We start from the raw sequence: 144179 nt of genomic DNA on the forward strand, positions 1-144179 counted from the left end.
TCAACGAGGTGCTTAACCAGTCACTGAGCATCATGCAGTGCTTAGGCCTGAGGAAGATTGTCTGTGTCTTTGACCAAGCCCTGTATGCGAAGGCTGTCGAGATCACATGGAAACACCATGACAAGTTCCATGATATCATCGTTAGGCTTGGGGTATTCCACACCATCTGCACACTGCTGGCAATAATAGGAAAGCGTTTCCAAGAGGCTGGACTCGAAGACCTCTGCATTGAGTCTGGCATGATTGCAGAAGGCTCAATTGCTGGTGTTATGGATGGCCGCAAGTACAACAGGGCAGTGCGACTACACAAGCTCCTGTATGAGGCTCTCATGCGACTGACCTTGAATGGTTTCCTGTCCTGGTTGGAAGAAACTCACAGGAATGACATGGTTCACCTGAATGAGACACTGAAGACCATTGACAGCCTTGGGAAAGAAGTCTCACAACATGCTTTGAAGGAGGTCCTCGAGAACAGCTCTTGTACACGCATCATGGATCTATTTGAAGTCTACCGTGAGTTCCTTAGAGGTGGAAACGGCAGCCTCTCGAACTTCTGGATGTCCTATTTGGACATGGTTGAAATCTTGTTGGGGCTCATCCGAGCATCCAGAGAGGGAGACTGGATGCTACACTTGGCTAGCATTCGAGCAATGATCCCATGGTGCTTTGCTTATGACAGGATGAATTATGCACGCTACCTCCCCTACTACTACGCCCAGATGTCTGAGCTGCCCATCACACACCCAGATGTGTACACAGAATTCATGGAAGGAGGCTTCTCAGTCCAACTGGGCTCCACCAATCCCTTTGGCCGAATCCCTGTTGACCAAGCTATAGAAGAAACGGTGAACAAAGACACCCAAACACCTGGAGGGACAAAGGGATTCAGCTTGAAGCCAGGAGCTGTGACCAAATATTATCTCACAGCTGAGTATAGAAGCATGTACCTCAGGCAGCTGAGAGACCTGACAGGTCAAGGCAGGGGCAAATGGTCTCATCCAGATCTACAGAGTCCAAGGATCAAGAGAGATGAAGCAGATGTCCAGTCTCTCATGGACCTTATGGAGAATAACTGGCTCAATCCTATGTCCCCTGATGAGATTGATTTGGTTAGCCACTCCACTGGCAACATGGCTCCACCTGATGTGACCATAGATCTCTTGAGAGCTCTTGAGAAAGGAGAAAAGGCCTACCAAGCATTCCAGCAAACAAGGTTAGATGCAGACCCACCACCTGTGAAATTCCACGACAAGATGACCAAGCAAAGTCTGAAAACATTCTCCAATGTCAGCACAAAACAAGCTCATGGAAAGAAAGCACAGGATGTGGTTCTGAAGGCAGATAGAAACCTTTTCAGTCACATGATCCTGGTGGCTGAAAGCAGGAAGGTGAATCTGAAGGATGTCCTTGCCTACCCATTGGGCCCACTACCATGGGCCCTGGCAAATGCTGATGGGTCCTTACGAAAAACAAACAAGGCTGCACTTGCCAGAGAGCTTGAAAAGAATGTATCTCCTGCAGAAGACATCCCAATCCCATCTACTTCCATCATTGATGGGATGAGCCTGGTCCAAAAAATGAATGGCAACAACAAAACCTTTGCACAGGTGGCAGAGTCAGCCTTGACCCAGGTCCTCCATGAGGGAGCACAGAGTGGGAGGATTGATGTTGTTTTTGATGTCTATCACCAGACTTCGATCAAAGATGCTGAACGACTGAACCGAGGTGGAGACATCACTCTCCAGTACAAGAATCTTGCAGGGGGACACCACGTCCAGCAGTGGAGAAAATTTCTGTGCAGTTCCTCCAACAAGACCAGTCTCATCAAGTTTCTGGTGGAAGAGTGGAAACTCCCACGATACAGAGCTATGCTGCATGGCAAGGTGTTGTACATGACCTGTGAGGAAACCTGCTACAAGTTGACAGAAGATGGGTGTGAGGAAGCAGCAGAACTGCACTCCACACATGAAGAAGCTGACACCCGTCTGCTCCTGCATGCATTGCATGCAGCAAATGCGGGCTCAAAGTCAGTTATCATCACAGCTGAGGACACTGATGTCATGGTGCTTTGTCTTGGCTTCCAGAACGACATCACCTGTCCCATCTACCAGAAGTGTGGGACTCAGAACCGCACACGGTTTGTCGACATCACCAAACTGGCAAGTTCACTTGGAGACAGCATCTGTGACAGCCTAATTGGCTTACATGCCTTCACAGGCTGCGACACTGTCAGTGCATTCGCTGGTCGAGGGAAGCTGAATGCCCTGAAGATAGTGAGAAAGCACACTTCCTGCCAATAGACTTTTAGTCAACTGGGACAGACATGGAATGTGAGTGATGAGCTGTTCCAGAAAATTGAGCAGTTCACCTGTCGGATGTATGTTGCTAATAGCAGCACTGCTGAGGTGAACAAACTGCGTTACCAGCTCTTCTGCACCAAAAGGGGAGAGGTTGAGTCCAGCCAGCTGCCACCATGTAGAGACTGTCTCTTTATGCATGTTCAATGAGCCAACTATCAGGCAGCAATATGGAAGTGCTGTCTGCAGGCTAACCCTGTGGTGCCAAGCCCTACTGAGTATGGATGGACAGACGATGAAGGCAAGCTGGCCATTTACTGGATGCGCTCCCCACCTGCACCAGATGTGGTCTTGGAAATGCTAACATGCAAGTGTGTGCATTCATGCAAAATGCCAAGCGCATGTGCCTGTCAAATGGACTTCCATGCACAGACATGTGCAGGTTACAGACCTGCAGTAACCAAAAACAGCAGGATGGTCCAGAACTGGACTTTGAACTTGGGGAGTCAGATGATGAGAGAAACGAGCAGTTTGATGAATGACAGTGTGATGATTCTGATGGTATTACTGTGGTAGTAGTCTATTGATGCACAGGATGTTGATTCTGGACTTGGTTACCCAGAGCTTGATAACAATAATGTAACCATATTCACATATACCCATTACCCTACCCATTACCATTACATATACCCACTAATGATATGGGATTACATGTATCATTGACTAAGTATATGTAAAAATCAATGTTGTTTAAAATATTAAAATAGTTCATTACCTCACTATGGTATTCCTTTTTATCATGTATTTTGATTGTGTATTTAAACAAATGTATAGAGACCAGTTTGTGACCTAACTGGCTTTGGTCTAGTTCTCAGAAATTTAAGGCTTACAATCACCTCACACAATGAAATAGTATGGGTATATTATACATTTCCTGAATCTTTACAGTCCTGTGAGTATTCCAGTTTTTGTGTTTTGTGTCCCTGATATTCCTAGATGCCACAGGGCTAAAAGAAAGTATATAGTTTAGGCGAAAATTGCAGAAAGATGTGTGTTATTGACGGGTTGAAGAGCTCAAGTGACCTCTATATTTATGAGAAATATCCACAACAGGGCTTGAATGAAAGCTAAGAAGGTCCCCTTTAAAATGATACCAAAGACAATATTATAGAACATTGAAAAATGTCCTGACCATGAGGCTAAACCAGGATATGCACCAGTGTCTAAAATGCAATTTAGTTTAGCGGGTGGTTAACTTCATGAGCTGATAACTGTGATACAGCTGCCACTCAGGAATGGTTATCATACCAAAATATCATCTACAGACATGGATCCTTTCAAAAATTCTAAGTAAGTTTTGCCACCTTGAGTGTACCGAAATATCGTCTGGCCCATGGACTAATTGTCATGCAGTAGTCTCAGTATCCAGATGTATTTGTCCGGGCAGCCAATTTTTGCCAGAACCAGCCAGAGTACGTGACAGTTCACAGAGTCAAAGGCTTTGGTGAGTTCTATGAAGACCATGTATAGTGGCTGATTTTGTTCCCAGCATTTTTCTTGTAGTTGGCGAGCAATGAAAATCACGTCCATGGTACCTCTATTTGGGAGAAATCCACTCTGAAACTCAAGGAGAATGTTTTCTGACAGAGGAAGGAGTCTATTAGCCAAAACCCGAGCGAGAGTTTTCCCAGTGGTGGACAGGAGGGAAATGTCACGGTAATTTCCGTAGTCTGCCTTGTCTCCCTTCTTAAAGATGGAGACAATGAGGGCATCCCTAAATTGTGCAGGGATTTCCTCCTTTTCCCATATTGTTAGGAGCAGGCCGTGGGTGTGACTAAGGAGAACTGGCCCACCATCCTTCAGGATTTCTGCTGGGATGCAGTCAGGTCCAGCGGCCTTGTTGTTCTTCATCTTCCTTATGACATCCTGCACCTCATTCCGACTGAGTGGTGCTCGCATATTCTCACTGATGGGTTGTTGAGGGAGTTGGTCAAGGGCCTCCATCTCAGGAGTGGTGTCCCTGTTCAGTAGCTCCTCATAATGCTCTTTCCATCTGTTGGTCATTGACTTATTATCTTTCAGCAGCATTAGCCCATCTTTGGAGCGAAGTGGGACTAGGCAACGGTGGCTGGGGCCATATACCGCTCTTGTGGCATCGAATAAACCTCTGGTATCTCCACAGTCAGCAAGCTACTGGATCTCCAGAGCTTTCCTTGTCCACCACTGGTTCTTCAGTTGCCTAACCCGAGATTGAACAGCTGCCTTTGCTTTGGCATGGGCTACTCTTTTAGCCTTGCAGTTGATGTCATTTTGCCAGGCAATGAAGGTTTGCTGCTTGATGTCAATGAGCTGTTGGATTTTATTGTCACTCTCATCGTACCAGTCTTGATGTTTCTGGGTTTTGTAGCCAAGGGTGCTTTTGCAGGAATCCATGGTGATAGACTTAAGCAGGTCCCAGTGTGTTTCAATATCTTCTGGGTATTGCTTGGGCAGAGCAGCGCTGAGAGTAGCCTGGAGCTGGTCTCGAAAGGTGGTGTCACCCAGCTATTCGATATTGAGCTTTGGCTGGCACTGCCTTTTTGCACCCTTCTTTTCCACGTGAGACTGATGGACATGATGGAGTGGATGAGGCGGGGGTCTGTCCAGCAGTCATCCGCACTGGTCATCACTCTGGTGTTGAGCACATCATGGCGGTCTTTGGCGCGGACGACTACATAATCAATGAGGTGCCAGAGCTTAGAGTGAGGATGCATCCAGGATGTTTTGAGTTTATTATTTTGGCGGAAAAGTACCAGGCTGTATTCTGAGCACTTTGATAGCAGTAATATGCCGTTGGAGTTCGTGTTGCCACCTCCTTCCTTCCCTATTGTGCCCCTCCATAGAGTGTGGTTTCATCCCACCCTGGCATTGAAATCTCCAAGCAGGATTAGCTTGTCCTCCTTGCGGACTTTGGTTAAGATGTTGTCCAGGTCAGCATAGAAGGCCTCCTTCACTTCATCCTATGAATCAAGTGTTGGGGTGTAGGCACTAACAACAGTGACCTTTTGGCCACCTGAAAGCATCAGGCGTACGGATATTAGGCGTTCATTGATGCCAATAGGGAGTTCGGAGAGGTGGTTGATGAGGCTGTTCTTAATAGCAAAACCAAAGCCATGGATCCTTGGCTCATCAGCAGGTTTTCCTTCCCAGAAGAAAGTGTATCTGTCTTTTTCCTCCTTCAGCTGCCCTTCATTAGCCAGTCAGGTTTCAGAGAGTGCTGCAATATTGATCCGGAATCTCCTTAGCTCCCTGGCGATGATGGCAGTTCGCCCTTCGGGTCGATCACTGTGTTGATTGTCAATGAGGGTCTACACGTTCCAGGTTCCAATATAAGTTTGCTTCCATTTATGTTTCTGACCACTTAGTGGTGATCCCTCTGGTTGTGGTATCCCAGACAGGAGTTGTCGAGGCAGGCTATGTTTAGGGCACCTTTTCCAGCCCCTTCCCCTACTGGGGTGAGCAGAGTGGATCCTCAGTAGGGCTACTTAGTCGTGGGTGCAACTGCCGAAAAGCTTTCTGCCTCAGCCCAATAGCTTAATGACTGAGTCAGACACCCACCGCCTGTGTGTCAGGTTGTGGCTAGGAGATGCCAGACTTCACGGTCCTGCCCCCATCACCCCTCCTGATTGCCACAGGACTTTGTCTGGGATGTTAAATGGTCTGATTCCCTTTCGGGAGGACGCCTGTACATGGACTCTTTTAATGTGGGGAGGCTGGTGAACAGGCAGCCTCCACACAGTCCTTGGCATAGAAAGGCTGGGATCCAGTGGCATGGAGACCACGACAACTGGGGGCCCTTCTTTGCTGCAGCCTTCTTCCACCTTTGCGGCCGTTGTGGTGCTCCTCACAGCCACCATCTTCCGTCCGCTCCGCCGTTGAGGACTTGGTTGCTATTAGCCCATAGCTGTTAGCTATTAGCCCACACCGGTGGGCCTGTGAGCCTTCTCTCTGGGGCCCGATGCTGCTCCGAGATCCCCTACAGTTTGGCCTGGGACTGCAAAGTACCAAGTTACCATGTGTGGCCACGAGGAGGCACTGCAGGAGTCTTGGCGGTGGAGAGGCTATGTACCTGCAGGAGGAGACTTACGCACTTGGCTCCTATTTTCACCCCCTACAAGAGGGCTAACCAGCGGCAGTAGCTGAAAGCAGAAAGTAAGCAGCATGCAGCATGCACTAACTACAAGCACTACTACTCCGATACTACTGCACTGACGCATCACACACACACACACACACACACACACACACACACACACACACACACACACACACACACACACACACACACACACACACACACACACACACACACACGTACAAAATCACCATCTAAGCAACACGGCGCTGCTCTAACCTCCAAGTAACTATTCTTCAAACCTAGTCCTCGTTCCGCCTTCTCCACCCGGAAACCCTTTCTTAAAGGGCCCGTGTCTACCAATTATGGTGAATTGTGCCCATATAGTCCGCTACACTGTACACACTAGCAAATTCAATTTTTAACAAGAAAAACATAGGCAAGAATGATGTAATGATATGTTACATGATAGAACAAAATGCAGAATCATGTAACCAAAAATGTCAGAAAAGGGCTCACCTAAGGATGCACAACAAAATGTGTCCAACTGAAATGACTGCCAATAAATACTGTAACTTTTTTTTATATCACAACTGTTTTGAAACATATTGTGTCAGACATGTCCCATATAAAACAATTTGGTAAGCACAGCAGAAATGATGGTCATTATAGTAGAAGAGAGACAAGCAATATGTAGACAGGAAAGCTAAATGTGGCTGATGGTCTTTTAAGAGGTCTATAGGCTTGGGCCTACCTTGTTTGATGAGAAGCTCACATCGACAACCTTTCTGGGATGCAAACAGGTTAATCACCATGTCATTGAAGTCCAGTGATTTTTGGATGAAGTCCTGCTCAATAGACAGCATAACCAGGGTGTCCAGCCTATCCTGTCCCATAGGCCATAGCACTTTGGAGGAATGATTTGATCCTCCATCCTAACACAAGCCTCTAATTTAAAAAGAAGAGCAGCCACATGGGAACAGACTAAAAAAAAAGCAGAAACAGTAGTTATGGAAGTACAAAGTGTGAAATATATCAAGCTTAATATTCATAGGCACTCGAGATACACTACTTACCCTGCCATGCAATCGCAATTACCTCTCAGAACTGTCCTGTCCGCCCTGCACCGCAATCCAGGTCCGATGAGGCTTTTCGGTAACAATCCAGGACGGCTTCACACCACAGCGAAATAAATAAATGTCGCACCCTGACATTTTGTGATGTAATGCCACCCCCACAAATCCACTGGTAAAACCTCCAGGGTCCTGTAATTCTTCAGGTTGCAGTGCGAGTAGATCCCTGTGTGATATAGCACATCGCCAAAACATAGGCTAATAGCATTGAATAGCAACGTCGCTGCTACAGTCGAAACTGTGCATGGAATTCACTAATTTTTGTGTTAACATTCTAAGACATACTAGTCTTTTATATCATAACATGACACTGAGCACACTAGCGTTACACTAGGCTGTTTGCATTATGTGTATGACATATTGGCGTTTGTATGTTCTTGCTGGTTTTTGCTTTACGTGTATGACATATTGGCATTTGTGAGTTGTTGCTGGTATGGTACATTGCAATAGAGAGGCAGCATAATTGTTTTTCACAGCAGAAGTGCATGCACTGGTCCTGTTCGCAACTAGGACCCTGCTTGAGCTGCTGATATTTATACACGAAAGGGAGCTCACTGAAATTCATCCAAATTTGTGGACTGTTCTCGTAATTTGCCTTACTCTTCTAGTGACCTTAGCTGAAGCCAAGAGGAGTTTTTCAAAGCTGAAGCTCATCAAATTCTACCCGAGGTCCACCATGTCATAAGAACACCTTAGAGGCCTTGCTGTCGTTAGTATTAACCGTGAAATTGCTGGGCAGATTTCCTATGATGAAGGCAAGAGGGGTCAGGGTTTAGATGGCAGCTGTACAACTCTTGTATCTTGTTTGAAGTGGGATAATGTAATAATCAGGTTCTCTTCTTTATAAGTGTGATATTCTATTTGTGTGATATAGGATTTGTACAATTTAGTCCTATTTGTGTTTTTTGTTAGCAATAGGGTAATAGCTTAATAATTACATTCTTATCTTTATTTGTATTTACTACAATTTGTTTCTATTTGTCATTGTTCTTTTTTATTATGAGCCTTATATTTTATATTCACATAGTTCTAAATGTTATGATTATTTGTTTGTGTTGTTGCAAATGTCTTAATGAAAATTTACAGTTGGTGCAGCAGAATGGTGGTTGGTGCTTTTTGGCTGAGGTTGGGTGGGTAGGGGTTCGCTTAGGGCGCCATACAAGCTAGTGCCGCCACTGCTCAGCTTTGTCCATTACTATGCTATCCATGTGGCGACCCTTAACGGGAGCAGCGGAAAGAAGAAGAAGCTATCCATCATGTACACCTGTGTAGTAAACCGATTGAAAATGAACTTCACCCCGATGCCATTTTTGATTTTGTATGCTTAGGTTGTAGGTTTAGCTTGGACATTATCAATGGCGTCCTCTCTCAGAGATGAGCCGAGCATGTGCCACGCTGTAAATACATACATTATGTATTCATGTCCTTAATGGCTGTTGCCACATTTTAATACGGAACAGTTTTTGTTTTTTGATTTATTTATTTTTTTGATGTGAGTTTCCTGGTAATATTCACACAACTCACGCTTCCGCATTTCGCAGGATGTCATGTATGAGTTTGTAGGCGGGTTTCCTTGCTTTGTCCAGCGCAGGCGCTGTAGTCAGCCGGAGTGATTTTAAGAGCACCGCTGTCCTACCAGTCTAACTTGATCCGAAGAAAAGTAATGATCACAGGATCTCGGGTCATCTGGCGATCTGATTCATCATGACAACAGTTCAGCGTTTGTGAACACGGCGTGGTTTGCTTTGTGTACCTGAAATGGCAACAATAACATGTATTTGTTCTGCTCTTACGTTTCTTGCGCTTTACGCCTGTGGTGAGTTAGGTCACTGTGTGTCATGTAGTGCGACTGTCTTGTGTTGACACCGAAGCTGCTGTGTTATGTTACCCTGAGCATTAATGCAACACAAACTAGGATCTAGCCAGGAGACAACAGCGCAAGTAAGTGCCAAAAAACTGGGTTCAAGTCCGATAGGACATGTCAATAGGCAGTGCACAAAGGCAATGCATAGGGAGCAAAGAAGCGGTTTTTATATATATATATATATATATATATATATATATATATATATATATATATATATATATATATATACCATAAAGTGTGGAGGTGTTAGAGAAAGAGCTGGATCTTTAGTGTCTTCTTAAAGACGGAGAGGGACTCAGCTGGTCGAATGGAGTTGGGTCACTTGTTCCACCACCGGGGAACTACAGAAGAGAAGAGTCCGGCTAGTGACTTAGCGCCCCGTTGTGGTGGACGCGCCAGGCGCCTTTCTTTGGCAGAGCGTAGTGAGCGCGACTGTGTAGACCCGAATGAGGGAGTTCAGGTAGGCGGCAGCCGTTTTAGTTGCTAGTTTGTAAGCAAGCATTAAGGTTTTGAATTTGATGTGGGCAGCAGCTGCCAGCGGAGGGATATGAACAGCGGAGTGACGTGCCGTTTTGGGTGGGTTGAAGACCAGACGCGCCGCCACGGTCTGGATCGTTTGCAGAGGTTTGGAAGTGCATGCAGGGAGACCAGCCAGTAAGGAGTTGCAGTAGTCCATACGTGATATAACAGGAGCCTGTATCACCTGTTTATGTGTTAAATGTCAGTATAGGCTGAGTGTTCACTCCTCCAGGAGTCATACACAACACGTTTTGATGCAATTATAACTTCAAACTGTCCAATTTTAATTTTCCACTATCTTATATAATTACAATTCTTAAAAGCACGAGGTCAACATCTTAGAAGGTTTAAAAAAATCTACAATATGTACACTAAACACTCATTTTTAGTATTCTAAATAATGCATATTAGAATTAGGTCTAATTGCATTCTATATGATTTTGGTCCTTTAAAGTTGTATCAGTTAATAATTTGCATGATTACTACATTTCAACTTAACGAGCCAGTTTTTCAGTGAGCATAAGTACAGTAAGCCATTTTCTCAGATGCAAAGAGCTTCCTCCTACAGAGAAAGTTTCTGATGGTATATATGACTGCTTTGTTTGTTTGCAGCTGGAGACTTGCGTTTTGCATCCTACTATGATAACTCCATGGTGCTGCAGAGGTCTCCAGAGAGAGCCGTGCTGTGGGGCTACGGGCTTGATGGTGCACAGGTCACCGTCTCACTGTCGGGACTGGTTACCCAGAAAACCCATCCAGTCACAGTGACAAAAGGTGGGCGCTGCCATTTGTAGACTTATGCTTGCATCTCTAGAGTATTCAGAGTAATATATACCGCCTGTTTTTGAGTGCCCCCAACATTCAAAACCTCTGAAAAAAACATGTTTTCCTTTTTAATTATGTGCTTGAATTTCATCACACAGGGAAAAAAGAAAGCACTTAGACCTCATTTCCATACCAGTGCAACACATTTAGGGTGCAGAACCCATAGTTATCAGCCTATATTGATAAGGTTGCATGGATGCCACACCCAGCCTATGAGAGACTAATGGCGTTTTCACACTGGCCAAAAAACCCACTAACATCTGCCTTTGGTCAATGTAACATTCACCACTTAGCGGGGTTTTTTGGCCAGTGTGAAAGGGGTATAAGAAGTCTTTTTAAGTGCTGCAATGGACATCTAAGCATATTGCAATTGTTCGTGTGATGTATTTCTAAATTAAACCAAGACCCAGTGGAGCTTAGAGCTGCTTCCTTACTTTGCATATACTAGTATGACTTTTACCCCCTGCTACAGTGAAAACATGGCGAACTAGTGACACAAAAATTGATCGTCATTCTTAATCTTAATTATACAATGGAATGTATAAAATATTAGCAGCAGCTCCTTCATAGTGACAATCAGTTTGGTACAGTGGATTTGTTAAATGTCAGAAGGCTTTGAAATCCTTGTTTAGTCTGTTTCCACCTCTGTTTGTATTCAAATGTGTAATAAGTGAGAAGTAAAAAAACAGAACTGACCTGGTCACTCAAATGTGTTTGAAGGAGTGCAAAGTGTTCCTTATATTATTTGCTGCTGGTATACTGTACAGCATATTATAGCTTCTTCAGGTGGGATCCTGATAAGTTATATTCACATATACAGGCATCTGGAGAGTCACCCTTGACCCCGTTGAAGCTGGGGGTCCCTATAATGTGACAGCTGCCCTTCAGAACATCACAGTCAATCTTACAGATGTGCTGTTTGGAGATGTCTGGCTTTGTGGAGGGCAAAGCAACATGGCCTTCGCAATGTCTCAGGTAGGCCGAGGCTAGCAAACAGCTGACATGTGCCAGATCATGTATTCACAATGTTTATGTAAATATGCATTTACTATATGAATCTATATATATATATATATATATGTGTGTGTGTGTGTGTGTGTGTGTGTGTGTGTGTGTGTGTGTGTGTGTATAAAATCCAGTGAGCCAAATAAATTCTTTATGAGACAGTACAAGCCTGTTTCATGGCATTAGCAATTTTTGTTTCGTTTCAACTGTATATTAATGGGAGTGTTTCGCATGGATCGAGGAGTATCAAATCAAGGATAAAGACATTCCTTTCTAGGAGGCTTAACTGTTCATGAGTTTACAACAGTAAAAATTTCTCTTTTGAGTAAGACTGAAACTGATTTTTTTTATTTTCTCAATAGCTAAACTATCTCTTTAATGTCATTCATTCATTTTGTTATATTGTCATTCATTCATGTCATTCATTCTCTTTCATTTATAAGTCATAGCTTACAAATTACAGCAGAAGATATTTTATTTTATTTATTTTGTGCGTTTACTTAAAACAAAGGATTGAAATTTATTTGAGGGATGATATGTTCCAGTCCATTAGTTAATTATTCGGACTTAGGTAGCATACTATTACCAGACCCTGGAATAAATTTCCTGTTACAGTACAATTTAAATCTGGTCTCATTTTGATTTATTTCTATTTAAAATAGAACACATAGATACTTGGTTACATACTGAATAAGAAAAAAATTGGCATGTTGGGGTGTTTCTTTAACAAAATTTTATATAATCCAGTGAATCAAGTAAATTCTTTATGAGACAGTACAAGCCTGTTTCATGCAATAAGCAATCATCAGCTGTCAATAAAGCTACTCAAAGTTATCTATAACTTTGTTAAATGAAACACTCAACGGTAGGGAAAGTGCTCAACAAATTTATATATATATATATATATATATATATATATATATATATATATATATATATATATATATATATATATATACACTACCGTTCAAAAGTTTGGGATCACATTGAAATGTCCATATTTTTGAAGGAAAAGCACTGTACTGTTCAATGAAGATAACTTTAAACTAGTCTTCACTTTAAAGAAATACACTCTATACATTGCTAATGTGGTAAATGACTATTCTAGCTGCAAATGTCTGGTTTTTGGTGCAATATCTACATAGCTGTATAGAGGCCCATTTCAAGCAACTATCACTCCAGTGTTCTAATGGTACAATGTGTTTGCTCATTGGCTCAGAAGGCTAATTGATGATTAGAAAACCCTTGTGCAATCATGTTCACACATCTGAAAACAGTTTAGCTCGTTACAGAAGCTACAAAACTGACCTTCTTTTGAGCAGATTGAGTTTCTGGAGCATCACATTTGTGGGGTCAATTAAATGCTCAAAATGGCCAGAAAAAGAGAACTTTCATCTGAAACTCGACAGTCTATTCTTGTTCTTAGAAATGAAGGCTATTCCATGCGAGAAATTGCTAAGAAATTGAAGATTTCCTACACCGGTGTGTACTACTCCCTTCAGAGGACAGCACAAACAGGCTCTAACCAGAGTAGAAAAAGAAGTGGGAGGCCGCGTTGCACAACTGAGCAAGAAGATAAGTACATTAGAGTCTCTAGTTTGAGAAACAGACGCCTCACAGGTCCCCAACTGGCATCTTCATTAAATAGTACCCGCAAAACACCAGTGTCAACATCTACAGTGAAGAGGCGGCTGCGGGATTCTGGGCTTCAGGGCAGAGTGGCAAAGAAAAAGCCATATCTGAGACTGACCAATAAAAGAAAAAGATTAAGATGGGCAAAAGAACACAGACATTGGACAGAGGAAGACTGGAAAAAAGTGTTGTGGACGGATGAATCCAAGTTTGAGGTGTTTGGATCACAAAGAAGAACGTTTGTGAGACGCAGAACAAATGAAAAGATGCTGGAAGAATGCCTGACGCCATCTGTTAAGCATGGTGGAGGTAATGTGATGGTCTGGGGTTGCTTTGGTGCTGGTAAGGTGGGAGATTTGTACAGGGTAAAAGGGATTCTGAATAAGGAAGGCTATCACTCCATTTTGCAACGCCATGCCATACCCAGTGGACAGCGCTTGATTGGAGCCAATTTCATCCTACAACAGGACAATGACCCTAAACACACCTCCAAATTGTGCAAGAACTATTTAGAGCAGAAGCAGGCAGCTGGTATTCTATCGGTAATGGAGTGGCCAGCGCAGTCACCAGATCTGAACCCCATTGAGCTGTTGTGGGAGCAGCTTGACCGTATGGTACGCAAGAAGTGCCCATCCAACCAATCCAACTTGTGGGAGCTGCTTCTGGAAGCGTGGGGTGCAATTTCTCCAGATTACCTCAACAAATTAACAGCTAGAATGCCAAAGGTCTGCAATGCTGTAATTGCTGCAAATGGAGGATTCTTTGACGAAAGCAAAGTTTGATGTAAAAAAAATCTTATTTCAAATACAAATCATTATTTCTAACCTTGTCAATGTCTTGACTCTATTTTCTATTCATTTCACAACATATGGTGGTGAATAAGTGTGACTTTTCATGGAAAACACAAAATTGTTTGGGTGATCCCAAACTTTTGAACGGTAGTGTATATATATATATATATATATATAGCTTTTTTTTCCGGAAACCATCAATGGTGTTGATAGAAGTGCTCAACTAATGAGGAGCGGAATATCAATACAGATGCAGGAAAAAAAACAAAACAAACTTTTAATACATAGCAGTACAAGCTTGCTTTGTGCGTTGCACACTGCTATGTATGATTTTTTTTTTTTTGCTGCATCTGTATTAATATATATATATATATATATATATATATATATATATATATATATATATATATATATATATTTATATTTATTTATTTTTCCGGAAACCATTAATGGTGTCGATAAAAGTGCTGAAAAAATGAAGAGCGGAATATTAACATAGATATGGGGGGGACTTTGTTGCAGCTAGAAAAGCGATTTATAAAATGCAACTTGATTGATTGATTGAATTTGATTTAATTTAAGTAAAGTTTTTTCCTACATCTATCTATATACGTATATATAGTGTGTGTGTGTGTGTGTGTGTGTGTGTGTGTGTGTGTGTGTGTGTGTGTGTGTGTGTGTGTGTGTGTTTTAATGCACATAATAGATTTTCAATGCCTCAGAGGAACTGGACCTTGCAGCTAAGTATCCCCAAGTGCGGATTTTTATGGCAGGTTTGGACTTAAATGAAACTGAGCTGACAGACTTGTCTCAGGTGGAACTATCTTGGTCTATACCTACCCCAAGTAAGGGCATACTTCATTTCATATTTAATTCATAATTATATAATAATTCAATATATATTTTTTTAATTCTGTGGTGTTCAATGGGCTTTGCTTCTTTGATTTGTAGCACTGAACACTATTTGAACCAGTTATTATTGAATAGAATTACCAACTGTTCATGTTCTAATTCAACCTACTCTCTTCTTTTACATTAAAACTACTGTTGTTATGCAAATATACCATTCTTAACCATCACTTCTACATTTTCTAAAGCATTTACAATTGAGTTTTTACAAACAGTCGAGTACTCTAATCACCTCATATGTCCGACTCAACATATTACCATGTATCTGCTGATGCGTGTGTGTGTGTGTGTGTGTGTGTGTGTGTGTGTGTGTGTGTGTGTGTGTGTGTGTGGCGGGATGATAATTTCAGTGAATCTGGCCAACTTTTCAGCAGTGTGCTGGCTTTTTGGCCGCTACATGTATGAGAAGCTGAGGTACCCCATTGGCCTAGTGCAGTCCTGTTGGGGGGGGACCCCAATAGAAGCCTGGTCATCTTTAAGAGCCCTCTGTCAATGTGGCCTAGAGGAGACTGAAGACAGGTCAGGGGACAGAAATATGTAACTTTGACAAACCTGTGTACTTGTACTGTATCATATAGGCCTAGTATTTGTTTTTGCAACTCAAACATCTAATTGCATAATAAGATTTCCATATTTACTGAGCCTGGATGCTTTGCACTAATCTCCCTGTTTAATCTTTGAAGCAATGATCCCAGTCCTAAAGACAGAAATTCTGTCCTCTGGAATGCAATGATTCATCCACTCGTCAACATGACGCTGAAAGGGGCCATCTGGTACCAAGGTACTGTCATACTATGGCTTACATATTGACAGGGATGGGTAGAGTACTGAAAATCTGTACTCAAATAAAAGTACAATTACTTCCATAAAAAAATGACTCAAGTAAAAGTGAAAATTACCATTTGAGAAACCTACTCAAGTAAAGGTAAAAAAGTACCAGGTCAATAAATTACTCAAAGTACAAGTTACTTTTCATTCATGTTTTTTTAGGGTGTGCGGGCCATTAACGTGTGCTTTTCACAGAGGATCGCCCGGTTTAATGGCCACAGCTATTACAGCAGATCACTGGTTTGATTGTCATGCCACTGTCCCAGTTTAGATGGTTTGTACTGTGTCTGTTTAGAAGGTTGGGGTAAACTGCTTAGCTGAGACTGCCGAAGTCACTTAGATGAGTGATGAAACGTTTCTTAAAATAAACAGTGTCCAGATGAACTGATTCAACTCTTGTGATTTCCTCACCTGGATTATTGAGCATGCATAAAGACATGTTAATGTCATTATCATAACATCAAAGATTAACGTGACACACGAAAACGTTAACATAGCTAACGTTAGCTGGCTAACTACATTCTCACAATATGTGCAACTTCGATGTGCTTGCGAGGTTAGAAGAGGAGTTTTTAAAAGCAGAGATCTCTGTGTTTTTCGGGAGGCATAGCAAGCACTTCATCATGTAACTGTTGCTTTTTTGAGATTTTGGTATGAAAAGTGTGGCCAGATGTGGCCAGGGATTGTCTCTGGAAACTGCCTCTTGTCACGGTTGCTCCGTCATCGTCAGGTGGTGCTTGTTTGGCAACTTGGCATCTGCAGTACAGGTGCTCTTCCCCGACACCCAATCCCCGCATTTTGAGCAGACTACTTGTAACGAAGGTACAGATATAAATGGCAAATGTAGTGAAGTAAAATGTCGATTATTCACCTGTACTCGCCTGTGACATTCGACTTCCCTGACACTATCTGGTATGAAACCATCTCTACTAGATTTGAAATATTTCTCAAATCATGTTTGACCTTGCATCAATAACCAAAATAAGTTTTGCAGTGGCTTTTCGTCGCTGGTATGATCAGGGCGTCTCAAAAGAGTTCTGCAGTTGGATTTGCTCATGCAGATAGGATTCTTTGTTAGGTTTGGGTGTTTTAATGGTTTGATTTCCGTAGTATACTGTCCAGCAGAGCAAATCAAAATTTGTGTAATTTCTTTTCCCTCAAAGCAAAACATTTCTGTAACCCTTTACATCTTCATTACCATGGTTCCCATAGATCATTTATCATTTGGACCATTTTCTGTCTTAAATGAAAAGTGCTTTTGACAAATACTAGAGAACTCCTGTCTGTGTCATGGGAGCTATTTACTTATCTTCCCTAATGTGCCAAAGCAATGAGAAATAAAAAACAATCCCTACCAAATCAAAAAAAGGAGACAAGACGGTTTTAAAGAAAACTAGCAATCAAATTAGCCTTTATTATCCCACGCAGAGAGGTGATGTTTTTGTGTTGTTTTGTTCTAGTGAGGAGATTTAAGATCTGGGAGAGGTATTGAATTTCGAAATGCAGAATATATATGAGCTGCTGAAATAGGGCCCTGTGATGGGCTGGCAGTTTGTCCAGGGTATCTCCCCGCCTGCCACCCAATGACTGCTGGGATAGGCTCCAGCATCCCCGTAACCCCAATTTGGATAAGCGGCTTGGATAATGGATGGATGGATGGATGTCTGTTAACTACTATACAGAAAAACAGCTGCAGCAAATATGACATTTTCAGAAAAGGTGAACAAAGCTCCCTAAATATCCAGCCATTATCTTAACTGCTTATCCTGCTCTCAGGGTCACGGGGATGCTGAAGCCTATTCCAGCAGTCATTGGGCGGCAGGTGGGGAGACACCCTGGACAGGCCACCAGGCCATCACAGGGCCCACACACACACACACACACACACACACACACACACACACACACACACACACACACACACACACACACACACACACACACTCATTCATACCTATGGACAATTTAGTATGGCCAATTCACCAGACTTGCATGTCTTTGGACTGTGGGAGGAAACCAGAGCCCCTGGAGGAAACCCACACAGACATGGGGAGAACATGCAAACTCCACACAGAGGACAACCCGGGATGACCCACCAAGGTTGGACTACCCTGGGGCTCGAACCCAGGCCCTTCTTGCTGTGAGGCAACCGCGCTAACCAGTGCGTCACCGTGCTGCCTAAATAATCCGATTGATTTTGTTTTTTTTGTTAATTGGGTCAAGATCACAAGAAAGGTCAAAATCAACTGAAAGTTTCTGGCTGTAACTTTGTCAGGAATTGTCTTTATGCATGCTCAATAATCCAGGTAAGAAAATCAAAGAAGGTTGAATCAGTTCATCTGGATACAGCGTTTATTGAGCGATATGTTTCATTATCATTTAATTTCACTTAGCTGAGTGATGAAATGTATCTGTCAATAAACTATGTATCCAAATGAACTGATTCAACCTTCTTTGATTTCTCAGGAATTGTTTTTACTTCAGCTTGAGTGAGTGCCTTGGTTTGAAGGTCGGTGGTGGTCACACTCCCAGGGGTCTAGGGATGGGCTCTGTGATTGCTTTTTGACTCTTAATACTTGGTCAACTTAGTATTAAATCGGCCTGTCTCATGAAGCCTGCAGCTATTGAAAATTTTATTTTTATCAATCAAATGTCATCTAATTACAGATAAAAGTGTGTAATTGAAAAACAAATCATGTAAATTTTTTCATAGTAAACTCATTTTAGTCCTCTAGATCAGTTGTTCTCAACCTTTTTGGGGTCCTGGACCCCCTGCGTATTTTTGATCTACCCTGAGGACCCCTCCACCTGATCTTGGGGGAGGGGGGTTGCAATTTGATAGAAACAGTAGAAACTGCATTTTAAATTGCATTATAGCATTTATTCACTCTTTGGGGCAAAAATAAGAGCTTTCAGTTGTAACTTAGATATAGTTAACAAACAATTCTTATGCAGTAACTTTCAGATATATGTAACAAAACAGAATATGTATTCAGTAACTTTCATATATATGTAACAACAGAATTTTTATGCAGTAACTTTTAACAATGCAAACGGGAGCAAGATCTGTTATTAAAATACAATAAATTACACGTGTGAAACAGATGTAATTAGAGAAAAAAGTCCTGTTACCCTTTATAGTTTAGGTAGATAAAGGTCTCAGTCACATTTGAGTAAAATAATCCTATTTCTATAAATGTCATAGGATCTTTTTTTTAAATATATTTTATTTTCACGGACCCCTTGCAATCACACCACGGACCACTAGGGGTCCGCGGACCCCCGGTTGAGAAACACTGCTCTAGATCACAGTAAGCTTGTTTTAGTCCTCAAGCTTTGATAAATTCCCCTCACAGAAGAGCACTGCTATGTGTTTCCTAAGGTGAACAAAATGCAGACTATCATCAGGACAAGTATGCCTGTTCCTTCCCTGCCATGATTGATGACTGGAGGCTTATTTTCCATCAGGGCACAGGGGGACAGACAGCCTTAGACTTTCCCTTTGGATTTGTCCAGGTGCGTCAGTATGCTTATTATTATTACTAATAATGATAATAATCAGAACAACTGGAGATGCTAATACAAAAATATATCGCAACCAAGCTGCAGAGAAGCTTTTGGGAGTAAACAGAATGCACATGAAGAAATAAGAAATAGTCATCCTGACTTGCCTGTGCCTAAAACCCACTTAATAAATTTGCATTTCAAATTTAACTTCATCTCTGAAGCACAGCAGCACCCCACTTCACACACTTTCAGGGCAAGGGGAGATGCAGCAGTCACTCCACACAGATTTGGGCGTAAAACTGGAATTTGTGTTAACTCTATTACTAGGGATGTTAAATGTTAAATATTTGCAGAGTCTAAGTATAAAACGGAAGAGAAATACCATCCCTGCAGCCTGTAGTTAAACATTTCATGGCTTACTCTGAAAGTCGCCATTAACTTAGACTTTGGCATGAACCATTCCCACCACAGTGAATGAGTTGCTGTATTTACAAATAGCCTACAATTGCAGCCCAAAAAGTTCCTGTTTCTGATGCCTTCAGGTCATTAAGATAAGCCCTTCAATGCTGATTTGATATTGTTTTGTTTGTGCATTGGTTCTGTTGACAACAGACTTGTCATCTCCTCACCCACTCGCTTTCTAAGCATGCACAAAAATTAGGTCTAATCTTTGTTCCAGAGGAATCAGAAATGAAGTATATGATGATAAGCATAAAGATAGTGTTTAAGATCCAGACTGCATACCAGGGCATGCAGATTTCAGTGTGCAAAGCTGGTGACACTTAAACTTACTGGCTTCTTTATTACAACACATGTCTGTTAACACACAGCCCTTTCCTCCAGACCACAAATCACATGACTGTGAATCACTTTATTAAAGCATGCAAGGTCAAGAGGCTCAGTGACCGTTTGACTAAATGTTGGGATGGGCAAAACTAAAGGTCTTATACCCTTTTTACACCAAGGACCTGTGTTCAAGTCAGGTATTGCATGACATCACATTAGTGTGAGCTGTAAAAGTCAGTGAAGTCAGCCAGTCAGTCGCTCAAGCCACGTCAAGCCTTTTTCACTGAGTAACCTGCATTAAACATGTGGGTCCCCTACAGATGATGAAAGATGTACATTATTAATCCCCGTGGAAAAATTCCTCATCTGCATTTAACCCATCCCAACACACACTGGAAGCAGCTGTGTAGCTATAGGAGCAGTGGGCAGCCACCATACAGCACCCGCAGACCAACTCCTCTTCTTCTTTCCATTGCCTTGGTCAGGGGCACAGAGACGAGTATTAACCCTAACATGCATGTCTTTTTGATGGTGGGAGGAAACCGAAGCACCCGACGGAAAACCAGGCAGACATGGGGAAAGCATGCAAACCCCACACAGAAAGGACCTGGGATGGCCTGGGGTTTGAACCCAGGACCTTCTTGCTGTGAGGCAACAGTGCTAACCACTGGGCCACCATGCCACCCTGTTACCCAGCAACAGAAGTTGCTTTACACATTTCCATTGGCTAATTAGTGTGTTAACTCTTTTTTGACAAAAGCAAAAACTGCCTCAAGTGAGCCTATAAACTTTATTGTGATATCTGTTTTGTTTGGTTTTTTTTTGTCACAATTCAGTGTTTATATTCAGCCTTTATCAATTTGAAATATAAAATTTTGCAAAAGCTGGCTTGATGGAAACCCCACAACAGACAGACAGAACCAGCACTAACAATTGTCAGTAGTACTGTCAATGCTGGTTCATCCAACAGAGCCACTATTAATGTTATTATCTACAGCTGTGTTTATCCTGCTATGCTACCAAAACTGTGCTATGCTACTGAGTACCAAAACCAGCCTGCCATGTTTACACGTTACATGGTTTTTAACCTGTAGATGTCAGGCAAACTCACTAAAAGGCTCTAGGGATTAGTTTAAAAAGCAGAATATGATTTGCGTCATGGTTAGTGCTCAGGTTTCAGTGATATGTTCAAGACTGATATTGAACGGATAGATAAAAAATAAAATTATATTTAATAAGGTTCTTTTTTCTTTTTTTCTTTTGCAGCATTGCTAAAGAAGTGGTATTCTAGTTACTTGTCAAATAGACACAGGGTATCTCACTTTAGGGCATAGACAATTCACAGATCAGTTTATTTTAACTTCATATGTGCATTTATTTATGTGATGCACCCTGTGATGGCCTGGCGGCCTGTCCAGGGTGTATCCCCACCTGCCACCCAATGACTGCTGGGATAGGCTCAAGCATCTCGCGACCCCGATTGGGATAAGTGGCATGGATAATAGGTGGCTGGATGGATGTGCATTTAAAAATGACCCTTTCAGACCAGGATGAATTTATATGGTGTCTGCAAAACTAAAAATGTATATGAGCACCTTTGGTAAATGTAAGAGATTGTTATTGAAACAGAATATTAAAATAAACTACTGCTTACTGTTTATTTAGCAATGCCCTTTATAAAAGGACATATTAACCTTACAATAGACCTCTTTATTTTCTAAAATATATATCAACATTTGAAAAAGAAATGGTTCAATTCATTATTTGAGTTACTGGTGATGAACGTTTGGGAAAAAAGAATCTGTATCGTATCTTTATAGTGTCTGGTGATGATGATGATGATGATGATGATGATGATGATGATGATGGTTAAACATACAAGGGTGAGCAGGTGAGGAAATCAATAGGCAGAGTTTATATGCATAACTTCACCAAATTGATATCAGTCTGTACTTGTTAACTGATTTTTTTAGCAATAATGTTAGTATTGTACTAATGTGATTTCCTTTACAAACTTCTTTAATCCATGTTGAAATAAAGAACCTTCATCATTCTAGATGGCGTTTATTGTAAAGCTACATGCCACAACACAATTGATTAGCATGATTTAAACCAACCTGACTGCAGTATCAGATAGGTGGGGGTTCAGATGACATCAAGTGAGTTTGCTGATTGTCAAAAACCTTCTTGAGCTCATTGCAGTGTCCTAAGTAGTAAAAGCTCGTCTTTAGGTGCCTATGTAATCTCAAAAGGCTAGTATCTCAAATTACCATGTATTGAAGGCCTAATACATGGAGTATTTGTGCATGCAGCTCTCTACTTACAGAAAAGGCTCCAAAAATGAAGGCTTTCCCAACATCCGTTGGCACCAGACAGCTGACACTGGCTTTGTTCCCAACCTGAGAATGAAGAGAACCTTCATGGCTGTGGCAATGGATTTGCCAGATGAGACCTCACCCTATGGCACGTGAGTATGTTTATAGTGGCTGCAGGGAGTGAAACACAAACAAGGAAAAGCATTATGCCCCCTTTACATGAGTGCATAATTAACATTATCCATATTTTACACAACACAACAGAATATGTACATCTATTGACATTTTTGTTTGCTTGTGGGGTATACAACAGAGATCCCTTGTTAGATATATATATCTACAATCCACTCTGGGCTCTGACTCATTTTCCAATTAAAGTTTAATTCCTTTCAAACTTTTGGAAGACATTAATGCCTGCACAGGTTTTGAAGAGTTTGGTTGGTGTTTAATTTATTCTCCAAACTTCCCTGCAATTCCAAAATCTTACATGAGCCAGAGATTTTCAAATACACTTTCTATACTCCTTCAGACTTTTCCAACCTGCATAGGAACCTTGACCTCTGTATGGTCCTTAAGCATAAACTTTAAGACATGCAGTACATGGATGCATAAGTCAACTCCTAGAACGCACTTTACGGTGAACAAATGCCTTCTGACACTAATGCATTTCATATAATAGAGACAAAATTATGTCCAAATTGCTATCACTTAACTGCTATACTTGTGAAAAGTAATCCTTAGAAAATGATTGACATGGTCTCAAGACACAACAGATAGCTTGGCAAGCCATGTGGTGAGGAAGGCCAATACTTTCCTTTAATGCCCAGGTGACCCTCTTTAAGGGGCAGTTTGAGCCTTTTCACTATGCTTCTGTAGCGAATTCAGGGGGCAGCCGGGAACCACCGCCCAGCCAGGAATCGATCCCGGATAGCCCGCACCACGGGCGACTGCATTAACCAGTCAACTAAAGGGTCTGACCTGTTAGCCAAGGGCTTGCGAGTCTACACATCCATGGTCATTACATTACTACCTTCCTTCGGGAAGCACGTCCCTGTGCTTCAGCATATCAGCTCCCTCACACCTCTGGGTGCACGTGCTTCCGATGGCCTCAAGGTCTCATCATCCCACTTCTGACACCAATGTTGTGAATTCAGAGGCAGATGGGCAGTGAACCCGGGTTGCCCGCACCATGGGCAACTGCACTAACCAGTCAAGTAAAGGGTCTGACCCTTTAGTTGACTGGTTAGCGTAGTCAGCTATGGTGCAGGCTGTCTGGGTTTGATTCCAGACTGCCCCCTGAATTTGCTACACTTCAACATGTCGGGATAAAATCAGATAATGTATCCCCACGTCAGTAAGAATACTTAATTTGTATGGAATGTGGTTTCCCATAGTGTATGGAAACATTTTCACTGATTATTCTCTTACCACTTAATGTCTTGATATTTTTTTAGTTCAGTCTCATGAAATGACTCATGATATACTGTATCCTTTGCTCAGAGCTTTTAAAATCCTTTTCTACTGGCAAAATTTATTTTATGGAACAATGGAATTTTAATTAGAATTTGTGCTTCAGTATCCACCCCAGGGACAAGCAGGATGTTGCCTACAGACTAACATTGGGAGCAAGAGCAGTGGCTTATGGAGATAAGGATGTGCAGTTCCTTGGACCTTTCCCCTACAAAATCTTGGTTGCTCAGGCGCATCTCAATGTCACCTATGACCAGACGATCTCTATCAACCCATCTCAAGATATCTTTGAGGTAAGGCTAGCAGACATTTAATCAATGGGGTACTTCTGCTAATCTTAATCTACTAAACTTTGTTGGCAAGATCAAATGCATGTTATGTATATTCTGGAAAGGAAAAACAAAAGTTATACCATCATTATTAGCTAATTAAGAAAAAAAAACTTTCCTTACTTCCCAAGAAATTAATATGATGTGCCAGGTACTACTCTCGCTTTGTAAACCAGACCATGGGCTCTATTTTCTTTTTTGGACCCCCCCCCCTTTTTTTTCTCACCAGTTGTACTTGGCCAATTACCATATTTTTCTGAGCCATCCTGGTCACTGCTCCACCCCCTCTGCCAAGCCGGGGAGGGCTGCCAACATTCCAATTCTGACTCTAAAATCCACACTGCTACCCTTCCTCCTCTTCCGCTGCTTCTGGACATGCCTTCCCCCTCTCCTTCTCCTTCACCCAACAGTAGCATAGTAGTTTCCACTGGCACCCTGCTGGCCACCAGTACTGGTGGTGGTCATTGGTCACCAGGGCCTCGGCCGATATGGTATGGAAATCTGACTTCTGATTCGCCTAATTGATTTGGCAAAGGTTTTACACCAGATGCCCTTCCTGATGCAACCCTCCGCATTTATTCGGGCTTGGGACTGGCATTAAGAATGCACTGGCTTGTGCATCCTCAGAAGCTGGCTTAATAAATCATTAAACCAGTAACAACTAAATGAATGCAATGCTCTTAACAAGTTAATCAGAAGAAAAAAACAAAACATCAATATGCAGCTGGTGAATTTGATGTAAATCAAGGAATTTGCGCTCATCATGACATAGAAAATTCAAATTGGCGAAATGAATGTCTGCTTGGTCCAAGACCGAAGGGGCTAATTTTTGGCCAGAACTTGTGTAAAGACTGACACCAGAACAGTGCAAGTCCGAATAAACACCACAATGGTAACTGTACTAGTCCGCCATCGTTTTAACAGTGAAAATTTCACTACACTGTAATACTATGTGAGCTTTTTTTCCTTTACTAGGGGAGGACTGTTTTCGATTCTAAATTTTCTATTTAAGAGACATAAATTGATAAGAAACAGCTAGGTCAGGTTGTACTTTACTGATCTCCTTCAGGTAAGATTTATATTCATTTCAAAAACAAGGTAAAGTATCATACTCACCTTTTCTCGAAAAATTATTATGAGTCCGCACTGTCTGAGATCGAGTCAAGTTCCAGTCATTATGCTATTAAGTCCAAGATGAGTGTGATTCCATATTCAAGTACAAACCTTACTACTACCTCACTCATATATGTAATCAGTGATCAGTAGGCATTGGCATTTTCTCATTTTGTTTGTTTTTTTGTCTCAAGATCTGCTGCTCAGCCCTGAAGGTGCCATGTGGTCCTCAGTCCATTTGGCTTCCAGCTCCCATCATGCAGTGGGACTTTAACACTGTCAAGGTGTCCACCAGTGTGTGTCAACCTTCTGAAAGAGTGGCTGGTCTTCGATATGCATGGAAAGATTGGCCCTGCGACTTCAAGGCTTGTCCAATTTACAGCACTAGTGGGATTTTACCTGCACCTCCATTTAAAATCAACCGCTGGCCAGGATAGGACCAGAGAAGCCAGGGAATGGAATATTCTGTATGCCCACAACATACAATACCTTTTCTTTTTTTTCCTCCCCTTTTCTCCCCAATTGTATCTGGCTAATTACCCCACGCTTCCGAGCTGTCCCAGTCACTGCTCCACCCCCTCTGCCGATCCACGGAGGGCTGCAGACTACCACATGCCTCCTCCGATACATGTGGAGTCGCCAGCTGCTTGTTTTCACCTGATAGTGAGGAGTGTCACCAAGAGGACGTAGCATGTGGGAGGACCACACTATTCCCCCCAGTTCCCCCTCCCCCCCGAATAGGCGCCCTGACCGACCAGAGTAGGCGCTAGTGCAGCGACCAGGACACACCCACATCTGGCTTCCCACCCGCAGACACGGCCAATTGTGTCTGTAGAGACGCCCAGCCAAGCCAGAGGTAACACGGGGATTCGAACCGGGATCCCCGTGTTGGTAGGCAATGGAATAGACTGCTACGCGATCCGAACGCCCCCTACAATACCTTTTCTTATTGTTCAGTTTACCCACTATGTAAAGATTATCCAATTTTTTTATACTATGTCATGTGCCTATGTCTGTTACTTATTTGTTGTCCATTCAAATTGGGGAAATAACAGCTGCCACTAGCCAATTGCAAGTATGTCTCAGCCTGGTTGAGTATCTTTGCCTACTTTACAAACCACTTTGGCATAAATCTTTTTTATTGTTATAGGGTTCTTTTCTATTCTATAAAAGAGTACCGTAACCACCTGTCACTGACACAAGTAAAACAAGTTATCTGCCCTATGACCAATAATGGCAATTTAAAAATAGCAACACGATTTTATCTTAAAAAAAAAAGAAGAAAAAAAAGGGGGGTTCTGGAGTGTCCGGGTAGTGTGGCCATCTATTCTGTTGTCTACCAACATGGGGATCGCCGGTTTGAATTCCCGTGTTACCTCCAGCTTGGTTGGATGTCCCTACAGACACAATTGGCCGTGTCTGTGGGTGGGAAGCCGGATGTGGGCATGTGTCCTGGTCACTGCACTAGCACCTCCTCTGGTCAGTCGGGGCGCCTGTTCAGGGGGGAGGGGGAATTGGGGGGAATAGCGTGATCCACCCATGTGCTATGTCCCCCTGGCGAAACTCCTCACTGTCAGGTGAAAAGAGGTGGCTGGCGACTCCACATATATCGGAGAAGGCATGTGGAAGTCTGCAGCCCTCCCCGGATCAGCAGAGGGGTTGGAGCAGTGACTGGGATGGCTTGGAAGAATGGGGTAATTGGCCAAATACAACATGGAAGAAAAAAAAAGGGGGGGGGATTCCGATGTAACCATTACAAATTAATTTCAACTTCTATCATTTACATAATAAAACAAAGACATTCATCAAAATAATCTGTGTGCTTTATTGTTCCTATGGAATCCAATTAAAATCGATTTAAATGAAAATGAAAAAACAAATGGTAACGACTAATTCTTTCATCCAAACATACAATGTGAAGATTGTAACAAATGTTTCAATTGGGGAAAGGATCAATTTCAAATATCACACATCATGACAGCTACATAGGTTAAGAACAGCTAAATCCTTTCACATGGAGAAAAGCTTTACTCAGAATTTGTTCTGCATAATCTCATGTTAGTATGACAATATAAGAGTTGGGCTTTTGGAGTCTTGCATATATAGTAGAGATAAAAAGAATAAGAAAAAGAAAAGTCTATTCCGGTATAAAGGAATACTGTTGTGGCTTTCATGAGGTTAAGCAGAAGGCTAGCTCCTTAGCCACGCTAGTACAAATTCCCAGTACCATGAAATCCAGTCTCACTATAAGCAGACAGCATAATCCTCCAGGTTTTCCCCACTACACCCACCTGCTTTTGCTTTCAATCAAACTGTACAGGTGGTATTTGAAACTTTTTGAAAATAGGAGCATTGTAAAGGATTGAGTGTGCAGAACAGAAGTACATGGGAATTATAATGAACATTATATTCACACATACACACATTATATATATATAGCTCAAGAGCTAAAATACGATCCAGAGGGCTTCATGGTGGGCGAGGTGAGGTGATGCTGATGAGAGGAGCTGGGAGACTGGGGGGTCTGTCCTAGGAAAAAAGATAAGACATTTTCAGTTTTTTTTACATGTTGGGTTGGATAGCATGGTGCCGATAACCATGCTAGACCAAGTGTTAAAAAGAAAAAAAAGCTGTTTTTTTATCAACATCATTCTCTGATCATCAAAAGCTTGATAATTTATGGATTTTTTTTCTAGGTTTTAACTGCCCCACTCTCAACAAGTAGGACTAACGAGGACAGGTTCCTGACTATTACATATAAAATACCAGCTTAAAATTTTTAACAACACATTAACAACCTCTTTTTTTATTTTTTTTCAAAACTGTTGAATGTCCCTTATGAGAAAGACCTGGGACAACAGCTGCAAGGGTAGGGATGATTAAACACATTAAACATATTTTGGAGGTAGAAAGTATTTTGTTTTTGCACTGGTGGTCTGTGGAACTCCACTAAGCAGTTGAGGACCAGTGATTTAACTTGTAGGGGGTTTTAGCTCAAGGGAACTTTAAAAGCTGTTGTTGTAGGAAGAGAAAGTGCTACTCAGTTATTTTTTTCTAGCTCCATGTGTGCTTTTCAACATTTCATCATTTGCATAGCTTCAGTGGATGCATACTCAGAAAACGTGCTGTTCTACTCACTGTAATCCAGGTCAAACTGATGAAAACGTCTCACAATTTTCTGAAGTGATCATAACCAATCTTATCGCCAACCAACCTGAGATAATGTGCTCTGTCTTTGTGTTCTCATCAAAGCCCTGGTGTCGTTGGTAGGCCTCGAAGTTGACTGATGCATCATCCTCTGACAGGCTGTGAGGAACCTGTCCATCCCCTGGGCGACACACCTCAAAACGAACCCACTGGTAACTACAAAAACACCATGAAGAACCATGCCTTTAACGCGACAGAAGAAATTATGGAAATACTCAAAATCTGTTATTCCTATGGAATGAAGAAGAAGCAAGTGAAATGTTCTGATAAAAGCAAATACATTAATGATGCCCTCTAATCTGCATTCAAGCACACCTGCACTAATTAATTGAAAATGTCTATGAGGTATGACATTTTGAGCACCCAAAATGTGGGTACTTTGAAATATAGTTTGATTGGCAGACTTAAAATCTTTAAAGGGAGAGCTCAAATGAAAATCCTGGATTACAGCTGATGAAACACAGTCAAACAGCAGGGCAGACGTACTTGCTACATTTGCGTGCTCCGGGACAACTCTGGATGAGGTTCTGAATGGTGGGGTGAGAGAAGCCGAAGAAGTCTGCTCCTGACGGCACAATAGGTTGCACGGGCTTGGATCTGAAGATGCACAGATAGGACTGTATACATAAAATAAACAACGGCTCTACTTATTAGAGTATTTTACAAACTGACAGAGTGATTTAGTAAAGGCAAAGGAATAGAATGAGACAATAATAAAGATAGGGAATGACTTTATAGTACATTATTTTGATTATAAATTATAGCCCCAGTTCTTTAGGTATGTTGCTCCAAAGCCTAGGAACCCTCTGGTAAGGGCTAATTCACCCTGGGTCCTCAGTCTAACCTTTGGAAGAACAAGCGTGTTGTGACATACGTAACGGTCAGGCACAGACACACCTTAAAACAAGCTATCTCTTTTAAACTGGTAATCTTAAACGTTTTCATAAAACAAAAGTCTGTTTCATTAGTATCTATCACAGATGATGGTAAAACAATGACATTTCAGCATAATCTCAAATCATGAAAGTATTTGATTCTGAAATAATTTGCATTTAAAAAACAATGTCAGTACAACTTCCTGCAAAAAACCTCAAACTGTGCATATGAACCATGACAGGAACTGCCACGTTTTAATTCCGTCATCAGTGGTTGGTCCACTAGAGAGGATAAGGTAGAACTTCCTCTCTGGTGGATCAACCAGAGAGAAGCATCAAAGACAGTTAACTAGTGAGCAATATTAATCTAATGGTGAATGGAAATCTTCAAGATTGCCATTTTCAAAATCAATCAAAAACTCACAGGTAGCCAGTGCAGAGAACCTAAAACATGGGAGATCTCTTCCCTTTCCTTAGTCCTGGCTGGTAAGCGGGTAGCTATTTTCAACGAGTTGCAGACAGTCAACTGATTTTTTATTTCTCTGAGGCCAGCAAACAGTGATTAAGCATGCTTGAGACAAAGGCATGCTTTTTCTCTGGCAGGCAACGAGAGAAAGGGTTTGACCTTTGCGATACTTCTCATGATACAAGGCAGTCTTTTTTTTAAATAGCTTGAATGCAGCATGAAATTAAAATCAGAATTTAAAACTAACCACCAGATATCTCACCTACACTAGGACAGTGGTTTCTTAACTGCAAACCTCAGGACTCATACTACTGCTTGCTTCCTATTATGTCAAGTTTTCCAGCATTCTAATCAGGGTTTTCTGACCTGGATCAACAGGTAAACTTCACCAAATACCTGGCAGGAGAGACAAACAGCAGTACTATGAGTCCCAAGATCTCCAGCTGAGAACCACTGATCTGGACCTAATTGGTCACAAGCTGCCCTGACACATTCTATTAAAATTAAAAGCAAAATACAATTAATTAATGTTGACTTTTCTCAAGCACAGGATAAGTCGACATCCAAACCTTTACAACACACACCAAAGTATTAACAAAGATAAAGTTTGTTGAGATTTACAGAAAGGTAAAGCAGCCAGAATGGTAAAATAAGATTAGTTGGCTCAAAAGACGACATTTGAATGTAAGTATCCAGAGCTTTGCCTGGAGCATTTTTTTTTCAAATTAATATAGATCTTTTAATTTCCTCTATCTTTTTGTGATTCAGTTTTGTCAATCAATTTTAATCAGCCCAAGAAAACAAGTTTAATTCGTTTCAAAGATTAACGTGGAAAAAAGACTACTGTGCTCTACTTTTGTCTTTTAGCAGCACGTGCACAGCTTTAGGAATACAAACTGATGAAAAGCAATAAAGGGACCTCAACTCACACACACACGTGTGTGTGTGTGTGTGTGTGTATTAACTCAGCAGGCCAACACGTACTACTTGCCATGAAAATTAAAATCTTCCCTTCCTGAATTATACAATGTATATTTGTGAAGACAGTGAATCAATGACACAATAAATCCAACTTGAATTACTGACTGCAGCACAGCATGCCCGATTACTCCAGATTAAAAAAAAAAAAGAAAAGCTGTATTGTGCACTACCTCACAGATGCAATGGCCTTCAGTAGATTGGAGTGGCAGGTCAGGGCAGAAGAGGCAACAATGGCATTCTGAGGATCCTCCTCAGGCACAATCTCAAACTAAAGGGAATATGCACAAACAGATGACGCTTTGCAACATGATGGTACTCTGTGTGTGCGTGCGTGCGTGTGTGTGTGTGTCTGTGTGTGTGTGTGTGTGTGTCCACAGTAGACCTCAGCAAGAACATGTAGCTTATTACCATTAGAAGTTAATTATAACTGTTGTCATACACATCTCATCAGTTCATTGTTGGAGTTGTCCAAGATAACATGAAATAAAGACTTGTCTGATATTTTATTTGCTTCTTTTATCAGGTTAATTTCTCTGTTCACCTCCCAAGAAAGGCATTGCTACAAAGACAGACAGACAGATGTGCATGGATGTGTGTTTGAGAGTATGTATAATATTATTATTATTATCATTATTATTGTAGTAGAATCTTGCATATACACGTAATGAGTGGATTATGGAGATCTAGTGGACACCAGTGGCACAAAGGCAAGGAGCGTGTGACGACATCAATATCAAGAACTTGCAATTCCCCTGTGGATATATTTTAATTTATAAATCACATTCCGTGGTCAAAATAAAAACAGAACTGCCACACATTGTCAAACAGAAAAGTACAGATTATTATTTTAGAAATACACACACACACACACACACACATTGTTTCACTATCCTTATGAGGACCCCTCATTGACTACATTCATCTCCTAGCCCTTAACCCTAACCTTAACCACACACAAACTACATGCCTAACCCTAACCCTTACCCTAACCTTAACCTAACCCTAATTCTAACGTTAACCCTAAAACCAAGTCCTAACCCTAAAATAGACCCTTTTACTTGTGAGAACCTATAAAATGTCCACACAAGGTAGGTGGTTTCTGGTTTTTCTATCCTAATGAGGATATTTGGTCCCCATAAGGATAGTTAAACATGTACACATGTGTACACACACACACACACACACACACAATGGTGAGCCAAAACATTATGACCACCTGCCTAATATGCTGTTGGTCTTCTATGTGCCGCCAAAATAGTGCCGACCCACCAAGGCATGGACTCTACAAGACCGCTGAAGGTGTCCTGGGACATCTGGCACCAAAGCATTACCAACAGATCCTTCAATTCCTGTTAGCTGCAAGGTGGAGCCACCGCATACTGGGCTTGTCAGTTCAACACATCCCACAGATGCTCAATCGGATTGATAGCTGCAGAACTTGGAGACCAAGGCAACACCTTGAACACTTCTTCATGTTCCTCAAATCATTCCCAAACAATGTGTGCCGTGTGGTAGGGCGGATCATCCTGCTGAATGAGGCCACTGCCATCAGGGAATACCATAGCCATGAAGGGTTGTACCTGGTCTGTAATGATGTTTAGGTAGGTGGCACGTGTGAAATTGATGTCCACGTGAATGACCGGACCCAGGGTTTCCCAGTAGAACATTGCCCAGACCATCGTACTCCCTCCACTGGCTTATCTTCTTCCCACAGTGCATCCTGGTGCCATCACTTCCCCAGGTAAATGGTGCACACGTACACAGCCATCCATGTGATCTAAAAGAAAACGGGACTCATCGGACCAGGTGACCTTCTTCCACTGCTCCAAGGTCCAGTTCCGATGCCTATGTGCCCATTGTAGGCACTTTCAACGGTGGACAGGGATCATCATGGGCACTCTCGACTGGTCTGCTGCTATGCAGCCCCATACATAGCGGGGTGCGATACACTCTGTGTTGTGGCACATTCCTCCTATAACCGTCATTAAAATTTTCTGTGACTTGTGCCGCAGTAGACTTTATGTCGGTTTGGACCAGGTGGGATATCCTTCATTGCCCTTGCGGATCAATGAGCCTTGGGCACCCAACACCCTGTCACTGGTTTGTGGTTTGTCCCTCCTCAGACCACTGTCGGAAGGTACTCACCACTGCTGACCCCACAAGCCTTGCCGTTTCAGAGATGCTCTGACCTTGTCATCTGGCTATAACAATTTGGCCCTTGTTAAAGTTGCTCAGGAATCAGGAACACTTTGTCACTTCATTTCACATACAGAAGTACGTGAAATTAAACAAAATATCGTTTCCCCCAGCCCACAGCAGTGCAACACAAAGACATATTTAAAACTACAAGAACACATATATCAAATTACAAAACAAAAAAAAATTACTGTCCGAGAGAATGAACGCCAGGATTACTGTTGGAACTGCTGGTTTGCATGGGCTAGCAGTTAGCTTAGCTTGCTTCACTTTCGCATCCTGTCAGACCGCCGTTGGTGTTTCCTCCTTGGGTGACGCTACAGGCAGGGCCGTGGTTTCTGGGCCCACCAGACGCAGCAGACCAGACTTCCCCAGCTGATCCAATGCCAGCTCTCCCTGCCAGACACCTCCGACACACCTCCCTGCACGCCACACCATGATACCAAAAACACAGTCAACGCTAGGCGAGGCCACTGCCCTCTGTGTTATCGGAACTGCCGGTCTGCATGGGCTAGCAGTTAGCGTAGCCTGCCCTGCTTCTGCGTCCTGTTGGACTGTCCTCGGTATTTTCTCTTCGGGGGCACCTCTGGGCAGGGCCGTGATCCATGGGCCCACAGGACGCAGCAAACCAAGTTCTCCCAGCCGATCCAGCGCCAGCTCTCCCAGCCATCAAATGAAAATGCGGACAGACATGGACAAAGACAATGCATGGACGGTACTGGGTGAGGCCACTGCAAACGTAAGTTCGCACCGCTATCTTCCCACACCGGTACTGGGTGAGGCCGTCGTAAACGTGAATTCTCCCCGCCATCGCGCCACCGCCAATCTTTACTCCTGCCCATTTCCCCTGCATCCAACATGTCAACTATGAGAACTGATTGTTCGCTTACCCTTGTTCGGAGATGATCAACGTTATTTGGTTCACCTGTGAGTGGTCATAATATTTTGGCTCCTCAGTGTATATATAAATAAGTGTATCTCTTTTTGTACAGCAGCATTGGTTTAGGGCTGGAATCATATGTCTTTCACTGACCGTGGAGGTAGGGGACTGTATATTCTGCCATTCTTTATGAAATAGCAGTTAATACTGTAAATTCTTGCTCTTAATGGAAAGTGGCATACAGTGCAGTGTATCCATGTAGGAAAGACGGTTTTCTGCAGATTATAACTGACATTTAAACGTGAAGAGATGTATACTGTGTGCTAATGTTTGTTTACCTGTGGTCCACTTCCACCATCTTTAATTTGGCAGGTGTACAGACACTGCTGGTCGGAGTTCTTCATACTAGCAAAAACCCGTGTGCTGCAGAAGCCCACTGGGTAGATGGCACACTGGTCATGGAACAACATTCTGTCTGTGATGATCTGAACAAAGAACAGTTTGCATTTAGTAATCAGAAACTAAGTTAGGTGTGTTTATTCACATGAAATGAACAAGTGCATGTGATTTGTCAAACTTAACACAATAACGTGGACGTGATGATAACAAAACCAAATTGTAGTTCAACACAATATAACTTCACTAAATGAAGTGGTTACATGAAAACCTAACCAAAACTTAAGGATAGTCCTGATGAATGGCAGTCCAGTGAACTATGAATAGAAAAATACAGCACATAAAAACATGTAAATGTAGGTAAGAAACTTATATTCTTCTCAGTGTTAAAGAAAGCTACCAGTGAATGCTTGGACACTGACCTCTCCCAAGCTGTAGACAGTTAGCCCCCCCAGTACGATGGGAAAGACAGGACGCCCAGAGGAATCTAAAGCGATGGGCTGTACTAACTTGCGAGAGCCGTCTGCTAGCTTTCTTTTCTTTGACATCTTCCTTGGAACTGAAGAAACTATGAGTTGATTAATATTTTAATAAGTCTAAAAAGAAAAGACTTGTAAGCAATACTGAGTTTTTACACTGATGCCAGATTGGTAACATTGGTCAAAAACTTTCTCATGGGGAAATTATCTTGTTCATTTGGTCAAGGCATATGAATGTATTATTTTCCAAGACATCTGTGTAAACACATGAAAAAATAAAGGAAAGTTGACTATAGTCTATAGCGCTCACCATCCTCCTTTCCATTCTCTCTGCCTCGTTCTCTTCTTTCCTTCTTGGGCTTTTTGTGCAGTCCCTCTTCTCCTGTTGACACCACTGACACTAGGTTATGTCCTCCAGACAGGCTTGAAGCACTTGCAGGCCCCGAGGTTAATGCCGCATGTGGCGCAGTTGACACAGATGGGTGTGAACTTGTGCTAGAGGTAGGCAATAGCTCTCCTTCTGACAAGGACTGGTACTGCAACAATGACTTCAATAAGAACCTGGAAATGAGCATGAATCCATCTGTTGTACCAGTCATTTTCAGACAACAGAATGTGAACAACTATATCATCCAGGATTTTGTAAATATACTGATTAAGACAATTAATAAAAGCTATCAGTTAAATGCTATCTATTTTTGCTGCTGTCTTTTACAGCCCATTGATTGAAAATATGTTGTTGTGAACTAGGCATGTCCGTAGGGGTGCACCAATACAAATACTGGAACTGAATAGAGGGTCGATACCAGGCTAAAATGGAGTATTAATATTGGAGATTTTATTCAACACTAAAATCAGATACCAAAAGTCATGGGCGACATGCCATAAGTAAAAATGAAATGGCTTGATTTACTGCATTTCTGGCACATGGAAGCCCATAAATCCTAAATGGCAGGGAAAAAAATATTCAATCTCAATTACTTTGCCCATTTACCCTAAACTAATTGTCCTAGGTCAGCATTATTCAGCAAAAATAGTGGATCAGACCTCTGTATCAGCAGTAAAAAAAAAAGGGACATTAATGCATCACTACATGTGAAGCAGTAAATACATCTTTTAGCCATGTACATAGATGGTGTAACATGGTAAAATTCAATTCGTTGCATAGGCACATTTTTAGAACTAGTTACAAACACAGTAACATGCAAGATAGCTGTATTTCCCCTCACCCACAACTGCCTCAAAAATTAACATAGTAAGCCATTCCAGTCTGTGGCACATGCTAAATATCAGCCTTGCTGGAAAACCTTTACTCACCTCCGCTCCTCCTTTGCTCTGAGAAACTTCTCCTCCAAGTAGGCAACTTCATCACAGAGGGCTGCATTCTCCTGTAGGTAAATGAGGATTAAGAAAGTTGAGCTTCATTTTAGAGTAACACTATCAGCTTTTCCTTTAAAAGAAAAAAAGTTACAGGTTTCAGCCACTTACCAGACTCCTAAGGCATTCTTTATTTGCTCCAACTCTGACTCTGAGTTTGTGGGACTCTACAAACAACTGCAAACAACTTTTCTCTCAGAACGTACGCCATACTAATTTTGACTGTGCTGTTCTGTTATAAACTCTAAGCTGCTATGAGAGCTATGAATCCAAGTTGATTGGCTGATCCATTTAAACTGTGGTTGACATTTTGTAAACTCTTAAAAGGTTGCCTTTTTCTAGTCAATTTTGTAATGCTTTCTACCCTAGCAGCAAATACACATGATGCATGGGCTCAATCTCAATTGAAACTTCTGCCAACTTTGAAGGAAATAAAAGTAACTTCAACCAGAGAGATGGAGAAGATAAACTAGAGATGCTACAGTGCAACCATAGTGTAGTAATAATTCAAGCCAGCCAGAGTCAAATACTTTTACTACAAGAAACATCCAATCTTCTTCTGGCTATATATACACAATATAAAATTTACAACTTTTAGACAGATTTCTCCATTTTGTTGTAATATTATCATTATTAGCTATTTTGTTAATTAGGGGGCATAAGTGGATTTATTTATTTTCAAATTGGCTGTTGACTGAACAGGGGTTATGCACATTCAAATTCTACCCTAAGTATCTTGATGCATGCTCAATAATCCAGGTAAGGGAATCAAAGAAAGTTGAATCAGTTCATCTGGATACAATGTTTAAAGACAGAGGTCACTTAGATGAGTGATGAAACATATCTGTCAATAAACGTTGTATCCAGATGAACTGATTCAACCTAATTTGACTTTCAACTCTGAGTGAATTTAGACAATTTTCTTTGACCAAGAAAATACTCACAAATATCATTGCACGTGCTGCTTTGCGAAGCCTGAGGTACTTGAGTCGGTATTTTTCATTTTGGTTTTTGCGTGGGCCTCTTTTAATCTTTGCCCTGTGCTCTGAGGAACTGGTGGGAGATGGGAAGGCAGGCAGCGAGGAAGCTGAGCCAGAGCTTGAGACGGTTGTCTGGGGAGGAGAGGCCAGGAAAGACTGGGTACTAAAAGTCTGTAGGGCTTGCTGCCGTTCTTCATCAGTCTGTGAGGAGTAGGAGATGGGGGAGAGAGAAAGATCTGTTCCAGTACAATAGCAAGACTTTTAGCTTTGGATGGTTTGCCTTCAAGGTGAGAAATGAAAATGCAGAATAAAAGGTGGATGGTAAAGTAACTGATGTTTACAATTTAAATGCAGATTAGCGAGACAAAAAATATACACATCAAAATGAGAATAAACTACAGATAAATAAAAGTTTATCATTCTACAGTTAATGTCCGCTAGTAATGCTATTTATCGCTGCCTGTCTTCCTTTGATTTTAATCTGTAATTTCAGACTCTTAAAACTTCCCTTTACATCACATGTAACTCACCAACAGTGCAAAGACTCCGTTTCTGTTTTCAATCCTCTTGAATCTCCTGCTGCCTTTTTGTGTCTGAAAGATAGTAGGAGACTAAGGCCAAGGCATGGGGCTTGGGCATCTTGACTAGAGCCCTGTAGGCTGGGTTTGAACTACATCCCAGAGCCCATTAAATTTCTATCACAATTAGATAGTGTGAACAAGTGCACCTGAACACAAATCCTTCCTTATTCTTATTGAAATGCAAATGTGTCTTTCACTCTTTCAAAAAGGCAAACAAGGTGAGGAAGCAAGATGAGAAAAGACGGATAAATAAAAGACACAGATAAAAAGAAATGTATAAAATTGACCAACAAAAACATAAAACAATACAGAATGGAATGCAATTTACTGTAGTCAGCAGCAGAGGATGCTGACAGACTGTCTCATGCATTCCCTCTTACCTCACGGTACATAACAGCCTCTAGGCTCGACTTTGCACTGCCAGGTAGAGGGAACAGAGATAAGTAGTTAAAGGTAATTCAGATATTATATTATTCAAATTACTAGTATTCAGCAGCTTAGCACAACACACCAGAAAGGACAAGAAAACTATTAGCAGCTGAATACCTTAAGTCTTCTGAAACTCATTACTGTTTTAACCATTTTCTCATCAAAAAAGAAAAAAAAAATCCAAACATTTTCGCATATTTGAACCATGCTCAACCTATCAACCATGCTTGTTGACATCACTTACTTTCTCACAACTTATCATCATTTAACCTGCTATCCTTGTTGACTCTTGTCTAAACAAACTTGCATTGTGCAATAGTTCCACTTGATATAAGTCAAACTAGTTAACACCTCAAGTTAGACTGAATTTTTCTATCCTCAAAATCCTGAAAATATGACCTAGTTTCGGGCTTAAATCTATAAAGTTGCTGGCAAAGTAACAAAATTAGTCTCTATGTTAAATGATTTGATTATTTCCAAAACACAAAAGATGCTCAGAAATACTAGCCAACTGATGCATAATAGTACATTCATAAAACTGCTATACTTGGACTGGATTAGTCCTCTGTCGATGATTCGCTGTTTAATCTCCTTAATGTGCATTGGACGCCCAGCTTCCTCCAACACAATCTGAAATAGTAAAAATGAGTGGTTGACGAAAATAAAATGCTCTACAGTGGTCGTTAAGATAACAATGATGTATTAAAAAAAATAGTAGTTGGAGTACCTGTGCAGCATCAAGCCATGTGAGATTAGGCTTCTCTGCTATATCACTGGGTGGTTCACTGCATATAAGAAAAGAGTGTCATCACTTAGTACAACAGAAGCATTCTATATACACCCTTTTCATAGCAAATAAAGAAAAATATATACTTGGTCTTTTTCAACAGCACCCCCTGTACTGACTATGATATATTAGAGCTTATCATTCAATATTATCATTTGTGATATACAATTCTGTTGTCTAAATTAATGATAATATTAATGTATTATCTAAAATTTCTCACAAAATGAGGTCTGATATTTGAGGGCGAATTATTTGAAAAGTAGTTGCGGTTTGATATACTTTACCAAACAGTTCAATGGGATGAACCTCAACTGGATCCTTAAAAATGGTATGTTTACATTGGTAGCAAGCATTGTGATAGTAGCATTGTGTGAAGTTCTCTGTAATTATCATGATAATAATAGCCACAACAATATACTACATCCCTAAACGATATTGTGCTTCATTTAAAAAACGTGACTTTTATGACAAACTAACACTTGTTATACATAACAGTGTAAGATATTAGTCCATTGGCTATTTGAAGACGTGGGTTTATTTAAATACAATAACAGATCTCCACTTTGGGATGACTGACCATAAAGCTTGAGCACCAATAACCAGATGAGCACCTTTTAAGGTTAACATGGCCACATAGCTATATGAAATAAAGTAACCTTTCAAGTGTTTCTGATGTCCCTGACAGAGGTGCGATGCTGTCCAAAGCAGGAAAGAGAGAGTAGTTCCCCTGTCCGTCTGCCTCCATCTCAGACTCAAACGTGTTGAGGGACTCCATGGGAGACAGCGAAGTGCCTCTGCCTTGGTTACTGCTCGTAGATGGCTAAAATATAAGCGATTATCTCACTTGTCAACCCCCGCAAAACACACGCACGCACGCACGCACGCACACACACGCACACACACACACTCAAATCTTAGTTAATTAAAGTCTATACAAACTATTTTTTTCTCCCCACATTGGCTTAAAATCACGTACTAACCAAGATAACATAGATACCTTGCGGCTCACAAACACAAACTAAAGTGCATAAGGACCCTACCCCAGTTCTCTCACTTCGTGCTCGGGATTGTTCTTTTCCATGAATCATCGGGGAGCCTTCACTTGGGTCCATCGTATTTTTAGTATTATTATTACCATCTGCTATTTATTATTTAGCTTAGGTTACATTTGGGATGTCCAAACGCTAACGCTTACCGAATGGCATGTAGCTCCGTCGTACATACATTGTGTAGCATATCTTTCGTACTAGCAATCAAATTGTTCTTTTAATATTGCTTCGTTAATATGTGTTAAGAAACTGGTCATTGTGAAATAAAGCCATTAGACTAAATAATGTGATTTGTACGGCGCAATTCAAACTGCACGAGGACGAAAATATCAACATAACGCACCGATTCCGGATATCCTTTTAGAGCTCGCTCAGGGCTCTGGGAAATGTATTTTTTTTTGTGAAGGCGACGAACCTGTCTCCTGATTATATATTTATCCGTTTAAAAGAATAAACGGGTCAGAAGAATATATTAACTTCAAATGCTGCTTAGCTTAAGTTTTGAGTATATGCACCGAAACGTCACAAGCGGTCTGACTTGTAGAAAACATATTTGTGTTACTCTCACTGGCGAATTGTGCGGAATTACACAGATATTGCTTGCTCGTGTAGAGTATCGGTAAATTTCTCTGGATAAGAGTGGCAGTTAAACTGCTAAAAGTCAAAATGCGTCTGGCTAACCATGTGCTTTAAAACTGAAATCCGGCAGTTTTCTTCGCGAATAGTTATTTCATCCATCAGGACGATGGAGTCACATATAAACTTAGGTTAACGGTACCTTTACCATAGTTGGACACAGTCTCCATATTGTTGAGATCCTTGACAGGTTCTATGCAGAACGTCAGATCTGGGAGAAACACTTAAACTGAAGGGTTCAGCTGTCTTTTTAAGCCTGTTTTTAAATCGGGAAGATAACTTTTCTTGTATGACCGTAGTTTGTATCTTGCTTTGCAGTCTGACATGCGGTTTATGATGGAGGCTTTCAAAGCACACAGAGACCCTCTCTTGGCACAAGTTGACTGTTCTTGCACATGCACTACAGCCTCCTCACAGAGAAAATAAAGTCCTGATAAACAGTGGGTAAAACTTTTATATGTCATACAGCCAAACCTGACAGTAGAAGTTGATAAACAAATAAACACCTGGATTAAATGAATTCCATAACACCGTAACGCTCAGGGCATGAAGGTATAATGTACTGTAATATTATAAATTACATTGATAGTTCTTATAACAGGGTAATGCTAATTGCATGTTATGGCCCACCATAAATCCAGCTAGAAACTGCTCTCACCACGGCTGTTATATTATGCCCAAACGGAATCTGCAGCATCTTTTTCTTTTTGCATTTTCTGTGTCTATTATTGATTAGTATATGTGGAATTCAAAGGAATGGATATTTTTGCTTGCTGGACGAAGCGTCTACTAACATTCTAATGTTGTTGTTGTTTTGTTTTTGTTTTTTAGAAAGTCTAGCAACTTAAATTAAGATGGGAGTACCTCAGTATACGCACACACACACGCCCCCCCCCCCACACACACACACACACACCCACACACACTGGAAGGAACACAAAGGAAAGAATCTTTTTGCTTCTTGGGTATATAACAAGCGTTTAGTAGCAGAAAATTCATCCATCCATCCATTATCCAAACCGCTTATCCTGCTCTTATAATACCATGGAACAGGGGAAGAAATAAATACAGGACAGCTGCTGGCTCTTCATCAACTGTATTAATCGTATTAATGACCTTCAAATTACATGCAGTGCTAACATATCGCTTTCAGTGTGAACATATTTCACCCGATTAAACACTTTCCCACAACATTAGATGTTGTCCTCAACATCATTATCTTTACCCTTAAGCGCTTAGTTGCAATCAGGTACCCTCAAACCATTACAATCTGGAACTCTTTTGATACATTACATTTTGTTTCAGTCCTTTTTCAGTTACAGTCTGGAACTCTTTTGTTATATTACATTTTGTTTCAGTCCTTTTTTAGTTACAGCTGGAACTCTTTTAATACATTCAATGTTGTCAGAGTTCGCAGAACACATACATATGTGTCCAGTGTCGGAAGAAATGTCAAGACTGTTCACAGTATGCTATTTGAATCAACCACAGTTAACTTTGTATTAAAGTCCTCAACTGTGCAATGTTTGTGTGACATCAGTAGCATTCAGCTTTCTTAAAAGTCTATAAGTGTATGTGTATGAGGTGTTCATGTGTGAATGATCAGTAACACTTGGCTTCCTTCAAAGTCCACGAGTGTAAGGCAATTTGAACAGTCCAAAGTGGAAATAACTTTTCCTGTCTACATCCCATACACATAAATGGGCTGGTTGTAGTATGGCTGCCCTAGTTGTGTCCATGTTTGAGGCCTTACATAACAGCGCAGTGCAGCAAGATTGTAGCAGGATGGAGTTCCTATTTTGTCATATGTAAGAGTCTTTGGTGGCCTGCACTGTCTCTGACGTGCTGAGTCCTTGTCTGCCTCTCTCTTTCCTGTTCCACTGAGGGCAATGATGCCTCATCCTCAGTATCAGGTGAGTCATCGTCCTGGACATCCTGGATTTCCAGTAAGTCATTATCACTGTTCTCCATCTGAGGTCATTCTGTTGCAGGTTCCGTTGGGTCTGGCTCTGTCACATCATCGGCCATGACAGGAGTCTCTCTCACTGTTTCTCGTGGTCGAGCTGCGATCTGAGATGGCGTGAAATAGTAATCATCATCATCATTCTCTTCCTCCGAGTCCTCTGACTTTATCAGCCACTGCAATTTTCCTTTTTGGTTTCACATGTGGGCGCACTTCAGCTTCCAGCAGCAGGTGATCATATGGCAAAAGGAGGTTTCGATGCAGAATGTTCAGGTCTCCGCTCATAAATGGGGACATCCTCTCCCACTTGTCGAACTAGAGTATGGATGATCTCTTCACAGTGATTCCTCAATTTTCCAGGTCCTCCACGAGGGGTCATGTTTCGCACTAACACACGGTCACCTGGGCACAACACTGAACTCCTCACTTTGCCATCATATGTCCTCTTGTTTCTCTGAGCAGATTTATGTGCATTCTCTCTTGCAATAGCATATGCTTCCTGCATTCCTTGCTTCCACTGTTCAACATATGGTGACTACAACTTCCGGTAACACTTTAGTATGGGGAACATATTCTAAGTAAAAACACTTAATTACTAGTGAATTAGTAATGATGAAGATGTCACTTTAGTATGGAGAACATATTCTAAGTAACAAAAACTTAATTTAGAGTAATTTAACACTATTAACACTTGTACTTTTGTGTTTTGTTATGTAAGAACAGACCATATTCATTACGTGTTAGTAAGGGAGAATAACTCTTCTTGTGGTACTACCACCTTATAAAGGCCATACTAAGCAAAGCATATTGAGATGGTACTACTAATAAGCAATAATTCTGAGGTTATAGAGGGAAAACTCATAGTTAATGGCTTACTGGTTGTATAATAAGGCCATGCAGAATATGGCATTAATAAGTGCTTAATAAAGACCAATGAAGAGCCAATATGTTGCTAATTTGCATACTGCTACGCACCTAATTAATGGTGTATATGTTCCCCATACTAAAGTGTTACCCAACTTCCTGCTTCGGTGGGCACGTTTAATAACATGGCAATAGGTAGTCTTGGAGAGCGGCCGTATAGTAGGTAAAATGGAGAAAAGCCTGTTACCGCTGTATGTGTGCAGTTGTAAGCAAAGATGAGCTTACTGAGAGAGTCTTTCCAATTTGTCTTGTCTTTGTCTGCGAGAGTCTTAAGCATCTGCATTAATGTTCTGTTGAAACGTACAACCTGACCATTCCCATGTGGATGGTAAGGGGTAGTCCTTGATCCGGCCACATTACAGTAGTTGCTCAGTTGTGAGAAAAGTTGATTTTCAAACTCACCTCCCTCATCGTGGTGAATGAGCATTGGGAATCCAAATTTCAAGGTGTAATCATTGAATATTTTGTCAGCCACTGTTTTTCCAGATTTTGCTGTTGTAGGGTACGCCTGTGCAAAATGTGTGAAATTATCTGCAATCACTAAAATATACTCATACCCGCCTTTACACTTATCAAGATGGAGGAAGTCCACTGACATGAGTTCAAATGGCTAGGTGGTGACAATGTTTTTAAGAGGGGCCCTTGTCTCTTAGCCAAGTTTTTCTTTTGTTTTCTTTTTTAAGGCAGGTGCAGCTCATCACATATTGTTCTATTTCATGCTGCATGTACAGTCAGAAAAAGCAGTCTCTAACGAGCAATATTGTCCTGTCAGCGCCTTGGTACCCCATCTGGTTGTGTAGCTCCTTTAACGCAGCAGTTTTGTGTTTTTCAGGCAATACCAGTTGTGTTCTGTGCACTGTCTTTCTCAGGAGGGACCTTTTTCATCAACCTCCAGTTTATCCCATTCACGGAGGAGAGAACGGCTCTGTTCATTGAGGTTTCTCAGTTCTTGACTCACTCCAGACCCTTTGTACTGCAAAACTGGTCCAATATGTGAGTCGTTTTTTTGATCCTGTTGTATCTGTGCTGGTGTTAATGAAACAACTGAGTTATCTTGAGCATCGAGCAGGCTCTTGACAGAGATGGCCATTGACCATAATGCATTTGTCTCTGACTGTGTTTCTACTGTTTGAGCACTTGTTCCCACCGCCTCATAAGACATCTCCTCTGTGCACTCATTTATCAGCTTCCCAATATCTACTGGCATTCTAGACAAGCTATCAGCATCAATGTTTTCTTTATGTTCTGGCCAGTGATTACCCTGACATTCTCTGGAACAGTAAAATACTGTTTTACACAATGAACATTGTGGAAACTTCTGATCTTCCTCTTTTTCTCCACAGTTGGTGCATTTTTGGGACACTTTGGCTGATCCGGTCACTCTCTGTCCCCCGGGGACAACCGCTCCTCATTTTTAAAGGCCTCTCTCTCAGCACCGGGCAGCGCTCTGTTTCCTCTGCAACCTGCACGGAAGCGTTGGCTACTCCCACACCTGTAGCAATGCTGACAGTATTTCTCTCCTCGCTGCTGACCCATGTAACATCTTGGTCAGGGGCGTGACCTTTGATATCTCTGCGGTGCAAACCTCTGCTGAAACTGTGCTGCTCCATTCATTAGCCTCGGACCACTCGCAGCTCGATATTCCTGCACTGGTCCACCTGGCTGGTGGAGAGCTGTGGCACTCTCTTTATTCCAGGCCGTGAACTGCGGCTGGAAATAATGTGGGTGGTTGGCTGCCCCATAATCTGTCTCTTTGCTAGTGGGAGGATACAGTTTTGGTGTATTTTCTGCCTTATGAATAGACTCTGTAATTTGTGATACCTCTGCCTTGAGATCTTTCAACAGTACAATGTCTGCTGTGAATTCCTTGAGGTCTGACAGCACATCAGGAGGAAGTGTGACTATGCTTTGTCAAGCTGTACATTTGTCTCCACTTACATCACTGGACTGGGCAGCATGGACACTGTTGTGTCACTGTGGTGTGATCTGCCTCTTTTTATCTTGTCTTTCTCATTAGCACATGCCATATTGAGCCTTTCCAAAAGCAATTCATCTGAAATAGTTGGTTGTAGCAGGTAAGGTTGGAGATCGGTTTTTATGCTGTCATTTTGTAAGCCTGTGAGTACTGTATGCATGAACATGCTCTGCACTAGTGCAGGGTCATACTTGAGACTAGACTCAGCTTCCTGTGATGCAACCAATATTTTCTGTCATAAATCCATTGCTCTGATTAAAAAGTTCTGTGGAGCCTCTTTACTGCTCTGAACCTCTGTGGTCAGCTGTTTGTATAGCTCAGTTGCACTCCTCTCTTGGTAATGTGAGCGGAGGATCTGCCTTAAAGTCGGCAGAGACAGATCACTTTTACCCTCAAGATAACTCCACAGCTGTAGGCCGGGTACAATGGCTCTAATAACAGCATCCACAATTTCTGACTCAGGGCAGCCTTTGCTGAGACCGTTCTCAATTTGGCAGAGAAGTGCCTTCTCTTTGCCCAAGTTTGCCAATCTGACCTGCAATTTTATAGTCTTTACGCCATGGTGGGCTATTTGCATGGGCAAGGGCTGTGTGAACTGGTAGAGTTTTATTGGTCACTATACTCTTTGTGTCTCTGTTGGCTCGTTCCTGCATTCCAGTTTCAATCTGTTGCACCATTAGTTTTAGCTGTTCTAATTCTCTCTTTAATTTATCCTGTTCCTCATTTTCATTTTCGAGCATTTTATTTTTGCTAGCCTTCTGAACGGTCGGTATCATGTCCATTAGGCTTAACAGTTCGGACAGACCGCCATCTTCAAGTTCACTTAGTTCATCACGTTCAACATGTTGGATGATATACGAAACAAGAGCCTTACGAGTTTTGCCAACTATGTTTTTTTTATTTGTTCCTGAGATGTTAGGAAACTCACATATTTGCATTAACTGGTCTATAGTAAATTGAAAAGGAGCTGCTTTAATCTCAAACTGCAAATCCTCCACCTCTGAATCCATCTTGGCAGGTGAGTGACAAGCTATGTGTTGGGAGTGTGTTTTGACTGTCACCGTGGACTTTGCTGCCCCCTAGTGAACAATCGATCACTGTGGACTTTGCTGCCCCCTGGTGAACAATCTGTACCTCAGGATGCAAGCCTTCCTTGACTAGGCTTTCACTCCAACTGTAGCCGCGCTCTAGGCCACCTGGGTTGTTTTATGGGATGATCGATGTGGGCGTCCTCCTCAGCTTCGGGACACCAGCCTCACTTCTCTCATCCCAGTGGTTCCTCCAAATGTAATACGCTGGAACAGGGGAAGAAATGAATACAGGACAGCTGCTGGCTCTTCATCAACTGTATTAATTGTATTAATGACCTTCAAATTACATGCAATGTTAACTTACTGGATTTGTATAGATGGGATAGCAAACATCTTATTGTCGCAGCATATACAGTCAGATTGCATCTGCAATGTATATCTTATTTTCAAAAGGTGTACACCATACACTTCACAATAAAATGACAATACAATGAAGAGGCATTACACAAGAAAGCTCATTGCCACATTCACTGGTCATAAAAGTGTACCTGTATCACTTTCCCACTGTTAACCCTTACTTTTGTTCAGCTTATCCAAAATACAAATCCAATAAGTTAACATTGCATGTAATTTGAAGATAATTAATACAATTAATACAGTTGATGAAGAGCCAGCAGCTGTCCTGTATTCATTTCTTCCCCTGTTCCAGGGTATTACACTCTCAGGGTCGTGGGGATCCTGGAGCCTATTCCAGCAGTCATTGGGCAGCAGGCAGGGAGACACCCAGGACAGGCTGCCAGTAGCAGAAAATGCTTGGGTTTTTTTATAGCCATTTAAAATGAGTTAAATCAAGATGGGCGTTCTTCAGTAAATATGCCACACACACACACACACACACACACACACACACACACACACACACACACACACAAGAAGCAAACACTCCCAAATGCTCAATTTGAATTGAAACACACTTTGAAGATAGATTCTATAAGCCCCTACTTGGTTATTGCACTGATGGATATTAAAAAAAAAACGTAGCTGAGATGAGTCTACCAAGATTCATTATTGGTGGCAACATTTTTTAAAATTTCTGTGGGACTACTAGTGTGCATGGTTAGGGCGCTTGTGTGCACTTGCTATACTAACAACTGGCAGCACATAGGTTAAATGAAGAAAGCCTGATATCAATTCAGTTTATTTTCTACCACAGGCTATTACTACTTGACAAGACATTGCAAAGGTTGTCATGGACATGTTATGTCCTGAACACATGAGAAAGTTAAAGTTACGTAATTAAAGGTTATGCAAGCAGCCTAACCTTGCAAGAAAATGTTATGGCACGTTAGTCGTATAGGCATCTGGATGTCATATTGGTAGAACGGGGACATAAATGAAAATAAAATATTAGGATAATCTGTAGACTAGCCTATCATACAGGAATATTGTGCAACAATAGGGGGACAGTGATGATTATGGATTTTATACCAAACAGTGCAGTCCAATGGTAAAAATTTTTTTAAACCTCTTCTAGAACAAGGAATGCTGGAACACATATTACACACTACTATGCAGAGTAACATGATGTACAAGCTGCACAGAAGTATTACTTTGTATATAGTCATATCCTTAGTTAGCTAATGTTAGCAAAATGCTAGCTAACTGACTATATAACATTAGAGGAGTTGGCCTAATGTGGGATCACAAAGGTCAGCCAGTTTTGCTTCATTCTTATTTCTGTGGTAACGTTAAAGATAATATTTGGGAAAAGGACATAAAAGTTTGTGGATTTTCCCCCCCTTTATTTTCCAAATATCTGACCAATTATCCCACTCTTCTGAGCCGTCCTGGTCACTGCTTCACCCCGTCTGCCGATGGCTGCACACTACCACATGCGTCATCCGATATATGTGGAGTCGGCAAGTTGTTTCTTTTCACCTGACAGTGAGGAGTTTCGCCAGTGGGATGTAGCGCCTGGGAGGATCACACTATTCCACCCAGTTCCCCCTCCCCCTCAGCTATTTGCAATAAGCAAATTACACAATAACAGTTTAAATAGTTCAATAAAACTAATATTACAAGGGTTTTATCCAAATTCAACACAAAGTCTTACTTTTAATGACTACTGCAGTCTCAAAATTATTCAACCCCCTGAATAGAATCCCTCATAACAGCACACATTTGCAAATCAGGTGTTGTCTTGAGCACACCTGATGCCACTAATCAAGGGCTTCATTATTTGCATCAGGTGTGCTTGAGATAGAACACATCAAATACCTGGACTGGCTAGCGGTTTGTTGACGGTGACGTTTGATTGCATGTTAGAAATATGGCTAAGTCAAGAGAATTGTCCAAAAAATTAAGAGATGGATCATTGCCTTGCACAAACAAGGAAAAGGATTCAAAAAGGTAGCAAAGGCACTGAATGTTCCTAGAGATACAGTTGGAAGCATAGTTCGCAAGTTCTAAGTTTAAGGAACAGTGGCTACACTACCTGGACATGGCAGAAAGAGAAAGCTATCAATGGCTGCCACCAGATTCCTGAGGAGGCAGGTGGTCAAAAACCCTCGAGTGACTGCAAAAGACCTACAGCATGACTTGGTGGCAGCAGGCACTGAGGTTGCAATTTGCACAGTAAGGTGCGTGCTAAATGCTGAAGGCCTCCATGCCTGCACTTCAAGATGTACACCACTACTGACCCAAAAGCACAAGAAAAGTCAGCCCCAATATGCTCAAAACCATATAAATAAGCCAAAGAGGTTTTGGGATTCTGTTCTGTGGAGTGATGAAACAAAACTAGAACTTTTCGGGCCTATGGATCAGCCATATGTCTGAAGGAGGAAGAATGAAGCATATGCTGAAAAGAACACCCTGCCTACAGTGAAGCATGGCGGTGGCTCAGTGATGCTCTGGGGCTGCTTTGCTTCCTCTGGCACTGGAAACCTGCAACGTGTGGAGGGCAAGATGGATTCAGTCAAGTATCAGGAAATCCCAGGAGAAAACTTCATGCCGTCTGTGAGGAAGCTGAAGCTTGGGTGTCATTGGACCTTCCAACAGGACAATGATTCCAAGCATTACCTCAAAGTCAACCAATGCTTGGTTTCAGAATAAGTCCTGGAAGATTCTAGAGTGGCCGTCAGTCACCTGACTTGAACCCCATAGAAAATCTCTGGTGGTATTTGAAGAAGGTGGGTGCGGCATGCAAACCCAAGAATATTAGTGAACTGGATGCCATTGCCCATGAGGAATGGGCTAATATTCCTCAGGAACGCTGCCAGGCGCTGGTGTCTGGCTATGCATCACGTTTGCAGCAGATCACAACTGCAAAAGGGTGCTCTACTAAGTACTAAAGATGCTTGTCATGAAAGGGTTGAATAGTTTTGAGACGGCAGTAGTCATTAAAAGTGTCATTTTGTGTTGAATTTTGGGAAACCACTTGTAATATTAGTTGTGTTGAGCTATATAGATTTTTCTTGTTTGATTTGTTTATTGCAAACAGCTGACAGTTTGTAAATTTTGCCAGTAAACCTAATTTGCAGTGGGGGTTGAATAATTTTGATTGCAACTGTATATATGCTCAAAGTGATAAACTTCTTCAAACAAGATGTAACGATAAGGCCTATGAAATGCAAAGTTTTTTTCTGTTCTGTGTGCTTGTCCATCTACTGATTTGGCATTGCTACTGCACTGGAAAAAACACTGACTTTTACTTTGAAATTGAGAGGGTGGAACTAAAAGATAATGCATTAAATGTTCTCAAGATGGTGAACAAATAAAACTTGAAAACGCAAACCGAAGTCGTTTGCAAGTGATTCGTAATTGTAAAATGAGGACTGTACTTGCAAAATTCGTGACGATTGCATGGTAAATATATATGTGTGGAACAGGTTTTGCGTACGTGTTTCAGGTCATACATTCAATTTATTTTTGACAGAAAAGTATCTCCATATAGGACAAGGTTTCTGTCTGTACCATATCCACTGTTCACATTGCCCTGGCTTTTTGGGAGGCTTTCATTCACCTTCTATTCTGTCTTTTGTCCATTACTGCATCTCCAACATTTGTGAAAGCTGCAGCCATGGATAACTCCCACTCTACTCTGTGAGTTTTCTCTCTCGGTCTGCCTTAAGTGTGTATGACACCTCAATCTTTTTTTTTCTTCTTTTTTTTCCAAGGCTCTGGGACACTCAGTTGGTGAGTAGTTGCAAAGCAAGGCTAGCTCTTTTTTTTAATTTACTTTCTGTATATTCAAAGGGAGTAATGTGTTGCTTTTTATAATGGATTACATTTATATAGCACATTATCTAGACACCCAAAGCGCTTCACAGTGAAGGGGGGGGGACTCACCTCAACCACCACCAATGTGTAGCACCCACCTGGGTGATGCATGGCAGCCATTTTACACATTTACACTCGCCACACATCAGCTTAAGCTGGAGAGGAGGAATCATCCAGCCAATTACCTTGGGTGGATAATTAGGTGGTCAGATGGAGAGAGCCAGGTTGGGAATTTTGCCAGGACACAGGGAAACCCCCTACACTTTACGATAAGTGCCATGGGAGCGTTACTGACCACAGTGAGTCAGGATCTCAGTTTAACGTCTCATCTGAAGGACCATTCAATTCATACCCAACCAATAATCCTCCAATCCTAGAATGTTTTTCTCAATCCAATTTGCTGAACTCTGCAGGCTATATTTGTTCCCCGTCCTAATAAAGATATGCCAACATGCAAGTATACAACACTGCTAACTATACAAACGTGCTTAACAAAGTTTACAATAAATGTGGGTTTTCTTTTTCTGTCTTTGAAATCTACTTTAAAAGAGTGGTGAGAACCCTTGCCTTGATCACTGGATCAAGTTCTCTTTTAAGTGGTTACAGTTGAGCGATATGGCTCTTGTTTGACTTGATCATAAACTTAAAACCTTTACACCTAGGTGACAGCTGTTGGAGTGCTTAAGCAACTAGATTACACAACACACCAGTTCTCAGATGAACGAGGGGGAACAAAAGGCTCAAATTATCCTTACTGCCTTCCCTGCAGTTTACAAGTTTAGTCCTGCAATTCCTAGAGGGTCTAGTAAAAATGGCAAGTAGAGCTTCTGCATAACTCATTACTGACTTTATTTGAATCTCTGCGTTATGTTTACAGGCCTTTACAATAAGGACAGAACAATTTAAACAACGGCTCATCCCTCATGCTACCAGTCAAACTGCAATCTGCACATCATAACAGAAAAAAATAACTTTCACAATACATTCACCATCAGTAATGGTGAGCTTTGAAGCTTTAAACAAAGAATAAAAATTAAATGAAACATAAATGTTTAAAAGTACATAGACTATTTAGGGTATTGATAAAATTGGAAATAAAACTGCATTGGCTACATTGCAAAAACAAATTATGACTCAGACAAATCTCAGAGAAAATTCAAGATGTTTGAGAACTCCCTACATCTTGCTTATTTATATTTTATTAGAAGTCTTTGTAATAAGTCAGGCTGCATTTTTGGTCAGAAAACAAAGGACATGTCGTGTTAATGAGTCTTTAGTAACAATTAAGCCAGCCATAGTTGAGGAGAACACGTCTCACTGTCTTGTGTTGGAGGTAGTACTCACTCTGCCTTGGTCCATTTGAGAAGTATAGGTATCCTGTTAAGAGAAAACATTTTGTTTATAATGAAATGGAAGATGATTCTTGAATAGCATGAAATGAGTTAAAGTGTTGAAGTGAATGATTTAGGATTTCTTACCATAATTCTCAAAGACTGCATCTACTTTAGAGCCGATGCCAGGGAAATCGTAAGCGATGTATCTCGGGTATCCATGGTCCATTTGGTTTCTGGCTTCGTTATAGCTGTAATGTTTAAATGAGTTATCTCCATAAATTACTTTTAAGATAAGATACAAACTGCAAACAGGTCCAAAGAGAGACTGTTAGAAATGGTTTCCATGTAGCCCTGCCATGACTACAGCAAATGTAAAAAGAACAATTTGTTTTTATGTGGTGAAGACAAACAGATAAATTTATAGATATTAAATGAAATTACTTAATGGTCCCAACTATGTAACTCCCACCTCCAGTATTGGTTTTTCACAAAGATGAGTGTTTTTCCTGTGGTCCGCACATAGACTGCTGCATCTACTTTGCTCACTGACGGGGGAAGGCCGAGGGTGGTGATACGCCTTGGGTAGCCTGGCATCATTGTTTTCGAATAAGCCGTTATAGCCCAAAATTGGTGACCTGTAGAAAAACAGTTGGAGGTTACTATGCTACAAATAGGGCAAAAAGGTACACTCTGTCATGTCCATCTACCTCAGGCATGTATGTAAATAACCTGTTAACATCTATTTCAGCATCTCTGATATATTCTCTGCACCTTATCACCTCTTATTTCAGCTGTATAGGTCAATCCTTGTGTATATATCTGAAGATTGTTATGTTGGAGTGTTGTTATTCTATGTTAAGTACACTGAGAGAGGAACGAAACTGGAGTCAAATTCCATGTATGTGCAAACCCACATGGCCAATAAACATGATTCTGAAAAGGAATAGTTTACCAGGATTACGTTGACATTTCTTTAATTTGTTAGTTGATGTCTGTTTATCTCATTTCCTTAAACGTATGGGGGCAATCTCGAAGATTCTCACTTAAATAAATGAATGTAAAAGTAGGGATAAGTGATCGTGGGTGGAAATTAGCAAGAGCTAGCTATATTTTGAAAACATCCCTGCAAAAGTATCCACCCCCTCACATCTGTATAAGAGCCTCATGAACACTTCCTGAACTGATTGTCAGCAAGTAAGGACCAATAGGGATGCTTGCTTGCAAAGAACTCTCCTGATTGGCTGATAAGGAGCAGGTACAGAGAAAATGTTCTGCCTCAGTTTAGGCAGCCACAGAGACCAGATTTTTTTTCTTTCTTTTTCTTAGTGCATCTACTTAGGTCACTGAGCATCGATGGTCCACCAGAGAGGATAGGTGAAGCCAACGCTTCGTGTTCTGGTGTTGTGATGGACAAACTAGTTAGAGGTTTCGAAATAACACCTGGGAAGCTTATGCTAAAAAAGAATCCAACCAGAATCTTCAAGATTACCGCTTTAACCTGCATAAAAATTACCTTCAAAAAGATACACCTCATTTTTGTATGGTACTTCGTAGGCAGCATCAACATCGTTTATCCGTGACCATCTACTGCTTACTTTAGTCAGCCGGATGCCTTGAGAATTCTTTCTCCAATAGTAACTATAAATAAAGACAAGATAATTTTAGGATACTTTTGATAAAACTGAGAACAGATGCCAAATTCAAGCAAAACATAGAGCACAGGATAACAGGACATTTTCAAATATACCCATTTTTGAAGAAGTACAGGTCTCCCCTGATGGAGGTGGCGGCATCAAACACCAAGTCCCGGTTGCATTGCTCATCTCTGGGGTTGGGTCGAGGGTCCGGTTTCGGGTCTGGATCCTCTGTAGGTTCCTCAGGCTCTGGTTCAGGCTCTGGAACAGGGGGTGGTGTTAGTTCAGGTTCTGTTGTGGGTTTCGCTCTACGTACACCTGTAAAGCAAACACAATCAGCCAATTAGACAACACAAATAATTTAGTCCATACCAAGGATACAGTTATTACCAATTATAAACATACACTTGGAGGCAGAAATATACCATCTCATATTTACCTGGTAGGATATACAATTATCAAGAAATATACCATCTCACAGTACAAAATATTAATATAAGTATTAATATTAATATAGGTATTTCAGTATTAATATAATTATTTCAGCATATTTGATATGTTGTACTCTGTGCATTCTCAGTGTATCTCAGAAATATACTATCCTATCTCAGAGTACTAAATGTCAATAACAGTTTCTTTTCTAAACATTTTTTTTAATGAATTTATTAGAACCTGGTTCAGACAGGCTATATGTAGATATTTGAGCCTTAAGAGATGTGTTGCACAAATGGGAATGCAAACAATGTAATCTCATATTTTTTGCATATGTAGTCTACTGTTTCAGAATAAGTGTCTTTCACACAGGCATGGTCTTCCATGATTTTTCACATCAACCAATGGTGAGACCATTTGAAATAAATACTCATTACTAATCCATCTGGTTCTGTTCATCATTGCATTGGGTGTTATAAGAACATCATTACCATACAGGGCTTGGACTCCACGTCTGTCATCATCTGGCAGCTTGTATCCATTAGTGTTGACATATTTATAGGTGGGGAACATCAGTGCTCTTCTGTCCCTGGAGTGATCGAGGCCCAGGGCATGACCAAACTCATGAGCCGCCACCAGCAGCAAATTCACACCTTATTGATTAAATCAAAGTGATATGTACCATGTTGCAATTCAAAAAAAGATCAATGACCACATAAATTTAATTCAAAATACATGAGAAATAAAAACAGATTCTGATCATTTATACATTAGTTTGTTTTTCCCCCCAAAAAAAGTGTTAAGACAACCTCTACCTCTCCGAGTTAAAGTCCAGGTTTCATCTTCATCAAAGTGTGTGTCCCCTCCGAGTCCCTGGCCAGGTGAATTAGCATGGGCCAAGACTCCGTTGCGTCCATCAAAAGGATAAAAGTCCCCATGATCTTAATCAGCACAAGGAAGGAAACATAATCTCAATTTTATTTGCAAAATAGATGCTTTTAATGCTTGAACATGAGTGAAGTAAGCCAGTACCTCCTGAAAAAAAGATTTAACATTTAACATCAGCCATGGCAGCTGTCTCATTCGTCGGGATTTTGATTACTCCCATTGAATTTAAGTACAGTGGGCATTTCAACATTTTTATTGTCACTGTATAACCATAACCACAGTTAAGAATACCCTCTTAGGTATTTTTAACCATGGGTGTTCTCTACGTATGTCCCATTTTTTGTTTTCATACCATGTGAATTATTATCTTAATAGTTTTTAAGTATGCCATTCTATCCAGACTCACATCCGCCCTGAAAGAGGATCATGATGTCTGCAGTGCCACTGTAGATCTGTTTGAAGTCAAGTGGGATGACATCACTGTAGAGCTGGAATGCCTGGGCTATGGTTGCATCCACTTGTCTCTGGTTCAGATCCACAGTGTACCGGGTAATCCTGTTAAAATCCAGTAACTTAGATTGATTTACTCCCACCACCTGCATCTTACATTAAGCACTGACATGTCACTATTCAGCCACACATAGCTTCATATAATACATGTTGAAAAAGAAAAGCAGTTTTGAGTGAGACTATGGAAAATCATTGTCATACTATAATCACTCAAAATGTAAGCATATAACAAAGGTAATGTTACGTGTTTCATTTTCTGTTGATGCTGTACTATACCGGTAGGTAATCAGCCTTTTTTTCCATTTGGGTCTCCCATGAAAGTGTCCATATCGACTGATGTCTGAAACACCACATCTCGGCTCCTTCATCACTGCCACAGTCTCATTATCCAAGATGCCAGTCACCTAGAGGTCATTGTTGGTAGACCAGTGGGGGCCCCATCCCATAAAAATATTTAAGTGTGTGTGTTTTTTTTTTTTTTAATTGCCTTTGCGCTTGAATTGTTTAAACTTCAGAATGAAAGAAATAAATGTTATTTACATTATTCCAGTGTTTATATATTTTGACAAAGATACATAAACATGTTATTCCGCAACTTGTTATGGTCCCAGAAAACAGATAAAGTATTCTTTGAGAAATATGCACTAAAATACTGGAAACCATATTGAAGAATGTACATCTGAATTTAAATACCGGCGTCAAGATTTTAGCAGTTATGTTCAGTTTTGAAAATGAGTAGCAGGCATTTGTCACGCACCAACAGTTTTCACAGAAATCTGACTTGTACACATTAATGCCATTTATCACAACAGTTAAGTTCATTCTTATGAACTTGTGAAAGCTTGGTTATTACCTCCAGGCCAAAGAAAGCCTGCATTGCCTGCAGACTCTCATTGAATGGGGTCCTCGTGATGCTTCTCAGTGAGGAGTTGGCGAGTCCAACATCAGTGAAGAACAGAGAAAGGTATTCCTGATAAAGGTGGAATTAGGATGGTTATTCTGAAGCTTTTAATTTGTCATCTGATTTTAATCATGCTTATTAAAGCTACAATTCATAATGGCATGCGCTGCCATGGCTATGTGGAGTACTGAGACAACATAAACGCTCTACTGATAAGAAGAAACATGACATCGCACAATTGGGTCAACATTGTGAATTTGTTTGAGAAATGGAGACATCTGAAAGCCTCAAAAGGAAATTAAAGCAATTCGGTATCGGCGGTTTTCTCATTGCAAGAAATAAAGCGAAATACCTGTACACAGTCTGACCAAAACAATAGCAGAAGCGGAGCAGACAGCCTCTGTGTGTATCAATTGCAGATTGTACCTTTAACTGATAGTGGTAACTTCTTTTTTAGGAAACAATATTAAATCTAATTCTTATGTGTTTGAGTATACATTATATACACATACACATTTGTGTATACATTATATACACATTAAAACCACCTGAGGCCACTGCCATAAAGGGGTGTACTTGGTCTGCAACAATGTTTAGGTAGGCCGTACATGTCAAAGTAACATCCACATGAATGCCAGGACCCATAGTTTCCCAGCAGAACATTGCCCAGAACACCACACTTCCTCTCCCGGTTGGCCTTCTTCCCATAGTGCATCCTGGTGCCATCTCTTCCCCAGGTAAATGATGCACACACACGACACCCAGCCGTCCACATGATGTAAAAGAAAACATGATTCAACAGACCAGGCCACCTTCTTCCACTGCTCCATGGTTCAGTTCTGACGCTCACGTGTCCATTGTAGGCTCTTTCGATGGTGGACAGGGGTCATCATGGGCACTCTGACCGGTCTGCAGCTACACAGCTCTATACACAGCAAGCTGTGATGCACTGTGTATTCTGACACCTGTCTATCATAGTCAGCATTGACTTTTTCAGCAATTTGAGCTCTTCTGTGGGATCGAACCAGACGGGGTAGCCTTTGCTCCCAATGCACATCAATGAGCCTTGGGCAACCTTGACCCTGTCACCAGTTCACTGGTTGTCCTTCCTTAGACCACTTTTGGTAGGTACTGATGACTACATACCGGGAACACTCCACAAGACCTGTCGTTTTGGAGATGCTCTGACCAAGTCGTCTAATCATCACAATTTGGCCTTAGTCAAAGTCACCCAGATCCTTACACTTGCCCATTTTTCCTTCTTCCAACACATCAACTTCAAAACTGACTGTTTAATAGCTGCCAAATATACCCCACCCCTTGACAGGTGCCATTGTAATCAGATAATGTTATTCACTTACCTGTCAGTGGTTTTAATGTTTTGGCTGACCGATGTACATATATATCTTACAATTTCACCAATCTTAAGTTAGTTTTTCATGAACTGATATGAACTGAGCTGCTCAACATATTAAGAATGCCTTCCTAGTGTTAAGCTCCACTATCACACGGCTTGAGTTCACTCTCTAACCCATCCCCTCCTCTTCATCTACATAGACCCTTCATGACTGGAGTGGAAGTCAAGGTGAAAGTAATGGAGGAGCATAGTGTTCCTATGAGTTCACTTGGTCAGTCTGTTGTAAAAAAGAAAAACGGCTGTTTCTAATATCTGCTCAGAATATATTGCATTACCTCAGCAAGGGAATCGTCTTCTCTCGGTGAAGTTTTGACTTCTGGGGCAGTGGTAGGTGCTGTATAACACAAAGATAAACAAGCCAAGAATACAATCCCAAAAACTGTGATGGACCCCATTCTGTTAGTTACTCTTCTCTCATTCCCAGATCCCTGTATGTAACTCCCTCTGCTCACCCTGTCTTATAAAGCTCATCTCGATAGCCTTAGGCATGTATACTGCTAATAGACAGACATCAAATGAGATGTTGGTGTGGTCTTCTGGTGCATTCCAATAAATGTTTGGGCAAGCTGTCTTGCCTGAGGGAGAGAGGGTTTAAAGAGTGACTCCCTTGATAACTGAGGTTTGAAGATATTCTAACCTGCTGCAAGAACACAAGTGGAATTTGAGTTTTCAATTCAATGTTGTTTATTTTAAATTTTACATTAAAGTTTTTTAAAAGCTACTTTCGGTTGGAGATAGTTTAAATGAGGTATTTTTAAGGCACTTTGGGTCCATCAAGGGTGCGTTTTGGTTCATTTAAGGTTGCTAACTTGCCCATTTTGTTTGTGTTTTCCCTGGTCTGTACATAATCAATATATGCAAATAAATAAACTACACAAATAATAAGCATTAAACGTTTTTAGCTATCGTGACTTCCCTATAGTGTTTTGAAGCAGTGGATACGAGTGTAACCCCCCCCCCCCCAAAAAAATAAAAATAATAATCAGGCCTTGGAACAACCCTCTCATAAAACATAATTTATACAGCTATCCTTAAAAGAAAAACATAAATGTATTTGCCATAAAAGCTTTAAGGAGTAAATTACTTAATATTTACATTGTATATAAAAGCTTGCACATGAGCCATTCTACCCCAAAGGTACGTCTGAGATGTGTTCAATCAACTGATACGGGAGGGGGACTTCCGGGTGGCGCTAGACTGCAACGCACGCGTAGCTCAGTAGCTCGTCCTCAACAACTCCAAACCTTTTTTTTTTCATTTACTCTTTCGACCAACACGGATAACACATCGCAGCATAGCGTATCAAGGAAAGCCCGGGGGCAAACGCGAAGGCGGTATGTCGCCGTTAAAGACAACAACCGATGGTTACGATGCCAAAGGACGAGCTGGTGGACGCGATTGATAACGCTGTTAAAACCGCCTCGCTAGAATAGCAGAGTGACCTCAACACCTTAATCAAGTCGGCAGTGAAAGAAGCGATCAACAGTATCCTCATCCCACAATTCACAGCACTAACGCGTGAAATTCAACATATCAAAGATAATATGTGTGAACTGGCCAAAGACCTCGAGTTGAGTCCTCTCACAAAGCTATCCGGAGCAACACGGCTAAGTTTGACGCGCTGCAGGCTACGATGAGAGCTAATGATTTTCAGCATCAAGTAGGTGTAACCAGGTTAAAGTTAATGTTTTTATTTTATTTTGTTTGAGTATGAAATATCACCAAATCCTGTCTGTGTGCTGTTATTTGTGTTTAGTACATTTTATTTTATGTCATTATTTACTTTTATGTATGTTTTACAACGACCGTCATATACATGTACTGTCGCTTTAAGAGAGAGGTCTTGTGGGTACACGGAAGAGGGAACGCGGGAGAGGCCATTTTTGTTTTGTGGGGGGAGTGCCAAGCAGCGACCGAGCCGAGCCACGCGTGTTTCTTACCGTAGCACAGTTTTGCTGATTGAGGAGAACGTAACCTTGAGTATCCCTGTAAGAAGATACTGCAAGCTGTGGGATAAGATACTTGTTTATCCTTCCTTACATCGGAGTCCCGTGGACGGTTTCTCCTTCTAACGCACACGAGTGAAGTACCCATATGTGCCGTTCTAGTCTAGACTGCTGAATAGGTCAATACAAAGCTCAAATGACCGGCAGTGGAAACCAGTTATTTCGAAAATAAATGGCAAGGTGGGCCAAATAGAGTCCTGTGTGTCCCCCCTCCTTCCTTGATCATGATGATGATGATGAAAGACTGAGGGCCCCACCCCAACAACACCTGGGGCCCCACCCAACTAGAACACAACGCAGAGCTAACGATGAGAGTGACGGGCGTGCAGCAGGCTGACCAGCATAGAACACCATAGGACTGCTCCCGTTACATGGGGCATCTCGCCTCAAAGATCACTCAAATGGAGGACTGTAGCCGGAGGTCCAACGTGAGACTGTCGGGCTGAGGGAAGGCGAGGAAAGGTCGGACGCCATTGGTTTTCTGAGCAAAAACTTGCCGAAGTGGATACCTTCTTTGGGAGGACGGGTTATCCGCATAGAGACAGCCCATAGACTTTACAGCAGTTGGCACAGATGCCAACCGGCCTCGCACGCTGATCTTCAAACTGCTGGACTACTCTGACCATCAATTGAAGGGAGCTAGAGCTCACCCGTTAAGCATACAAAGCAAACCTTGCTGTTCTTCCCGGATTACAGTAGAGAAACGACAAGCAAATGGAAGAATCATCCTCTTGTGCCCCGGTCCACAAGAGGATGATTTCGCTTGGGCTACAACCATTCCTGCTTTACCCGGCCCAGCTGAAAATTACCTATTGTGGGCACACCATCAAATTTGGGACGCCACGCGGTGCCGAGAAGTTTCTTCAAAACACCTTTCAACCTCCACCAGCCGGAAGCCGGACAACGGTGACAAGATGGATGCCTCGTCACCGCCACTGTGAATTAATGTTGCCCACAGCTAAACGAGCTTGCGACATTATGCTGTACACTCTAGCTGTAATAAACCCTTTTGGTGTTTATTGTTAAAATAATCCAGTTTTATGATGTTCGTTTTGTTAACCTTACCACATTCACGTATCACAGTCGTCGTTCTGCCCACGTCCAACCCCCTTATGCACTATAGCCCGCTGACCTGAGAGAGGTGACCAGAAAACTGGCAACCACTCTGAAACCACGGATGTGCTCCCGAGCAATTCAAGGGAAAAGGGGAAAAGGAAGCTCTAGCTGCCGTACGCCAGCACTACCCAGTCCCCCAGGCGAAACTCAAAGGGGAGATGCCGCTCAGCCTACCAGGGGAAACACTCCTACAGATGACGCGCACACAGTTGGCTCAACACTCACCCTCTCATGCCCCGTGATTATCCGCAGCCAAAGATAGGCAAAACACCCGGCAAAATAAGTTAAAAACGTGCACAAACTCTGCCTAAAGAGTGCATCTCCCAGGGCTCAGCAAACTTACCATATAAGGCATACTACATACCGTGACAAGAGGGAAAACCCCCGCAATGACATCACCTTCGCATGAGAGCCGCACTCTCCCTATTAAAGGCTTTCCCCACTCACAGCCAATTAAACTGGAGTGATACGTGCTCCCGTGCAAACAAAGCGCTCGATTACTTTGCAGAATCTACCAAAAAAAAAAAACGTCAGAGAAAAAGAAAATACATATCATCTGGCACTTCCTCAAAAACGGATGAACCCCCAATTTGTTACGGCTGGCTCCCAGGCCGCAACAAAGAAGGGAGATGCAAACTGATTTAACAATACTAAACAGAAGTTTATCAAACTAAATGAATTAAATAGTACAATGAGGTGTGGTAGTCAGAGGTGGGGAGATTTCTTGATTCTTAGATGCATCGCGATGAAAACATGGACAATTCTGCATCGATGCAATGACAGAACATAATCGCACCAATCATTTTGAAATTGGACATCTGGGCACATTTTGGGTTTCATAAACTTCAGGGTGGGAAGCATGAACTGGACAAGACACGCGCTGTGTGTAAAATGTGCCACACAAAAATTAAATACTTTGGTAGTACAACGAATTTGAGGAACCATGTTAGCCGTTTTCATGCTGGGCTAATGTCTGCAACCATAAAGAATACAGCGAGCCCAGCGCCAGTAATGAGAGACGACATCAATGAGTCACACAACGCAGATGGAAACGTGCGGCAGCAGCCATTTAGTTAAACAGGAAGAACAACAGAGACTGCAGCGCAGGCAGACCGGATAGGGAGACTTGGTAACTATAGCAACCACAACCAATACTGGCGTCACCCCTTTTGTTACCCAAAAGAAAGACCCCCCCCCTTACACACAGTACAACAATAACACCACAGAACACCAGGCAACATCACAGCTCAGGCTATACAACTAGACCTGTAAGGTAAGACAAAACATTATCACCAGTACACACAAACAACTGGCCTAAAGTTCAAAGTCCTCTAAATGCCACGGCAAGCGCCGGCAATGCTCCGAGCGTCGAGGTGCAGCATCAGGTGCAAGAGCAGGCAATACACTCGCGAGGGGAGCTCCCCTCAGGCTCAACCTCGACGGGAGGCACAGTCTCATCCCCCAGCCTCATATTGTTATCACAAGGCAGGCAAGGTGCAGGTGGGGGCTCGGCAATGGCTGGAGGTACGTCAGGGCAGTGCGGGGCAGGGTTGTCCAAGTCCCCATCAGACGCGAAATCGTCCGCGAGGGGTTCAGAGGCCGTAGAGGGACCTTCCACTTTGTAGCAGTCACCCAGCCACCCACCCACCCTGTAGGAGGTGCAACAGAGTTGAGACCCCGTGGACTTCTGGATATTGCACCATGAACCATCCACACTTTTGACGAGGTACCTGTCACGGGCCTTTGACTTATTCCAGTCACCATACCGGTACACCAGTTCACCAGGTCAAATGGCGGGAGGCACGGCCACACGACCAGAGGGCACCTTTGACTTCATGCTGCACGGATGGTTGGTGACACGCTCCGAGTGTTGTTTCAAGATGAGGTCCTGGTCGACCACAGGCAACTGCCTATGGGAGAACTGGTCATGCTGAAGCAGCATTTCATGGGCAGACAATCCACGCGACCTAACACGACTGTTCAGGTTGGTCGTAGCGACAGAGAGTAACAGGGGAGTAACAGCCCTACAGTTAGGCTCGAGATGAAGAATCTCCCCCTGAATCTCTTGAACAGCCTTCTCTGCCACTGGGTTCTTATTGACATTCTTTGCATTGCCCACCTCAACAACTAGTCTGTGCATAGCGAGGGCCCCATCCCCTGCCAATGCAGCAAAACCAGGGGCAGGGTCAGTCCTGATCACAGCAAAGGGGCCGTCAAGAGGGCACAGACCCACACATAAGTGGGTTATAGCGTCCCTGAGAGTGTCACTGCGCTCGTCGTCGATGAGACTCCGTCTGAGGTCAGATAACCCTGCCTGTATGGCAAGCCAGGCCGACCTGTTGGTGAAGGGCAGAGGTAGGACAGGTCCCATGTTCACCCTGGCCTGGAACGGACCCACAGCACCGTTATATCCTTCACAGTGGGGATCAAACACTACATCAAACTCTCTATGCAGGGCGCGGAACTCATCTCTGATGTCAGCAGGCATGATGTCATCTGGATCCAGAGCGACAAGGTCAGAGGACAAGGTTGACATGGTCGTCGGGGCCAGTTTGGGGGGATCAGCTGGCACGGTGGCGTCACTGAGTGACGGGACATACGTATGTGGCGAGGACATGGCATAGGTGGTGGCTTTTCTGGACCAGCCGCGGCTCGCCAGTGAGATTTGGGACACGGATCTTCCCGGACACACCCCGTAGCAAAGTTGGGGCAGGCCACTGCGGTGTGTCAGACTGGTCACATGAGACATCAATGTGTGGTTCAACAGCCAGCTCACTGTCCACATTGCACTGCTCAGGAGGCAGCTCGAGCTCGATGTACTCCCCTGGCCACACAGTAGATTTATCCATGCGCCGTACGGCATGCCTGTCCATCGGTGTTTGGAGGGTGCCGTAGCGGTATATATCCTCGCCCAAGCAGATGTGGTGTTTGGCTAGTCTGATGGAGATGTCGTTCTTTTCCATAAAGGGAATTCCAACCAGGGTGAAAGATTTGAGATTCTCAACGACGAGGCCCTCAAAATAGAGGTCATGGCCATCTCTCTGGAAGTGTGTCCGTGTCTCTCCCAATACTTTCAAAAGAGACGAGCCATCTGCTTGGAATGCGGACTGCGTACTTCCTGTGACGGTGACGCCCAGCCTGATCGCGCATGAGGCCCTCATCATGTTGCCCATTGCCCCACTATCAACAGTGAGACGCACAGGGCAGTGTCCATGGAAAGCATCGAGGTAAGGGGACTGTGTGATAAGTACACGTTTCACACCACTAGATGGCGCTGGCTCCCCACTAACGCACTCCTCTACCTCATCATCAGTCTCGACCTGCTCTCCCAAAACCTGGCGCGACTTTGCCATGTACATTTTATCTTGGGGGGGGGGCAGAAAGGAACATTTGCTGAGGAAGTGATTATCAGGCCTGCCAGCACATTTACAAAGGGGAAATGACCTCCATGTCCGGACAGGGATGGATTGCTTTGACTTGGGGAGTTCAGACACAGCCCCGGTGCACTGAAAGCCGTAATGTAGACGAATAGCTTGCCATATGCTGTCAATAGATGTGGAGGGCCTGACTATGCTGTGACGAGAGATTACAGGACAATAATTGGCTATCTGTCCCAACATTAGCTCTAACATGGCTACCTTCTGTTCTTTATTGCGACGTTGGGGCGCAGGAATAGCTTCACAGTCATCTGTGAATCCCCGGACAGGGGATGTTTTAGACTTCTTCTCCCACTCCACGCCATCGAGCAGGAAGGGGGCAAACCCGGCGTCGAGTGACAGTATATAAAGCAGGTCTGACGACAGTTCTCAAAAGAGTTCACTGTCTCGGTCTTTGTTAAACACCACTGCTTCGGTGCTCTGTGTGTCGCCATGCTGCCCACTTAGCTAGCACAACTGTGTCTGAGCTAGCCCAGCTGCGTCTGGTGGTAGACGTAACTACCCTGTGATTCCCCTGGAAGGGCTACCGCAATTAATTCGGTAAATATCAGTCCTCGGGACGTGAGTCTGGTAAGCGCTGCCACCACGCCAGTAATGAGAGACGACATCAATGAACCACACAACGCAGATGGAAACGTGCGGTAGCAGCCATTTAGTTAAAACAGGAAGAACAACAGAGACTGCAACGCAGGCAGACCGGAAGGGAGGCTTGGTAACTATAGCAACCACAACCAATACTGGCGCAGCTTATCAGCCAAGAACTGAGGAGGCACTGTCAACTTTGCCATCCAAATCTGAGAGAGGGAAGAGAATCATCTGATCAGTGGCAGCTTTCATAGCTAAGGGTCAACGGCCTTATTCGGCCATAGAGAACCCTGGGTTTCACCACCTGCTGAAGACGATGGAGCCACAGTATAAGCTCCCATCACGAAGTCACTTTACAGAAACAGCTATACCTAAACTCTACAGCGAAATCAAAGCCCAGGTAATGGAGTCAATGAGTAAAGCTAGTAGAGTAGCCATTACATGTGATTCCTGGACTTCTGTCGCGACTGAGTCATAATATGTGACAAAAACAACACACTATATTAGTGAGGACTGGCAGATTTATATCGAATGTGCTTCAAAACGAGAGCCGTTTGTGACAGTCTCACGGGTTCACATCTGGCGGACCTACTGTCTAATGTCGTGGAAGAATGGCAGCTTACAGGTAAAGATGTAGTGCTGGTGACGGACAACGCATCAAACATGATAGTTGCAGCTCAAGTCGGAAAATTCGCTCATATAAAATGCTTTGCTCATGCGTTGAATAGTGCATCACAGCGAGCGCTTAAAGCATCCACGGTCTCCAGGCTTCTGGGCAGAATCCGACAGATATCCACATTTTTCCACCACAGTACTACCGGGAACAACCATCTGCAAATAAAACAGAAACTTCTTGGCTTGCCAAGTCATAAACTGGAAATCGACGTTGCCACCAGGTGGAACAGCACAGATGACATGATGAAGAAGTTTTTGGAACAGCAACCTGCGATGTGTGCCACCTTGCTGTCTCCTGAGGTGAGAAGAGGAGCGTCTGACCCCTGCACTATCAACGAAACAGATGTGTCAAATGCAGAGGATGCTGTGAAGGCATTAAAGCTAGTGCCACTACATTGATTTCAGAGGAGGGCAATCCAACTGTTTGTCTCATTGCGCCACTAAATGCACAACTCCTCCAGAACATGACAGACACCATTGGAGACTCACCAATGACCAAAGAGATCAAGCATGCCATTAAAACAGATCTCTGTATGAGGTGCAACAGTCAGGTAGAGAAGAACATCCTTCATACAGCCTCTGCCCTGGATTCCCGTTTTAAGGGACTGCCTTTCCTCACAGGGGAGGAGATTGGAGATCTACAGAGGAGTGACTACAAAGGCTGCGTCCTCCTTGGAGGTAATTTCACCATGTTATCAGAAAGTCTTTATTGCCATATGCATTACATGCACTAGGAATTTTTCTTGGTAAATCTGGCAATTTTTGGTGAACTTTCTTGGCAAAACTTATAGAATTAAAACAAGCTTAAATTTGTATTACAATATTAATTAGCTATGAGTAAAGGTTTTATAAGTCTGAGAAACAGTTATCCTAATAGATGTGAGCTGTTGCATTGACTGAGAAAGTGCTAACTGTTGGTTTAATGCTATTCTTTTTTCTTTCTTTTTTTTGTTCAAACACAGAATGAGAGGACAGAAGCGGATGAAGCGCCTGGGGGAATCTGGAAGACAAAATGCTGCCCATGGAGGACGATAGGCCTACATGCCCCTCTATTCACAAAAGAAAGGCCTCATTGCTGCTCGTGAGTTTGCTGGGACATGCTTTCACTGAAGTTACAGTACAACCCAAGACTGCCTATGCCAGGGCTGAGGAGAAAATGGAGAGATACTGTAAAGCCCTATCTCTGCCTCTCACCGAGGATCCTTTGAACTGGTGGCATGTCCATGAGGTCACATTTCCTCTCCTGCCCAGGCTGTCGAAGAGATACTTGTGTATCCCAGCCACAAGTGTGACTGCAGAGAGTGTTCTCCACTACAGGAGATGTGGTCACTGCAAAAAGAAGCATTCTCAAACCAGAACATGTGGATCACATAGCGTTCTTACACAAGAACCTACAAATTCCCAAATGCTGAGCAGTGAGCAATTTTGTCCTTGTCAAATTTTACTTCTACTGAAAAGGTCAAAATGTACATTTACATTTATACTGGGATTGAGCATTTTCACACAAATATAGATAGGCTAGGTCTATACAATTTATTTTGGTTTACAATTTAATTTTATGTTTTAATTTAATTTAATTTAATGTTTTAATTTAAGGAAATTTATCTTAACATTTTTTATATTTTCTTTTATGAACAAGTAGCACATAAAGATACACTGCCTACACTCACCAACTTGGATCCTCTCATCCTTACTTTTTTCTCCACTCTCATTGTAATTAAACTATGACAAGCTATGGTAATTATCAAAGCTTCCTCAGGTGAGGTGGTTGATGTAGCCATTTCTACTATTATTTTCCTGTGCTTCAAAAACTTTTTTCCACTGGCATACATATTGAGAGCTTGAAATGTGAGAAGAGTCCTACTGTCCCTTTCACACTTAACAGTAAATGGAGATAATCAGGAATCCGTAACACTTTGTCATTTCTCCTCATGTACATACACACATGAAGTGTGAAGAAATGTGATTTCCCCCAGCCCACAGCAGTGCAAAATACAGATAAAAACACATTCTAGAACTACAAGAACACATATTCAAACTAACATGTAAATCCAAACCCCACAAAAAATAAAAAATAAAAAATCGCTGTTCAAGGGAACAAATGCCAGCTCCAGGCAGGGGCCGTGGTCCATGTGGCAACCGGACAAAGCAAACCAAGCCCTCCCAGCTGATCCAGCACCGGCTTTCCCAGCCAGACACCCTTGACACTCCTCCCCGCACTCCACACGACGACATCAAAAACACCAGTCAACGCTAGGTGAGGCCGCCGCCAGACTGCCCTCGGCGTTATCGCAACTGCCGGTCTGCCTGGGCTAACAGTTAGCTTAGCCTGCCCCTCTTCCACGTCCTGTCAGACTGCTCTCGGTGTTACCTCCTCGGGTGCAGCTCCCGGCAAGTCCACGGTTCGTGGGCCCACAGCGCAGCAGACAAAGCTCTCGCAGCCGATCCAGTGCCAGCACTCCCTGCCAACAAACAAAGACATGCAGACATGGACAAAGACACTGCATCGACGGTACTGAGTGAGGCCGCCACAAATGTGAATTCGCGCCTTCATCTTCTCACACCGGTACTGGGTGAGGCTGCTGCGGATGTAAATTCGCGCTGCCATCTTTATTGGTTAGTGCACGCTAACGTAAGAGGGTGGTGTAAACCTTTGGAGAGCAGGAATGACTCACAGGTCACTCACAAAGCTCGTGTTGTCCTGCCAAATAGGCTTAGTCTATTTTCGATCTCAGGTTTATATTTACACGTGTTTGTCGAGTTTTTCTGTAATTCATTTGATATGATGCGGCTGTAGCATCCAGGGAATCCCAGTGACTGCTTATAATATAGACTGTTGTAGTCTTGTTGTATTTAATGTGCTTTCTAAATAAAAAAAAGCTAAGTTTTATCTGACTGCCTGTATTAATTGATGGAAAAGTAGCCATGTGAAGTAATAGAGAAACAGGATGTGATACACTGAGAGATGCATTGAGATGCATCGTGTAATCGAATCATTGACAGGTGAATCGAATCGAATCGTGAGGCCAGTGAAGATTCACACCTGTAGCCAGTAATGTATGATCAATTGTGTCTGTGTAAAGTATAATAAGGCAACAGAGGATAGAGAGCAGATCAGAGCTGGGTGCAAAGTTCAACACTGGCGTTTGGGTAGGCGGGTTTAAGTAATCTGGAACACCGGCCAGGTGTTCCCAGTTAACCTGATGACGCCACTCTGACCAAGGACCTGCAAGGAGAGACAAGACAGACAAGTACACCAGACCAAGGCTTTGGGGCCGTCACAGCCCTCCATCAGTACGACTGTTACGTTATCGAGACCCTCATTGCACTGTTACTGTAATATTTGCTAGTAATGTTTGATTTGCTAATGTCCCTTACGGCTTTCCGTAGCGCCACAACAAAGTCACGTGATGTACGTAACAACGTCAGTGGGAATCCGGTCGGTGAATAAACACCCAGCACGAGAGAAGTCGTCCGTGCTTTACTAATGTTATAAGTTAACATAGCCAGAGGGCACAGATCATTACATGGTGTCAGAGTAGCGGAGTTTAAATACCCAATATGGATTCGTACGGCGTTCCAGCTCCACGGATGGACTGGGAATCGGCGAACTTACCTGAAGCATGGAGACGATTTCGACAAACAACGGAGCTAATGTTCAAGGGCCCCCTGCGCGGGAAGAACGAAGAGGAGAAATGCAGCTACCTCCTGCTCTGGATAGGGGAAAAAGGGCGCGATGTGCACAACACTTGGACACTCAGCGGAGAACAAGCCAAGAAGCTAGAAACGTACTACGATAAGTACACTGAGTACATCACCCCCAAAGCAAACCCGATTTATGCCAGATATAAATTTCATGAAAAGATGCAGGGAGAGAGTGAATCCTTCGAACAATTTGTAACTGAACTAAAGCTCCTAGTCAAAGACTGTGGCTACCCAAATGCCGACGAGATGGTCAGGGACCGCATCGTGTTTGCCACCAACTCACCCAGAGTGAGAGAAAAGCTACTTAGCCAGGGAGCTGAGCTAACGCTAGAAAAAGCCATAGATGTAGCCCGCTCACACGAGCTAGCAAAGCAACAGCTAAAGTTTATGGGCCAGGGCAGCACACATGAAACGGTGCACGCAATAGGCAGAAATACTTACAAACCGAACGCACCCAAAGCAGCTAACGCTAACTTCAGACAAAGGGAAGGTAACGTTAGCACCGCCGCTAGGGCGTGTAGCTATTGTGGAGGGCTACACGGCGCTAAAGCCACTTGCCCAGCTAAGGGTAAACAATGCATTAAATGCAAGAAGCTCAATCATTTTGCTAAAGTATGCAAGTCTAGCTCCCAGGGACAGACAAAGTACTACCGCGGCACAGTACATGCCGTCGGAGAGAACCCAGAAGAGTACACCACTGACAGAGAGCAGGAAGAACTGTACTTCGACAACATTACAGTGGAGAGCACCGCTGTGGGAGAACAGACAGAGCTGTACATAGACTGCATCTCAATAGAGAACAACGGAAAAAGCAACGAGCAGGCTTACGTAGAGGTTGGAATTGGCACACCTCCACAGAAGGTAAAGTTTAAACTAGACACTGGGGCACAGGCCAATACTATTCCCACCAACCTATTCCAGGCACTGTTCAAAAATGTGACACTGAAACCAGCAATACACAGACTCACTGAATATGGAGGAGGCGCGCTGAGCGTGAAAGGCACATGCAAACTCAAATGTAAGTACAGAGACAATGCAATGATGCTGGACCTTTACGTCATTGACACAAACGCCCCACCAGTCATGGCAATGAAAACATGCCGTGACCTAAACTTGGTAAAAATAGTGATGGCTGTGAGCGAGGAAAACAATGTCACATCACAGAGCATAATGGATGAGTATGCAGATGTTTTCCAGGGAATAGGAGAGTTCCCAGGCGAGTGCACCTTCCACATCACACCAGATGCAACGCCGGTCGTCTGCCCGCCACGCAGAATCCCCATCGCCCTACACAGCAAACTGAGGGACGAGCTTGACAGCATGGAGAAAGGCGGCATAATCTGTAAGGTAACAGAACCCACAGAATGGGTGAACGCACTCGTCATTGTTGAGAAGCCAAAGACAGGCAAACTTAGAGTGTGTTTAGACCCCAGAGCTCTTAACAAAGTGATACAACGACCTCACTACCCCCTCCCCACGCTGGAGGACGCCACCACAAAGCTCACTGGAGCTGAGTACTTTAGCGTGTTAGACGCGCGGTCAGGCTATTGGGCCATCAAACTGAGCACTGAATCCTCAATGTTGACGACATTTAACACAGTGTTTGGCAGGTATCGTTTCCTCAGACTGCCATTCGGAATCGTGTCCGCTCAAGACGAGTTCCAGAGACGCGTGGATGAAACATATGAAGGATTGGACGGTGTGACGGCCATAGTGGACGACATACTAGTGTTCGGCAAGACTAAAGAGGAACATGACCAGCGTCTCAGAGCGATGCTGAAGCGCACAAGGGAGCGAGGGGTGAGGCTCAACCCCGACAAGTGTCACATATGCGTGTCCGAGGTACGCTACTTCGGCCACACGCTCTCACACGAAGGCATCAAACCAGACCCACACAAGGTGAAGGCGGTCAAGGACATGCAACCCCCACAGAACAAAGCAGAGCTGGAGACAGTCCTCGGGATGATCAACTACCTCGCCAGATTCGCACCACACCTCTCACAGATAAACTCACCCCTCAGACAGCTTCTGAAACAGGACAGTGAGTTGTGTGGGATGCAGTCCATGACAAGGTGTTCCAGGAGATGAAGAATCTCATTACACAGCACCCAGGTCCAGTACTCTCATATTTCGACCCGCAGAAAGAGCTGCGACTCCAAGTGGATGCATCCAAAAGTGGCCTTGGGGCTGTCATGCTCCAAGATGGCAAACCAATTGCCTATGCGTCCAAGTCACTCAACAGCACTGAAGAAAACTACGCACAGACAGAGAAGGAGCTCTACGCTGTGGTCTTCAGCTGCAAGAGGTTCCACGAGTACATGTACGGATGAAAAGTGATTGTGGAGTCAGACCACAAGCCTCTGGAGGCAATACTAAAAAAGCCACTGGCAGCAGCACCACCCCGGCTGCAACGGATGATCCTGGCGCTCCAAAAATACGACATCCAAATCATCCACCGCCCCGGTAAGGACATACCGGTGGCCGACACACTGTCACGCAAGTCAATAGAACACCACGACAGTGACCTACAGGAAGGGATGGAGGCCCAAGTGCACACAGTCCTCAGCAACATCCCTGTGAGCGACACAAGACTCACAGAAATCAAGCAGGAAACAGCGCAAGATCCACAGCTCACCGCACTCAGACGAGCCACACTCACTGGCTGGCCAGACACAAAGAAAAAGTGCCCGCCCAGCATCCAGGAATACTGGAACCACAGAGCAGAAATCTCAGAAATGGACGGTATCCTGTTCAAAGGTGAGAGAATCATTGTCCCCCAAAAGCTTAGCAATGACATGATACAGCGCATCCATGCCAGCCACCTTGGCGTAGAAAAAAGCAAATGCCGAGCAAGAGACTTACTGTTCTGGCCTGGCATGGGGAAACAGATCGAGGATGCGGTAGCAGACTGCAGCATATGCCAAGAACAGCACAGCGCAAATGCAAAGGAACCAATGATGTCACACGCCATACCCGAGCGGCCGTGGCAAGTGATAGGCACAGACCTATTCACATGGAACTCACAGGACTTCATAGTCACTGTGGACTACTACTCCAGATTCTTCGAGCTAGAGAGACTTTACAGCTGCACCTCATCTGCCATCATCATGAAGCTGAAAGCAGCAATGGCTCGACACGGAATCCCCGAGACTATCATCAGCGACAACGGTCCGTGCTACAGCTCTGGTGAGTTCCGCAACTTCTCACAGACATGGGGTTTCTCACACACCACCACAAGCCCCCACTACCCACAGAGCAACGGCCTCTCTGAGAAGACTGTCCAGACGGCCAAACGCATCCTGGACAAAGCCAAAGCTGAGAACAAAGACCCCTACATGAGCTTACTGGAGTATCGCAACACACCGGTGGACAACCTGAAATCACCGGCACAGCTACTGATGAGTCGGAGGCTGCGGTCCATTCTCCCATCAACAGCAAAACACCTGCAGCCACAGATCGCCAGTCAAGAGGATGTTCACAAAAGGAGAGAGGTATGTCAACAGCGCCAGCAGGCATACTACAACCGAACAGCCAAACCTCTGCCCCACCTGCCCGCAGGCACACCAATCCGCTTCCGGCAGGAGGATGGATCCTGGAGACCTGCAACTGTGGAAAGACCAGCGAACACAGACAGGAGCTACCACATCCAAACCAAAGAAGGTCAGATCTACCAACGCAACCGTCAACACCTGCGACAAAGCAGAGTGAACACTCACACTACACACACAAACACTTCACAGCAGACTGTTACCAGCGCTAACAACAACACACAAGCCCATCGGCAAGAGCATGCTGAACCTCCAGACACGAACAATCAGCGACAACCAGACACACAGCCTGGTTACACAACGAGGTCAGGTCGCACGATCAAACCAAGACAAATCCTTGACTTATGAATGTTAAAAAAGAGAGAATTTTACAGCAACCTGTACTATACCTGCTATGTTTTGAAAAGAAATATTTACAGCGTTCACTTACCTTGTGTACCTACCTGCTGTTTGCAGTTACCAGTAATGAAATGAAAAAAAAAGATGAAATGTTATTACGGTGTCACATTTAGACAGTGAAGGAAATGTTTTACACTACTTTGTTGCAGTCCAGTTATATAAGAGTTCCACTTTCATATTCTTTCTTATTAAGATTGTATTCGCTTATAAACGTGCTCAATGTGATCTGTATCTCTGCAGAGAAAGCAGCACTTTTCAGAAAAAGGGAGATGTAATATTTGCTAGTAATATTTGATGCTAATGTCCCTTACGGCTTTCCGTAGCGCCACAACAAAGTCACGTGATGTACGTAACAACGTGAGTGGTAATCCGGTCGGTGAATAAACACCCAGCACGAGAGAAGTCGTCCTTGCTTTATTAATGTTATAAGTTAACATAGCCAGAGGGCACAGATCATTACAGTTACTAGCGATTACAATACCGCAGTCTCCCAGAGTTTGACAGAGCCACATGTGCACTTAACGCAGCTCCTCCTTCATCCTTAGCTCTAAGATCCTTCCTGGTTGACTTGAACTCAGTGGATCTCTGGCGCATTTGTAATGACAAATTTAAAGCCTATTCCTTTGATTCTGGTCGTCATGGCACCTCCTCCAGGATTGATTATATATTTGCCAGCCGTTCTCTTATTAATAATATACCCCATATTAACATACTCCCTATCTTAATCTCTGATCATGCCCCTGTGCCATGCACTTTAACACCATTAATTGATTATTCCAAAGCACACAGATGGAGATTTAATGACTCTGCTTAGCAATGCAGATTTTCTATCACAAAGTAAAACACAACTTGATTAATTTATTGAACAGAACATTGGGTCATGTGATAATCCCCAAACATTATGGGAAGCAGCAAGAGGTTTTATAAGAGGCACATGTATTAGTTTTGCTGCTATGTTAAAAACTGATCGCAATAAGCGGTTTTCTGAAATTGAGCAGGAGATAGAGAGTGGAGAAGGCACATAGAGAAACACTGTCTGAAGCCAACACCAATATTCTCGAGGCATTAAGGGAGGAATATAGAAATTTATCCATAAGCAAGGCCGAGTTTTTTCTACATAGAACCAAACAGAGATATTATTATGATAGTGACCGCCCGAGTAGACTATTAGCCATCCAGTTAAAACAAAATTAATCCAAAGCAGTGATTAATGCTATTCGTACAACAGAGGGTGACATTGTTACAGATCCCAGTGCAATCAACAATGTTTTCAAAGATTTCTACAGCAGTCACATCAGACCCATCAGACTGCTGTGTAGACATGGAAAAGTGCATCGTGTTTCTTCCAAATTTAGCTTTGCCTAATTTGGACCACTTAGAGAGCTTGAAATGAGAAAGCCCCATCTCTTTAGAAGAGCATGAAACAGCAGTAAAAGCTCTTCAAAAGGGCAAGAGTCCTGGCTTGGACGACCTACCTCTGAAACTGTATCTAGCCTTTTGGGATCAGGTAGGACCTCTTATATGCTCTATATACTTTGCCATTGAACAGGGATCCTTTAATAGGGACCAGATAAATGCACTCACTCATCACCATCTTACTCAAGAAAGGTAAAGATCCACTTGAATGTTTAAGTTATTGCCCAATTTCGCTGATTTCTGCAGACGTAAAGCTTTATGTCAATTTACTGGTTACTCCCATGGATGTGGTAATTGGGAAGTTAATTCACTTTGATCAGACGGGATTCATGAAAGGGAAAGTAGCATTGGATAATGTTGGGAGGCTCCTACATGTTATCGAGGTCGCAGATACCATTCCAGAGGACTGTGCTGTTCTTCCTCTTGATGCTGATAAAGCTTTTGACAGACAGAAATGTAGTTACCTATGGCTGGTCATGGAGAGAGTCGGATTTGGGCCTAACTCCATCTCCATGATACAAACGCTATACAGTCATGCTACAGCACCAGTTCTCACAGGAACATATCAATCAAAACCCTTTTCTTTACATCGCAGAACCAGATAAGGTCGTCCGCTTTCCCCTCTGTTCTTTGCCTTGTCCCTAGAACCCATTGGCTCAGTCCATCAGAGAGAGTGACACAATAGCTCCTATAACCATAGCCCAATCTAGACATTATATTTCATTATACGCAAATGATTGTCTTCTTTTCATATCTAATATTCGGACATCACTATTGCAGGTCCTAAAACTCTTTTTGATCTACTTAAAGGAATGGCAGGATGTAAATCAACTGAACTAAATCTGCTCTTCTTCCATTGAGTATTGCTGCATTAAATACCAGTTTGACTGCTGACATCCCTAACTGTAATCCTTTGCGTACTTTGGTGTAAAGATTTACCCCAGTCTTAGCAGAATAGTTCAGAAAAAATGTTTGGGTGTGAAAAAGAAGATTACAGATGATCTGAAGAGGTAGGGCTCTCTTTATGTGTCTTTACAAGGCAGAGTTGTACCTTTACAAGGTACAACTATCAAAATGAAAAATTTTCCTCGGATTTCTTTAAAAAAAATGTTACGATCCCTCTAGCACCATCACCTAAACTATCACAGAAATGCACTCCCTCATATCACAGTTCATCTGGGGAGGAAAGTGTGCACAAATCAAACTTACAACCTTACAAAGAACCAAACTCACTTGAGGCTTAGCTGCCCCAAACCTTAATTTCTATTATTATGCTTTTCAAATTAGGCTACTGCATGTTTGCAGAAAGTAGGAATCTGAGGTCCCTTGGCGGGCTATGGAGGCAGCACGTGTGAAAACACACTGTCTGGGAGACTTATTATATACAGGCAGGGGGCACAAAAACATTAATCTATGATACAGGATCATTGTAACCAATTCTATTGATGTATGGAAAAAAGTAGAACTGATGATGGGCAAAATAGATTTATTTCATCAGACATCTCTGCTATGGAATAACTATCACCTTCAATCAGGTGGGCAGCCTTTTAAGTTTCCCTCATAATCACAAAAAGGTATCTTCACTTTCAGCGATATTTTTAACAATCCTGGACTCCGTCCATCCCAAGATATTAAGGAGGAATATGATTTACCAGGCATCTCTTTGTTTTTTTACTTGAGACTGAGATCTGCAATGAAAACATATGGGGTACTCTAGAGCGGGCCTTTGCCGGAGCACCCTATGGAGGAGTGGATCAGTCCTGGGTAGGGTTCTCGGGGGACAGTGATGCATATGTATAACTCTCTGCTTGATCGCTCTCCTAAGACACTGGCAGTTGAAGGGGTGTTGGTCAGGGAACTCCGCATTGTTGGTCTGGAACCAAATTGAGAAACGATATGGTCTAACATAAGCAGTACCTCTAAAAATCTTGTGTATCAACTTATACACTATAAGATGATTCACAGAACATATGTTACACCCATCAAATGTTTTAAAATGAAACTAATTACCAGTCCTAACCGTACTCACTGCTGGGCTCAGGTGCTGGGCACAACAATGCATATGTTTTGGGACTGCTCACTGATCAGATATTTTTGGACACAGGTTATGTCAACGCTGTCAGAGTTATTAGGATCAATAATAATGCCTGATCCCTGCCTTTGTCTGCTCAATAACGAGTCGTCTCTGTCTCTCAATTTAAATCAGCAAACACGGATAATGGCAGGCCTTACTGCAGCAAAAAAGACCATTCTGGCACTGGTTTAATCCCAAACTTCCTTTAATTAAGTGCTGGGGGCATCCTACCAGAGCATAGTATCTCTTGAGTGTACAACAGCACGACTCAATAGAGCAAAGCCTGCCACTGTACTGGCATGGTCAGGCATAGCTGTGTCCATAAGGGACTACCTTAGAAGAAGGGCTCTCCCTCCATCTGCACTCCTCCACACCCAGTAACATCGGACCTGGAGCAGGCCAGCTTTTGAAGTTAATAGAAATGGATGGTTGTATATATAATGTATAGTTTTGTTTTATTGGGGGTTTTTTTTCAGTCAACTATTATTTGTTTTTCCCATGGGAATGTACTCTTAGCTACTTTGGATACATTTTTTTATTCTGTAAATTTATTTTGTCCCCTTTATTTCGGTCCTTAAATATTGTTACCAATGTGCTGCCCTGTTGTTGTTGTTTGTGTTTGTTGTGTCCTGTTTTTTAAAAATAAAAATAGCTAATCACAAAAAAAACTGAGAAAAGAGCAGGTACATACTCAAAGGGTAATACTCCAGTCTCAGAAACACACAGTACCAGCTTTCATTTCATGTCAATGTCTTGTTCTCGTTTAAAGTTTTTTAAAAATTTATTTTATTACTTTTTTTACCATATAGAGTGAAATACAGAAAAAATATTTTTAGTACTAGTGGTTTATTCCTGTTGCCCCAGCCATTGTAAATGACTTCATTTAGCAGCCCAGCGAAGATGCAGCTGTGTTCACTACCCGGTTGTGACTGAGGTCATAGTGGTAGGCCTTTATCCCACTGAAAAGGTAGGTGTTGCCTGCCAGCAGGGAATTGAAATGAACATTTAATGTTTTCAAAATCACAAAACCATGTAGAGGCATGGAACGAATGCAGAAACACATTTGAGTCAAGATACTAAAAGTGTGACAAAGTGTCAACGCTGAGCTATAATATGGAAAATGTTAACTAGTACAACCAACTATTACCATAGAAAACTGCTGTGTTGTACAATTATATGTATAAACGTATAATTATTGTCGTCATTTTTGTTGCTTTGAGTATCATAATTTCAGTATTGTGTAACCTCTTAAACTGTCCTAAACTGTCTTTAAAAAATAAGTTTGCCTGTGATTGACTAAACTGTGTGGGCTTCGTTTTATCATCCACATGTCACAACCCAACGATCTGCCATCTTTGCATGGTACAACAAAATATAAAGTGAGATATTACATTTCCCAGATCAGCACATACACTTAATGATGATAAACAGTGGTTAGCACTGTTGCCTCACAGTAAGAAGGTCCTGGGTTTGAACTTCAGCCCGTCCTAGGTCCTTTCTGTGTAAAGTTTGCATGTTCTCCCTGCGTCTGTGTGGGTTTCCTCAGGGTGCTCCGATTTCCTCCCACCATCAAAAAGATATGCATGTTAGGGTTAATACTCCTGTCTGTGCCCCTGAGCAAGGCAATGGAAAGAAAAACCGGAGTTGATCCCCAGGTGCTGCAGCTGCCCACTGCTCCTATACAATAGGATGAGTTGAATGCAGAAGATACATTTGTTGTAAGCTGTACAATGATAAAATAAAGAGGCTTTCTTTCTTTCTTTCTTTCTTTACTTTTCTCTCTCTCTGAATTATATCAGATCTGCATTCTTATCATTCAGCTGAAACCCAGCATCAACCTTTCTCATACCAAGCCAGTTGGTATGTATAAATCTTGGAAAGCCTGAAACAATTCTTCTCCTGCACTAATCATACCTGGAGACACAAGCAGATGGATAACAACCTCATGCTGTCATTTATACATGCTTTTATTGTGCATAATGTGTTTTGCAGTATAACATTATTTTAGCAGTTTTACAATTTCCATGACATGTAAATAAATATGTATGTAAACATAACAAAATTATAATCAAATAAACACAATGTCAGATGGGTTTCACTTAGCTTTCATTGTGCTTTTTTTCAGAAATGGTGTTTGACTTTCTTTTTTGTTAGCCCTACACTTTATGCATCTAAATTTGATTTCTGCTATTCTATGTCTGTTTCTAATATGTCAGTCATTCATTCGCACTATGAAAATGGACAAAAAATAACTATCAAATCCAGATGAGTGTCAGCGTATAGCTGCTGTAATGACCTGAAATTAGGGAGTGACAGTCCTTGGATGCTATTGCTGCCATTCGTTCTTCTTTTAGCCCCATTTATACTATCCTATTTACGCTAATTCCATCTTCTGATTTAGTTCCTGATTGTTTGATACATCTGCCCCTGTATGTTGTTGTGTGGTACTGTAAGACAGGATATATTATTGCAGTTCATTTCGGTTCTTATTAATAATGGCATTGGAATTGCCCTGTCTTTTCAATGTTCAGAAAGAGGATGTTATTTTTCAGGAGTATTATTGCTCACACTATGTTACGTATAGTAAAGTGGTGGTCTGATTGGGGTTGTCTGATTATATGGTTGTTTATTTTTTGGATTTTATTTGTATTATTTTGTTTTTGCCCCTGATTTCACTGTCTTGAGTCTGTTTGCTTCTGCACAATTCACTTTCCCCCACAAGGATAAAATTAAATTTATCTTTTATAAAAATATCACTCTGACAGTTTGGAATAATGACAGTTAATTAGATGTGGGTTGACTGGATAGCTTGCATCTTTTTGTTTTGTTTATGGGAAAAGGAAATCTTTATCAAAATACTATTCAAGAAACAAACACTTATTTATTTTGATGACATGTTAAAGTAAAACTGGAATGGGCCATAGTTACCTGTAATAAACCTCTCCTATGACGAAGAATGTTTTCCCATATTTACTAACATGCAGGGCGGTGTCAACCTGCTTGACTCTACTGGAGAAGTTCATAGATGGAACTGGTATGGCTTAAGTTGTTGAACCACCCAGTACTTATGACCTGGAAAAAAACATAGCCATGTCAATGCTTTTTGGGACACTGAAAAACAGCGACATACCACAAAAGGGCTGCCAAACTCGATGAGCCTCTTGCATGAAGTGCAACACTTATGTTGTGCAAGGCTGTAATTTGGGTGTAACATTGTGTTCTCCTGTTTAAAGTCCAGCCTTGTCATGCTGAAACCTAAGTGATGCTTTTCAGACTATCCATTACTCTACCAGTGAATATATATACGCCACGCCTTTGGCAGGGATGTCCTAGGCAGCGTCTATGTGAGAGTCGATGCCTGGTAAATATGTACTGTTGTGGCCCTCTCTCAGGTGCAGGCCATCCACGTTCTCATCCACATGTACGTGAGGTGACATAAGGTGATGTGATTAGCTTTTGAAGGCTAAAATGTACCTATTTTTAAAGAAAACAGTTTCTTTCCAAATCACTGTCACCACATTCACCAAGAAGTTGGGATCACACTTTTTGGGGATGGTTTTCACTGTTTTAGTGGGTTTCACTTGGAACAATACAATACATATTTATATATATGGATGTATCAAGATACATCAGTACAAACACAATGTGTTTCATTGTTATTCATATGCTAGCAGTCATTTGACTTAATTTTAACTTGTTACTCACCATACAGTGTTTGGATCCCAGGTACACCATCTTTGGACAACGTGTATTTGTCACTGTTGCTATACTTGTAAATGGGGTGCATGGGATACAAGGGGTCTCAAGAGCAAGATAAACCTGCCAAATGGCCAAACTCATGGGTCACAACGGTGAACACCTGAAACATGAGGCAGGAGCAGTTTCATTACGTTTCGTTCAACACCTCATAGATTTTTCCTTTCCTCCTTTCTTCCTCTTCTCCACTACGCAAGCATGGAGCTCAAAGAGAAGCTGTGGGACAGAATAAACTGTCTCGACGACGAGTCACTTGTTAGTCCAATAAAAGTGTTTGCTGCTTGGTGCAGAGCAGAAAACCAGAAGAGAACATTTTGGAAAATAAAACAAAGAATGGGCAAGGAAAGCATTGTATACGGCTCTATTTAGATTTCATAAGGCTCTTTTTGAAAGTTGAAGAGGCTGAAGGGAGAGGGGGCTGGGTACAACCCCGCCTATGAGGGCAGCACTTTGCACCAAAATGTTGCTGGACAAGCGGAATGCTAATGTTCAAACAATATCAATACCACAAACAAGGTAGCAATCCCAAAAGTACTAGAGAAGCTTGACTGAAGTGGTATGATGCAATGTGAATGACAAATTGAGGATTAAGGACCTAAAGTATGATATTTTTGAGACTTTGGTGAAGAGATAAACAGGTTTAAACTACCAGGCATGTTAAAGTTGTGATGCCTGTAGTTTGTTAAGGTTGCCTGCAGTTTATTAAGGTGTCCTCAGCTCCTGACAATACATGAGGTTCCTTTATCAAAGAGCGAAATGGGAGAAGCTGGATTGCTACCATGTCAAAGTATGTCTGGAAATATGGGCTGTATCTGAATGGGATTCTGGAATTATCCAGTCTGTCTTTGGAGTTCAACTGCATTACGCTAACTTTGAAGATGACGTCAACAAAGTCTAAAGATAAAAAGGTGAGGATTGTACCCATTGTACCCACCTAACCAACAGGACACAAATGGAGCCTCTAATAGCAATTTAACAGGCAAATCGGTGCTTCTGAATTTACAATTTTAATTTCATTTAATTTAGCAGACACTTTTATCTAAAGCGATATACATCTGAGAGTTAATCCAACACAAGAAAGGATCTAGTCAGGAGACCAACCCAAGAAAGTGTCAAAAAATGTTTCCTGATGTTGTACATGGCAAATCGGCATGGCCGAGCAATCGAGACCACGTTAACCTTAAAAGTCAGTTGGTAATCAATCGTGACACTCAGGTTTCAGGTAGAATTTGTGGGCATGAGTTGGGTTGATCCGAGTCGAACATCGATCTGTTGTTATAAGGATGGACTGGCTGGGATGACAAGGGGCTCAGTCTCAGGTTAAGCTGAAGGTGGCGTTCTTACATCCACGCAGAAATATCAGCAAGCATTAGCGCGGGGGGCTGGGGGCTGCAGCTCCCCTTAGTGGTGGTTACAACCCCACCCTCCCCAGTAGTGGCAGGGGGCTATGTAACATCTTAGACCCAACAGAATGCCCAACTTTTCCTTATGTACAAATACAAAAAAAAACAAAAAAACATACCTTTTAAACAGTGGGATCAGGCTGCGTGGAATATATATTTTTAATAATAAAGTGAGTACATACTCGATTCCAAATCTACTACACACGTACCTTACAAACAAAACAATGACGTCATACTGTAGTGACCGGGGGAAGCAGTCGCTCTGACTGTCGGCGGTTCTGCGCTGGGGGAGCGAAATGGCTGACGAGACTGTTAATGTTAGATTTAAAATTGTGTTGCTGTAAAGCCCTTTGAGGCAAATTTGTAATTCGTGATATTGGGCTATACAAATAAAATTGACTTGACTTTTTAATGATGTGATGTTCATGTTATGATTATATCTTTTGTTGTTTTGGGAGTTCGACTCAGACTAAGTAGGACACCTACTAACTAAATGACTGTAGCGCCATGACTGGGACTCCTGTCGCCACCTGGGACATGGAGGGGCAGGGGGAACTCGCTACGCTGTTGTCAGTTCTGGTCCGTTCTGGCCGATGTGAATAAAAGAGCACTCCCGGGGTCGTCTGGTGTATGTGGCACGGGAGTTGCGATTAAAAAGAGGTCTCTGCCTCTCGCCTCATTCTTCCACACAAGCTCGCCACAACACTTTTCATTTTAGTTGGCAGCCCTCCTACTTAAAACATCTTCCCACATGTCTGTCAGCTGAGGTGGTGTATATTGAGAAGAGAAGGGGACTGAGCACTGACCCTTGAGGTACCCCTGTGGATAAGCTGTGCGATTTGGACACGTCTCCCTTCCAAGATACTCTAAAAGATCTCCCCAAGAGGTAGGACATGAGCCAGTGGAAGGCAGATCCTGAGCTACCAAGCTCAGTGAGTGTGGAGAGGAGGATTTGGTGGTTATCCATGTCAAATGCAGCTGACAGATCTAGCAGCAATAAAGCTGAGGACTGACCAGCAGCTCTAGCCAAACGCAGTGATTCTATTACCAACAGGAGTGCAGTGTCGGTAGAGTGACCCTGCTTAAAGCCAGACTGATTCGGATCATACAGATTGTTCTCAGAAAGGAATTCATAGACTTGGTTAAAGACCGTGCACTTGGGGATTTTATAAAGAAAGGATAGGAGTGAAATAGGTCTGCAGTTTTCAAGCTGGGCTGGGTTGAGTGTAGGCTTTTTGAGTAGCAGGGTGACCCGAATTAAGGCAGGTGCAACAAGGGGTGGGTGGCTTAGGGCTCGGATGCAAGGTAATTCCGGGAAAGAAAATTCTTGTAGAGTAACTACAAGAGGAGGTAGCAAGGTGTACTCTGGCAATATTACAAGTAAATCAGTATGGGTGGATGAATTGGGAGAGTTTAGAGAGGGAGAAACTTGGCTGTGAAGAGCTGGAGGGTTATATGGCGTTAACCCAAACTAAATGTATCATAGGCACCACCTTTGATTTTTTTTTAATCATTTAGTCAATTACAGACCATGCCCCTCTCTTAAAGCTGCTATATGTAACTTTAGAAAGGTGAACTATTTTTACACAACATCCCCCAAAAAAATCCACTCCCCCCGATCTGCTTCCTGCTTCCCTCTCGTATCCCCACCCTATAAACCAGCCTCATACATATGCATGAGTTTGCCCGTTGTAACTGCAAAAGTTCTTATTGTCGTTGATAATATATTCAAGTACTAATAATTTTTCTCAGCGAATATCTTAGTTACACTAGCATTGTGGTTATGAAGCACTGTTTTACTTATAGGTAAAGTATTTATAAAGATCGCTATTTCCAAAGTATCCACATCTTGTGTGACAACCTCAGTCAAAGATCTGTATTGATGCCACGAAGAAGAAGAAAAGAAAAACGTGAAGACAGCAAAATGTATTGCAGATGTAATCTATGCATGTAGAAAAACAGTTTTTCAACAAATATCGTTGTCACTCCAACATTGCTGAAGCACTGTTTTACATTGAGGTGAAGTATTTATAAAGACCACTGTTTCCAAAGTACCTGGCTGCACATGCAAGCTTCTCTACCACGGCAAGGTGGCGATCCCCACACACGCACGCACGCACGCATGCGCACGCGCGCGCACACGCACGCACACACACACACACACACACACACACACACACACACACACACACACACACACACACACACACACACACACACACACATTTCGGAAGTAAAACTACACTAGGGCATCGTGTCGTAGGTATCACGTGAAGAAGAGCAGTTGTGGTGGGTTGTATTCCATGACCAGTATGTCAAAAACAAATAAATATGCAATTTTGGACTAAAACCATACACAAAGTAACTATACACCTACGAAAAAGCATGTTTTGTTATATTGAACTATACTAAAGTCGGCCTTTAAATACTGCTTAGTCAAGGAGGAATTCATGGACAGAGCCTGAAGCGAGCAGCAAAGTCTGTTTTGAGGGCAGCAGTAGTAACCAGTAAGTGGCTGTGGTCGAGAAGAAAGCCTTCTGAATAAGTTAGGCGGGTTCGATTATGTTACGGGGAGTGTCTCCTGGTGCATGCTTCAGTCGCAGGGTAATAAATAGCACTTATTTAAAGTGGTATTCCTCTGCTATGTCATTTGTTTGTTGTCGGCTGAGGACATGCTTACTAGTATTACAGTTACAGCCCTATGTGTTTAGTGTTGGCATTGTTCAGGGTCTGTCAGCTAAGCAACAGGGAACTTGCATTGACTTGGTGAGATGGTCACATAAAAACACACTCCATGTAACAGAAATTTATAAAGTAGAAAGTACCCAAATCTACTTCAGTTGCGTTAGGCAATCGATTAAAGGATATGAAGGATTCTGAGTGCCAAAATTGAAATGTTGACACTTTCATTAATTGGAGAAACAAAATCTGCAAATAATTGATCTGAAAGCATTCATGATTTCAGTAAGGTAAGCAGTGGTTAGAAACATACTATTAACAGGAAAATGTACATATAGGCCCTGTGATGGCCTGGCGGCCTGTCCAGGGTGTCTCCCCGCCTGCCGCCTAATGACTGCAGGGATAGGCTCCAGCATCCCCCGCAACCATGAGAGCAGGATAAGCGGTTGGATAATGGATGGATGTACATATACTATGTATATAGTTATTTTTTAATACACTTCAATCAATCTATGCTATGCTAACTACACAACATATAACTTTACACGCAGGGATGAGCAACATGATCCAGAAAGGGCCGATGTGGGTGCAGGTCTTTAGCCTTTGCTAAGGACCTTGATTTGTAGACTCAGGTATGTAACTGCTTGGTTGGAACAAAGACCCGCACCCACACCGGCCCTTTCTGGATCACGTTGCCCTTCGTGTCTGAGGTACCGACAGTCAGAACTAAGTCCTTATTGATATCCAATGATATACATCTTATAGCAGAGCGGAGAAGGTGTTCCAGGACCAATATTTCTTTTTAACCATCAGAATGAGAGCATTTCTGCAAGGTGACATTTTGACCGGCCCTCACTTCTTAAGGGTCTATTTTAGGGTAAGGGTTTGTGTTTTAGGTTTAGGGTTACTGTTTAAATTATCCCATGTCCTATCACGATATTCCACCCTAGCTACCATCATGGATCCGCGAACAGCACACTGAATGTACTGGCACAACTCATTGACTGAATAATTCACATCTCCTAAACTAACGTGGCGAGCCACATGGGACTAACAGGCTTGTAGAGGGTTGAATTACCTCTGGTGATGGGCGGGCACTTCATCAGTCGATCGGTGACTGTCAGGAACTGTGGGTTTATTGGAAGGAGAGTAACGGTGGCCGAGGGCAGCACTTGTGTGACTATGGGGAGAAGAACAACATGGCGGCTAACTAAAGAAGATGGTGAAAATTTGAGTGTGAATGAAAAGTTGATGTTTGATTGTGATAACGTAACTGGGGGTTGGTGGCTGCAGAGCGGAGTTGTGCGGGTTCGAGTAGGCTGTTGAGACACAAGGAAATAGACGACAGCTTCCGTGTTTGAGGTGAATGTACCGTGCTGCAGTGGGAGCAGAATTATCAGTGAATCTGTTTGGCAAGTTTGGATGTTTCTCCCTCCCTTTTCTCCCACCTCCCTCCTGAGAATATTCCCTGCCACTTGACTTCATCCACTTTAGCACTGGGCTGAAGGAGGAATTTGTTGTTGGAACAAGGTTTTCGGCTATTGTTAGGCGTGCAGCGCTGTGCTGTCATTCTTCATCCAGCAGAGCAGATGCTGTTGACGGTTTGGATGAGCTGAAATTTACAAACTTTATACAAACCATGAGACGGAATGTATGATGGACTGTGCAATACCATAGTGAAGTGTACTGATATGAAATGTTTGTTGTATTGCTGGAAGGACAGATTGAGTGAGGCTGCAGTCCGGTTTTGAGGTAACGTTCAAATAGTCTGGTTTTCAGGGGTAATCAGGGCATTAGGGTTATAGTCTGGAAGAGCAGCCTTGTGCTGCCTTTGTGGAGGATGACAGAAAGGAGACAAAACCATTTCTTTTGACCACACAGCCATGGGGTAATTTATTTACTCCACCAAAACTTAAAGTGCACAGTTCACTATCATAAACTTGGGCTGCTTGACATGCTAGCTCATAACCACACAAAATCCCTCAATGTCGCCTCACCCACAATCCCTTTCTGCTAACCCCTGAACCCACCGTCTTAAAGGGATAGTCTGGTAAACACAGTGACTGTCTAACCTGTCTAAAGCAGGTCACTACACATGCCCCCCCCCCAAAAAAAAATTCACCATGACAAAAAAAAAAAAAAAAAAGTCATCATGGCAGGGGACGAATAATGTGGCCAAAGCAGCTCCTCTTGAAGGGTGTAGGGGCAGGGGGGCAGCCATGCCGAGGGAGCTGAGCCAGTTGAACTGGCCTGTCCAAGTCCAGGTGAGCTGGCTTGACACGGTCCACCAAAACTCGCTCTGGCTTACCGCCCACCTTCACCATCACAAAGTCCCAGCTGAACTGCCAACCACTAAAACCCACATCCACATACCTCATGCCATAGGTGCAGATGGGAGTGCCATTGGCAGCATTCATGGGGGGGGGGCAAATCTGCTGGCCATCACGTCCACTGCTGTCACAGGCAGGATGCTCCGCTGTTTGCCAGAATCAACTAGCAACCGCTGGCCGGAGATGGTGTCCTGAATAAACTCAGGGCTACTACTGAGTGCCGGCCCTGGCTTTTCCCGCCCCACTGAAGCTGCATGGTGCATAGCATTGCTTGGCTTTGGCTCCAAACCTTTACCCGTTACACTAATAGCTGTTACAAGGTTGAGTTTGTAAAACTAGACATTTGATCTCTGGGGATGATGTGGCCATTGGCCTTCAGCAATGTTTCATTGAGTTAAACACATGAAAACTCAAGGAGGCTCAACAGTGAAAGCCAGCAAATTTAATGCTTGCCATTCAGCAAACTCAATCCAGCTGTGTCACTGCTGTGTAAAGCCTGTGTGGACAAAATCACAATTTCTCTCCTGATTGTCTAACTACAATTTCGCCAACATCCGCAATAAGTGCAGGATAATCATAAACCAACACAAGCCAAATACAGCTGTAACATTTCCCAAAAACCAAGTTTCAAAACTCAAACAAATCCTAGCCCACAGCTGCATACTAATGCTGACACATATCAGAGAACATGTTAATGCACGCCATCTGTAACAGGCTAAAGATACTGTAACCCCTAACCCCAAACCCCAAGCACACACACACACACACACACACACACACACACACACACACACACACACACACACACACACACACACACACACACACACACATTCTTGTGTGTGTGTGTGTGTGTGTGGAGACCCCTCATTGACTACATTCATTCCCTAGCCCGGCACGGTGGGGCAGTGGTTAGCACGGTCACCTCACAGCAAGAAGGTCCTTGGTTCGAGCCCTGGGGTAGTAAAACCTTGGCAAGTAATCTCGGGTCGTCCTCTGTGTGGAGTTTGCATGTTCTTCCCGTGTCTGCGTGGGTTTCCTCCGGGGACTCCGATTTCCTCCCACAGTCCAAATACATGCAAATCTGGTGAATTGGCCATACTAAATTGCCCCTAGGAATGAATTGGTGTGTGTGTGTGTGTGTGTGTGTGTGTGTGTGTGTGTGTGTGTGTGTGTGTGTGTGTGTGTGTGTGTGTGTGTGTGTGTGTGTGTGTGTGTGTGTGTGTGTGTGTGTGTATGTGTGTGTGTGTGTTGGCCTGGTGGTCTGTCCAGGGTGTCTCCCCATGTGCTGCCCAATGACTGCTGGAATAGGCTCCAGCATCACCGTGACCCTGAGAGCAGGATAAGCGGTTAAGATAATGGATGGATGGATGGATTTCCTAGCCCTTAACTCTAACCATAACCATCAGAGCTACATGCCTAACCATAACTTGTCTGAACTGGTCCTTTATGTGTAAATACTTACTATGTGGAGCTCAAGATTTGTTTGTTGTTTGTAAATTGGTAAATTCTTAAATTGATCTATCATCCACATTGCTTTTGCTGTCTGCAAAGTGCCTCATGCTTTTGCATAACATTGAAATCATATGCCAAACTTTGTTTTTGTCTCCCTGATGATGTCCATGTTTCATCCTCATCAAAGTGCACATCCCTTCCCATCCCCTCTCCTGGCTCAAAGACATGGGCCTGCATACCCCTGGGCCCATCAAATGGGACGAAATCTCCATGAGCTTCACAGGACAGAGGGAATGCACAGACTGTGAAGGAGTCAAAACTTAATTGGAAAGTCTAATTTTATATGTTAGTCAAGGGTCATGCTTATTGAAGTCTTGATGCATCATTAAACATAACGAGGTATTTTTATTTTTATCATGGGTATTGCTGAAAACAGCTACTTCTCAAAAGTGGTTTCAGGGGGTGTCCAGGTAGCATAGCAATCTATTCCGTTGCTTACCAACACGGGGATCACCAGTTCGAATCCTCGTGTTACCTCCGGCTTGGTCAGGCGTTACTACAGACACAATTGGCCGTGTCTGTGGGTGGGAAGCCAGATGTGGGTATGTTTCCTGGTCGCTGCACGAGCGCCTTCTCTGGTTGGTCAGGGCGCCTGTTCGGGGGGGGGACTGGGGGCAATAGCGTGATTCTCCCACATGATACGTCCCCCTGGCGAAACACTTCACTCAACTATCAGGTGAAAAGAAGCGGCTGGCAACTCCACATGTATCGGAGGAGGCATGTGGTAGTCTGCAGCCCTCCCCGGCTTGGCAGAGGGGGTGAAGCAGTGACCGGGATGACTCGGAAGAGTGGGGTAATTGGCCAGTCACATTTGGGGAGAAAAAAAGGGGAGAAATCCAAATAAATGAATAAAATGAAGCGGTTTCAGGATTATACTTGTTCGTGCAAAGGAGAAGACAGTGTCATTTTTGCCATCGTTGGCTTTAATTGTGATGATTTTGATGTTGCTCCATTTCACTCCAGCTCTTCTAGGCTGAGCAAACGAGTTATCCACATTCTCTTTCTTCATGTCTGAAGTATATTGTGCAATCCTGTTTACCAGGACAAAGGTGTTTGCACAATCATGAGATATGCGGTGCAATGAGGGGGAGACAGACGTGGAAAGTAACACAGAGTACTTTAGAGTACTTTACTCAAGAACTGTGCTTAACAAGCTGGAAGATTAAAATATTACTGACAGGTTAACAATCTGAAAGGGGCCATTTTTCAGAATGAGTACTTTCACTTTGGTTACTTAAGTACATATTACTGCTAATACTTGATAACTTAGGGGAAATTCTGAATGAAGGATTTTTGCTATTTTTTGAGTATTCTTACAGTGTTGTATACGTTCGCTTAAGTAGTGAAACACTTTTCCCACCACAGGGAGGTGGAATATGTTCTCTGGAATAGTGATGTACTGTTTTCCAAACATAAGTGAATGGAAAAAAAAATCACAAGTTGCTCATCTGTTACAGTAATACAGCACCACTTTAAAAAAACAAAACAAAAAACAACTCATAACGAATCAATGTTGGGTGAGATCAGATTTTGACAGCGGAACATCTCACTCGGATAACCATGACCTGGATGAATGAGAACATTCACAGACATCTCACCGGTACATGACGGTGTGATTTTTCCACTTCGGTTTTCGGGGGTAGAAACTGAAGTTCTCCACATCTGGGACACCACACCTTGCTTCCTTCTATACAGCCAGGGTGTTACAGTCCAGACAGTCTGTCTGTTTCAGACCAAACATCTCGCATGTTTCTGATGCTCTCCTGGATGGCTGCGGTGGACCTGCTCCATCTGTCTTTAGCTTTAACACCGGGCTTCAGGTTGCAGAACCTCCAGAGTAAGGACTTTTAGAGAAAGGAGTATTAAAACACAAGAAAGTAAGGACTTTATATGCATTAAAAGTTCATTTTGGTTTGCCAATAAGGACAAAATATGTGATTTATTTGACCATATAAAATTGAGGTAATTTGAGTTAAAGACTGAAAATAGGCATTTTCTGTCTTTCTCAACCGATAGTAATCAACTTATGGACCTGTTTTACTCCAGTGTATACAAACATTACCGATATAAACAAATATTTTTAGCATCAGAAAACATTAGAAACTAGATTTAGTTGTTGTTTCGAGACCTGTCAATCAATTTGGGAGTGATAGTAGCTTCTAACCCTACAGTTTGTATTTTGGTAGCGGGGTTACCCTTTTATTTCTACTTGAATTAAGGATTGTGTCTTTAAGTTATCTCTAATTTGTGGGAGGAGATGAAAACTTTTCACTACATCAACCTAGTTTTACACAGCCAACACAGGACTTGTAAGCACATGATCATTTTTCAGCACATTCCACTTTATCTAAATCTTAATCTTAAAACTTATCAATAAACCAAAGGATCCATCAACTGTCGTTGACACTGTCACGGAGAGCATACTGCAGCGTGACCATTTACATTTTGAAATAACGTGTCTTGGCCAGCTGTGGACATTTATAAAGGCTTTGACAACTGATCATTCTGTATTTTATAAATTGTTGCATGCATGCCACAGCGCACAGGTCACAACTTGTACCTCTGATGTTGTGCTATGATTTTTGTTTACTTGAAAGGAACTTGATAGCGAGAATAATACCAAAATGAGTTACAGAGGTTAGTTACTAACTAAATGTAGTCAATAATATCTGTTTTTCTCATATTCATGTATCCTTTCTCCCAATCTTAAATGAAGTCTCAAGTCTCCATCTCTTTCTTAGAAGACCTACTTTCATAAGGGTACATAAACGACACTTGTAGATTATTCTGACCAGCTTCTCAGCAGAAAAGTGTTATGTGTGACTTTGTATCAGCCATGTATCTCTGTTTGCATTTTATCTCTAGTTCTTCTATAACAAGAGAGTTAAAAAAAAACATCTTCCACATACCAACCTCAGCTAATTCCATGTCGTCCAGGCTGAGCCACTGCTCCTCGTCAATGGGTAAAGTCCACAAGATATCCACAAACATCAGGTAGACCAATACAGGTATTCATGACAAGCGCAATGCCATCTTTTAAATTAACATCACAGTGTGCCCATTTTTATCTCATCCCATATTTTATATGCAGTACGGCAGCATTCTTGAGGTTGTTGGGTAGTCACATGACCCAAAAGCCCTCAATCCTGTCAGCACAGTTGGGTAGACTTGCCCAAGTTCTGTGGAGATCTTGTGGTTAAAACCACCTCATGGAATGTCTTCATGATATGTCTGTGCTTCCCTCATCTTTAAAAGACAAATAACTACTATCCCAAGTATATTTTTTCAAAGTGGGTAACAAGTGCTTGACGTGATGCACATTGCTCTTTGTAGATTGTTCTTCCAAAAGATTTTGGATGTTGTTTTCAATAACATTGGAAATAATTATAAATGACAATGACAGTTAAAAAGACAGGAATAATTTTGGATGTTTATATTTTTATTTTCATCTGTTCATTTCATATATGACCATTCCCAGTGCTGAGGCAATGCATTCTCTGTATGGCACATCAGCCTCCACCATTGCAATAAAACATGGCATTTTTGATGGAAAAAAATAAAATCATATAAACTTACCACAGAAGTTGATCAACATTACAGCGCTGGGAATATTTTACTCGGGTGTTAATTTTAAAACCACATATAACTTCCCTCTTTAAATTATCTTTTGTCTTAACATCATATGATATTGGCTTTATAGATAAATACAACTGCGAACCAAAACGAAAATGCACAGTGTTTCTTTTCATTGCATACCATCAATAATGTAGTAAATTTTATCAGGTTCTATTTCTTTCTTGCTTCAATGGAAACATTATTTCAACATCCAAGCCAGGAATTTGCTTTCTCCACCCCAACAACATGCTTCTGGGTGTAGTCGTATTTGTAGACTTGTGGTCCAACAAAAAAGTAGATGAAACCTGAGATGACAAAAAAATCAGATCTTCTTGACAAGGGGGATACAAAATCATGATTACTTTAACCTCTGTGAGAGGTCCTGACTAGTCTGTATGTTTGTTTTTTGTTTTTTTTTTTTGCTATTGCTTTCTCTGTTGATTGTGGTGGTGGTGGTAATGACGATAATCATGATGACAGTAATAATCACAGCTTACCACAAATTACCTCCTTGCTTGCAGTTAACTTGCAGTATAAAAAACACAAAGTGTTAAAGTGTCTAAATTATATAAGCAAAACAACAGAGATGAACCACACAGGCTGTGACAACCTCTGTATTGCTTAGCATCACTTAGTAGATTCTTATGTCACTAAATTAGCATTCCTACACCACTATGTGAATCGCAAAAGGATCATTTCTTTTTTTTAATTTTTTTTTCCAACCCGGGTCTTATTTTTGTAGTTTTAGCCATCATGCATTTCGGTTATGATACCATTTTACTCACCAGCATCATTGTGTAGATCTCGGACACGGAACCTCTGCCTGACACAGTTTTAAATAGAGTCTTATGGGGCCACGGGATTGTCAGACATGTTTCAACAAGTCCACTTCAACCCAATTCAACCCATTGTCTAAACCACATATTTGGAAGTGTAAACGAAAATGGAAATCAGAAGTCCAGTGTTTTCAGCAGTGGTTGATCACATTGCTGAGCTACTTCCTGATTCAACTTGTAGGAATGATCAACCCATAGATAGTAATCATCGATAAACTGGCCGACAAACACAACTGAGAAGTTGTGCTTGGCAGGAAATCATGACTGTACATAATTTTCCATTATGGGAAATCATGTACAGTCAAACTGAAGTACGAGGGTTGTTTCTGTTTTTTTTTTTTTTGAAAGTACAGGTTTCAGGATCATATTCCATGGCCCTGTAATACACATTGTAAAGCTATGTGCAGTGGTGGTCCTGTGTCCCAAATCTCAATATTGAAGCTAGTGAGTAAAATGATATCCTATATGATGTGCACGATGGTAAGAAGAAGAAGAAGAGGAAGAGGAAGAAGACCAAGAACAACAGCAACAACAACAACAACAACAACAACAACAACAACAACAACTCACCTTCTTTATGAACAGCTGCACTTATTGTTGTGTTGATACCTGGAAAATCGTCACTGATGTACTTTGGGTAACCAAAATCCATAATTCTCCTTTTTTCATTGTAACTGAAAGGACCATGACAAACATGCGAGTTCTCAAGTGATTATTAATCTTTAACTATGAAAGGAAATGTGTTCATAGCTGCTATCTATCAAAAAGACATGCATGTTAGGCTTAGTACTCCTGTCTGTGCCCCTGACCGAGGCATGGCAAGACAAACTGAAGTTGGACCCGCGAGCTGCACGGTGGCTGCCCACTGTTCCTAGCTACACAGCTAGGATGGGTTAAATGCAGAGGAAGAATTTCCTAATTTCAATAAAATAATTTAAAAACAAAATCTATGTGGTCATTTCAATGACGACAAGGTCAAATCTCAGGAAACTGTTTTAGTCAGATGAAAGCTACAGTATTCATGATTTTGTCTGACTTTCACTCCAAAACATTTCTTAACATGGACACGCTCACTCACAGTCTACTGTGAGAGAGTTTCATAGACCAGTCCAGCAGCAATGCAGTTATTCCACAGTGAGTCTCGTCCTTCTAACCAATCACAGATGCTCAAAGAGAAGGCGTAATAAGATAAGGGTTCATGTACTTTATATTAGTTTTCTTACCTCCAGTATATGTCATGGACAAAAAATAGTGTGCGTCCTGTTTTTACAATGTGCACTGCTGCATCCACATCTTGGACCCAGATTGGAAAACCAAAATGACTGAGGGGTTTAGGCTTGCCCCTCACAAGAGAGCCTTTCACTGTCCAGAACATGGATTCTGAAAGAAACACAAAAGTATAAAATTATTACATACATGGATAAACATTGTAGAGGCCCTTGCCCCAAAATTAGATATTCACTATTTGAAAAACATGACACCTGTTGATGCCAATCAAAACTGAATGACTGTACAACACATTTGTCACGTATCAGGAAAGAACCCAAAAGCAGACGGGACAACCAGGTAAGGGAAGAATCAAGTCTTTATTGAAGTAACTGATCTCAGGGGTAGAGCAGGAGTCGGCTCAGTGGCAGGCAGGTAGGCAGGCAGGCAGGCAGGCAGAAGTCCATGAAAGGCGACGTTCCAGCGAAGACTGGACCACAGTGGAGGCTTTTTAAGGGTGATGATCGCGTTGATGTCAAGGGAGAGCGGCTGACTGCTTTGATGGCCAGCTGGTGTCAGGGGCGAACACTTTGATGTCAAGGGCGAGAGGCTGTGACAGGGGGGGGGGGTCAGCAGGTGTCAGGGGCGAACGCTTTGATGTCAAGGGCGAGAGGCTGTGACAGCGAACGCTTTGATGTCAAGGCAAGTCAAGGGAGAGAGGCTGTGACGGGGGGGTCAGCAGGTGTCAGGGGTGAACGCTTTGATGTCAAGGACGAGAGGCTGTGACAGCGAACGCTTTGATGTCAAGGCAAGTCAAGGGAGAGAGGCTGTGACGGGGGGGTCAGCAGGTGTCAGGGGTGAACGCTTTGATGTCAAGGACGAGAGGCTGTGACCGCGAACGCTTTGATGTCAAGGGCGAGAGGCTGTGACAGTAAGAGGCTGTGACCTTGAACGCTTTGATGTCAAGGGCGAGAGGCTGTGACAGTACCCCCCCTCCGAGGGGCGCCACCGGGCGACCTACCAGACCCGTCAGGGTGCGTCCTGTGGAAGTCCCGGATGAGGTTTGCGTCCAGGACCAGGCGACGAGGGACCCAACACCTCTCCTCCGGGCCATATCCCTCCCAGTGCACAAGATACTGCAGGCCGCGACCGCGGCGACGAGAGTCCAGGAGACGATGAACGGTGTAAGCCGGATGATCGTTGATCATACGAGGAGGTGGGGGCGGGGGGCGGGGGGACCGGAGGAACTAGAGGGCTGGTAGAGACAGGTTTGAGGCAGGACACATGGAAGGAAGGGTGAACCCGGAGAGCGCGGGGCAGCTTCAGACGGACCACAGAGGGGTTAATGACTTTGACAATGGGAAAGGGACCAACATGCCTGGGGGACAGTTTCTCAGCGTCCAATTTCAAGGGTAGATCCTTGGTAGAGAGCCATACCTGGTCACCGGGGGAGTAGTCCGGAGCAGGGGTGCGATGACGATCTGCCAAGCGCTGGTAACGGCCAGAGGTCCTGAGCAGTGCAGCACGGGCTCGCCGCCAGGTCCGACGGCACCGACAGACATGGGCCTGGACAGACGGAACCGGAATGTCTACCTCTTGAGAAGGAAAAAGGGGAGGCTGATAGCCGTAAAGGCATTGAAAAGGGGACAACCCAGTAGCAGACGATGGCAGGGTGTTATGGGCATATTCTACCCAGGGAAGTTGTGAGGACCAAGAGGATGGGTTGGCAGACACCAGACAGCGGAGAACCGTCTCCAATGTCTGGTTGGCCCTCTCGGCCTGGCCGTTGGTCTGAGGATGGAACCCCGATGACAGGCTGACGGTGGCACCGATGGCAGAGCAGAAAGCCTTCCAGACAGCAGAAGTGAACTGGGGGCCACGGTCAGACACTATATCACGGGGAAGACCGTGGACCCGGAAAACCTCCCTGACCAGCAGATCTGCAGTCTCTCGGGCCGAAGGCAGTTTAGACAAGGGCAAAAAATGAACAAATTTACTGAAGCGATCAACAACAGTCAGTACAACGGTGTTACCATCGGAGGCGGGCAGACCAGAGACGAAATCCAAGGACAGATGCGACCAGGGACAGTGTGGAACAGGCAGGGGGTGCAGCAGACCGGCACTGGCCCGAGTGGAGGGCTTATTCTGGGCACAAACAGGACAGGCAGAAACAAAAGACCCAGTATCCTCCGTCATGGAAGGCCACCAGAACCGCCTGCGGAGGAAGGCTAGGGTACGGGTTACTCCAGGATGGCAGGTAAGTTTGGAAGAGTGAGCCCACTGCAACACACTAGATTTAACAGGATCTGGAACAAACAAGCGCCCAGGGGGACCGTTACCTGGACCGTTACCTGGGTCAGGCTGAGTCTGCTGTGCTGCCATGACCTCTCTTTCAATGTTCCAGGTGACAGCCGCAGCCACAGCCGCAACCACACAGGTAGAGGGAACGATGGTGTCAGGTTGGAGCTTGGGCTCAGACTCCTTCCCATGCACACGAGATAGAGCATCGGGCTTGGCATTCCTGGAGCCAGGGCTTGACACCCGACAGGGGACAGACTGAGGCAGAGCAGACTGGAGGCATATGGCATGACAGACGGGACTCCAACTTAAAATTCTGGCTGATGATCAATCAATATGGGGACTACGCTTAACCAACCAAGGATGACCAAGTATAATGGGAGCAAATGGAGAATTGATAACAAAAAAACTTAACTCCTCTTGATGGTTTCCCGACAACAGGAGGCGCACAGGCTTGGTCTTAGAGGTTATCCGGGCCAGGAGATGTCCATCCAGGGCATTAGCTTCAAGAGGCTGGTCCAGACTCACAGCGGCAAGACCTAACTGCTCCACAACACTTGCATCCAAAAAGCTTTCATCAGCTCCAGAGTCAATTAAAGCCAAAAGTTTAGTGGACTGACCTTTAAAACTGATGGTAGCGTGCAACTGGGTATGTGGACGAGGAGACAGAGGGCAGACAGTTGGGCTCACGAGGATCCTCCTCTTCCCTCGTGAGCCTGCTAGTTTGACGGACGGTGAGGGTAGGAGGCGAGAAAGTGACCAGGCTGACCACAATACAAGCAGCTGTTCTCGGTGATGCGGCGTTGACGCTCCTCCGGGTTGAGCCGGAAGTGGCCGAGTTGCATCGGCTCCGAAGCTGGGGAAGAGTCACGCCTCGGGCTTTCTTGGAGGACGTCAGCCTAAGGCGAGCGAGCTCAGCCCCCAGAGTTTGGAGGTGTGGCCCGTGGTAAGTGGTTGTGACCAGGAAGGCGGCGCGTCCTCTCTCGCCTCCGCTCCCGGAGACGGTTGTCCACCTGAATGGCCAGGGTAACCAATTCCTCCAACCCTCCAGGCTCGGGGTAGGAAACCAATTCGTCCTTTATGGATTCGCTGAGACCGTTGGAAAAGCCAGCCTGGAGGGACTCGTTGTTCCATCTGCTCTCCGCTGATAGCGTACGGAACTCAACTGAGTAGTCAGCGACGCTGCGGGAACCCTGGCGGAGAGAGATCAGTCTTTTTGACGCATCCTTTCCCCGCACGGGATGATCAAAAACCTGGCGAAAAGCAGTGGTGAACTCAGCGTAGGATGAGGAAGTGGAGGCCCGCATCTCTCACACCGCTGTAGCCCAATCCAGGGCGCTTCCCCGGAGAAGACCCATGATGTAAGCGACTTTGGCTCCATCCGTGGAATATGACTGGGGCTGCTGGTTGAACACAATCTCACACTGCATCAAAAAAGGGCGACAAAGTCCAAAATCTCCATCATACTTATCGGGCGGGGCAACCCATGGTTCCTTAGCCGAAGTTGATGGCGCTGAGGGTGGCGGAGCTGGAGGGGCGGGTCCCGGGCTAGCGGAGGCACTAAGTTGGGTCTGGATTCCGGAGATCTTTGAGCTGAGCTCACGGAGGGCATCAGCCATCTCCTGTAGCACCTGGCTGTGCTGGCCGAGGACCGATTCCTGGTTGGCTACAGCCAGGCAGACCGTGGCCAGGTCTGTGGTGGAATGGTCTGCTGGGTCCATAGTAGCTGGAATGTACTGTCACGTATCAGGAAAGAACCCAAAAGCAGACGGGACAACCAGGTAAGGGAAGAATCAAGTCTTTATTGAAGTAACCGATCTCAGGGGTAGAGCAGGAGTCGGCTCAGTGGCAGGTAGGCAGGCAGGCAGGCAGAAGTCCATGAAAGGCGACGTTCCAGCGAAGACTGGACCACAGTGGAGGCTTTTTAAGGGTGATGATCGCGTTGATGGCAAGGGAGAGCGGCTGACTGCTTTGATGGCCAGCTGGTGTCAGGGGCGAACGCTTTGATGTCAAGGGCGAGAGGCTGTGACAGGGGGGGGTCAGCAGGTGTCAGGGGCGAACGCTTTGATGTCAAGGGCGAGAGGCTGTGACAGCGAACACTTTGATGTCAAGGCAAGTCAAGGGAGAGAGGCTGTGACAGGGGGGGGTCAGCAGGTGTCAGGGGCGAACGCTTTGATGTCAAGGACGAGAGGCTGTGACCGTGAACGCTTTGATGTCAAGGGCAAGAGGCTGTGACAACATTAAAGCAAATGGCGTTATTAGCAGTACATAGAAATTCAGATATTTGTCTTTAGCATATTTGGGTAATTTATTTCCTGATGTGGTATCTTCACAGATTGGATGGTCCATATTTAAACAATTTGGAAATACAAAAAAAAAGGGGGGGCTTGTTTTATCCAGGGTAAGTTTGAGCATGTTTTCTCCCTGCTTCACCTTCACACACATCATACTTTAATATGCATTCACATAAAACTGTTGTCTTTTACACAGCACTAGGACAGATTAAGTGTCTTCCTCAAAGGCACTTAAAGTAAATAGTGCAATAGGGGAAGGCACTTTTCATTATTTTTGCAAGCTTTATATCCCCAAATTAATGAATGGACTTCATTTAGTAGTGCTGAGTTTTAATGAGAATGCAGCTTTTACACTGTATTAGCCTACACCATAACTTTAATGTGACATTCATCTGTTAATAGTTAGCAAGAGCCATGCAAGCTATGCCAAAGTTAACTCATTAAAAGCTGCAACAATAACTGAGGGTGAAGACAATGAACAAGGCAAATATTTAAATGTTTAAAAGGTTTACCATGGATGAGATAAGCAGTGGATCTACGAGGAACCCAGAAGGCAGCATCAATGCTGGTTTCAATCTTAGGCATAAAGTTGGTGATAGGGCCCTCTTTGATGTCATATTGCTCGTTATGTTTGATCCAGAGATACCTAATTGGCAAATCATTTTGGTTTAGCTGAAAACAAAATTTGATCATTTAACACTTCATGATGCATATCATTGCTGCTGATCAACCTATTGCACAATTTCACAAATTGCAATTACCAGTTAATTGCATTCTTGGCTAAAATATGATTAACATTCAGTGCTCTAAGATGCATAAAGGTTGACACATGGATATATCAGCTAATTGTGGACTCGTGTAAGAGAGGGTTAATGCTTTGAGTAAAAGTGTCTTCTAAATTTAAAAAAATGTACATTTTAATATAATTAATCAATATTCCAGGGTGGAAGAGACACATTCTTCTATGCTGAGACAAGCAACAAAAGACATAATATCTAATTTAATAAATGAGGAGTTTGATACCAATAAGATATCAACAGATGCAAAAAAAAACAAAACTCAAATAATTACTGACAGCACAACATTATGGTATCTTTTAGAAGGAGTTTTAGGTCTTTTGCTGAAAAAACACTTTTACAGATTAAGTACTTAGATCCTACAGTCTATCATCGAGTCACTTTTCTGAAATAGTTATTGACACTGAATGAAGACCAACTAGTGGGGCTATCTTTCAGATAGTATGGTGTTTTCATAAATGAACACTTCAAGTAAATAAATGACTTCAGCTAACCTTTCTCTGAAGAAGAAGGTGGCATCCCCAAGGGTGGACACAGCATCAAACGAGAGATCCGGGGCACATTTGTTCTGGATTAATCGGGGATACTGGGAACCCGACAGCCAGGGGTTGTACTGCGACGTCCAGCCATATCTTGAAAAGTATTGTGGATGACCTCTGTTTGGACCTAATGAATATCAGTAAGCACATTAAATCTCGAGTGTTTAATGTTTTTTGCCAAAGTAAAAAAAAAAAAATCTAGTCATAATAATGAACAACTGCGAACCAATGGATAGCAAGTCAACTGAATATCAAAATTTAAATATCAAGTGTAATTTTTTTGAGATACTTTAATATTTAGTTTATTTAGTAATATCTGTATTTTAGTGATTAGCTAAACTGCATGCATATCTGTGAAACAAGGCTATGAGCTTTCTGAACTTCTGCCCATCAGATCCCTGATACAGAAATTGAACCAAAAATATCTTACCGTAAAGTGCGTTAATATTTGCTATGTCCTCTGTGGATAGTAAATTGGGTGAATCAGGGGAATTGTAAGTTGGATACATCAAAGATTCTGGGTTTCTGGAGTGCTTCAAGCCCAGGGAATGGCCAAATTCATGTGCAGCTACCACATACAGGTTGACACCTTTAACAGCACAAAGACAACACATCATAATAGATAAAAGCATACTTCTATGAGTCTATGAGTCTCTTAACATCCCAGTTTGGCCCAGTACCTCCACTTCCTAGTCCATGTTTTCCTTATATCCTGCCATGCATGTCTTGGCTAGTGTCTGCTCCATGTTTGCTCCAGCCCACGTTTTACCCTAACCCAGGTCCGTGGCTGACTGACAAGGGAGGCGACTAATCTCCAGGGCCTGTTCCTGCACACCTGCCAGGACAAACCCTCCTTGACAGACTATCTTGCAAAGTCCTCTGTTTATTGTGACGCTTGTCTTTTTCAGTAGATTTTTTTTTTTTTGGTCTTTGACCTAAGCCTGCATTTTTGGTTTGAGACTTTTGCCTAGCATTTTCTTACTTCTGCTTGGATCTGTTTCTCTTTTTATTATCGACCCAAGCCTGTATTTTACAATATGAGTTCCGTCATGCCCCTGGTCACCTTTGCCTGATTTTTGCCTCTGTGCCTGTTTAAATTACTGGTTCTGCTTGACCCCTGCCTGCAGGTCTGCTGTGATTTTTGCCTTTTTGCAATATTCAGCTGGGCTGTATTTTTCCCTTTGTTTGCTGCCTACGTTGTGTGACATAACCTGCAGTAACCTTTGACTTCATTAAACATCCACAAAGTCACCATTTTTTTTTCTATGTAGTCTGCTTTTTAGTCCTCGGCTCCAACTAAGGCGGCCTTACAGGCCTTAGCACTTAATTATCTGATTAACATTCAAGATATGATTATAGTACTTAAGGAAAAGCCTGAGGCCAAGAGCTCAGCCATTACATTATGGTGTACAGCAACGCAGTGTAAGCATGGAAGTCTTCTGAATTTGTTTACTCCTTTTGTACCTGTAATTAAGTTTTTTGACAATTTTTTCTTTAAAAAAACACATTGAATTGCCTAATTGATTCCATTCCCATTACCTTTGTCTCCTGATGTCCAATACTCATCATCATCAAAGTGTGCATCTCCTCCAGTGCCCTCCCCTGGACCAAAAGCATGTGCCAGTGTACCTCTGGGCCCATCAAATGGATATAAGTCACCATGTTCTTCATGGTCCAGTCCAGCCAATTTGCAAAATAGAGATCGCACAGAAACTGCTTTATGAATTTTAGGTCAAAAGAAAATCCCCAAACTATTTCCAACTTGTCACAACGAATTAATATGGAGTTCAGTACCACACATTAAAATTAAGTATACAGTGCTTGATATTACTAGGGGTTTTGGGGTTTCATTACTTACTAGGACTAGCCCCACTTCAGCACTTGGGGCATTGCTAGGCACCTTTGATTAAAGTGTCCATCAAATTATATATACATTGGTGTACTGCAAGTTTACATCAACGGTATCAGCTGCACTCTCTGCATCTACTTTTTCTTTTAAAGAGATACCTACCATCAGTGACAAACTCCACCATGATGTCAGCATTATGGGAGTGCAGCCTGACGAAGGTCAGTCCACTGGCTCTGGCCCAAAGACTGAGAGCTGATTCAACCAGAAAGTCAACAGTTCTGCGTGGCAAGTCTCGAGTGTACCTACCAATGCTGCAACACAAGTAAATATTGTGTCATCTGGGCAACATTTAAGAGTAACTAATTCCTAGAGCATTTTAGTGAGTTTGCAGAATCCACATGTTACAAACATGGCAGACTGGTCTTGGTACTCTGTGATGTTAACATAGCAGGATAAACACAGCTGCATATAACATTGATTATAGGTCTGTTTATTACACTGGGAGACAAATAACGGGCAGCACTAATACTTGTCAGTAGTACTGTCAGTGCTTACTTGGCACACCTGCATCCAACAGACCCAGTATTAATATATGCAGCTGTGTTGATCCTGCTATGCTAACATCAGAGTACCAAGACCAGCCTGCCATGTTTTTAACCTTTACATGGTTTTTGAGAAGAACTTTGTAGCACCAAGACAGTTCTAGTTAAGGTCACCAATGACCTAATGCTGACTGCAGACAGAGGTGACTGCTCGATTCTAGTTCTTATAGACTTAAGTGCTGCCTTTGGCACGGTTGATCACAACATCCTCTGATATCGCTTAGAGACTTGAGTTGGTATCAAAGGCTCGGCTCTTAGCTTATTACGCTCTTACCTCACCAACAGAACTTTCTCTGTTCTGGGAGACTACCCCCTTGGTGACTCAGTTGAGTTCTGTTGTCCCTCAATGCTCAGTTCTTGGCCCTCTTCTCTTTTCTATATACATGCTGGCCCTTGGCCAGGTCATTCAATATCATGATGTACTCTACCTCTTTTTTTGCTGACGACACTCAGTTATACCTGCCACTAAAACCCACAAAACCTAGCGCCATGCTTTTATCTATTCTCAACTTGACTATTGTAATGCTTTTTTTTTCTGGTTTCAGCAAGGGCTCCCTCCACCATCTGCAGTTGGTACAAAATGCCGCTGCTCGGCTCATTACCAGGAAATGGAGGCATGACCATATCACTCCTGTGCTTGCCTCCATACACTGGCTCCCAGTTATATTTTGAACTGATTTTAACATTTTACTGCTTTCTTTTAAAGCTTTAAATTGTCTTGCTCCTTCATACATTTGTGATTTATTGACTTGGTATATGCGCCCTGGACCATTAAGATAATTAATTAATTAATTAATTAATCTTGCAGATGGAGCCTTGCTAGTTATTCCCATAGTAATAATAATAATAATAATAATTAATAATAAATAAATCAATATTGCAGATGGAGCCTTGCTAGTTATTCCCAGGTCTCAGTTTGTTACAAAGGGTGATCGGGCTTTTGCTGTTAGAGCCCCCACACTATGGATCTATCTTCCTGTTGAACTAAGACAAACCAAGACTCTAGCTTCTTTTAAATTTCGTCTTAATTTTTTTTTTATGAAAGCTTTTACAAATATCTGATATTTGTTTTTATTTATACTGTTTTTATTTGTACTATTATTTGCTGTTACTCTTATTTTTGCCTTTTCTGTTTGTTTTGTTTTTTTGTGTAGCACTTTGTAACATTATTTTAGAAAAGTGTTATATAAACAAAATTATTATTGTTATTATTATTACTTTCCCATATTTAAATGTTTTTTGTCTCAAATGTTGTGAGCCACTCCTCAGAATTTGGAGCTAAGAAAAGACAAACCATGAAGAGCCTTTTTTTTTAATTACACAGATTCATGCACAATTACATTTTCCAAAAGTGATTTCATGGCAGCTGTCAAGCCATACCCCAAATTGTGCCAGTGAGGTAAGACAATTTCATTAATTTGTAATATGTTCTCACTTACTTAAGGAATTCCTAGAAGCAAGAAGCAAGTGTCTTGAATGAAGGCAGAGTAAAGCAAGTATATTTGTATTACAAACGTATGACATTATCTTACTAAATTAAAAAAAAAGTTTTGCTTTTTTTGGGGGGGCGTTAAAAGTAGATTTGAAAAGATTTAAACCTGTATTAAATGACTTGTTAGAACAAGTATTTTTGCAGTGCATCCCTGCCATGGGCAACATTTTCTGTTTTTGTTTCCACTAAACATTTTACATGTGTCATCGCAATACTATTTTTTATTTTATTTTGACACCCTAGTGGGTGAGAAGGGGAAAATTGCAATTTGATGGGAACTATATTCATTTATTTGTGAAAGAGCTCAATCTATATCAGGAAAACAATCAGTTCAATCAAAACAATCAATAGTTTTCTATTTATAATACACCCATAGTCTTCACAGAAAGAGTGCAATAGCATCTTTAGTAAATACTAAATCACATATCAGCTCCAGTTCTATAAGTCACATATAATCGCTTCAATAAGAGCTGAATACAGAGATACAGACATTAAAACAGGCATTATCCTGAATTTCCATGCTTGACATGAGTGCTTTGGATAAACATTATGGTGAAACCTGCTGTCTGTGTGTCCGTCTCAAGACAGGGTTACTAGATACCTGTAGGTGATGACATTCTTCTTCCAGTGTGTTCCTTGGCTATGGTTATAGTCCTCCACATCAGGAACGCCACAGCGAGGGCTCCTCATCACTTCAAGGGTCTCTGAGTCCAGGACCCCTGTCGTATTGAGCCCAAAGAAGACTTGCATGTCCATCACCTTGGAGCTGAATGAGGGCCAGCTCCGCTTAAGGCGCCCATAAGGTTCTTTTCTCAGGTTATAATACTGCTGTAGGTATTCCTAGAGATATTTAAGCTCAATCAGAATACATACATCGTCCTGTTATATAAGACAGGACAAGAAATGAAGAATCAATGAAATGAACTGAACCTGTATAGCCCAGTGAATGTCTCACAACACCCTCAGTATCAAGGATAGTGATTTGATTTGGACAAAGGGTCAACTCATGCTAAAAGGTGCCAAAACTGTAAAGTGCTTTGGATAAAAGTACTGACTAAATGACATCTGAAATTTTAACCCTCATAAGCTTTAAATGAGAAGACAAAGATATAACCAATTGTCCAGAAGTCATTATTTTTCATCATAACCTTTTTCAAATACACTAAAAGATATCCCTCCACAGCCAACTGAATAAAGATTTATCAAGTAACAAGGATGTGTAATGTCTATTCATTGCTTATTGCAATCATTGCTATTAGTAAAGAAACAAAAGAAAGTGGAAGGAAATAAGGATGGTAAGAGAAACAAAATGAGGTGGCTGGAATGAATGCATAAAATTATACAGTATTGTATAAATTCTGCTAATGTGCAGAGGGCTGTACATTTATCTACCTCCGCCCCCCACCCACACAATAGACAAATGGATAAAACAATAACCTCAACTGCCCAGACTCAGAGTATGGCAGTGTACTTTATTCCTACCATTTTCTGTTTCAAACTAATACATTTTGGTATTGTATTATACAGCGGATGCTATCACACAGCCATTCTTAAATTTCTGGTATTGTAGCTCACTCATTGATGCACTTACTGTGGCAAGCTTCAGGTCATCGTGTGGCTCTGAGAGGGACCTCTCTCCCTCCGGGATTAAGGCAGGAGCTGTGAAACATGGACCGGGAATCACCAAGGAAAGGACACATAAGCACGAGAGCAACATGGCATGTCACTTCACAGGCTTAACACCTCGGAAACTGCAGCGGCCTTGTTTAAAAAATACGTGGAATTGCAAGTTCTGGTTAATGAGAAAGCCTTTTTAAATGGTTATTGTGAGTCATACCACGCCAAAGCTAAGCGAAGCCTCAGACAGTACTATGGAATTAGGGAGGGGTTTGCTTGGAGCTGAGGACAGCCAAAAGAGAAAATAGAAAAAGAAAAGAAAAGGAAGGAAAGGAATTGTGTACATAATTAACATTTTGTGTCATGTGATATTGTTGCTCCTTTGACCAGCCGGACATTTTTGAATATATGAATAAAATCATATTCGTTCATATCCATTTGCTATCTGATGTCGTGACCTGTCTAAGTCCATAAGACCCTGATATTGGTTGGTCAGTTTATTAAAAACAAGCTGCTGACACATAATCCCACAGAAATGATGAAACTACCAGCTGCACGAGGGAACTTGAAAAGATTTACTCAACAAATCATATATGTAACTTCAATATAATGAGCATAAATGAAACATTTTAATAGTTGGAAAACATCAATATTGAAACTGTGATATTTACAGCACATAACTTCACTGATATTCTGTAGAGGCTTCCATTAAACTCTGTCTAGACTGATGCAACATAATGAACTGTGTTGCACTGCTTCAGTCCCACGCATTCTGCACACTCCCCCAAAATAACAGCATCAAAGTCCATTCTTGTCCTGTTTTAGCAAATCCACGTAATTCTTTTCAATGAGAGAGGGCTATGTAAAGGAACTGAAACTGACTCTAATTGCAGGGGAAGGATTTGGGGCCTTCGAAAAAGAAAATGGCCGCCAGCCAGGACGCCTGTAGTGGCATGGGTGGTGCCATGGTAAAATTCAGGCTACAATTAGGGTTGATTGGCCGTGTTGTGAAGCTTTATGGGACCAACAGCATTCCTGTAACAGGGGAACATAAGCTGACTCTTCCGGGATATACTGTGCCCATTTGCACAAAGGTTTAAAGAATTTGCATTGCTCTGGTTTTAATGAAGTCATTTTGGGCACTAGCAAGGTTACAAGCTGGGAGAGACCATTTTGACCCACATGGTAATTAAACGACAGTGCTGCTGCTCTGCCCCATAGATACACATTTACATTTAAAGGGTGCCAGAGCTGTTACATGGCTCCTTTGAGAAAGTAGAAACAAACCAAATTTGATTACGTACAATCAAATCCATTTGTGTCGCTGGTGATTCAAGCCAAAGTGCATCATAAGCTAAATCGAAAATGCATTTTTAATTATGCTTGGGAAAATAAATATCCAAAAGTCAAGGAGATAAAACTTGGACGATTAAGCAATTACTTTTTTTTTAGTTTTCAGGATTCTTCATTTTACTTTTCAATGGCAGAAATGTTAGGAAAAGGATATCAGTACTAATTGATTAATTAATAAATCAGTCAACCAACCAACCAATCCATCAAACTTAATTTATATAACACATTTCATACATCAAAGTGCAATGCAATGTGCATTCCATTTACATGTGCATGCAAGTGCACAGGTAAAGAGAAGGTAATGATAAAAAAATAAAAATTGTAAATAGAATAAAGAAAATTAAAACGATATAGTTAAATAAGATATAAAAGCATAATAACATATGATGATATGATTCAAAATAATGGATAAAAAGTAGAAGGGGTCACACGAGGTGAATGCATAAGTATAAAGATGTGTAAATAAGGGATTAAAAGTTGCTGTTCAGGTGTCTGTTGTAAATTCCAATGGCAGACTACTCCACAGTTTAGGACTATATACACAGATCTCTGATTCACAATAAGTCTTGGTTCATGTTTTTGGAATAGTTAAGAGAAAATGGTAAATCTGAGGATTCCTGAACTTCAAAACTCAAATTTGTATGTATCGAGGATAAACATCAAAACAGTCGTCCATGTTCTTAACCCACTGAGCCCTTTTAAGTCTCACATATAGATATGGAGGCCATCCCCGCATAGGCTGGGTGAAGGGCAGGTAAATACTCTGGTGTGGTCCACTACAGTGCCAACTCATGGACGCACATGAATTTATAACTCTGAGCATTTTACCTCACATGCACTGTGGCAGAAAACCAGAGCAAACCCATGTGCACAAGTGGTGGTGGTAGGAGCTCCACACAGAGGGACCAGGATTAAACCCTGGAAGCTTTTGCTGTGAAGCAACTGTACTAACCACTGAGCCACCACAACAAGACATGCTGAAACTTTTTGTGGCTTTGCAAATATAGCTAAAAGTATGGGACTTGTGAAGAAAATAATCTGCTGAGTAAAATGAAACATTCTGCAAGGAACAGACTGGATGACAGTACAATTCCAATCAATACCACTTAATATCAGTGACCACATAAGACAACAATAGCAAAACATGCCAAGGAAGAAGAATCCTATCCTGTTTTACAATCCCAACTCTTTTATATTGACAAGTATTTTAGAGGTAAATATACACAAAATGGACACCTGTCTTTATGCATGCTCAATAATCCAGGTAAGAAAATCAAAAAAAGTTGAATCAGTTCATCCGGACATGACGTTTATTGAGAGAAACGTTTCATCACTCATCTAAGTGACCTCTTCAGTCTAAACTGACTGCAGGTATCCCCACCCTTATAAACAATACAATGCAGTGGCATAACGACCGAAACCAACGACCAGTTTCATATGCAAATATGGGTGCGACCATTAACTAGAGTTGCAATGGCCATGTGTACTATTCACAAAAGTTTTGGGAATGTTTGCAATCACAGCATAGTCAGATGGTGACAGATTTTCCACACACCTAATCTCAGTAGCTTTCAAACCCCAAATCACGCTGTGCCAGAAATTGGTCCACCCCAAGGATCAAATCAAATCAATTTTATTTGTATAGCCCAATATCACAAATTACAAATTTGCCTCAGTGGGCTTAACAGCGACACAACAACCTGTCCTTAGACCCCCTCATCGGATAAGGAACAACTCCCTAAAAAAACCCTTTAACGGGGAGAAAAAATAGGGAGGAAAAAATAGGAAGAAACCTCAGGGAGAGCAACAGAGGAGGGAGATGTTGTGTTTACGCAATTTACATAATACAACACTGAAAGAGGATAACAGAATTATAATGGACATAAAATTTATGAAGAACATGATGCACAGGATGCCAAGCAGTGTCCACATGCCAACGGAGCAGTCCAGGAGCCAAGCCACGCGACCAAGGATCGGGTCCCCCGGCACAAACAGAGCAATATAGTGTACACTGTGACTGTTAAGTGCCAGGAGGCTTGCCGTGACTTGTACATTGGGGAAACTAAGCAAACGGCAGCCAAGAGAATGGCACAACACAGAAGAGCTAACGCGTCAGGCCAGGACTCCGTAGTCTACACCCATCTGCAGGCCAGTGGCCACTCTTCCAAGGATGAGGATGTGCACATCATTGATAGGGAGGAACACTGGTTTGAACGGGGAGTCAAAGAGGCCATTAAGAGGGAATGACTATCGCTGAACCGAGGGGGGGCCAAGAATACTGTCGCCATTTTACAATGCTGTGATTGCAATCAACCCCTAATCCTCTGTGAACAGCACACATGGCCATTGAAAATTTAGTTAGTGGTCACGCCCATATTTGCATATGAAACTGATTGTTGGTTTCGGTCGCTACAATGTAACTCCTTCTGGACTTTTCTATACTTCTCCATCAACACTCTCAAAGCAAACTTTGCATCTGTAGTGCTCTTTCATGGCATGAAACCATACTGCTGCTCGCTAATCATCACCTCTCCTCTTAACCTAGCTTCTATTACTCTTTCCCATATCTTCATGCTGTGGCTGATCAACTTTATACCCCTGTAGTTGCTACAGCTCTGTAATCGTCCTTATTCTTGAAAATTGCTACCAGTATGCTTCTTCTCCACTCTTCAGGCATCCTCTCACTGTCCAAGATTGAGGTAAACAGTCTAGTTTAAAACTCCACTGCTATCTCTCCTAAACATCTCCATGCCTCCACACTTTGGAAGCATGGAGGTGACAGTGTGGAGGCATGGAGGTGACATACCTGTGGAGCCCATAGGTATGTCATCTGGACCAACCAACTTTCCACTCTTCCTCCTCTTCATAGCTGCCCACACTTCCTTCTTGCTTATCCACCAAACTTCCTGATTCACCATCCCCACATCATTCAACCTTCTCTCTTTCTTTCTTCATTCATCAGCCCCTCACAGTACTCCTTCCACCTTTTCAATACACTCTCCTCGCTTGTCAGCATATTTCCATTTCTATCCTTCATTGCCCTAACCTGCTGCACATCCTTCCCAGCTCAGTCCCTCTGTCTAGCCAATCGGTACAAGTCTTTTTCTCCTTCCTTAATATGCAACCTCTCATACAACTCACCATACACCTTTTCCTTTGCCTTTGCCACCTCTCTCTTTGCTTTACGCTGCATCTCCATGTACTCCTGTCTACTTTCTTCATCTCTCTCACTATCCAACTTCTTTGCCAACCTCTCCCTCTGTAAACTATGCTGTACTTCCCCACTCCACCACCAGATCTCCTTCTCATCCTTTCTCTGTCCAGATGACACATCAAGTGATCAGGCAACATTTTGTCAATAAACGTTGTATCCAGATGAACTGATTCAACTTTCTTTGAACAAGGACACATGTTAATATGAAAAGTCAATATGTCATTGAAATATATGATACTACATGACAACTTCTGAGTTTTTTTATCAGGATAAGTTTGCAGGGAACTGAGTGTCAAAGTGATGCATGGGAAGAGATAAAGCTAAAGTGTTCTCTGGTTGAAGTAAAACAAATACAGTACTCATGTTTGGTAATACAACACAACATTGTGTGAGCAACATATGTATGTATGTTTAAACACTGTTTGCCGCAATTTGAGTTGATAACCTTGCAACCCAGGTAGCCTTACATTTGTTGTATTTCAAACAAAGATATTGAGGCAACTGATCACCAAGGGAGAGTTTAGATCAAGTTGAAATAAAATGTGATCTTACAGGCATACATATCTACTACTACTACTACTACTACTACAAACAGGTATACATATTATTGTCACACATATTATGTATTTCTCTATGGAATTTGTATTTGTTTGTCATACACCAAAAATATTTATCCAAAGCATCAGACCTAACTTCATACACAACATGTTTAACCATGAACATCACCTTTTTTCCAGAAGCATGTTTTGTTCCTCTCAGCGGTTTCACAATTCATAGCTTAAAGCCAGAGAACCAGAAGTGACATGCAATGTTACTTAAGGCATCTGCACTACATTGCACAATCTGCACTAACTGCAGATGCACATGCTTTCAGTCACATTCTATAAAAACCAAATACCACCAACAAACAACATATAAATTATCAAAAATGTCCCAATTCAATAGAAATTCTTCAACAGGAAATCATTAGCCTACTGACAGTCAGTTGCTATGGAAAACAATTCAGCTTGCTGTCAGTCAGGGCAGAAATATGCAATCTTGCGCAGATCTGTTGCCTCCAGTCTTTTTTTTTTGTCATTTGTCAAAGGCAACAGTCCTGGAACTGCATATAAATTGCATTATGTTATGTAAAGTTTTATTTTGTAATAGCATCAAGAATGATAACTTTATTTTCTAAGATGATGAACTGTAGCCCCAGCAACACAAGCATTTCAAGAAATCCCTTACAGGCTAAAAAAGTATGTTTAAATTAATATACTGCATTCATGCATATGGCTCCCACTGTATTTTTTTCCAAGTTAGTTTAAGTCAGTACCTGTTTTTTTTCTTTTCTTTTCTCTTCTCTTTTATTATTACAAGTTTGCTCTGCTTAAATTATTTGCTTTCAATGCCTGATGTTCAAGATCTAGATAAATACAATACCTGCATAGTAAAACATATTTACCAGCACACATTGGATTGTATGCAGCTACTCCATGGGGCACAAACCAGTGTCCCATGGAGTAGCTTATCTTGTTCTTATCTTGAGTCTCTGCTCCCCTCTAGTGGTGTCTTTACCATCACATTGAATTTTGCTAAAAGGTTTCTCAGTAATCTACTACTACAACTTTTGGCTGCTCCCGTTAGGGGTCCCACAGTGGATCATCCGTTTCCATCTCTTCCTGTCCTCTGCATCTTCCTCTGTCACGTCAGCCACCTGCATGTCCTCCGTCACCAAATCCATAATCCTCTTTGGCCTTCCTCTTTTCCTCTCCCCTGGCAGCTCCATATTCAGTATCCTTTTCCTAATATACCTAGCATCTCTCCTCCACACATGTCCAAGCCATCTCAATTTTGTCTCCCTTACTTTGTCTCCAAACCATTCAACCCAAACTGTCACTCCAATATACTCATTCCTAATTTTGTCCTTTCTCATCACTCCCAGCGTAAATCTTCAACTCTGCCACCTCCAGCTCCAACGCCTGTCTTTTCATTGGTGCCACGATCTCCAAACCATACAACATAGCTGGTCACACTGCCATCTTGTAAACCTTCCTTTTAACTCTTTCTGGTACCCTTGTTGCAAATCACTCCTGACACTCTTCTTCACCCACTCCACCCTGCCTGCACTCTCTTCTTCTCCTCTCCTCCGCACTCCCAATTACATTGAACAGTTGACCCCAAGCAATTCAACTCATACGCCTTTGTCACCTCTAAGTCTTGCATCCCCACCATTCCACTGTCCTCCCTCTCATTCATGCATATTTACTCCATCTTGCTCCTACTGACTTTCATTCCTCTTCTCTCCAGTGCATACCTCCACCTCTACAGGCTCCCCTCAATCTGCACCTTACTTTCGCTACAGATCACAATGTCATCCGCAAACATCATAGTCCACGAACGCTCCTGCCTGATCTCATCTGTCAACCTGTCCATCACCATTGCAAACAAGAAAGGGCTCAGAGTCGATCTTTGATTTAAACCCACCTCCATCTTGAACCCATCTGTTATTCCAAGCACACACCTCACCACTGTCACACTGCCCTCATACATATCCTGCACCACTCCTACATACTTCTCTGCCACTCCTGACTTCCTCATGCAATATCACACCTCCTCTCTTGGCAACCAGTCATTTGCTTTATCTAAATCCACAAAGACACAATGTAACTCCTTCTGGCCTTTTCTATACTTCTCCATCAACACTCATTGAAAGGGAGGAACACTGGTTTGAACGGGGTGTCAAAGAGGCCATTAAGAGGGAACGACTATCCCTGAACCGAGGGGGGGCCAAGAATACTGTCGCCATTTTACAATGCTGTGATTGCAATCATCCCCTAATCCTCTGTGAACAGCACACATGGCCATTGAAACTTTAGTTAGTGGTCACGCCCATATTTGCATATGAAACTGATTGTTGGTTTCGGTCGCTATGCAACTGTATTGTTTATAAGGGTGGGGATACCTGCAGTCAGTTTAGACTGAAGAGGTCACTTACATGAGTGATGAAACATTTTGTCAATAAACGTTGTATCCAGATGAACTGATTCAACTTTCTTTGAACAAGGACACATGTTAATATGAAAAGTCAATATGTCATTGAAATATATGATACTACATGACAACTTCTGAGTTTTTTTATCAGGATAAGTTTGCAGGGAACTGAGTGTCAAAGTGATGCATGGGAAGAGATAAAGCTAAAGTGTTCTCTGGTTGAAGTAAAACAAATACAGTACTCATGTTTGGTAATACAACACAACATTGTGTGAGCAACATATGTATGTATGTTTAAACACTGTTTGCCGCAATTTGAGTTGATAACCTTGCAACCCAGGTAGCCTTACATTTGTTGTATTTCAAACAAAGATATTGAGGCAACTGATCACCAAGGGAGAGTTTAGATCAAGTTGAAATAAAATGTGATCTTACAGGCATACATATCTACTACTACTACTACTACTACTACTACTACTACTACTACTACTACTACAAACAGGTATACATATTATTGTCACACATATTATGTATTTCTCTATGGAATTTGTATTTGTTTGTCATACACCAAAAATATTTATCCAAAGCATCAGACCTAACTTCATACACAACATGTTTAACCATGAACATCACCTTTTTTCCAGAAGCATGTTTTGTTCCTCTCAGCGGTTTCACAATTCATAGCTTAAAGCCAGAGAACCAGAAGTGACATGCAATGTTACTTAAGGCATCTGCACTACATTGCACAATCTGCACTAATTGCAGATGCACATGCTTTCAGTCACATTCTATAAAAACCAAATACCACCAACAAACAACATATAAATTATCAAAAATGTCCCAATTCAATAGAAATTCTTCAACAGGAAATCATTAGCCTACTGACAGTCAGTTGCTATGGAAAACAATTCAGCTTGCTGTCAGTCATGACTCCTTTGCAAAATGCCATAACCTGATTCAACTCACTGAACCTCTTGTCAGGGCAGAAATATGCAATCTTGCGCAGATCTGTTGCCTCCAGTCTTTTTTTTTTGTCATTTGTCAAAGGCAACAGTCCTGGAACTGCATATAAATTGCATTATGTTATGTAAAGTTTTATTTTGTAATAGCATCAAGAATGATAACTTTATTTTCTAAGATGATGAACTGTAGCCCCAGCAACACAAGCATTTCAAGAAATCCCTTACAGGCTAAAAAAGTATGTTTAAAATAATATACTGCATTCATGCATATGGCTCCCACTGTATTTTTTTCCAAGTTAGTTTAAGTCAGTACCTGTTTTTTTTCTTTTCTTTTCTCTTCTCTTTTATTATTACAAGTTTGCTCTGCTTAAATTATTTGCTTTCAATGCCTGATGTTCAAGATCTAGATAAATACAATACCTGCATAGTAAAACATATTTACCAGCATACATTGGATTGTATGCAGCTACTCCATGGGGCACAAACCAGTGTCCCATGGAGTAGCTTATCTTGTTCTTATCTTGAGTCTCTGCTCCCCACTACTGGTGTCTTTACCATCACATTGCATTTTGCTAAAAGGTTTCTCAGTAATCTACTACTACAACTTTTGGTTGTTCCCGTTAGGGGTCGCACAGTGGATCATCCGTTTCCATCTCTTCCTGTCCTCTGCATCTTCCTCTGTCACGTCAGCCACCTGCATGTCCTCCGTCACCAAATCCATAATCCTCTTTGGCCTTCCTCTTTTCCTCTCCCCTGGCAGCTCCATATTCAGTATCCTTTTCCTAATATACCTAGCATCTCTCCTCCACACATGTCCAAGCCATCTCAATTTTGTCTCCCTTACTTTGTCTCCAAACCATTTAACCCAAACTGTCACTCTAATATACTCATTCCTAATTTTGTCCTTTCTCATCACTCCCAGCGTAAATCTTCAACTCTGCCACCTCCAGCTCCAACGCCTGTCTTTTCATTGGTGCCACGATCTCCAAACCATACAACATAGCTGGTCACACTGCCATCTTGTAAACCTTCCTTTTAACTCTTTCTGGTACCCTTGTTGCAAATCACTCCTGACACTCTTCTTCACCCACTCCACCCTGCCTGCACTCTCTTCTTCTCCTCTCCTCCGCACTCCCAATTACATTGAACAGTTGACCCCAAGCAATTCAACTCATACGCCTTTGTCACCTCTAAGTCTTGCATCCCCACCATTCCACTGTCCTCCCTCTCATTCATGCATATTTACTCCATCTTGCTCCTACTGACTTTCATTCCTCTTCTCTCCAGTGCATACCTCCACCTCTACAGGCTCCCCTCAATCTGCACCTTACTTTCGCTACAGATCACAATGTCATCCGCAAACATCATAGTCCACGAACGCTCCTGCCTGATCTCATCTGTCAACCTGTCCATCACCATTGCAAACAAGAAAGGGCTCAGAGTCGATCTTTGATTTAATCCCACCTCCATCTTGAACCCATCTGTTATTCCAAGCACACACCTCACCACTGTCACACTGCCCTCATACATATCCTGCACCACTCCTACATACTTCTCTGCCACTCCTGACTTCCTCATGCAATATCACACCTCCTCTCTTGGCAACCTGTCATTTGCTTTATCTAAATCCACAAAGACACAATGTAACTCCTTCTGGCCTTTTCTATACTTCTCCATCAACACTCATTGATAGGGAGGAACACTGGTTTGAACGGGGAGTCAAAGAGGCCATTAAGAGGGAACGACTATCCCTGAACCGAGGGGGGGCCAAGAATACTGTCGCCATTTTACAATGCTGTGATTGCAATCATCCCCTAATCCTCTGTGAACAGCACACATGGCCATTGAAACTTTAGTTAGTGGTCACGCCCATATTTGCATATGAAACTGATTGTTGGTTTCGGTCGCTATGCAACTGTATTGTTTATAAGGGTGGGGATACCTGCAGTCAGTTTAGACTGAAGAGGTCACTTACATGAGTGATGAAACATTTTGTCAATAAACGTTGTATCCAGATGAACTGATTCAACTTTCTTTGAACAAGGACACATGTTAATATGAAAAGTCAATATGTCATTGAAATATATGATACTACATGACAACTTCTGAGTTTTTTTATCAGGATAAGTTTGCAGGGAACTGAGTGTCAAAGTGATGCATGGGAAGAGATAAAGCTAAAGTGTTCTCTGGTTGAAGTAAAACAAATACAGTACTCATGTTTGGTAATACAACACAACATTGTGTGAGCAACATATGTATGTATGTTTAAACACTGTTTGCCGCAATTTGAGTTGATAACCTTGCAACCCAGGTAGCCTTACATTTGTTGTATTTCAAACAAAGATATTGAGGCAACTGATCACCAAGGGAGAGTTTAGATCAAGTTGAAATAAAATGTGATCTTACAGGCATACATATCTACTACTACTACTACTACTACTACTACTACTACTACTACTACTACTACAAACAGGTATACATATTATTGTCACACATATTATGTATTTCTCTATGGAATTTGTATTTGTTTGTCATACACCAAAAATATTTATCCAAAGCATCAGACCTAACTTCATACACAACATGTTTAACCATGAACATCACCTTTTTTCCAGAAGCATGTTTTGTTCCTCTCAGCGGTTTCACAATTCATAGCTTAAAGCCAGAGAACCAGAAGTGACATGCAATGTTACTTAAGGCATCTGCACTACATTGCACAATCTGCACTAATTGCAGATGCACATGCTTTCAGTCACATTCTATAAAAACCAAATACCACCAACAAACAACATATAAATTATCAAAAATGTCCCAATTCAATAGAAATTCTTCAACAGGAAATCATTAGCCTACTGACAGTCAGTTGCTATGGAAAACAATTCAGCTTGCTGTCAGTCATGACTCCTTTGCAAAATGCCATAACCTGATTCAACTCACTGAACCTCTTGTCAGGGCAGAAATATGCAATCTTGCGCAGATCTGTTGCCTCCAGTCTTTTTTTTTTTTGTCATTTGTCAAAGGCAACAGTCCTGGAACTGCATATAAATTGCATTATGTTATGTAAAGTTTTATTTTGTAATAGCATCAAGAATGATAACTTTATTTTCTAAGATGATGAACTGTAGCCCCAGCAACACAAGCATTTCAAGAAATCCCTTACAGGCTAAAAAAGTATGTTTAAAATAATATACTGCATTCATGCATATGGCTCCCACTGTATTTTTTTCCAAGTTAGTTTAAGTCAGTACCTGTTTTTTTTCTTTTCTTTTCTCTTCTCTTTTATTATTACAAGTTTGCTCTGCTTAAATTATTTGCTTTCAATGCCTGATGTTCAAGATCTAGATAAATACAATACCTGCATAGTAAAACATATTTACCAGCACACATTGGATTGTATGCAGCTACTCCATGGGGCACAAACCAGTGTCCCATGGAGTAGCTTATCTTGTTCTTATCTTGAGTCTCTGCTCCCCACTACTGGTGTCTTTACCATCACATTGCATTTTGCTAAAAGGTTTCTCAGTAATCTACTACTACAACTTTTGGTTGTTCCCGTTAGGGGTCGCACAGTGGATCATCCGTTTCCATCTCTTCCTGTCCTCTGCATCTTCCTCTGTCACGTCAGCCACCTGCATGTCCTCCGTCACCAAATCCATAATCCTCTTTGGCCTTCCTCTTTTCCTCTCCCCTGGCAGCTCCATATTCAGTATCCTTTTCCTAATATACCTAGCATCTCTCCTCCACACATGTCCAAGCCATCTCAATTTTGTCTCCCTTACTTTGTCTCCAAACCATTTAACCCAAACTGTCACTCTAATATACTCATTCCTAATTTTGTCCTTTCTCATCACTCCCAGCGTAAATCTTCAACTCTGCCACCTCCAGCTCCAACGCCTGTCTTTTCATTGGTGCCACGATCTCCAAACCATACAACATAGCTGGTCACACTGCCATCTTGTAAACCTTCCTTTTAACTCTTTCTGGTACCCTTGTTGCAAATCACTCCTGACACTCTTCTTCACCCACTCCACCCTGCCTGCACTCTCTTCTTCTCCTCTCCTCCGCACTCCCAATTACATTGAACAGTTGACCCCAAGCAATTCAACTCATACGCCTTTGTCACCTCTAAGTCTTGCATCCCCACCATTCCACTGTCCTCCCTCTCATTCATGCATATTTACTCCATCTTGCTCCTACTGACTTTCATTCCTCTTCTCTCCAGTGCATACCTCCACCTCTACAGGCTCCCCTCAATCTGCACCTTACTTTCGCTACAGATCACAATGTCATCCGCAAACATCATAGTCCACGAACACTCCTGCCTGATCTCATCTGTCAACCTGTCCATCACCATTGCAAACAAGAAAGGGCTCAGAGTCGATCTTTGATTTAATCCCACCTCCATCTTGAACCCATCTGTTATTCCAAGCACACACCTCACCACTGTCACACTGCCCTCATACATATCCTGCACCACTCCTACAAAGCAAACTTTGCATCTGTAGTGCTCTTTCATGGCATGAAACCATACTGCTGCTCGCTAATCATCACCTCTCCTCTTAACCTAGCTTCTATTACTCTTTCCCATATCTTCATGCTGTGGCTGATCAACTTTATACCCCTGTAGTTGCTACAGCTCTGTACATCGTCCTTATTCTTGAAAATTGCTACCAGTATGCTTCTTCTCCACTCTTCAGGCATCCTCTCACTGTCCAAGATTGAGGTAAACGGTCTAGTTTAAAACTCCACTGCTATCTCTCCTAAACATCTCCATGCCTCCACACTTTGGAAGCATGGAGGTGACAGTGTGGAGGCATGGAGGTGACATACCTGTGGAGCCCATAGGTATGTCATCTGGACCAACCAACTTTCCACTCTTCCTCCTCTTCATAGCTGCCCACACTTCCTTCTTGCTTATCCACCAAACTTCCTGATTCACCATCCCCACATCATTCAACCTTCTCTCTTTCTTTCTTCATTCATCAGCCCCTCACAGTACTCCTTCCACCTTTTCAATACACTCTCCTCGCTTGTCAGCACATTTCCATTTCTATCCTTCATTGCCCTAACCTGCTGCACATCCTTCCCAGCTCAGTCCCTCTGTCTAGCCAATCGGTACAAGTCTTTTTCTCCTTCCTTAATATGCAACCTCTCATACAACTCACCATACACCTTTTCCTTTGCCTTTGCCACCTCTCTCTTTGCTTTACGCTGCATCTCCATGTACTCCTGTCTACTTTCTTCATCTCTCTCACTATCCAACTTCTTTGCCAACCTCTCCCTCTGTAAACTATGCTGTACTTCCCCACTCCACCACCAGATCTCCTTCTCATCCTTTCTCTGTCCAGATGACACATCAAGTACCTTCCTAGCTGTCTCCCTCACTATTTCTGCAGCAGTTGCCCAGCCATCCGGCAACTCTTCACTACCACACAGTGCCTATCTCAACTCATTTTAAACTTCACACAACAGTCTTCCTCCCTCAACTTCCACCATTTGATCCTTGGCTCTGCCTCCACTCGCTTCCTCTTCTTAGTCTCCAAAGTCATCCTACAGAACACCATTTGATGCTGCCTAGCATCATTCTCCTGCCACCACGTTGCTGTCTCCAATCCCTTTCAGATCGCACCTCCCACATAAGATATAGTCCACCTGTGTGCACTTTCCTCCACTCTTGTATGTCACCCTGTGTTCCTCCCTCTTCAAATATGTATTCACCACAGCCATTTCCATCCTTTTCACAAAATCCACCATTATCTGTCCTTCCACACTCCCCTCCTTAACACCATACCTACCCATCACCTCCTCATCACCTCCTCTCCCTTCACCAACATGCCCATTGAAGTCTGCTCCAATCATCACTCTCTCCTCCTTGGATACACTCTCCACCACTTTATCCAACTCACTCCAGAATTCTTCTTTCTCTTCCATCTCACACCGAACTTGCGGGCATATGCGCTGATACCATTCATCATCACAACTTCAATTTCTAGCTTCATACTCATCACTCTGTCCAACACTCTCTTCACCTTGAACACACTCTTGACATACTTCCCTTCAGGATTACCCATACCCCATTTCTCATCCTATTCACACCATGGTAGAAGAGTTTGAACCCACCTCCAATACTCTTGTCCTTACTCCAATTCCACCTGGTCTCTTGTACACACAGTATGCCTACCCTTCTTCTTTCCATCATATCAGCAAGCTCTCTCCCTTTACCAGTCACAGTGCCAACATTCAAAGTTCCGACTCTCACCATCACACTCCTACCCTTCCTCTTCTCCCGCTGCTTCTGGACATGCCTTCCCCTCTCCTACTCCTTCACCCAACAGTAGCATAGTTTCCACCGGCACCCTGCTGGTCACCAGCACTGGTGGCAGTCATTGGTAACTGGGCCCTCGACCGATCTGGTATGAAAATCTGATTAATGATCTGCCTATTTGATTTGGCAAAGGTTTTACGCCAGATGCCCTTCCTGATACAATCCTCCCTATTTATTTTGGCTTGAGACTGGCACTAAGAATGTACTGGCTTGTGCATCCCCAGTGGCTGTGTTATCATTGTGTTCAATTATGGTAACTTATTAGCATCAAATCATAAATGTGAACAATAGAGTAACCACATTGTTTGTCAGAATAAACACTGATGCCACATAACTTGGGGCAACAATTCCGCCTTAGCATCATGACACAATGTGGCAACATTTCTACATCTATACAGATTAACAGATCATTTTGATACATAAATCTGCAACAAATCCATCATCACTAAGTATTTCCTGGCCCACTGCTACCATCTTCCATTGGAAAAGACGAGAATAAAGAAAACATCTTCCTACCTGGCGCAGGTGCATAAAGGTGGTGTAGATTTTCTTGAACTGAAACTTGGATTTACAGTCACATCTAGTATTTCATCCTGGTAGTATGTCTTATAAAAATTATAAGTTGTATTGCAGTATTATTACTAATACAAATTCCTGTGTCTTATACTGAGGACATTTGACAGAATAGCTTTGCCTTTCTATTCAGCTTGTTGTGGACTTCAGAAAGACAGTGAAAGACCTACACCCTTCTCTCTATCAATGGGGTCCTAGTGGAATAATTTCCTTGCATATTGTACTTGTACCTGAAGCATGTGATGAATAAACCATTGAATCTTGAATCATTATGCTCTTTCATCATTATGTTTTGGGCCTCAAGCAAAGCAGCTTTCATACTCTTACTGACCTCTTATTTTCCCTTACATACTTAAAATATTGGTCAACAACTGAATTTTGATTGTCTTGCTTAGGGAATGATATACATAGAGTTTTTATTAAGTTTTGGCAACCTATATCAGTGACCAGACAAATGTCTGATTGGTCCGGGTGGGTTTTTATACTTTTGTACAAAAATGGCTTTGAAGGGTTGCTTCATCCAAAACATACATGTTAAATCCTAAACAGCAATAGTCTATCTGGTAAAATTTTAAAAAAATCAGTTTTCATACTCTGACATCTGAGCCAGCTCATTATAAGTTGTTTTCCAGCTGGCACAGAAGCATCCTATGCTTTTGATTTAGCTGTGAAAGAAACATTACGTTGCTTGTATTTTTCACATTTTTTCAGTACATTTCAACACCCTGCCCTCTGCCCCCTGATGATGATCTGACCAGGTCCAAAGCTGTCACTTTGTCCGAGGCTATTTCAGAGCGGTACCAGGGCATATACATATTGACATAAAAAACAAATTAGGCTACAAATAAATAAGTCCAGATGGAGGAGTCTTTGCTGTGGGAACCTGAAATGTTTGACTCAGAAGAGATCATATGATATATTAATTTTTATGTAAAATGTCATCATGGTACATCATAGTACAGTAAAAAACATTCACAAATGTATGATGATTCTTCACTTGTGCACATGGGTTCAAAAATTAAACTTGGAGAGGAAAGAGAGGATTGAACAAAAATGATGTGGCCTCTCCATCAGTCTGGTTGGATAAAAAAGCTAGATGTCAACACCAACACTAACATACACTGCATCAAAATGCCTCTCAAATTCACCCTTCACAGTGTTCCACCCTTTTCCTGTGCTCTTTTGTTCCTGTTGCTAAATTAGGCAAAACAACAGCCTCAGAGAGTCTGTTTCCATTGAAAACCTATTGAAAATACCTTTGATTTACTTGGCTTTTGTTTCTGTTCAATTCATGCATTTCTTTGAAAAAACTTTGTGTCAATAATAAGGAAATTCTGGGGTATGGTACAGTGACTGAGCATTGGATGATTTTTTGGAAAACTAGTGTAAACCCATAGATAATTTTTTGGCTGTCTTACTATAACAGTTGCCATCTGGGGTGCTAACGGTTTCCTCTATACTCTTCAATCTATCCAAGCATCTGTACTGCAAGAATATTGGTTCTTGGCCAGCAAAGTTGGCTCCCTTCCGGCCATTAACCTAATACCAAAACGAATAACCAATATATTTCCTGCTAGGTCACTCCCACATCTGGTTAGGAAATTGTTCACTTTTCAAACTGGTGGAAACATGGGTCGGTTTGTAAAAAGGTGTACTGGTTCCCTAGCCCATGCCACTGTGTGGAAAAGAGGTAAGGTATGGCCACTCCTGGAGCCAGGTGTCTCATAAAGTATCTTCTAAATGTCGGCAATATGGCCTTCAGTATGCCACAATAAAACATTCACTCACAGCCACATCTATACATACAAAATGCACAGATAGACAGAAGGACATGAGTGATGTTTACGTTAGACATACATTGCTAATACAATACAGACTTATACATTACAGAACATTAGCAATGGTTGCGAGCCCTCTGGTTGGTGGGTCGGTGGACCAATCAAAACACAAACAAAATGCAGTTTCACACCACAAAGAGTTAATGTTTTGTGTTCCTCACAAGGTTTAATTCTCGTCTTGATGTTGTTTTTTTTATTCTTACATGGATGACACACAACTTTGTCTCAGTCCTGTATATACAGGTCTCACCATAAAATTCAACTTTTCAGCCTTGCTTTAACTTAGTGACCACGCTTATTTTGTTGCTTTGTTTGTGTAATCTTATTATTGTTACTTTCTTTTTGTGCACATACATCCCCCATCCTAGCTGACAATTAACCATTAAAATACATACCATCGTGCACAAATCAGACCTGCCCTCCTCCTTTACCCTTACCATGGTTTGTCACCAATCATACAACCAGTTTGTCCCTTTCCATCCATCCATTATCCAAACCGCTTATCCTGCTCTCAGGGTTGCAGGGATGCTGGCGCCCATCCCAGCACTGGGCAGCAGGCAGGGAGACACCCTGGTCAGGCCACCAGACCATCACAACACCCCCCCCACACACACACACACACACACACACACACATACACATTCACAGCTTGGGACAATTTAGTATAGCCGATTCACCTGTCCTACATGTCTTTGGACTGTGGGAGGAAACCGGAGCACCCGGAGGAAATGCATACAGACACGGGGAGAACATAAAAATTCCACACAGAGGATGACCTGGGACAACCCCCAGGTCAATACCAGGTCAGCAAATCAGAAAAGTATGTTGGAGCAAGACCATTTAAGGCCTTAAATATGAGCAACAAAATTGTAAATCAATTTGAAATATAACAGAGAGCCAGTCTAAGCGTGAAGGAGAATAAAAAGCCATGAGAGATGTCCCCCCATCCATCCGTCCCCATACTTTTACACTTCATGCTGAATATGGGAGCAATTGTGTTGGGTTGGGTTTTGCTGGACTATCACCTCATAGACTACACATGCAAGATGAGAAGGAAATGGATGGGGTCTTTTTCTTTTTTAAATTGGGTAGAAATTAATGATGGGGGTGGCGTCCAAGTAGCGTAGCAATCTATTCCATTGCCTACCAACAGGGATCACCAGTTCGATCCCAATGTTACTTCCACCTTGGTTAGGCGTCCCTACAGACACAATTGGCTGTGTCTGCAGGTGGGAAGCCAGATGTGGGTATGTGCCCTGGTCGCTGCACTAGCGCCTCCTCTGGTCAGTTGGGGCACCTGTTCATGGGGGAGGGGAAACTGGGGGAAATAGCGTGATCCTCCCACGTGCTAATTCCCCCTGGGGAAACTATTCACTGTCCAGGGAAAAGAAGCGGCTGGCAACTCCACATGTATCAGAGCAGGAATGTGGTAGTCTGCAGCCCTCAGTGGATTTGCAGATGGGGTGGAACAGCGACTGGGATGACTCAGAAGAGTGGGGTAATTGGCCAGTACGATTGGGGAGAAAAGGGGGGAAAAACCCCCAAAAAATAAATAAAAATGAATGACTGAAGAGGGGCGTGGTCTTTTTCAACTAAGGTTTCTATTTTTCTATTTCTTCAATTTAACCAGTCATGATTCTTTAAATATAATTTTATTCAATCACTAGTTAGAAAACAGAATTTTTTCATGAAGTGACAAATTCAGAGATTTAACTATTCAGCAAATATATTAAACAATATTATCAGTAACCCATCTATAGACAATAGTAATTAAACATTCGAATTTCCAAAAAAAGATATGTCTGGAAAAAAAACGAAAAAAAGACAAGTTCTAAAACTTAAAACATAAACTTTAATAGTTTTTTTTATTGCATTAACACAAAGCAACTCTGTCACAAACTCAGTTTTGTTTGTGTGTTTGTGAGTGACCGTCTTAGAATAACAGCAAAAAATCCCCTCGGCTGTCAACTTCCCCCTGGTATGACTCAGGAACACTGTTAACCACCGTCTAAACAATGCAGGCATCCCAGTCACAGCTGTCTGGCTCTTGTGATGGTGTTATATCCTATCATGCACATTATAACAATTGAACACTTTTTCCAACACTAAGGCAAAGTTGTGGTGCAATACTTCGTTACCATAGAAGTCATTTGAAATGACTGCAAGCCTTTCAACATGCATGGTCCATGTGGTGATTTCAGAAAACTGTAGATATAATACGTAATTAAAGTGCCAGCAAAAATGTGGCACAACTGTAAAAACCTCAAACCAAGTAAAGGGCTTTAAAATGGTAAATGAGAGGTGCCCTGTATACCATTTTGGCCTCATTGAAGCATAATATGATTGAATATGTAGGTTTCCTCCAGGGGCTCCGGTTTCCTCCCACGGTCCAAGTCATGTGAATTAGCTGTACTAAATTGTCCCTACGTATGAATGTTTGTGTGTGTGTGCCTCGGCCCTGTGATGGTCTGGCAGCCTGTCCAGGGTGTCTCCCCGCCTGCCGCCCGATGACTGCTGGAATAGGCTCCAGCATCCCCGCGACCCTGAGAGCAGGATAAGCGGTTCAGGTAATGGATGGATGGATGATCGAATATCAGCAGGCCATTGCTGCACTGTATTAGCTTAAACAGAGAATGACTCACAGGGGGCCGGGTTGGCTCCTGTTGTTTTTCTGGCTGTTTAAGGCCCAGGCCCTCATCAGACTTGGCTCTCACTCACTGTCTTCAGTCAGCTATGTAATGATTGCAACAAACGATATCCACTGAGAGCTTTCAAAAATAGCAGGTTTCAGCAAACATGCTGAGTATATGCTACCTCACAATTTCAATTTTTTGTTTGATTTGATTTGCTTTGAATTGTTGTAATTATTCACAACAACAAGGACAACTAGCATAGGGTGAACCCAGTCTAGTTGTCATTTTGCAGTAATGTACAGTAATGAATGAATGAATGAGTAAATTATTTATTTTGGTCATACATTTGTGTTCATATGTGACAGACACAAAAAAAGAAAAACATCATCGTACATATGTACATCAGTCCACTTCACACAACAAAACTCAGTCAATCAATGACTGAAAAAGAGATAGGCTGAAGCCCAAGGCTTATTGTTGCCTATCCTATACAGTCCTTAAGTTAACATAGAATATCAGCGTTACAAAAGGAAGAAAAACAAAAGAATTAATACTAAGATGTAATCCTTAATTATTTTACATTTTAAAGATTTTCTGAAACTCAACAGGGAGCTACACAATTTCAGTTCATAATTAAGACCATTCCATAGCTTGACTCCCAAAACTGAAACACAATCATATGTAATGTAATGTAATCACAAGACAGCAAATGGTTCACCATCCCAAAACCCATTCTAATGTTTTTTTTTCATTTGAAAAAATAATGTCGCCTCAAATAAGATCAAATAAGGTATGTGATTTACACAGGGAAAATGTTATTTCTGAGTCAAGTGCTAAGTTTTGATAGCACCATTTCATAGTTTCAAGCATTAATTCATTCACAAGGACGCTATTGCTAACAAAATGCTAAATGTGGAGAGTCTATAGCTCTTGTGCGCTCCAAAATTCAAGAGTGCTACCATAAGACAGCATTCGACTTATGGAATAAAAGCGGAAGGTGACTCAACCCTGCACAGTGTTATTTGGGGAAATTAACTTATTTCAAAAAGGAAAATATGATTATATAAAAATATATGGGGATTTTGTCATGTGACCCATCTGCCATCTTGCAGCTAATTTTGTTCTACTAAGTGACAACATGGCTGAGCTGCTCTATTCAGCAGATAAATATGCTGCAAAACACGGTTCTTCTTTAATAAAAAGAGCTGCTGCCATTGAAAAAACTCACTGCGGCTGTTAATGAGTTACTCGTGTATTGTCCTGATCTGTGCCGGGGTATTTTGGAGGGTTTCTTGTGACATTCTAGTTGTCATGCACCAACTTATTTACAGTAGGAATTGAGAAATTATATTGTTGCAGCTATGGCTATCACGATATTAGATTTTTACTACACAATTATCGTAGTGAAAAAATCCATGATAACGATATTATCACGATATAGCGCTCTCCTTTAGGTGTAGATAGACTGCTGACTGACTCAGCAGTCTATCTACACCTAAAGGAGAAGACACACTCCTTCGAGGACAGCAACGTACACATTTTAGACAGAGAAGACAGATGGTTTGAAAGAGGGGTGAAGGAAGCCATCTATGCGAAACTGGAAAAACCATCCCTCAACAGAAGAGGAGGTCTGCGACACCACCTATCTCCCACTTACAATGCCGTCCTTTCATCTCTACCCAGGAGACTCAAGAAGTCTAGCCTCCAAGAACAACAGTCGGTCACTAACGGCTCCAACGACTCTCATGACCACTGAACAATGAAGTCGAAACTAACACCCCCAACGACCGTCGCTGATAAACAAATGCAAATCAATAGCTCCGATGGCGACGGGCCCGGCTGGACATCGGAGCACAGGAGAGCCACGCATATCAATAGCTCCGATAACGACGGACGCGGCCTTAACATCGATACACAAAAGAGCCACTCATATCTATGGCTCTGTTGGCGACGGGCGTTGGTAAACATCGGATCACAAAGAGCCACGCATATCAATAGCTCTGACAACGACTCCTAGAGGATAAATACTGAGTCTCATCACCAGCCAGCGACACTAGCTTTTTCTAGTCAGAAAGGCACGAACTGAAGAAGCCTCTTGGATGAGAGGCGAAACGTCTTCACGTGTATATACCAAGTCCAGTTGCACTTGATTCAACTCCTTTGGATAACCATGACCTGGATGAATGAGAACATTCACAGAAATGTAACTCCTTCTGGCCTTCTCTATACTTCTCAATCAACATTCTCAAAGCAAACATCGCATCTGTAGTGCTCTTTTATGGCATGAAACCATACTGCTGCTCGCTAATCATCGCTTCTCCTCTTAACCTAGCTTCTATTACTCTAACCCTGTCTTGTTACTTACGGCAAGATGACGCCAGTGTGCGGCGAGCCGTCTGTCGGGTCTGTTTGGCGTACTGTTTGCTATTTTTCTGTTTTGCCGCATATGCAGTCATGTTGTCTTTTCTCTACTCGTATATGATCGCCAAGCGCTTCTCAATATCCGAGCGTCCCACGAGTTGCTGTTAAAGCACAATTTGGGAGATCCATTTTCAAACCTTCCTCCTTTGCTAGCGGCTATACCGGTGTAAACTACTAATAAGACCCGTTTTAGCCGAGCGGTTAGTGACGTCGCCTTGTGGTACAGTACACCTTGTATCGAATCCCGCACCGGGCAAGAAAATAACCGGTTACACCGGCATACCTGCGCTGCCCCTTATGTCACTCCCCGTAGGAAGCGCCCTAGAAGACGGGGAAAAGCGGGGTGGTGTTCGGGTGAAAATCAAGGCTTACCTACCGTCCTCCCATGGAAATGATCCGCGTCTCCTTCGCAGTGGTTATCACTTTTTTCCGATTCGATGGATCCTGCCTGTTGTTCCTGGCGTTGCTGTGGGCCAGCTTCTCTTGGGCCAGCTTCACCTGCCGGTGGAGGCTGCTCTTCCCAGACGGATGCGGATCCGCAGAGGTGGTGTGGATTACAGGAACCTTCACCCGCTGGATCGTGCATCAGCGTCGGACAAAGAGGAGCTTACTGTCCGTCTGGCTCTCATTAATGCTAGATCGCTAGCTAATAAGACATTCCTGCTAAATGACTTCTTTACCTCTCCGGAATTGGATTTTGTTTCTGACGGAGACCTGGTGAGTTCACCCCATTTTCTGAACTTCTTTCCCCTGACTATTTATTCATCAGCTCGCATCGGACCACTGACAAAGGTGGAGGTCTAGCTTCTGTATTTAATCCAGCTTCCGCTGCAGACAGACTCCGTCTGACAGCTTCTCCAGCTTCGAGCTGCAACTTGAAATAAATTGTAATTGTCTCGTGTTGTGCGCAGTGGTCTACCGTCCACCAAAATTCAACTTGGACTTCATTTAAGAATTCACAGACTGGCGGGGACTATAGTGAACTACGAGTCTACAACAGTTTCTTAATTGTCGGTGATTTTAATATCCATGTCTGTTGTGAATCTAGACCTCTGGTCAAATACTTATTGAATCTTCTTGACTCGTTTAATCTCACTCAATTGGTGACTGGCCCGATGCACGAGAAGGGTCACACACTGGACCTTGTGTTGGCTTTTGGTTCAAGTGTAGTATGTATCAGTGAAATATGTGGTACACGTAAATCGGACCATTTCCCTGTGTTATCTACTGTGACGCTGCCTTGTTCTCAGGTTAAATCGCACGCCCGGCACGCTCAATTAACCCTTTGACGGCGTCTCAGTTTTCTGTTACTTTTAAAGACTCAAAACGCAGAATCAGTTCACAAAAATCAGTCCTTTTAACCGGAAAGAGGTCGGTACACAGGCGATCAGATAACAAGGCAACAGTGTCCAAATCCGCAGGCGAAAGGCGAGGTCAAAAGGCAAAAACAGGTCAGGAAACTATAGGGCTAAAGAAACTCACACAAGGAAAAAAATGTTGGAACGCTGTCACAAGAAACAAGGCGAACTGGCACAAAAGGAAGAGAACACTAAGACTATACACCCTGGAGGAGGGGAGACAATGAGACACAGGTGCAACACTTTAGGGCAGGGCAGGTAATCACACAGGAGGAGACACGTGAGGGCAGGAAGTAAAGGACCCGAAACGAGACAAGAGGGGAGTAACAAAATAAATCAGGAAGTACAAGACAAAGAACACAGTGAGAAACAAAAGATAACTTAATTATCCAGACGGGGCGTGACACATGTAGACGTGCTAAGATAAAGTGGAAGAAAGACAAACGTCATGTCTCCTTACGAATTCTAAGAGATTGCTTATCAGAGTACCAGAGAGCTGTTAAATCTGCAAAAACACAGTTTCTATAAAATCTTGTGTCCAATTGTCATAGGCCTCAGGTTCTTTTTAATACTATTAACTGTCTTATAAATCCACGTGATTCTCCCTGCATTGTGCCAACACCCACACCCTGTGAAGAATGTCTTAAAGTTTTTACAGATAAGATCTCTGCTATTAGGGCCTCACCATCCTCTTCAGCCTCAAATCCTGCTGTTTATTCTATGTGCCCAGCTGTCTTAGGCAGTTTGAGCCCATGTCCCTCTCCTTCATATCTGAGGTAGCTAACCATTTGAGGCCTTCACATTGCCACCTTGACAGTATTCCACCCAGACTGTTAAATGATGTTTTTGCCACTGTTGGGTCTTGTATTGTAAATCTGATAAACACCTCTCTTCTCTCAGGCTGTGTTCCTGCTGCTTTTCAAACATGCTGTAGTACAGCCCCTCATCAAAAAAGCAATCTTGATCCCTCTGTTCTTTCTAATTTTAGGCCAAAGTTCTCAGGACCAATTAAAATAACTTCAATTTTGTCTGGGTTTAGATGGAGGAAATTAAGGGAAGGCCAGTCTTTGGTGGCAGCTAAGCAATCGTGGAGGGAGGGCAGTTGATTCAGGTTATTAGGTTAGGCAGAGAAATAGATCTTAGTATCATCAGCATAACAGTGGTATGACATGTCTTGAAAGTGACTAAACAAATAACCCAGAGGACGCATGTATAAAGAGAAGACCCCTGAGGGACTCCACACATTAGGGGAGCTGATGAGGATATGCGATTGTTAATACAAACATTAAAATATCTATTGGTCAGATAAGAATGAAACCAATTTAACACTGTACCAAAAATGCCAACCCAGTTCTCCAACCTATCAAGTAAGATGGCATGGTCGATGGTATCAAATGCAGCAGTTAAATCTAGGAGAATAAGAAGAGTGTATTCATCTTTATCAGCATGCATAAGAATTTCATTGGACACCCTTAGTAATGCAGTCTCAGTACTATGCTTGTGATGAAAGCCAGATTGAAATTGATCAAAAATGTTATGACCCTCAGTCAGCTGCAGGATGTGGTCTGCAGCAGTTTTTGGTTTTTTTTTTTCAAGGATTTTGGATAAGAAAGAAAGTTTGGAAAAAGGTCTATAATTCCCTACCCTTGCTAGATCAAGGGAGGTTTTTTTTAGGAGGGACTGAACACAGGCAATTTTTAAGTAGTAAGGTATCAGACCCAGATGTGAGTGAGCAGTTGACGATAGAGAGCAGGCTGGGACCCAAGCCATGAAGGATGGGTTTTAAAAATGTTGTTAGAACTATATCACAAGGACTGGAGGAGGGACGCATGAGGGCTACAGTAATAACAAGGAACTGAAGAGATACAGGAGCAAATTCCAACACTGACATCGGATGGCTGAAAGGGGTGGGTGGGGGGATGGGGGCGGCAGTGGGGATAAAATTGGACCATAGACCATCGATCTTGTCAACAAAGAAAGACAAGAACCTTTCAGTCATTAGCAGAACAGGCAGAGATGTTAGGAAGAGAGGGATTGACAAGCTGATTGATAGTACTAAACAGAAACCTAGGGTTATGTTTATTACTCTCAGTCAAGTCAGAGAAGTAAGCAGCTCTCGAATTTTTAAGACTTTGAGTCAATTCAGATAGTAACTCCTTCATGTGGAGTTGATTAACTTCAAGAGCAGATTTTTTTCCATCTGCATTCAGCCTTCCTGTAGTCCCTTCTTTTTTGACAGATGTTTTCATTGATCCAACGGGTTGTGTTAATAACTGGGACAACCCTGGAAGTATATGGAGCCCAAAAATTAAGGGAAGATGTACACAAATCATTAAACCAACTAAATTGGTCATTAATGTTAGTGAAGAGGGGAGGGCAGCTAGCCAAATTTAGAATAACTAGAAAATGTGGCTGCTAACTGCTTATTAAAGATGCAAGAGTTAATTGTACATTTCTGGTGTAGTGTAGTAGGTGGTAAAGAAGCATCACATGTAATGCATTTATGGGAAGAGAATAAATCGATCAGGGAGTTAAGAGACATGTGCAGGGTGAAAATTATATCAAGGGTGTGTCCACGGTTAATTGCTTTATAAAAAGTTTCTTTCCGTGGCCTATCATTCAAATTAACGCTTAAAACTTGTCAATAAATCCAAACATTTTGTATATACTGTACTGTACATTGTACGTATACTGGTATGCCCTCTCATGTCCATCTACATCAGGCATGTATGTAAGTAACCTGCTAACATCTATTTCACCAACTCTGATATATTCTATGTACCGTTGTACTTTATTGTCTCTTGTTTCGCCTGTATATAGTAAAACCTTGTGTAAATGTCTGATTGTTGTGTTGGTGTTGTTATTCTATGTTAAGTACAGATAGTCCCCATGTTACGAACGCACGATTTACGAAAGTTCGTACTTACGAACCGACCTTCGCAAAGCCTATTATTAAACAAAAAAAAAAACGATTTACACAAAATGGTTCGTACTAACGAATGGATGGACTACTTTGCGCTACGCTCAACACTGCGCATTGTAGGCGGTTCGTCAGCCCCGGGAGAGAACAATGCCACTCCGTCGCCGCCATTGTAAGTCGAATCGCGTAAACGTTGTTGTGTGCGTTGTGTTTTTTCTTACATTTTTCATGTGTTTACCCTCGTAATCGTGGCTTCAAAGCCTAAATCTGCTGCAAGTGATGGCGGTGCATCGAAGAAAAGGAAAATTATCACGATTGAAATAAATACAGTGGAAATAAAAAAGCGTTCAAATAGAGGTGAAATGCTATTATTTTTATTTATTTTTTTCACTTACCCGGTGAGGCGGGGAGGCGAGCCTCAGGTGGGCTCTCGTTTCTGGCGTCAAACGGCCGGCCTCCGCCGGTCGCGACCCGCTCCGGGACAGTGACAGGTTGGGAGTTTGAAATGTAAGACATTTCTTTAAAGTTTTTTTTTATATATATACCTATACACGCATTCTCTCTCTCAATTATAAATACTGTACGGTAGTTAGAGTTGTTATTATTGCTACATTATTGTATGTATGATGTTTTAGGTAAAATACATAATATAATATACTAAGATAAACATTTGACTAACTGACGCTAGATGTGAACTGTACGTAACTGTTCCGACTTACATACAAATTCGGTTTATCAACGGACTCAAAAACAGAACTCATTCGTAATCCAGGGACTGTCTGTACACTGACAGAGCCATGAAACCGGAATCAAATCTGCACCTACATGGCCAATAAACATGATTTCATTTCTGATTCTATTTTTGAACATGTAGAGATTTGCTCAGTAGCATCTGGAAAATAACAACGCTGTTATGTTATTTTAAATGTCCACAGAGCCAAATCTGCTGCAACAAAAATAAAACAGGGAATGACTTGCAAGAGTCACGCAATATGTATCCAAAGCGTTCTTGCCCAAATGAGCAGCACATTACAACACATTCCCTCACCTTAAAAGACCACAGTGAGAAAAACAAGAGCCAGCAGATGAAGCAATATGCATGGGAACAGGTCCTGACTGTTCTCATGCATATTGCTTCATCTGCTGGCTCTTGTTTTTCTCACTGTGATCTTTTTAAGCAAGTTTGTAGAGTTCTGTCTCTCACCACCTTAACAGCCACAATGTGGCATATTCACAAAATACATTTGGAAAATGTTTGTTTATTCAATTCATTTCAATTCAATTTTTATTGTCATTAAAAACAATGTGCAGGCACATGTTAAAAATGAAATGAGGGCTGTGGCTTCACCAAACAGTGCAAGGCAGACACAGACAAACACAGCAAACACAGTATAAGATATATACAAATGAAGACCAAAAGCTAAAAATAAGTTAAAAAAGAGCTGGAGTACAAAATATTTAAAAATATCTACAGACATTCAGTGGATAGCCAGGTTCAGGTGGGCAACAGCTTGTGGAAAGAAGCTGTTTTTCAGCCTGGTAGTGCGGGCTCTGAGACTCCTGTAGCGCCTCCCAGAGCGCAGGGGGGAGAACAGTCCATGGTTGGGGTGGGTGGGATCTCTGCTGATGCTCAGACCCCTTCAAAGGCAGCGTTTGTGATAAATGTCTTTTATGGCTGGGAGCTGGGTACCGGTGATATGCTGGGCTGCCTTGACGGTCCGCTGCAGAGCTTTCTGGTCTGCTGAGGTGCAGTTGCCGTACCACACTGAGATACAACTGGTCAGGATGCTCTCTATGGTGCAGTGGTAGAAGTTGGTGAGAATTTTGGGGGGTAGACGGGCACTCCTCAACCTCCTCAGGAAATGTAAGCGTTGTTGGGCCTTTTTCACAAGGGCCTGGGTGTTTAATGTCCACGAAAGGTCCTCGCTGATGTGGACTCCAAAGAATTTAAAGCTGGAAACACGCTCCACTTCCACCCCATTGATGTGTATGGGGGAGTGGCTGCAGCTTCTAGACCTCCTGAATTCCACAATCAGCTCCTTTGTCTTCTGCACATTAAGGACAAGATTGTTGGTAGTACACCATGATGTGAGGTGCTCAATCTCGTCTCTGTAGGCCATCTCGTCATTGTTGGTGATACGGCCAATGACTGTGGTGTCATTTGCAAACTTAACTATAACATTTTAGGGATGAGTTGGCAGGCAGTCGTGGGTGAAGAGGGAGAAAAGGAGGGGGCTCAGAACACAGCCTTGAGGGGCACCTGTGCTAAGGGTCAGGGTGGAGGAGGAGCGGTCACCTAACCTAACAGACTGAGGTCTGTTGGTGAGGAAGTCCAGGATCCAGTTACAGAGGGAGGGGTTGAGGCCAAGGGAGAGGAGTTTGGTGGTTAGTTTGGCAGGGATGATAGTGTTGAAGGCAGAGCTATAATCTATAAACAGCATCCGGATGTATGTGTTGTTAAGTTCAAGGTGGGTCAGAGCAATGTGTAGGGCAGTGACAATGGCATCCTCAGTAGACCTTTTGGGACAGTAGACGAACTGATGTGGGTCGAATGTGGGGGGGATAATGTTTTTGATGTGAGCCAGAACCAGTCTTTCAAAGCACTTCATGGCAATGGGGGTGAGTGCTATGGGTCAGTAGTCATTCAGACATGTGGATGTTGGTTTCTTGGAGACAGGAATGATAGAGGTGGTCTTAAAGCATGCGGGGACTTTAGATTGGGACAGTGAGAGGTTAAATACAGGTGTGACGACCTCAGCCAACTGGTCGGCACATTCCCGGTATACCCAACCCGGTATGCCATCTGGTCCGGCAGCCTTCCGTGTGTTCACTCTGCGCAGTGATTCTCTCATCTCTGCAACTGATAGAGTGAGCACCTGGTTTTCTGGGTGGCTGGGGATTTTTGTGGCTGGGTCAGTATTGTTCTTGTCGAAGCGGGCATAGAAATGATTTAGCTTGTCTGGCAGGGAGGCATCATGGACAGCGGGACCGCGATTAGAGCTTTTGTAGTCTGTGATAGACTGAATGCCTTGCCACATTCACTGAGGATCAGAGTTATTGTGAAAGTGGTCCTCTATTCGTAGGGAATATTTATGTTTGGCTGTTCTGATGCCCTTTTTGAAGTTTGATCTGGCTGCGCTGTAGGCCTCACAGTTACCTGACTTGAATGCTGCATCCCGGACTTTCAGCAGCTGCCGGACCTCACTGGTCATCCAGGGTTTCTGGTTTGGAAAGTTGCGGACTGATTCTAATGTTGTGACACTCTCCGTGCAAAAGTTAATGTAGGCTAGTATGGCAGATGTCTGTTCATTAATGTCTATATGGGCGCCATGGGTAGCTGAATGTGCAAAAATACTCCAGTCTGTGTTTTCAAAACAGTCCTGGAGTTCAGAGACTGCTCCTTCTGGCTGGACAGTGGTTGTCTTTACTGCTGGCTTGATCCGTTTTATTAGGGGTTTGTAGGCTGGGACCAGGAACAGGTAGAGGTGGTCAGAATGCCCCAGATGAGGGCAGGGAGTAGCTTTGTATGAGTCCTTGATGTTTGTATAGAGATGGTCCAGGGTGTTTTGTCCCCTAGTGGGGCAGGAGACATGCTGATGGAATTTGGGCAATACAGCCCTGAGGTTAGCCTGATTAAAGTCACCACCTATGATAAAGGCATTGTCCGGGTGTTTGGTCTGTTGTCTGCTGATGGCACATTGTAGCTGCTGAAGTGCTACCTTAGCATTAGCATGTGGGGGATGTATACAGCTCCCTGGGCAGGTAAAAAGGCCTGCACTGAATGAGCTCGAGATCAGCAGAGCAATGCCTTTCGACGATCTTTATATTGTTGCACCAAGAGTTATTGACATACATACTCAAACCTCCTCCGCGGATCTTGACGGAGTCCGCTGTCCTGTCAGCACGGAAGGCTGTGCGGCCCGCTAGCTCGACTGCCGAGTCGGCTATGTTGCTGTTGAGCCAAGTCTCCGTAAACATCAGCAGACAGCAGTTCTGCAGCCTTTTCTGAGAGGACAGCCTGAGTCTTATCTCATCCATTTTGTTAGCTAACGACCAGACATTAGCCATGAAGATGCTGGGGAAGGAAACTTTTAAGGGAACGCTACTTAGCTTAGCATGTAGCCCACCACGTTTTGCCCTCTTTTGTTTATGTTACCGACGGGGGCAGCGTTTCCACTGCGGAGAATATTGGAGAATATCAATCAAGGATTTAACCAGAAATGTCCTCAGGGACAGACTTTTGATCAAAAAATTAATTTTGTTAGCATTCAAGTGTATCCAAGTGGGAAGAGAACCCATACTTTTGTTCCTAAACATGTATTTGAACACTATGGATATTATTTGCTGATTCAAGTTGGGGTTTTTTTTGTTTGTTTCTTTTTTAATGAAATAGATACATAGGTCTTCCTTGAAATTCTGAATCATGCACAATGTGAGCAAACACCCAGACAACTTATTAATTATGATAGCATATATGTTTGTCATATGGTTGAAATCAAATCTATCCAGTTTATCAAAAAGTAGCATTTAAATCATATTTTAACATGTTTTATTTTTATTTGTTTGTGTGTATTTCTTTTTGTGTGTGTGTGACTAGTTTCTCCCCAGTCATGTCTGATGTGCCATCCTAAAATAACACAGGCAGAACATGGGGACACTGTATCTGAATAAATAAAGAAATTCAGAAAAAAACGTTCCATTTCGCATATAGGGGTTATATTCCTTGTCAATGTTAAGAAGATAATTAAAAACATATCTAATTTGTTTAAAAGACACTATAAAAGACTGTTGAAAAGTCACATATGTATTGAATTTACTGTAAATATGTTGCAGTATACCTCATGAAGTGGACATAACATAAAATAAACCCTCAGAATGGCCATTTTGCAAAAAAAAATTACTATAACACAGCATTTTCAGGTGGGTTCAAAGCAGTACACTCAAACCACAAGTGCTTTAGTTTTAGAAGATTCAAGCACTTTTTAAAATGACAAAGGAGGAAGTGGCGAGGTGCTTTCACATGAATCACATAGAAGCTTGGAAAAAACTGAACCTAGACCATCATAAATACCCCTCAGAGCAACTCGACCCCAGTGACTAGCTGGATGAAACAGAGACAACATGGCAATGATAGTCTTGCTGCTCCTGGTGATGGCTTCTCACTCCATCGGTATGCCTCTACCTTCCGAGGACACAGACAATTGGTTATTAGCTGAGGTAAGTCTTTGGGGAGGGGGTCACTATTTTCCATCCATCCATCCATTATCCGCTTATCCTTACTCAGGGGTCGCGGGGATGCTGGAGTCTATCCCAGCAGTCCTTGGACAGCAGACAGGGAGACACCCTCGACAGGCCGCCAGGCCATCACAGGGCCCACACACACACACACACACACACAAATATTCACTATTTTCTGAGTTGTTATTTATTCTTTTATTAGGATACATATCAAAAGATCAAGTCCTCAAATGATTGTAACTAAGGGATAGTGTACAACTCATACAACTTTCATTTCAACTGCACACTCAACATGGTAAACCTGCAATCGCTGTGGGAGTTAACTATCATAACATTTCAAGTTAGGTGAATTCCGACCACAAATTATGTTGGAATAGTTCCACTAACCCAGTCTTAAGTTATAGAGCAGTACTAACCTAACGAACTAACTGTTTAATGTCCACAATGTAATGTTTCGTCCTTTCTTCCATACATAGAGATATCTGCGCCGCCTCTATGACCTTCCAGCTGGTCTTCTTGGGAATCAGAAGTCTTCAGATGCCATGCGGACGAAGATAAAGGAGATGCAGAATTTTTTCAAACTTAAGGTGATCAGAGGTGACACATAATCAGTTCACTGCAATTGAGAGATATAGTGTGTAATCTTGAACATTTGTACTGGTTTTGTGAGTATATTCAAACCAATATATTGTAATATTCATTTTCAAGTTTTGCATTGGTACAATTTTTCCAGACATTAACATGTCATCAGTGAGTACATGTATGAAATGCTTTTAAAACAGCACATGTAGGGCGTCCGGGTAGTGTAGCAGGCTATCCCGTTGCCTACCAACACGGGGATCGCTGGTTCGAATCCCCGTGTTACCTCTGGCTTGGTCAGGCATCCCTACAGACACAATTAGCCGTGTCTTCGGGTGGGAAGCCAGATGTGGATATGTGTTCTGGTCGCTGCACTAGCACCTCCTCTGGTCAGTCGGGGCACCTGTTCGGGGGAAGGGGGAACTGGGGGGCAATAGCATGATCTTCCCACGCACTACATCCCCCTGGTGAAACTCTTCGCTGTCAGGTGAAAAGAAGCGGCCGGTGACTCCCCATGTATTGGAGGAAGCATGTGGTAGTCCGCAGCCCTCCTCGGATTGGCAGAGGGGGTGCAGCAGTGACCGGGATGGCTTGGAAGAGTGGGGTAAAAAAAAAAACAAAAAAAAAAACAGTGTATCTTATGATGTTACTAGCTGTTGGGGGTCTTGACACATAAAAGCCCCCTTTGCGCACATAAAAATCAGTGTGTCTAGCTTGTGTCCTCTTTAAATCACTCCTCTTTATTTACATTCTTCTCATCTTGAGCCCCTTTTTGCAGGTTTTGACCCCTACCAACCAAAGTGCATATATTGGAAACCAAAAAAATAAGCACATTCTTTGCAAGTGCAGAAATATAGTAAATTCTTGATTTGGACTGAATACTGAGAGGAAGAAATGCTGCAATGAATTTAAAAAGACCATATCTCAATTGTGAACTTGCAATGATACAAGAGTCACTGGGGTATAGTGTTGTGACTCTTACTAAAGTAAAAGTCACATATCTACTTGATTGAAATATCTAAAATTATTTCGTCTTCCGAAGGTGACGGGGAATCTAGACGACAACACTTTGGAGCTGATGAAATTGGCCAGGTGTGGTGTCCCAGATGTTGGGGAATACAACCTCTTCCCCAGAAACCTCAAATGGAAAAATACCAATCTGACATTCAGGTGTGCATCAGTATATAATGTGAAACTGCATGTCGGATGAATGCGAGGAAAAGAAAACCTGTAAGCAAATACAACCATCCTCATTAATTCATTCACTCTCCTCCTCACTGACATATCTTCTGTCCGTTGGCTGTAGGATAGTAAATTATACGCCTGATCTGAAGAAGGCTGATGTAGACAGAGCCGTCCGCAATGCATTTAATGTATGGGCGGCTGTCACTCCTCTGACCTTCAAGAAAATCCATAAGGGCAACGCTGACATTATGATAAGTTTTGGCAGAAAAGGTAAAATAAACCCACAGCATTGATTCCCAGATGTTGTTGGCTGGTACTGTTATTTTTAGGAAGCAAGATGTAATGTGACGTTTTGAAGAAAATGTTGATATTGCATCACTTGCTGTTGAGATGGTTTTGCTACGAGGGGTGATTTCATGCAGGGAGGGGGTGTCAACTTGATTGTCAAGTATGATAAATGTACAAGAATATGCCATGGATATGTTGCTGAACACATTGACAATTCATATAATTTCATATCACATGGTACATTCATATTATAGAACAAGGACAACAGCACATTGCACGTACAGTGCAAGACAGGTGATTACTGGTAGACTATATGTACCACATTCTTTTATTGTCACCATTATGTGAATGTGTGTGTTTGAGCAATGTAGCATACTCATGACATTGCATCCACACAGAGAAGTGAAAGGTATGACCATTGTTCCAGTGTACATTGGTGAGGTTATATAAAATTGAATTAGAGGCATGAAGTGAATCAGAGGCACTGGTATATTTCGGCCCCTTTTCCACTACATGGTACCGGCTCAACTCGACTCAACTCGCCCTTTTTCCGTTTCCCATTACTTGAACATACCAGCATTTTAATAACTGTTACCACTTTTCTGGTACCACCTTTGTCAGGGTTCCCAAAAAAAACTGGAGCAGGTACGAAAATCAATGCAGACCTCTGATTGGTCATGGTAATAGAAAACTACAGAGAAGTGAGTCAAATCGAGTTGAGCTGGGACCATGTAGTGGAAAAGGGGCATAACATTCGCGTAACTGAACAGTATCATGTGCCAGGTGCAAAATATGGGGCAATGTTTAGCAATTATATCAGCGAAGATTTAGTCTGTATTTAACATTTTCCACTTCTCTAATATCTAGAGCATGGAGACCACAACCCTTTCGATGGGCCTAACGGACTTCTGGCCCATGCCTATCCGCCTGGCAAGGACATTGGTGGAGACACACACTTTGATGAGGACGAACTCTGGTCCAAAGATTCAACATGCAAGTGCTTTGCATATCAGTCATCATTAGCATAATAATCATGAACGATACCTATGCATTGCCCCCAATTAAGCTCAATTAAAATCCTGGATGTGGATGTGAACTACACTTTCACTGATGTGTTTCTTTTCCCTACAGCTTATAATCTCTTTCTAGTGGCGAGCCATGAATTCGGTCACGCCCTTGGCTTGGCCCATTCCTCAGACCCAGGTGCCCTCATGTACCCAATCTACTCTTATGCCAGAGGTTACCCATTGGCTGAAGATGACATTGAAGGCATTCAAGCTCTCTATGGTAAGTGGTTACATAGATTCTTGTTCACTAGGAAAAACATATATTGCCCTGAGCACAACGCTTCATAAAGTATTTTTTTTACTGAAAAACAACTTTGGTTCAACAACAAGGTTCATTAGATTTTTAAATGTGTGTGTGTGTGTGTGTGTGTGTGTGTGTGTGTGTGTGTGTGTGTGTGTGTGTGTGTGTGTGTGTGTGTGTGTGTGTGTGTGTGTGTGTGTGTGTGTTCTTTTTGGTCATAGCAAACTGACATTTTTGCAATGTGTCATTCGAGAGAGATAATTACAACATGAATGCCTTACAATGTCCAATGTCAAATAACAGGCCCAAACCCCGAGCACAGGAAAGTGAAGCCAAAGCCTGATGCACCAGAAAAATGTGACCCCATGTTGAGTTTTGATGCTGTCACAGAGCTCCGAGGGGAAACCATTATTTTCAAAGACAGGTATAACATACCACATCATAGCATGTTTTTATGCCAATGATCATCATAAACTGAACAACCAATATGACTATGATTATTACATTTAGTTGCTTGTAAACCACTTTTCCTTCTTTATTTATTTAAATGCAAGTATTCAATTCCAACAAAGAAAAAAAATGTGTAAAAAAAGTACATATGCATTTTTATTAATACTAATCAAATATTTAATAATAATAATAATTACTTTTATATAGCAATATAGCACTTTTCTAGTCACCCAAAGTGCTTCACATTGAAGGATATTAGTTTATATATATATATATATATATATATATATATATATATATATATATATATATATATATATATATATATATACTTGCTTGGCCTTTTTGCCAACAAAGCTGATGGTAAGTTACACATCTATAGTGTAAGATGAAGTCAGACTTGTTCAAATGCCATTTTAGGTAGAATTGTAGACATTGTGATTTTGCTGTTCATCTAGCAAAAAAACTGCCATATGCCTACATTATAAAATAACATGTTAAGACGACCATGAGTTGAATCCTCAAAGCTCTGTGTTAACAGTGTGGTTATGAAAAGGTGTCAACACAAACTTAAAAAGAAATCTCAATGCTAAGAATTTTGTGATGCGAAAATTTTGAAATTCATTGGGTGTTGTCCAGAAAACCATACCCTGTACAGTTTCTCCAATCAACATCCAGAGTAATTTTCAAATCACTGGATCAAATAGAATAGTGTGCAACAGAATAGATCATATCATATCATAATTTCATATAAGGAAGCTCATATCAATTAAATACATGGCAGATCATATCAATGAAAATGACTCTGCAAAATGTTGTTGATTCACTATCAAACAATCACTGTTTTTCTTTTTTTCTTTTCTTTTCTTCCATCTCCTGCATTCATGATCCATTGGTTAAATTTTGGTCATTTTAACAGGTTGTTTCCTTGATATTTTGTGACAGATTCTACTGGCGTCTTCACCCCCAGATGGTGGAGCCTGAGCAGACACTGATCAAATCCACATGGCCCTCCATCCCCAATAAAGTGGACGCCGCTTACGAGAATCCAGAAAAGGACCTGGTCTTCATATTTAGTGGTAGGCTGTTCTCAGATGTTCACAGTCAGAATCCCCAAGAAGAATGTATCCGAAGATAAATAGGATACCAAAAAAACAAAACAAAAAAAATACTGAATTATTTCTATTTAAGTCTCATTTTCCTCTCTTGTTAGAAGAAGATTCCTTACTTGCATTCTGCACTGTTTTGTTTTTTCAAGGCATCCGTATGTGGGCTCTGAATGGATATAACCTCGTGGAGGGCTACCCAAAGTATATCCACAAACTCGGCCTTCCCAAATCCATAAGGAAAGTTGATGCTGCAGTGCACATCAGAGACACAGGGAAAACGCTGCTCTTTACTGAGGAGGATTATTGGAGGTAAGTGGGCATGGTGAACAAAGAGAAGCCTTTTACCTGGGGTAAATTTGATCAGTTCATTTGTGGAAAGAGCATGTCTTTCTTAAAGTTTCTTGAAAGCAGGAGTACATGAGTCTTCCCTCTTCACACAGCTATGATGAAAAGACTGGCACAATGGATGATGGCTACCCAAGATCCATCGAAACAGATTTTCCTGGTATGAAAGATGAGGTGGACGCAGCCGCTTATCACTACGGTATGTCAAAATCCTACATCTTAAAACTTACTCTAGCGTACAAACGAAGGATTTTCATAACATGATTAACTCTCCCACTCTGTTGTATCTCCGTTTACAGGATACTTGTATTTCTTCCATGAACATTTGCAGTTTGAGTACAGCTACACCTCCAAGAAGGTCATACGTATTCTGAGAACAAACTCCATTCTTAACTGCTAATAAAAGTGGTCTGAAACTGGCTTGAGAAGTGCTTTCTTGCTCAGTTCAATTTCAAGATTTGATTGTCCCGAATGGGAAATTTGCCTTGCAGCGAGGCACAGAGCACAATACATTTTCACAGGATGCAATGCAAAATGTATAGAATCCTGAACCCCAATAAGTGGCTCACGGGCCAGCTCCATCCCACAAGAGCCAAATGTCTGGCCTGCACTGACCCATCGGCACCAAAACACTTGTCATAACATGTGAAATAAAGTGTGCAACATGTGAAAAAAACTGTGTGCTGCTCTACTTTATTTTGACCTCACCCCACACCATACACTTGACCTATGCCATAGAGCTTGCGGAGATGCAAGGTGGACTCTGTGCTCTCTACGGTCCTTGACTAGACAGAGCCACTCACCAGCTAAGTCACACAAAAAAATCAATAACTGTCCTAAACCAAGAACATGTCCTGCATGAAAAAGCACTAAGTTGACCAGGAAAACAATCTGACTGATCAGTTTTGTTTTATTTTATCTGACCATGCCAACAGGGGCGTCAATTCACCAGAAGCCAAGGTATAGCAAACTCAGATGACGTCACGTGACATCAAATCAGGTCCCTCAAATTCTCATTCCATCTCAACCATGTGGCTCTGTGCCGGTAGTTAGCTACAACCATTTATTTCATTTATACAATTGCATCACTCTAATACAGTCAGAGCCTTGACTAATTCACCTAGACATTCCTCATCGCCCACAACAGAATTTGTATCCTACGCCACAGGTGTAACGCCTTGGCGCTGCTACAGATTATAATATGGCAAGTGGTCACCGGTAAATGGACAAAACCCCACTGGAGAAAACCACACAGTCAACAATTTATTTTTC

At 42.3% G+C, this 144179-nt stretch overlaps 5 protein-coding genes and 1 pseudogene across 13 annotated transcripts; 2 read left to right on the forward strand and 4 right to left on the reverse strand.

Annotated features, from left to right (window-relative positions):
* The first annotated feature begins 9164 nt into the window (after positions 1-9164).
* Positions 9165-26020, forward strand: siae (sialic acid acetylesterase). Its single transcript, XM_056283981.1, has 10 exons — positions 9165-9360; positions 10543-10704; positions 11576-11730; positions 14890-15028; positions 15443-15611; positions 15776-15873; positions 19303-19436; positions 22526-22680; positions 24105-24291; positions 25635-26020. The coding sequence occupies exons 1-10, from the start codon at positions 9303-9305 to the stop codon at positions 25875-25877; spliced, it is 1500 nt and encodes a 499-aa protein (XP_056139956.1). The 5' UTR covers positions 9165-9302; the 3' UTR covers positions 25878-26020.
* Positions 26021-27252: 1232 nt separating this feature from the next.
* On the reverse strand, positions 27253-41047 carry tbrg1 (transforming growth factor beta regulator 1). Of its 8 annotated transcripts, none has more exons than XM_056283465.1 (15): positions 40908-41047; positions 39731-39894; positions 39015-39072; positions 38835-38917; positions 38239-38275; positions 37808-37870; positions 37242-37478; positions 36238-36308; positions 35231-35481; positions 34864-35009; positions 34384-34530; positions 31140-31237; positions 29134-29244; positions 28655-28803; positions 27253-27969 (listed from the first exon to the last, which is right to left on the reverse strand). In XM_056283465.1, exons 1-15 carry the CDS (start codon positions 40908-40910, stop codon positions 27881-27883), a joined length of 1707 nt encoding a protein of 568 aa, XP_056139440.1. In that variant the 5' UTR covers positions 40911-41047; the 3' UTR covers positions 27253-27880. The 8 variants fall into 8 exon arrangements, with proteins under 8 accessions (XP_056139440.1, XP_056139443.1, XP_056139439.1 ...); XM_056283468.1 differs by having other exon boundaries at positions 39731-39917; positions 40902-41046; XM_056283464.1 differs by having other exon boundaries at positions 40902-40913.
* A 10732-nt stretch (positions 41048-51779) lies between these two features.
* mmp30 (matrix metallopeptidase 30) lies at positions 51780-62639 on the reverse strand. The gene is made up of 13 exons (XM_056282843.1): positions 62573-62639; positions 58684-58686; positions 58322-58380; positions 56582-56698; positions 56005-56132; positions 55625-55773; positions 55146-55271; positions 54822-54983; positions 54012-54216; positions 53778-53902; positions 52734-52899; positions 52409-52512; positions 51780-52307 (listed from the first exon to the last, which is right to left on the reverse strand). Exons 1-13 carry the CDS (start codon positions 62637-62639, stop codon positions 52204-52206), a joined length of 1515 nt encoding a protein of 504 aa, XP_056138818.1. The 3' UTR covers positions 51780-52203.
* Positions 62640-77890: 15251 nt separating this feature from the next.
* LOC130115227 (matrix metalloproteinase-20-like) lies at positions 77891-90531 on the reverse strand (annotated as a pseudogene).
* A 1602-nt stretch (positions 90532-92133) lies between these two features.
* On the reverse strand, positions 92134-132931 carry LOC130115691 (matrix metalloproteinase-20-like). 2 transcript variants are annotated; one of them, XM_056283469.1, is made up of 11 exons: positions 132801-132931; positions 105810-105877; positions 104820-105058; positions 102287-102435; positions 101815-101940; positions 100706-100864; positions 100231-100402; positions 99452-99585; positions 94365-94521; positions 93712-93815; positions 92134-92610 (listed from the first exon to the last, which is right to left on the reverse strand). In XM_056283469.1, exons 1-11 carry the CDS (start codon positions 132919-132921, stop codon positions 92510-92512), a joined length of 1530 nt encoding a protein of 509 aa, XP_056139444.1. In that variant the 5' UTR covers positions 132922-132931; the 3' UTR covers positions 92134-92509. The 2 variants fall into 2 exon arrangements, with proteins under 2 accessions (XP_056139444.1, XP_056139445.1); XM_056283470.1 differs by lacking the exon at positions 132801-132931 and adding an exon at positions 110330-110433.
* A 4557-nt stretch (positions 132932-137488) lies between these two features.
* On the forward strand, positions 137489-143327 carry mmp13b (matrix metallopeptidase 13b). Its single transcript, XM_056283471.1, has 11 exons — positions 137489-137622; positions 138120-138230; positions 139265-139392; positions 139529-139677; positions 140563-140688; positions 140827-140982; positions 141307-141427; positions 142399-142532; positions 142712-142871; positions 143003-143106; positions 143207-143327. The coding sequence occupies exons 1-11, from the start codon at positions 137527-137529 to the stop codon at positions 143305-143307; spliced, it is 1386 nt and encodes a 461-aa protein (XP_056139446.1). The 5' UTR covers positions 137489-137526; the 3' UTR covers positions 143308-143327.
* The last annotated feature ends 852 nt before the right edge of the window (positions 143328-144179 follow it).

This window comes from Lampris incognitus, chromosome 7, assembly GCF_029633865.1.
Source record: "Lampris incognitus isolate fLamInc1 chromosome 7, fLamInc1.hap2, whole genome shotgun sequence".
In the NCBI taxonomy this organism is placed as follows: domain Eukaryota; kingdom Metazoa; phylum Chordata; class Actinopteri; order Lampriformes; family Lampridae; genus Lampris; species Lampris incognitus.

Bases quoted from the DNA above. Each gene is read 5' to 3' on its own strand.
- mmp30 (XM_056282843.1), bottom strand. From the start codon at position 62,639: ATGAGGCTGGGGGATGAGACTGTGCCTCCCGTCGAGGTTGAGCCTGAG. The intron at 56,133-56,581 runs GTAATAACCAAG...AATGACCTCTAG, and splicing joins AGGCTTTCTTTGGCCTGGAG to GTGACTGGCATCTTGGATAA. The intron at 54,217-54,821 runs GTAATGATGTTC...TTTGCTTTACAG, and splicing joins TGGAGTCCAAGCCCTGTATG to GTGTACGTAGAGCGAAACCC.
- tbrg1 (XM_056283461.1), bottom strand. From the start codon at position 40,186: ATGGACCCAAGTGAAGGCTCCCCGATGATTCATGGAAAAGAACAATCC. The intron at 35,482-36,237 runs GTGAGTAAAGGT...GCTCATTTCCAG, and splicing joins AGAGCAAAGGAGGAGCGGAG to GTTCTTATTGAAGTCATTGT. The intron at 35,010-35,230 runs GTGAGCGCTATA...ATCAACTCATAG, and splicing joins AGAGAATGGAAAGGAGGATG to TTTCTTCAGTTCCAAGGAAG.
- mmp13b (XM_056283471.1), top strand. From the start codon at position 137,527: ATGGCAATGATAGTCTTGCTGCTCCTGGTGATGGCTTCTCACTCCATC. The intron at 139,393-139,528 runs GTGTGCATCAGT...CGTTGGCTGTAG, and splicing joins AATACCAATCTGACATTCAG to GATAGTAAATTATACGCCTG. The intron at 140,689-140,826 runs GCAAGTGCTTTG...TTTTCCCTACAG, and splicing joins CTGGTCCAAAGATTCAACAT to CTTATAATCTCTTTCTAGTG.
- LOC130115691 (XM_056283469.1), bottom strand. From the start codon at position 132,921: ATGTCTTACATTTCAAACTCCCAACCTGTCACTGTCCCGGAGCGGGTC. The intron at 99,586-100,230 runs GTTAGCTGAAGT...TTTGCCAATTAG, and splicing joins ACCTTCTTCTTCAGAGAAAG to GTATCTCTGGATCAAACATA. The intron at 93,816-94,364 runs GTAAGAAAACTA...TGGTCCTTTCAG, and splicing joins GTCCATGACATATACTGGAG to TTACAATGAAAAAAGGAGAA.
- siae (XM_056283981.1), top strand. From the start codon at position 9,303: ATGGCAACAATAACATGTATTTGTTCTGCTCTTACGTTTCTTGCGCTT. The intron at 15,874-19,302 runs GTACTGTCATAC...GTGTTTCCTAAG, and splicing joins AGGGGCCATCTGGTACCAAG to GTGAACAAAATGCAGACTAT. The intron at 22,681-24,104 runs GTGAGTATGTTT...TTTGTGCTTCAG, and splicing joins GAGACCTCACCCTATGGCAC to TATCCACCCCAGGGACAAGC.